The following is a 143,122-nucleotide window of genomic DNA, read 5'->3' on the forward strand; positions in this document are numbered from 1 at the left end:
GTTAATATGTTCTTGTTTATCCTTTCAGAACTCCATTTATTGGTGAGAATGGTGTCATATAAAACTTCTTATCTAGACTCAGGAGGCTGAGGCAGGAGAACTGCTTGAATCTGGGAGGCGGAGGCTGCAGCGAGCTGAGACCGCACCACTGCACTCCAGCCTGGGAGGCAGAGCGAGACTCCGTCTCAAAAAAAAAAAAAAGGAAAAAGAAAAAACTTCTTAGCCAGCCACAATGGCTCATGCTTGTAATCACAGCACTTCTGAAGGCCAAGGTGGGAAGAAGATCCCCCGAAGGCAGGAGTTTGAGACCAGCCTTGGCAACTCAGAGACCCGCCCCCCCATCTCTTATGTTTTTTCTTATGCTTTCTCTTGGACATTTCTTTATTATATTTCTTCCTCTTTTTACAAAACCATTGACTTATCTGTTTATCTGTCATGCCAAATTCAAATGAGAGTGATAAACTCTCTTGTATTGAGGGGCACCTGTTTAACTTCAACTTTGCCCAGAGAGTGTCCATGAGGGATTTGCTGACTAATCTTTTATTGGGATATTGTTTTTCATTTTCCCTTTCCCTTTTTTATTTTCCTGTTCATCTTCCAGCTCCTTTTCATTTTCCTCTTCTTTTTCTCCCTCTCTCTTTCTGCCTGCTTCTCCTCCTCCTTCTCTCCATTTCTGCTTTCCCTTTTGTTCATCTTCACTGTAATTTCCATTTGATTGTTCTGGATTTTGATCCCAAGGCATAGCTGGTTGTTTCTGTATAACAAGATCCCAACTCTTCAATTTTGTGAAGTTATCACCACCTTCCAGCCCTTGCTGATTTAGATCCATGATTGTTTTGCTTTGGGTCTTCTCTCTTAGAGGCTCTGTTTGATTTTTAGAAATAAAAAAATTCTCAGCCGAGCGCGGTGGCTCATGCCTGTAATCCCAGCACTTTGGGAGGCCGAGGCGGGCGGATCACGAGGTCAGGAGATCGAGACCATCCTGGCTAATACGGTGAAACCCTGTCTCTACTAAACATAGAAAAAATTAGCCGGGCGTGGTGGCGGGCGCCTATAGTCCCAGCTACTGGGGAGGCTGAGGCAGGAGAATGGCGTGAACCCAGGAGGCAGAGCTTGCAGTGAGCTGAGATTGCGCCACTGCACTCCAGCCTGGGCGACAGAGCAAGACTCCAAAAAGAAAAATTCTCAGCTCCAGATGATTTCACCTCATAAAAGTCACAATTGTAGGAACTGTACTGGCCAGTCTGAAAGGATCCAAGCTTCTGATTTTAATGAAAATATTTCCTGGCTGGGCTCAGTGGCTCATGCCTGTAATCCCAGCACTTGGGAAGCCCACGTGGGTGGATCATAAGGTCAGGAGTTTGAGACCAGCCTGGCCAATATGGTGAAACCCCATCTCTACTAAAAAATAAAAAATTAGCTAGATGTGGTGGCACGCGCCTATAGTCCCAGCTACTCGGGAGGCTGAGGCAGGAGAATGGCATGAACCAGGGAGGCGGAGGTTGCAGTGAGCTGAGATCTCACCACTGCACTCCAGCCTGGGCAACTGAGCGAGACTCCGTCTCAAGAAAAAGAAAAAAAAAATTTCAATGAGTTTGCTTCCACTAAAGCCAAGAAAGTAGAATTTAATAAATTCTAGTTTTGGTGTAAATAACATGTTTTAAACTTAATTGCTGTGAGTTATAATTTATCTATTTTTCGGCTGGGCGCGGTGGCTCACGCTTGTAATCCCAGCACTTTGGGAGGCCGAGGCGGGCGGATCACGAGGTCAGGAGATCAAGACCAAGGTGAAACCCCGTCTCTACTAAAAATACAAAAAATTAGCCGGGCATGGTGGCGGGCGCCTGTAGTCCCAGCTACTCAGGAGGCTGAGGCAGGAGAATGGCGTGAACCCGGGAGGCAGAGCTTGCAGTGAGCTGAGAACGTGCCACTGCACCCCAGCCTGGGCGACAGAGCGAGACTCCGTCTCAAAAAACAAACAAAACAAAACAAAACAAAAAAACAACCAAACAAACAAAAAATCATTCCTCTTGATAGCTGAATTTTTTGGTACCCCCTTAAATTTTGCACATGAAACAAGTGCCTCATTCACCCTACCCTATTCCCAGCCCTGCTCGAGGTCCTTAGGTGTAAGTAATCTATTTGATATGCCAGTGTTGTATAATACTTTTTTTAAAAAAGAGCTTCCTTTTGGCCAGAACTACCATCTTCCAGTAATTTGCCAAAATGATGACCACAAAGGGTAAGAGGCAAGGCACCTGATAGATGTTTTCCAGGCCTTTTAGAAAATGGCTGAGGTGGGAGGATCACTTGAGGTCAGGAGTTCGAGACCAGCCTGGCCAACATGGCAAAAACCCATCTCTACTAAAAATGCAAAAATTAGCTGGGCGTGGTGGCAGATGCGTGTAATCCAAACTACTCGGGAGGCTGAGGCAGGAGAATCACTTGAACCCAGGAGGTAGAGGTTGCAGTGAGCCAAGATCACGCCACTGCACTCCAGCCTGGGCAACAGAGCAAGACTCTGTCTCAAAAAAAAAGAAAACATGGAGTTGTTCCTTTGGCCACATACACACAAATCTATAAGAAAGGCGATATTATTAGCCGGGTGTGGTGGCGCGTGCCTGTAGTCCCAGCTACTCAGGAGGCTGAGGCAGGAGAATCACTTGAACCTGGGAGGTAGAAGTTGCAGTGAGCCGAGATCTCACCACTGCACTCCAGCCTGGGCAACAGAGCGAGACTCGGTCTCAAAAAAAAAAAAAAATATATATATATATATATATATTTCTTTTCTATATATAGAGAAAAATATATGTTCATTATGGACTATATATACTTCTATATACATTTTTATCTATATATTCTATATATAGATAAAAAATATATACATACACACACATATACAGACATCGAGGGAATGCGTACTATTCAAAAAGGAATGTCCCATAAGTGTTACCATGGCAAAACTGTAAGTGTCTACACTGTTAACCAGCATGCTGTTGGCATTGTAAACAAAGAAGCTAAGGGCAAGATTCTTGCCAAGAGAATTAATGTGCGGCTTGAGTACATTAAGCGCTCTAAGAGCCAAGTTAGCTTCCTGAAATGCATGGGGGAAAATGATCAGAAAAAGAAGGAAGCCAAAAAGAGAGGTACCTGGGTTCAATTCAAGTGCCAGGCTGCTCCACCCAGAGAAGCGTACTTTGTGAGAACCAATGGAAAGGAGTCTGGGCTGCTGGAACCTATCCCCTATGAGTTCAAGCATAATAGGTGCAAAAACATAAAAGACCTCTGGACTGTAAAAATGTTTCTCTTCATTAAGTAGAAGTGTGCTGTCCCCTCCCCCTAATAAAAATTAAAACAAATTTTAAAAGTGTCCTAATTCATTGTGTAATGTCTTTACTATTCAAATTTAATGTATTTCTTGCTGAAAGATGTGAGGTGGCTTATTGTGCAACAAATTACTCAATTGGCTAGAAACGGCCAGATATTATTTATGAAATATTTGTACTTGTTTGAAGATAGTCAGGCCTGGCATGGTGGCTCATGCCTGTAATCCCAGTTACTCGGGAGGCTGAGGCAGGGGAATCGCATGAACCCGGGAGACGGAGGCTGCAGTGAGCCGAGATCATGCCATTGCACTCCAGCCTGGGCAACAAGAGCAAAACTACGTCTCAAAAAAAAAAAAAAAGAAAAAAAGTCCATTTAAATCATCATGGAAGAAATAAAATAATTTACAAAAGTTAAAAAAAGGAAAAAGAATCTATTTGAGACTAGGGGATATCTGAAAGTACTGTAGTTGAAATATAAGTTTTTTATTCCTAAAAGTGGTTTCTATCACACCTCCCCACTTTTTAGTACAGAGTTTATAGTGCTGAAATGGAGAGAAATTTTGTTATTTCATTTTTTTAAATAATATGTATTTTTTTGAATAGGTAATTCATTCACGATTCAAAACTCAAAAGGCATAAAGAAAAGATACATGGCAAAAAGTCTCCCACCCCTACTCCCCAACCACCCAGTTCTTTTCCCCAGAGGCAATCAACATTAACAACATCCTTCAAGAGTTAATTAATGCTTATTCAAGCAAATATTCGTACATATATTTTAATCCCCTCCCCTTTTTACACAAATGGTAGTCTTTAATCTTGCTTTTTAAATTTAACAATATGTATTGGAGCTCATTCCATATCAGTTTATAAAGAAGTTTGTGATGGTTAATAATGAGTGTCAACCTGATTGGATTGAAGGATACAAAGTATTGAACCTGGGTGTGTCTGTGAGGGTGTTGCCAAAGCAGATTAACATTTGAGTCAGTGGGCTGCTATTCCTTGAAAATGGCAAGTGAGTCATGGCAGTAGTCGGGAAAAGTATATACTACATGGAAATGACTGCACTCCAGCCTTGGAAACAGGGCGAGATCTCATCTTTTTTTTTTTTTTTTTTTTAAAAAGGTATTGCAATGGGGAAAAATTGTTTTTTAAGAAAAGGACCATCGATTGTTTTCCATTATTCCATGTAAAGACTATTTTACATGGAGTTCATTGATTTGTTAACTTTAGAATTAAAATTCCTTATGGAGTTTATTGTAAATAAAGGGCAAGTTTTTGCTTGATTTCCTTCTGTTATCCCTAATGATCGTACATAGACTCACTTTCAGAGTGTGCTTGGTAAAACCTGGAAGCTTGAAGACGAGCCTTAGGCATCACTGGCAGTGCAGGTGGGTGACAACACGACAGTAGGAAGGCTTCCAGATACCAACCACCAGAGCAGCTTGGCTTTTCTGCTTTACATATCAGTCTTCTAAGTAAGATTTCATTTCATGAAAAGGGTCTGCTAATCCAATTCTTTTGTTTTACAACTGAGTTTTGAATTTTCTACCTTGAATATTTGAAATGAGGACTGTGTCATCAGTGCTAACAGTACCACCTGTCAAGGTTCTGAAAATGCATTTCTGAGATTGACAAAACAAACAAAAGCCCAAATTGTTGCCTTGGGGCTTACTAATCTCAGACAGGGGATTTGTTACACCTTTTCTTTTCCATTGTCTTTGTGCCCAGTAGTGTCAAAACACATAATTGGTGCTCAAGTTTACTGTATGAATCTGACAGACCTTTCTCATGACATATATTCGCTGAGCAAGCAATACTGTAAAGCAAAGACATTTAAGTTTGTGTGTACAAGTAATGAGAACACTTTAATACTAAATAGGGTAGGGCGCAGTGGCTCACGCCTGTAATCCCAGCACTTTGGAGGGCCGAGGCAGGTGGATCACGAGGTCAGGAGATCGAGATCAGGAGATCCTGGCCAACGTGGTGAAACCCCGTCTCTACTAAAAATACAAAAATTAGCTGGGTGTGGTGGTGTGTGCCTGTAATCCCAGCTACTCAGGAGGCTAAGGCAGAAGAATCGCTTGAACCCGGGAGGCAGAGATTGCAGTGAGCCGAGATTGTGCCACTGGCTTGGAGACAGAGCGAGACTCCGTCTCCAAAAAAAAAAAAACAAACTAAATAAGAAGCAATAATATAGTAATAAATAACATAATAAACATAATAATAAGGAAAAGACTAAAGAACCATTCCTATGACTTGAGGTTTTAAGAACAGATTTTCTTTTTATTTTTGAGGTAAGGTCTCATTGTCACCCAGGCTGGAGTGCAGTAACGTGATCGTGGGTCACTGCAGCCTCGACCTCCACAGGCTCAGGTGATCCTCTCACCTCAGCCTCCCATGTGTCTGGGACTACAGGTATGTGCCACCATGCCCAGCTAATTTTTGCATTTTTTGTAGAGATGGGGTCTTGGCATGTTGCCTAGACTGGTCTCAAGCAATCCTCCCACTTCAGCCTCCCAAAGTGCTGGGATTATAGATGTGAGCCTCTGTGCCTGGCCTCACATTAAATTTTGTAGGAAAAAAAAAGTCAACAGGGACATATAGTTACGAGGTATATGCATTTTAAAGTCTCTTTCCTGGATTTCAAAATGCCATTATTCTTACTACTACTGCTACTGTTACAACTTCTTCACCATGTGATGTTGCCCAAAGAGCAGCCAGACCCTCCTAAAATTAAGTTATATTACATCATTCATCTGTTAAAATCCCTCAAGTGGCTCCCCACCTTGCTTAGTAAAAGCCCAAAGTCCTTGCCATGGCCTACAAAGCCCCACATAATCAGTGCACACACACTCCTCACCCTGATCCATTGCATGTTTTTCTCCAGCCTTATTTCTTTGTTTTTTGTTGTTGAGATGGAGTCTCACTCTCTCACCCAGGCTGGAGCGGCTCACTGCAATCTCTGCCTCCTGGGTTCAAGCGGTTCTTCTGCTTCAGCTTCCCAAGTAGCTGGGATTACAGGCACCTGCCACTACGCCTGGCTAATTTTTGTATTTTTTGCAGAGACAGGGTTTCACCATGTTGGCCAGGCTGGTCGTGAACTCCTGACCTCAGGTGATCCAACCATCTCGGCCTCCCAAAGTGCTGGGATTACAGGCATGAGCCCACTGCACCTGGTCTCTCCAACCTTATTTCTTACCATTCTCTTTAACTCACTTTACTCCAGCTATAATGACCTCTTGACTGTTCTCCATGGCATCATGCATGCAGTTCCTACCTTGGGGCCTTTGGACTTACTGTTACTCCTGCCTGAAATGTTCTTCTCTCAGACACCCACAAGGTTTTGTGGGGGATTTTTGTTTGTTTGTTTTGAGACGGAGTCTTGCTCTGTCACCCAGGCTGGAGTGCAGTGGCGCAATCTCCGCTCACTGCAAGCTCCGCCTCCCGGTTTCATGCCATTCTCCTGCCTCAGCCTCCCAAGTGGCTGGGACTACAGGCGCCCGCCACCACGCCCAGCTAATTTTTTTTTTTTTGTATTCTTAGTAGAGACGGGGTTTCACCATGTTAGCCAGGATGGTCTCGATCTTCTGACCTCGTGATCTGCCTGCCTTGGCCTCCCAAAGTGCTGGGATTGCAAGCGTGAGCCACCTTGCCCGGCAACACCCACAAGGTTTGGTTGCTTAGTTCATCCAGATCTCTGTTGAAATGCCACCTCCCCAAGGAGGCCTTCTCAAACCATCTTATATAAAATAATCATACTCCATAAATATTCCCTAACACCCTTACTCTGCTGTTCCTCCATGGCACTTATTATATTGACATATTTATGTGTTTATTGTCTACCTCCCCTAACTAGACCACAAGCTCAAGGGCAGGGACTTTGTTTCTGTGCACTGCTGAAATCCTGTCACTAAAAACAATGGCACAGAGTATGAACTTAAATGTTTAACTGTTTTCATAATGATTTAAAAAAAATTCCAACTGGGTGCAGTGGCTCACACCTGTAATCCCAGACTTTGGGAGGCCAAGGGGGCAGATCATGAGGTCAGGAGTTTGAGACCAGCCTGACCAACATGGTGAAACCCCGTCTCTACTAAAAGTACAAAAATTAGTCAGGCATGGTGGCGTGCGCCTGTAATCCCAGCTACTCAGGAGGCTGAGGCAGGAGAATCACTTGAACCCGGGAGGTGGAGGTTGCAGTGAGCCGAGATCCCGCCACTGCACTCCAGCCTGGGCGACAGAGCAAGACTCCGTCTCAAAAAAAAAAAAAAAAAAAAAAAAGTCCTTGTAGCACCTTTATGGGGAAAATCTAAACAGGAACTTGAAGCTTTTAGAGATGTTCATTTCCCCAGATTTCATGGATTTGCACTAGAGGCTCCCAACAAGTAGGTCCATTTTAGGTCTATACTCCAGTCTACAAGGATTTGAAATAAGAGAATCCAGTCAATACAACCTCTACTGTACTCACGGACTTGACTGCCAGCACATAACCGCTTCCCTCCCCATCTCATCTCTCGGTTCTCTTTTCTCTCAAAAAGGTCAGGAACCCCTGGAATACTGTGCTGTACCTTACACAGAGCAGATACCCAGACTGACTGACTACATTTTAACCTTGGAATCAGCCCATGCTAAATCTCTCCGGGTTGCAGATAATAACTGCAATAGAATGCCTTCTCAATCACAGAGTTGAATCTTATATAGCTTTTATTTCACTGATCAAAAGAATGCAGTAAATGGAATCTACACTAATTAACATTAGGCATGCACCTCTATCTGAAACTGCTGTTAGCTTCTGATTGGCCTAAATCTTTATAACTTATTTAGGCACATCATTGAATTTTTTGTACCCTGATATACAGGGTAAGTTAATTTCTTCCTTGTGGCAGTCTAGTAATAAGAATTATGTTCACTGGCTAGATTCCTTTATAACTAAAGGCCTCTAGATTCTCAGGCTGCCTACCCTACCTTGAGACTATACTTAATACGGATATTTAAGCAAATCATCATATAGGAAAGGGAGATCATCAAGAAAACTGAAGTGTACGGTATAAACACTCTTACAGATATTTTTCTCCGGGATTGATAATCAAACACTAGATAAGGATACCAAATTATTCTTCCCCCACTTCTGCCCTTTCTGATAAACACAAGGATCTCCCCTGAAATCAGAAATGACTCCACACAAATGAGATTTTTACGTATGTGGTCCCACTATCAAAACTATAGGAAGCAGTTAATGGAGCTTTGAGAAAAGCATAGTCCCATGTACAGTAATATGCATCTAAATATAATTTTCCATTCACCTGTCAATTATTTTCACAAGATTAGCATTAAAAAATACAAGCAAACATATGACCCTTAAGCTTCACACACAAAAAATTGGTCTTTGTTCATTCTCAGATGACAGGATGTCCCAAGAGTAACAAAAGATGGGAGCCAATCCTCTCATAGCTGTTTCTTCAATCATCCCATCAACAGCTCTTCATTTCTTGAACTACCTTCCTTTTCCAAAGAGGTAATGCTGAGATCAGTCAGAAAGGCTTTCTGAGAAAACTGGCTTGGATTTCTGGGTCTGTTCCAGTCGATTCAAGATGAACTGGCTTGTATCAATGAAGCGCTCAACGCAGTTCACAAAACAGGCCTCAGCCCGACTGTCCAACTTTGGCCCAGGCTTGTCCATGCACTTCTCCTGCTCAGGACAAGATACAGAATCACAAAGGGAACTTGGAAAGAAAAAGACGGTTGGGGGCAGGGGTCCCTTTTTGTTGCTTAGAGAAAAAAAACTTTACTTAAAAATACTATCTGATATGTTAATGATAGTTCACATTTGGCAGCTGACCAAGTATATAGCAATGTTCTCTAGCCTTACATTAAATTCTTACAACAATCCTATGGAACAGATACTATTATAAATCCTCATATTACAAGGAGGAAAACTGTGGCACAGAGATACTTTGCCCAAAATCATAGGGCCAGAAAATGGCAGAGCTGGGATATTCCAGAGCAAGAAAATAGCAAAATACAAGTGAAGTAACCTTTCGATGAATTTGGTTGTAACTCCACAATGCTGTTTGCACTAAATGCCTTTAAGTTAACTACAGAATAAAAGGTTGAAAGGATAAATCATTACAGCAAGATACCCTAAAACCTACCACAGAAGAAAAAAAATATGACTTGAGATTCTATAACCTTGTCTACTTAAGCTAGAGATTCTTGAATCCTGTCATGATGAATGGAAAATTGAATGCATTTTCCTAAAGGGTTCATAGCTTACAGTTTTTTTTTTTTTTTTTTTTTTTTTGAGACAGAGTCTGGCTCTGTCACCCAGGCTGGAGTGCAGTGGCATGATCTCACTGTAACCTCCGCCAGGTTCAAGCCATTCTCGTGCCTCAGCTTCCTGAGTAGCTGAGATTACAGGCGGGTGCCACCCCGCCCAGCTAATTTTTTCTATTTTTAGTAGAGACAGGGCTTCGCCGTGTTGCCCAGACTGGTCTCGAACTCCTGACCTCAAGTGATCCACCCGCCTCCCAAAGTGCTGGGATTACAGGCATGAGCTACCGTGCCCGGCAGCTTACAGATTCTTGCAATAGTACTTAACCACACGCCCTCCTGGCCCCAAAGTAACGAATCACAGATATTTTTAAAAAAGAATCAAAGCACTCTGGTCCAAGGCAGACCAGAGTTAAGTAAGCATCTGGTAGGTGTTATAGTCCAGCAATACTGTAAGTTTATGGGAAAGGGCCTATGGAAACCAATGACTGTACATAGTTCAAGTTAAGTGGTTCAAAAATTTCGTTCATTATTCTCTGCCATGTACACAAGCCTCAGACCCTCTAATTCCAAGGAAAATTATCCTTGGCCTCTGAATTCTATGAATTGTGTACATTAAGGGAGATCTGTCCTTGGCAAGCAGAACACGTTGTTGTCAAGCTGCAAATGCCTTCCACCCTTTTGCCAAAGTCCCCTCACAGGGCAGGCTCAATTCCTCAACCTTCAGACCCGAAACGGCTTGGTATTACACAACAATCCAACAAGAAAACAAATAAGTATGTACGTTGGAAGAGATTACACCACTTTTATAGTTAGTGGGCTGGAGCCACTCATTTCTCAGCGGAGAGGGTTAGAACTGGGTAATGAAGGTAAATCCCGAGGAGTCCAGGAATAGCAGATTCACTGATTCACTGACTCTCTGGGACTCGGGCTGCCAAAAATAAAATCCCAGTACTGGGGGCTCCGATCAGTCTTGGTGACCAGCACTAGGCAGCTTCAACCTCGGGTGCCTGAAAGTGCTGGGTGTCCAGTGGCATAAGTCTTCTTTGATACCCAGTCCTCTGCACCAACAAAGCCGAGGTCCGGAATGACAGTCCCCAGAGAAGCGGAGTCACCCTTCTCCCATCCGGCTAGGCCACAGGAACCTGAGAAAATCAAGGGTTGCTGCCAGGTGCCCGCCCCCTCCCCGAATCCCCGACGTTGTCGCGAGTCCCGCGGTACAAGGACAGAGGGAAAGTAGGTACAGTGTTCAGGTCCCAGCCCCAGGCTCCTCACCCAACAAAGTTCAGTCATCTGGTGCACCAGCTGCTGGAAGCGCTGCTTTTGAGTCTCTACCTCGATGAAATGCTGCAACTGCGGGTCCACTGCACCCAAACCCGCCGCGGAGGAAGAGGAGGAGGAATCCATCCCAGGGCGACCACGCTTGCAGAGACGAACTCCGCACCGACCTTCACGTGTCTCCGGGACGGAACCGGAACCACAACTCACTGCCTCTGGGACCGCCCCCGTGAGTGCACTGCGTCGGCGCGAGGCAGGCCCCCAACTCCACCCCGCCGCCTCCCACGCTTTGGCGCCGGTGCTTAGTTCCCGGAGTCGGCGGGTCCCACTCCCTGGACCCCGCAATCCCGTAACCCTGCAACCCTGCGGTTGCGCCCAGCCTTGCGCCTTGAGATCGCAGGGCTTACAGCCCAGAGCCGAGGTGCCGTTGAGATGTTACTCCAAAAAGAAAAGAAAGGAGAAAAGGAAGTTACTTCAGACCACGTGATCCATTCCGTGCTGGCCCAACAGCTCCGCCCCTGTCCACTTCCAAATTGGCCCGCGTTTTCTGAGCTACCAGAGTTGTGCACTGGGTCGGTTAGCTGGCTGGGTCGGTTAGTTGGCTATCCTGGGCCCCTGGTTTTCGTTTTTTGATGGAGTTTTCCTCTCCCGACGTAGGGAAATGAGGCTATGGCAGTTTGTGCCCAACTTTCAGATTCATTCAAATAACATTGCATGGCTGCTGTGACAGGCACTGTTTTGGCTTAATGCATCTCTGATTCAGAGGCAGGAGTTAACAAGAGGGCTTAAACCCGGAGGATCCTGTCGAGTTCTCAGTGTAGGAATATGCCAAACTAATGCCACACAGCAGCTTTCTGGAATACTGAGATAGGGCGCTTCAGGGAGGCTGCATGATTAATACAGATACCAAAGACTTTCAAGCTTTCTGGTAATTTTATTTTATCAAAACACCCTCCCCTCCCATCTTTATGACACCATTTCGTTCTTGCCAAGTTCGGCCCACCCCCACACACACACCCCCAAGCTCTACCAAATGCCTACTCAAAGAGCTGTCGGACCCCTTTGTGCGGCTATTTACATCCTCCCTCCTAAAAAATGTTTTCATTGCAAATTCAGTCTGTCTTAATTCTCTCGGGAAATTTCAGGCACGATAATTTCTTGGCCTTTGCTCAGAAGCCACTATCCCAGGGAATCAAAGAAGAGGTGCATTCCCAGATGTAGAGAGGGACCTTTTTGTATTGAGTGGGAGCACAAAGGCTCCAGGGCTCGTAAGCTTGGGATTTCCTCTGAGAAAGTGAAATTGGGGCTTGTGGAGAAGAGAAGTAGAACCAAGAAGCTTATTGGCGAGCTCAGGATTCTTCATCCATGACATCTAGAATATTGCTTAGAAGAATTTTGAAAGTGGGACGCTCATCTGCTTTCTAAAACCAAAGAAAAAGTAAAGTGTTAGAGTGGCTAGAATCCAGAATTCAAGGGAAATGCAATGAGTAAGCAGCAAATGTTTATTAAATATATGCTCTATGCCCAGTAGCATGCCCTGTCGATTACAAAAGGAAAAAAAAAAAAAAGAAATAGCAGCTCTCCATAAAGTCTTTGTGCACTTTTCATCTTTAGTAACTCAGGTTATTAGTGTGATAAGAACAATTTGCCAATTAAACTGACAATCACACTGATCAAAATTGAGGGCAAGTTCATTATGTAACTGTACACAACACATTCTTATTTTGGATCCTCAAGTGAAAAATGGCTACCAAACAAGTTCAAGTGGTTGGCAGAACAGAAATCCCATGTGATAATTTTTAGTGATTAATATTTCAAAACCACAGGCTGCATCACTGAGCAGGGATTCTGAGTACCTGGGACCTTTTTTTTTTTTTACCACTGTCTGGTAACAAAAAGACTAAGGGTTTTTTTTTTTTTTTTTTTTTTTGAGACAGAGTCTCACCCTGTTGTCCAGGCTGGAGTGCAGTGGTGTGAGCTCAGCTCACTGCCACCTCCCAGGTTCAAGCGATTCTCCTGCCTCAGCCTCCCAGGTAGCTGGGATTACAGGTGCACGCCATCACGCCCAGCTAATTTTCGTATTTTTAGTAGAGACCGGGTTTCACCATGTTGGTCAGACTAGTCTTGAACTCCTGACCTCAGGTGATTCACCCGCCTCAGCCTCCCAAAGTGCTGGTATTACAGGCGTGAGCCACCGCGCCCGGCCTAAGACTAAGGTTCTTTTTGATGGCCATGGCCCATAAGCCCCCGAGGTATTTGGTATTTAGTGGTTCAGGGAACATTCATGCCAGAATGCTCTCAATCTGTCAGAACCAATGGTCATCAATTTCTTGATTCCTTGACTCAGTGATTCTTAAACTTAGCTGAGTATCAGAATTTCCTGGGAAGTTTAAAAAGAGATTTCTGGGTTCCACTTTAGGCATACCTAATCAGAATTTCTGGAGAAAAGACCCAGTAATCTGAATTTTTTTTTGTGTGTGTGTGACACAGTCTCGCTCTGTCACTCAGGCCAGAGTGCAGTGGCGGGATCTCGGCTGACTGCAACCTCCGCCTCCTGGGTTCAAGTGATTCTCCTGCCTCAGCCTCCTGAGTAGCTGGGATTACAGGCACACACCACCACACCTGGTTAATTTTTGTATTTTTAGTAGAGACAGGGTTTCACCATGCTGGCCAGAATGGTCTCGATCTCCTGACCTCGTCATCCGCTTGCCTTGGCCTCCCAAACTGCTGGGATTACAGGCATGAGCCACCATGCCCAGCCAGTAATCTGCATTTTTAAGAGCTCCTTAGGGTTTCTGATATGCATCCAATTTTGACCACTGCTTTAAACAGGCTGTGGATAAAGTACCTGTCTGAAATCATTTTTAATTAGCAGAGTAAGAAGGTCCTGGTTGGGAGGGAGCATAGCCAATCACCCTTAATCCTACATCACACAGAAGAAAGGAGTCCTTCCTTTCTGCACTTTCTCTGTGATCTGTCATTTGTTCAAGGGAAACGAGCCATGCTCGGATCCAGATACCCACTTTTCACCTCACCAAGAGGGCTCCAGATTCACATATGCACTTGTTGGACACTCTGAAAAGTTGAGCATTTATTTCCTACTAGAAATTTAGGTTGCCAAGGATCTACTGAAAAGTAGAGAAGGCATCTTGGGAAGAACTCAAGGTAAGAGGAGCAAAGCAGTTTAATAGTAATAGGACAGATTTCCTTATTTCCAAAATACCACACCTACCCACATACCCCACAATGCACCATATTAAAAAGCAAAACAAAACAAAGCAAACAAAAAAACCCACTACCTGTTTTAGTTCCCTTTCAAACAGGAGGGTTTTAAAAAAAATCTCATTTATCCGGGCGCCGTTGCTCATGCCTGTAATCCCAGCACTTTGGGAGACAGAGGCAGGCGGATCACGAGGTCAGGAAATCGAGACCATCCTGGCTAACACAGTGAAACCCCGTCTCTACTAAAAATACAAAAAATTAGCTGGGCGTGGTGGTGGACGCCTGTAGTCCCAGCTACTTGAGAGGCTGAGGCAGGAGAATGGTGTGAACCTGGGAGGCAGAGCTTGCAGTGAGCCGAGATCATGCCACTGCACTCCAGCCTGGGTGCCAGTGCAAGACTCGGTCTCAAAAAAAAAAAAAAAATCTCATTTAGGACCCCAGCCAGAAATGGTTGGCAGCTAATAAAGTAGAAGAAAGGGCCAATGACACACAAAGGAATGAACAAACTTTCATAACTTTTCTTTTGTAATGCCCATTGACTTGTCTGAGTGCCTCTGGCTGCCTGCTTATGTTAGATGACATGGCCCCACAACACCTCACTCCCTAAAGCTGAGTTGGCATTGGAGTGTACTAATGACACTCTAGTGTGAATTGGAGTGGGCCTGGGAAAGCCTCTGGCCATCAGATGATCAAGGTGCAGGCCAAGGTCAGAGAATGTGTGCAAGGCCTGGCATGGTGGTTCACGCCTCTAATCCCAGCACTTTGGGAGGCCGAGGTGGGCAGATCATTTGAGGCCAGGAGTTCGAGATCAGCCTGGTCAACATGGCGAAATGCCATCTCTACTAAAAATACAAAATTGGCCAGGCGCGGTGGCTCACGCCTGTAATCCCAGCACTTTGGGAGGCCGAGGTGGGTGGATCACCTGAGGTCAGGAGTTCAAGACCTGCCTGGCCAACATGGTGAAATGCTGTCTCTACTAAAAATGCAAAAATTAGCTGGGCACGGTGGCATGTGCCTGTAGTCCCAGCTACTCAGGAAGCTAAAGCAGGAGAATCACTTGAACCCAGGAGGCAGAGGTTGCAGTGAGCCAAAATCGCACCACTGCACTCCAGCCTGGGTGACAGAGCGAGACTGTGTCACCAAAAAAAAAAAAAAAAAAAAAAAAAAAAAAATTAGCTCGGTGTGGTGGTGCACGCCTGTAATCCCAGCTACTTGGCAGGCTGAGACATGAGAATCGCTTGAATCTGGGAGGTGAAGTTTGCAGTAAGCCGAGATCGCGCCACTGTACTCCAACCTGGGTGAAAGAGACCTTGTCTCAAATTAAAAAAAAAAAAAAAGGAAAAAAAGAGAATGTGTGCAGCTATCAGTCTGTGGCTGAATGGCCAGCTAAATGGGCAAGTAGATTCAAGGAAATAATTTAAGAGGTCATAATAAAGCACTTACCTCATGCCAACAACTGTACATGATGGTATATACCTTCTCTGAAGCCAGATGAGGCCTGTAGAGACGTAGGCCTTGGGCAATGTGTTCAGCAGTCTCACTGTTAGTAAATCTCTCATATGGCATCTTCCCCAGGGAGTAAATTTCCCACATCAAAACCCCTAGAAGATGAAAAAAATTATTAAATTGGTTTGCAGTGTTTTTGGATAGCAGGGGTCCTAGTCTTCCTAGATCAACCTCAAAGATTAGAATCAGTTGGTTCCCCGCTCTGTGCTTTTTACATTTTGCCCAAATTTCTGCTATAGTACTGACCACACTAGATGGAGATCAGGGTCGTACTAGACTATTAACTCCTCTAGAAGAGAGACAGCATCTTATTTGTCTTTGTAGTTATAGGGTCTGGCAGAGTGCCTGGTACATAATCAGTATTCAGAAGCTGTTGAAAACTGAATGAATTGTTTTCCTTAACATGGTTTAAGTTCTAAAAAGGCAGAGATCATGTCCAGTTTAGTTTTCATCCTCAGAAACCCCTGTGGTGGCTGACACACAGTAAGCACTCCCCAAGGATTGGATGAATGAAAGCAAGAACAATCTCTCTGTGGAGGTTGCAAAGTGTGAATTTTCCCATTGCATTTCTTATCCTTTGAGCTGTATAATCTGTGTAATCTTATCCACTTACCAAAAGCCCAAATGTCAGATTTGCTGCTGAACTTGCTATACATCAGGACTTCCGGTGGGGACCACCGGACTGGAAATTTGGAGCCTACTGAGCTTGTGTATTCATCATCCAAGACATACCTGCAAGGGATTCAGGACTTGTTGTCATTAGGATTTGGAGAGCTTGGAATTTGCTTACGTTTTCTTGGCACGGTCACAAGAGTGTCACAAACACACACAGCCTTCCTCAAAAGTCTCTCCTCCTCAACTAGTGTCTTCTACAAATGTTACTTTTAACGAATTTCCTGTTTTTGTATCTGATTGAGCTTTCCTGATTGGCAATATGGTTACAAGAAGGATGAAGTGAAATAAGATCTAGTAGGTACTCCCTTCCTCTTCTCTATCCACCTTTCCTTTCTCTGCTCTTCTCCTTCCCTTCCTTTTATCTGCAGTTGTCACTGGAAATTAGACTGATTAAGAAAGAAGGAGGAATGGAGTAAAGTCATCAGGATTAATAGATCAAGATAAGGTATTGGGGAAATAGATTGAAAAAAGAGGAGGTAGAGATAAAGGGAGAAAGGAAGGAAAGGGATATGACAATAAAACAAAAGGATGAAAGAGGTGGCTTAAATAACTCAGAGGAAGAAAAAGAATAGAAAGATCAGCAGAAAACACTAGAATGAGAAAAAAAAAGAAAAGGAGAGGATTAAAACTATAACACCTACCCACCTACCCATGTTTCATACTGTGCTATTTTTACTTCTGGAGGGAAAGATGAAAAAGGCACACTCACCTGGACAGGCCGAAATCAGATACTTTAACAACTCCTTGATCGTTTACCAAACAGTTTCGAGCTGCCTGTAGTGCAAACAGAGACCAGTGAGACTCCGTCCCCAGCACAGAGGTTAAAGGCACAAAGCTTCTGTTGACCAGTAGAATGAAGCCAGGGAAGCTTCATCTCCTTCGACTACAGACACCTTCCCACCTAACAGGAATCTGTTGATGCCACCAAGAAATCGTGATTCATTTCCACCACGTGGAAAGCAACCTACTGTGTAGTCCTAGGTAAAGCACTGAGGACATACAGAACGATTGCATTCTCATGGGCAATTCCACACCACCCCATTCCCTCACTGATATGCTGAAACAATTAAGGGAGAGGCTGGGTGCAGTGGCTCATGCCTGTAATCCTAACACTTTGGGAGGCCGAGGTGGGTGGATCACCTGAGGTCAGGAGTTCAAGACCAGTCTGGCCAACATGGCGATACCCCGTCTACTAAAAATACAAAAATTAGCTGAGCATGGTGGTGGGCGCCTGTGATCCTAGCTACTTGGGAGTCTGAGGCAAGAGAATTGCTTGAACCTGGGAGGCGGAGTTTGCAGTGAGCCGAGATGGTGCCATTGCACCCTAGCCTGGGCAACAGAGCGAGACTCCATCTCAAAACAAAACAAAACAAAACAAAACAGACAAAAAAACAAAGAAAGGAGAGTGAGAAGTAAGTTTGTTTTGCTTTCTGCTTTTCTGCCAGTGAGACTAGGACGATTTGAGCCTTGGCCTGACTGAGAGAAACAGGGGCGCAAACTCTGATTCTTACAGGGGCCAGGCAAGTTAAGTAAGAGTGAAGTGAAGTGGATGGAGATTGCAGGAAATGGAGAGTACATGCCTGGTCTAAAGGAAAGGAGGCGGTTCCTGAGAATGCGGACCTGGTATTTCCAGATGGTCTAGATTTTCAAGAGAAGCTGGAAATTCCAGGGTTTTTTTTTTTTAAGCGAAATGTTTCTTTTTAAGGGTTTGCTAATTATTATATAACATAAAAAAAAAAACACACATATGGGCCAAATGCATCCACAGGCCCCAGTATGTGACTCTGAAGGAACCAAATGATGACCCCATGCCAGGAGCAGTCCCATTGGGAAGCACAGTCCCTTCTGTTGCAAATCCAGAATGGCCACTGAAAGACCCCACCATTTTCTTGTGGGTGGTAGGGGGTTGGGAGCGAGTGACTGCTCTGATTCTCACCACGGCAGACTTCATGGAGCCGAGGCTGGAGATATTTGATGGGGTCAGCACTGGGGCAGAGGCACACCTAACTTATAGTATTTTCTAGATAAAATTGAAATGATGGCACCAGCAGCCCCCCTCAACCATGTATGATATATCTTCCACTGCTACTTCCACCCCATCAGCCCTTGGTCCTAGGCCAATCCTTCTAAGGTCCCACCAGGTCTCGGTGAAGGAACTGCTTTGATTCCAGGTATTCCATGGCTTCACAGACATCCTTGCACATCTCCAGCAGCTGCTGAGTCTGGAAGCGGTGGCGCATCTCCCTCAGGTAGTTCAGGAGGCAGCCATTGGCCATGTACTCAGTGATGATGAAGATAGGGCGCTGCTTGGTGCAGACGCCATACAACTGCACCAGCTTCTCATGGGAAAGATTCCTACAGGAAAGGCAAGGAACTAGTCTTCCCCTTTTGGCTCTGCATACTAGCAATAAAGGGGCTGGGGAGGAAGGGGTTGACCTGGGAGTAGAGCATCAGATAAGGGGTCACACCAGAAAGTTTATTTTCCTCTTTCCCACCCTAAATCTCAAAAGTGCTTAATATGTGGAAGTAAGCAGGGATCTGGAGCCCATAAATTGAAAAAGAAACGAGTCCAGGAATGAAAGAACGCTAAGGCTAAATTAGAATCTGTCTTTCTCTTGAAAGTTTAATTTTCTACATCTACCCCCAAATGCTACTGAGATGGTACACACCCATGATCACCACTATTCTCAACCAATATCTAAGGCACAGAAACTATTATCTTAGCAGTTAGGACTACCGCCAGTTAAAGGTAAACTTCAGTCCCTCGTCCCAAACCTCTCTTACTGTAAGTCATCTTTAAGCCTCAGTGGGTTGTTGTGTGAATTCCTAGACTCCAGCAAATAGATTGAGAATTGAGTTTGGGCTATAACTCACATCATGACTTTGGCTTCTTCAATGAATTCATCTTCAGACATGGAGCCTTCTTTGATCATCTTGATGGCCACGTCATACTGGCCTCTCCATTTCCCATACTTCACTACCCCAAATTGTCCAGTCCCCAGCTCCTTCAAGAAGGTCAGGTCCTTTGGATCAATTTCCCATGATCCTAACAACAAATTCTTGGTGTGATTCTTTGGGGTCATGAATGTATAATTCTTACAATAGATAAAAATCCCTACTGGGGTAGAAATAGGAAAACTAGTAAAAGGGAAATTTTTAGAAGTACTAATCTGTCTTTGCTTAAGTCAATCTCAGAAACAGGGGATTCACTGGTTAGAGGAATCTGGGAATTTTAGGTTCAAGGTGGCCATAAGGCAAGAAGATAGACTAAGCAACCTCCCCAAATCCCTTTATGATTATGTTAGTGATGGTAGTTAATGAACTCAGGGATAGTACTGAAAATTTTCCCACAATTAAAAATAAAAGACAAAAAGACCCAGGACAACGACAAAGCCCTTTATGAATCTGTGTTTTTGCAGTCCCAGTAGTAGCCACTAGAGGAAGAAAATCAGTGAATAACTTTTACTTGGATCTGTCTTGAGCGTCCTTGAGGCAGCTGCTGCAGAACAGTGTACCTCAAGGACACTCCCCAAGGCAAGGCCAGCAAAGGTAGTTTTTGCAACTGGCCAGTCCACCCTACCCCAGAGAAATAAGGAGTTACCATATCCTAGGCCTGCAGTGGAAGGTGCATTCTTGTTTTGTTGAGACACTGGATATTTGAGCCTGGATATGAGTCCTGAAACAGAGAGAGAGGTCATGCTGTTGGTGTGCTGTAGGAGGTGGGATGCCTCACATATCCTCACTTAAAGCCTCACACTTCCGGTGTGTATCTTTCTAGTACACTTTGAATCCCAGAAGACCTCCATGAACCCACATATTTCCAGAGGTTTCTCCTTTCACAAAATACTTTTCAGGGACAAAAAAGAGAAAATACTAATTGAAATACGCTGCCTAACTGAATATATTCCCACCTCCCAGCCCACGCTTAGCTCACATCCTACCTTCTTGATGAAGCTGTTCCCCCATATCCATGCCCTCACTAATCTCTCAGTTTTTAGAAATTTTACAGTGCTTAGAAACTTTCTTCTGATATTGTCTAACCTGTATGTTCTTTGAGGACAAGGACCTCGACTCAGAATGTTCCTGTGTTCTCCTCTAGAGCTGAGGAAATCGCTGAGTACACAGTAGGAACTCGATGAATACTTGCTGATGAATCAGTCACCAGCCTCTTTTGTGTCTTAACACTGAGCATCAATCACCAAATAAAGAGGCAGTCCCTGTTGGGTGTAGGTCTGCCTCTGACCACCTCTTTACCAGCTTCTAGCCAGTATCACAGGGATTTCCTTTCACAGCGAATTCACACTGTCCTGTGAGGTGGATTCTTCCTCTTATCACCTTGTCCTGCATTGCTTATCCTGGTGTCTGTGACTCCCTTCTCAGTTGCCCCGGCACTCACCTGCAGAGTTGTGCTGATGGTAGTTAATGAGCTCAGGGATGGTGCTGAAAAGGTGCTTCTCAGCCAGGTAATACTGGCTCTGAGGTGTGGAACACACAACATAATGACGTATCACCCCTTGAGGGTCCCTGAAGAAGTGGATGCTTAGTCAGTAACTTGGGCACAAAGGTCAACAGAACCCAGGAAGTGAAGTGAGATGAGTTTTGAGTTTCAGAGACAGAGGAAGTGGGACGGGCACACCATCAAGGAGCTATTAGGAGGGTACCCCTGTTCTTTATCCTCAGGGCCTTGGAATAGTAGTACTCACCCTGTGGATTTAGCAAACACAGACACTGTATATTTGCCAGCTTTGCTGGAGTCTCTGACAATGAAACCTCCTTCTTTCCCCTGAAACAACGAAAAAGAAGCTGTCTGTAGGAGGAAGTGGTGCTCACACCTGCATCCCACCTGCCCAAACTTGAGAGAGAAAATAGAACAACCCCTGATTTTACTGCCAAGTTCCACGCTTGAGCTACAGCCTCATTGCTTTTAATATTAAAAGGTGCAGGCCGGGCGTGGTGGCTCATGCCTGTAATCTCAGCACTTTGGGAGGCCGAGGTGGGCAGATCACCTGAGGTCAGGAGTTCGAGACCAGCCTGGCCAACATGGTGAAACCCCGTCTCTGCTAAAAATACAAAAATTAGTCGGGCGTGGTGGCATGTGCCTGTAATCCCAGCTACTTGGGAGGCTGAGGTAGGAGAATCGCTTGAACCCGGGAGGCGGAGGTTGCAGTGAGCCCAGATCATGCCACTGCACTCCAGCCTGGGTGACAGACCGAGAGTCCGTCTCAGAAAAACAAAAACAAAAAAAATGGTGTAATTGGGACCTCAGATGATGGCAGCTTTGACACTGCCTTGCCCAAAGGTGGGGTGCAGAACAGGCCCTCAGTTCAAGATCCTCACTTATGCAAGGAGAATGCTGTGTGCTAGTGGTTCCACACTTACCTCTTGCTTTAGCAGTTGCTCAGCCTGACTCCGAGTCATGTGTTTGGAATACCACCTGTGAAGGGAGAGTGCTGCTTGAGTGGCTCCTGGTCATAAGCAGATTGGAGGTTATAGCACCCTCCGGGGCTTGTTCATGTCGGTGATTCAGTCAACTCACTCAAACCCTATCTACTGAGCATCTGTCATGTGCATAGCACACTGTATCCCTTTCCCAAACCCAGGTTGGCATTGAAGATTCATGGAAATGGAGAGTAGCAGGCAAAGGCAGGCAGCAGGGAGTTGCAGGGAAGAGATCAGGGACTAGGGCACTTGAGAACAATCCACTTCCATGATTAGGGAGGAAAGGACAACAGTAGCAGTTTGACATTTTAATTCTTTCATCAGGTCGTCAACTCCTTTTTCTTTGAGTGTGATTCTTCTGGATTTGAGGGCATGGTGACCTCTCCAGCTCTCGTAAGTGGAGGGTGTTTGGGGGGTAAAGGTAAGACAGACACACTAATTTGAGGTGGTGGCATCATTTGATTCAGATGGCACTAATTTTAATATATATCTTGAAATAAAAAATACGTTGAAAGTATAAAAAAGTGTGTATATGTATATACACTTGTGTATGTATACATATGTATACATAATATACCTATATATACACCAGTGTATGTATACATATGTATACATATATACACTGGTGTGTGTTATATATATATACATATATATAAATATATATATGTGTATGTGTATATATATATATATATATATAGAGAGAGAGAGAGAGAGAGAGAGAATGAGAGTTCTTCCTGGAAGATTGTGGACTGACATAAACATACTTACTCATACATTTCTATGGAGTCTTCTGCTTCAGTGACATAGTTACTAGGGATGTAGCCTTCCTGCCTGTGAAGGAGACAATGTGGCAGTTCATCCAGCACCTCCCCATCCTCCAGGAGACAGATTCATATGCCCACATCCCTGAGCTCAGAACAAATTTCAAATGGAGGTATATGTATCATGCACTTCCCTCAAAGACAACCATGTCTCTGATGCATGGTTAGGCAGTGAGCCAGTGAGGTGCAGAGCTTCTGCACATGTCGCATTGGTTATATGTGCCCAACAATAGAGGCTCAGAGAGGTGGCAGAGGCAATGTATAGGGAGCTGCATGCTGGGAAGTACTTGGAGGATGAGCATGTTCAGTTTGGTGTGGGAAGAACAGTCTCTGATGAGGATGCTGATCAGGGGAATTATGCCGCAGCACTTTTCACGTGTAGGGAGTGGGCAGGCACCAGGCTCAGGAAGGGCTGGTGTGGACTCACCCATTTTTATCTCGTGCTCGCCACCATGGTAAGTTGCTTTCCTCCAAGATAAAATATTCATCACCCTTCCGCAGCTGTAGATCATTTGCATTCATTGGCATGTAATCATAAAGGGCCACAACCTTTTTCAGCTCACTTGTGGAGACTGGTGCTGCTGCTGGCTCAGGCGGTAGTGGCTTTTTCAAGATCTATGTAGTTAGGTGAAAAGGTAGGAGGGTTTGTCAAGATACCAAGCACTCTTCTCTTCTCTCCCAACTCCCTGGCTTACTCAAGACACCCAAATCAGGCGTAATAAAATATTACTCAGCAGTCATTCAACAACCATTTTTAAGCACCAGTGCAGGAGTTCTCAGCCTTGCATGCATATAAAGACCATCTATGGAGCTTTTAAATTCCAATGTACTTTGGGAGGCCAAGGCGGGCGGATCAGTTGAGGCCAGGAGTTCGAGACCAGCCTGGCCAACACGACGAAACCCTATCTCTACTAAAAATGCAAAAATTAGCTGGGCATGGTAGTGTGTGCGTATAGCCCCAGCTACTCAGGAGGCTGAGGCAGTAGAATCACTTGAACCCAGGAGGCGGAGGTTGCAGTGAGCCAAGACCATGCCACTGCACTCCAGCCTGGGTGACAGAGCGAGACTGTCTCAAAAAACAAACAAACAAACAAACAAACAAACAAAAAAACCAATTCCAATACCCAGTCGGTTTCCTCACAGACCAATTACATCAAAATCAAACTCTCAGGAATGTGACCCAAACATTACTATTTTTAAAGTTAACTAGACAAAAACAATTTATAGCTAAGATCAGGAAACCGGCTTGGCACTAAACTTGTACATGAATCTACTAAGTGGCTCAGAACCTTGGTTTCTTTCTTTGTAAAATGAATATAATAATACCTGCTCTACTTACTTACAATATGTGAGAAAGGGCTTTCTAGACCTCAAGAAGGAATCAAAAAAAAAAAACAAAAAACAACTTCTAAAATGTTGGTGATAGGTGGTGTTAGTGCTAAGTGTTGAGTATGTTGGTATTAAGCGTAAAATTCTTCTAACTATGTTTGAAAATACTTTCCAGCTGGGCACGGTGGGTCACACCTGTAATCCCAGCACTTTAGGAGGCCGAGGCGGGCGAATCACGAGGTCAGGAGTTCGAGACCAGCCTGACCAACATGGTGAAACCCCTGTCTCTACTAAAAATACAAAAATTAGCTGGGCGTGGTGGCACGTGCCTGTAATCCCAGCTACTCCAGAGGCTGAGACAGGAGAATCACTTGAACCTGGGAGGCAGAGGTTGCAGTGAGCTGAGATCATGCCATTACACTCGAGCCTGGGCGACAGAGCGAGACTCCGTGTCAAAAAAAACAAAAACAAAAACAAAACAAAACAAAACAACAACAACAAAAACTTTCCATTAAAAAAATCAGGCTTTGTTCTAAACAGGTGATTGGATTACATGGTTGCTGAGAGCCTTCTATCTTTCCATTGAGGAGGAAATCCTAATTAGAAGAACAAATCCCCCATCTTAGCAAGAATACCAATTAACACTGCCAAGTCCCAGGGTAATTCTAAGACTCTGGTGTGTTCTCAGGGTTTGACTATAAATTTCCATTTAAGCAGTGGCAGCACCCAGTTTCCCTGTATACCTGGTCCTCCTCAGGCGTTGGGGGAAGAGGCTTTTTTGTCTTCCGGTGAGAACTCCCAGGTTTTAAGCCTGCAAAACAAGAAGCCAGTGATGATATGGAATGCACTTTAGGAAAGGGCCCAAGGACAGGTTTGGTCAGGGACTTTGCCGTCCATATTGAGTGCCTTTAGGCAAGTTAGAAAAAGTAGCTAGGCATGCCGGGTCACATAGCTCGGAGAGCAGATTACCAGCTGGATTTCAGCCCCCATGTACCTCCTCCCTCTCCCAGGACCCTTTGTTTAGCACCCAAAATATACAACCTTATGCTATGTGCCTGGGCTTGACAGACCCTTGGGAGAGTGATGGAAACAGAGTCAAAGGAGGAAGAAATTATATCGATCAGATCGCTTACTTCCATTCCTGTTCTCCAAAATTTGGCAGCCCATAGCATTTTTGGCTGTCTGAGAGCAGCAGAGATACTGCCCATCGATCCAGAAGCAAGGGTGGTATTTCTGAACCAGATCACTGTTGTACCGGATTACTGTAGCAGGAAAGAAGAGAGAGATCACATCTGACATGGAGGAGAAGCCACCGTTTGCATGTTTTCCTCTTTGAGCTTAGTGGTGAACTTCAAACAACTGTCCCCTCCTTGGACACCCTGAAGGAGAGCAGATCACAGGACCAGTTGGCTCACATGACTGGCCTGCCTGACTGTGCCCTGGTCCCAGACAGTTCCTGTGCAGTTTTCTTTAGTGGTCTGTGATGAGGAGTATCTCCCAATCAACAAGATAAGACTATCTGATGGCTTGAGAGCCCAATAACAGAAATATGTTATCTATGTTCTCCCAGTAGCCATTACAATCTTCCTGTAAGGCAGGTGTTCATCGTGGTACTTGTTTCCCAGATAAGGGAAACAATGTGCCCAAGCCAATCTCCCCAGCTTTTAATACTGATTTCTCAGTTCCTTGAATGATCTTTTAGGGATAATCAGCCTTAGTGAGAACTTCTGCATGAGGCTTTCTGTATAGAATAGTCAACAGAGCTGATCTCAAGGGCAAATGAAGGTGACTTTGCCTCTAGAATCAACATGATTTGAATCTTCCTAGGGCCACTGAGGTAGACTGAGCTCATTGTCAGAGGTAACACAGCAGCTTCACTTCCCTCATGGAGTTGTGAGGCCCAAAAGATCTCTCAGAGTAAAAGTATTTTGCAAAGAATAGAGTGGATGCAGAGAGGAGGAATTAGTATTGGTGTTTATAATACTACGGCATGTCAAAAACCTTAACATGAAGTCAATTAGAAAAGTTGGCCAGACGCAGTGGCTCATGCCGGTAATCCCAGCACTTTGGGAGGCCGAGGCGTGTGGATCATGAGGTCAGGAGTTCAAGACCAGCCTGGCCAAGATGGTGAAACCCCGTCTCCATTAAAAGTACAAAAATTACAGCGCGCCTGTAATCCCAGCTACTCGGGAGGCTGAGGCAAGAGAATCGCTTGAACCTGGCGGGCGGAGGTTGCAGTGAGCCGAGATCACGCCACTGCACTCCAGCCTGGGTGACAGCGTGAGACTCTGTCTCAAGAAAAAAAAAAAAAAAAGTCATCCAGGGTTCATAGTGTCAGATAACTGAGAGAAGCAAAGACAATTGAAATAACTGACAGCAGCAAACACTGGAGCAAAGACCCAGGCTGGTCCAAGAACACGCACATTTGAGATCATACACATTTCATTATTTACGGCTAAGAAGAATCCCGCATAACATTATTATTATTATTATTATTATTATTATTGGAGATGGTGTCTTCCTGTGTTTCCCAGGCAGGCCTTGAATTCCTGGACTCAAGCAGTCCTCCTACCTCAGCTTCCCAAATACCTGGGACTACAAGCACTCACCACCAGGTCCAGTGGCTGGCATAACTTTTTTAAAAAAGACAAAAACAAAACAAAACCTTCCACTGTAGAAGACAACTAAAATTCAGCTGGGTGTGGTGGCTCACGCCTGTAATCCCAGCACTTTGGGAGGCAGAGGTGGGTGGATCACCTGAGGTCAGGAGTTCAAGACCAGCCTGACCAATATGATGAAACTCCGTCTCTACTAAAAATACAAAAATTAGCCGGGCATGGTGGCATGCACCTATAATCCCTACTATTCGGGAGGCTGAGACAGGAGAATCACTTGAACCCAGGAGCGGAGGTTGCAGTGAACCGGGATGGTGCCATTGTGCTCCAGCCTGGCCAACAGGAATGAAACTCCAACTCAAAAAAAAAAAAAAAAAAAAAAGAAAAGAAACAACTCAAATCCTTAAGGGCTTGCTAGTCACACTTCACTCAAGGCTTTGCGGGAAAGCCTAAAAGCTTCTAGTAGTTGGTGCATTTTGCAGGCAAATGAACAAAAGTCCTTTTTTTTAAAGAGCCATTTTGATGCTTTTCTCCACATAGATTTGAAAATTTCAAACCATTCTCCCATGCCCACCCTCACCCTGACTTTTTCAGCACTCCTCTTCACCAATGTACCAAGGACAGAATGGTGAGAGCTGTTCAGATAGAGTGCAGGTTATAAGGGACTGCATTGCATAGAGGGAATTTTTTTTTTTGAGACAGTGTCTCGCTCTGTTGCCCAGGCTAGAGTGCAGTGGTGCCATCTCGGCTCACTGTAACCTCCACCTCCTGAGTTCAAGCGATTCTTCTGCCTCAGCCTCCCGAGTAGCTGGGACTACAGGCACGCGCCACCAAGCCCGGCTAATTTTTGTGTTTTTAGCAGAGACGTGGTTTCACCATATTGGCCAGGCTGGTCTCGAACTCCTGACCTCGTGATTCACCCCCCCCCCCCACCCGCCCCTCAAAGTGTTGAGATTACAGGCGTGAGCCACCACGCCCGGCCCAAAAGGGAATTTTAAAACAATAATAAAGCCAACCCAAAGTCTTTCTGCCTTCTGTTATTACTAAGCACTGGTGGTTGTGAACAATGTCATTGATACTCCTCCCTGCCAGGATTGATTACTCCTACCACATTCACACTCTGGCGCCTCCCCCCATGCCACTCCCTGTCACCTAGGGATTTGAAGACCCTCAGGTTTGCCCTGTCTTCTGCAGGGCTGGGCACCAGTAGACATGCCAAAGGATACCTAATCAACAATTAGCCACTCTAATAAACCAAGCTTGCTAATATGATAATGAGGAGAAATAAGGCTTCTTGCCTTCTCCACCCCTAAGCACACTCATTAAGAAACCTCCCTACATTCTCAAATAATGTCTGTCTCTTAAGAGGTCCCTTGAAGATGACACCCCTTCTTTTGCTGGCTAATCCAAAGCTGGTATTTCCAGCTACTTAGGAGAGGTTTGCAAAAGCAGGGTGTCCAAGTGGGAGGGCTGGGGGAGACTGCTTGCTTCACCAATGCACATTCCCCTATTGGGAAGCACCAATGGTTAGTACACATTCTCCAAGCGCTTGATGGGCTGGTCTTTTCTATCCATATTTATGAGGTTAATGTCTAAAATTCTGTTTCAGGCATACATGAATCATTCCTTTCCATACTGTTTGTAGGAGATTTGTCAATGCCATTCTCTTATTCATTTTGGCGAGGTCAGGTCATTTGCCTACTTTTGAATTTGCGATTAGGATAGGTTCTGTTGAGCTTGACCAAACAAAGATTCAAGAATAAGTATAGGCAAATATTTGTGGTGCTGGAACATAGAAGGGCCCACTGCCATATTTAAGGAAATGGAAAGAGAGAGTCTGTGGCTAAGCCCTTAGGAATACAATCTTTGCATGGCAAGCACCACTGAGAAAATGTGGCAGCTGCATATGAGGTATCTGAGGCTGTGCTTTTAAAATTGAGGTACAGGCCTGGTGCAGTGGCTCACGCCTTGGGAGGCCGAGGTGGGCGGATCACTTGAGGTCAGGCATTTGAGACCAGCCTGGCTAACATGGTGAAATCCCGTCTCTACTAAAAATACAAAAATTAGCTGGGCGTGATGGTGAGTGCCTGTAATCCCAGCTACTCGGGAAGCTGAGGCGGGAGAATCGCTTGAACGCAGGAGGCGGAGTTTGCAGTGAGACGAGATTGTGCCACTGCACTCCAGCCTGCATGATAGAGCAAGACTCTCTGTCTCAAAATAAATAAAAATAAATAAATAAAATTGAGGTATAATTTACATATAATAAAGTGCACAGATCTAATGTGTAGAGCAAACCATATTTTTCCACACTCATTTAACCTCCTTGAGATCCAGCACCTCATGCCTCTTCAGTCAGTATCTCTGCAAAGGTAGCCAGTATTCTCATGAGGTCCCCTTTTCATGTCAATGATTTCTTATTGGTGCATTTTACCCAAGAGTAGGATAATAAAAACATAAAAACAAACAAGAAAAAACAAAAAGAGTGGAATAACATTATTATTTTGTGGCTCCTAGGGTAACTCACTATTGACATTGGCAGCACCTGGGACTGTCCTGGGATTGTTAGGACTTGCACCTAAATCTCCCAGCAATCATGGTATTTGTCAGAAGGTGCCTACTTTTTGGCTCCTGTTGTTAGCCCAGGACAGTTCAACAAGACTATACCCAGGTGGAACTACTGGGAAAAAAAATGCCTTTGGTGAAACATAAGGGAAGAGAAGGCAAAGATGTGCCTAGCCACACTCCTTGATCACACTGATGACCCAGCTGAAGTGATGGTGTTTCTGTTTATTTATTTTGGCTTTATTTTAGCCTGTTGTGAATTTACTTAGCTAATGAACTTTAAAAGCAGCACATAATCAAGATTGTAAGGTTAACATCTGAGTTAAGAAACCAAGCTCGGCTGGGCATAGTGGCTCACGCCTGTAATCCCAGCACACTGGGAGGCCGAGGCAGGTGGATCACCTGAGGTCAGGAGTTCAAGACCAGCCTGGCCAACATGATGAAACCCTGTCTCTACGAAAGATACAAAAATTAGCCGGGCATGATGGTGCATGCCTGTAGTCCCAGCTACTCGGGAGGCTGAGGGAGAAGAATCGCTTGAACCTAGGAAGCGGCGGTTGCAGTGAGCCAACACCACGTCACTCTCCAGCCTGGGCAACAGAGTGAGACTCCATCTCAAGAAAAAAAAAAGAAAAAAAAGAAAGCTCACAAGCTCACAAGCTGGATAGCCTTATCTTCGGTCATTACTCACCCTTGAATATAGTGGACATTCAATAAATATTTGTTGGGCCAGGCGTGGTGGCTCATGCTTTAATCTCAGCACTTTGGGAGGCAGAGGTGGGTGGATCACCTGAGGTCAGGAGTTTGAGACGAGCCTGGCCATCGTGGTGAAACCCTGTTTCTACTAAAATACAGAAATTAGCTGGGCATGGTGGCAGGCGCCTGTCATCCCAGCTACTCAGGAGGCTGAGGCGGGAGAATCGCTTGAACTTGGGAGGCGGAGGTTGCAGTGAGCCGAGATCGTGCCATTGCACTCCAGCCTGGGTGACAAGAGCGAAACTCCATCTCAAAATAAATAAATAAATAAATATTTGTTGGACTAAACTACGACTGGTTTTGAAATTAGTGTATGAAGTGTAAAGAAGTTACCAACTTGAGCATGCCAGTTTCTCCCTTATTTCTCCTTCAGCTAGTCTGCCTTGCATTCCCCCATTTCCAGACTAAAACCTAGCCATTTATCGATGTGGAGCCCAAGCTGGTGGTGGTTGTTTATTCCCACAGATAAATCAGTTAACGCAACTATTGATCCCTTTCTGTGTGCAAGGCGCTGTATGAGACATTGTGGAGAGAACTAAAGAAGTACAAGTATATATGTCCTGCAGAGCTCCTATCCCAGTCTCTGCAAATATTTCTGTGGCTGGAGATAGTATATTGGTTCAGGACATGGAGTCTGGAGCCTGAATTCAAAGCCTGACCCTGCCATTTACTAACTGAGGGCCTTTGGGCAAGTTACTTAACCTCTCTGTGCCTCAGCTTTCTTATCCGTAAAATGGGGATGAAAAGATAACTGCCTCATATGGTTAATACAAAGTTAATATATGTAAAGAACTTAAAGAAGAGCCTGTATCACAATAAGCAGTATTAAAGAGTTTGCTCATTTTGTAGCCCCAGGGTTAAAGCAGACCCCTTATCTTAAAATATGCCAAGAACTGAACTGTGTAATGCAGGATATCACCTATTTGTAATATTCAACATAGCTTTACTATAGAATATTTTGCAACCAACTACATGTGAAATTTCTGGACTTGGAAACCAAGCAGCGCAAAACTATGTAATGAGCTTGGGCTTTGGAGTCATACAGACACAGGGATGTGATAAGAATCCAGGCTCCACCACTCACTGTGTGCCCATGAGCAAGTTACATAACATCTTTGAGCTTCAGTTTCCTCATCTGTAAATAGGGGAATAATACATACTTCTTAAGGCTACTGCAAAGATCAAATAAGTAATACATTTGAAGCACTTGACACAGAGCCTGCTACATAGTAAGTGCTCATTAAGTGTTAGTTATCATTGTTGTTGTTTTTAGTCCAAGGTTGTTGTGAAAATTAAATGAGATATTATATACAAGGTATTTAGCTCAATGTCTGGCACATAGCAATAACTGAATAGATGATCCTTCATCTTCGTTCCTCCTGTTCCCTTTCAGTTTGAAAGACTTGGCTAATATAATTTTGACCAACCAAACTTGCATTCAAGGGAGTTTATAAGGCTGGTATAGCCAGCCAGTGAGTATCAGAATCTAAATGTTTATTAAGACAAAGGGCTGTCATGCAATAACCCAACCATACCATTATCAGTCTGCCATCCTTCCTGTTTCTCTAGGCAGCCTTTCCTGATGTCAACTCAACCAGTTAATCTCTCAGTCACTTGACATGTGGCTATATATACACGCAAATATGTGTGCATGCATCCTGTGCTGCAAGCATTTACAGTCAAGTTTATCTGAACACACTGTATGGTTGACGTGAAATGCTGAAACTGTTCAAGTTTAGGTCCTCACAAAGCAAGGAATATAAAATATTTCCTTGGGAAATATTTATCTACAACAAAGAGATGTACAGTGCTTTCGCATACAGTGATTTACAGTTTTCCATGTGTTTTTACATGTATTATTACTTCATTTGATCCTTACAACAACCCCAGAGGTAGGTGTGGCATGAATTACCATTATTCTCCTTTGAAAAGAAGAAACTGAGCATCAAAGAAGCTTGTTGGCCTTCTTGCCAGAAATCACCCAGTTTGTAAGTGGTAAAAGAGGGCTTGAAACCAGGTTCTCTGACTCTGACTTCAAGCACTCTAATACATCATCTATTTAATTTTTTGGAGCTAGGTATTTTATACTTAGGATTCTAAATATTGCATAACCATTGAATGCCACACCACCCTTGTATTCAGTGCTAAAAAGGGACTTTTTTTTAATAAATAGAGAAATGGAGATGACTAAAATTACAAAATTGCACTAGAGAGATAGTGATAGAACTGGGAAACTCTTAGTCTAATATTTTATCTTTTATTCATATGATAGAATACTAAGCTCAATTGTATTACTAATATTGGAACAAAATACAAACTTTCCTTTGTTTCTTTTTCTATTGTCTTTCTTTCCTCCCTCATCCCCTTCCTTCTTTCCTCCCTCATCCCCTTCCTTCTTTCCTCCCTCATCCCCTTCCTTCTTTCCTTGCTTCCTTCCTTCCCGTCTCCCTCCTCCCCTCCCTCTTTCTTTTCTCCCCTTCTATCCATTTTTTTTCTTCTTTTCTCTCTACATTTCTCCTTTCTCTTTCTTTCTCGTTTCTTTCTTCCTTCTTTCCTTTTCCTCCCATCTATCTCCTCTTCCTTCCTTTCCTTCTTCTTTTGGAAACATTTATTTTCCAAATAATTCTCACCATTTTTGAGCTGGTGAATCCACCGCTTCCTTAGTTCTTCAGTTGGGGAGAAGACGTAGAGAGGCCCTTCATCATATACAACCTGGGTCAATGAAAACACAGACTTCAGCAGTTAGGATTCAGAAAAAAGGAGAAAGACCTTGAAGGTACTAATCTTAGGGGACAATTTGTATATTTATTATAGAAAACAAAGAAAGGCAGAATCTTCAGTCAGCAGTGGTGTTCAGGTTATGTGAACTATCTGAAGGATTCCTGAACTCTTCATATCTAGGAATGTAGCATTTAAAAGCTCTTAGAATTTTTCATACTCTTAGGTCCTCCTGACTTGTGTTTCAATTCGTGCATAAACTTATGTTATAAGGTCTCCGTCTGCCCTTGCTGGAGATAACATTTTTGTTTATCCAACAAAGGGTATTTTATCTTATTATTAAATTCTGACTTTGTATAGAAGGGAATTGAAGTGATAATCTATATAAATTAAGTCTTGATTAGTACATAGGGGTTATTCACTTGGATAATATGGAGTAAAATTTTAATTCATGGCTAATTACCTCCACTTCCACTACCTAGTGGCCTCCCCTCACCAATATTAGTCAAAATAAATCAAATTTGGAACTACAAACCTACTTCAAATAGGGTAAGGTATATAATAAGCAATATCATCAAGTCAAATAGTATTTTTTAAACCATGTATAAGGCATCATGCTAGGTGTTACGAAGATGCATGAAATATATAAGATGTGGTTCCAACCCGCACAGAGTTTATAGACATCACATAATAAATTCTAAAGTCAAATATAAATTAATTTAAAATTATCTGCTGTTCAGCATCGTTCACTAGTGCAGCCAAACAATGTCATCTTGTTGAAAGGCATTGGTAGTAAAAACTGTGCCTGGAATACCCCTCTTTCAAAGGTTTTGTAGCTTTGATATAGTGAGGGACACGAACAAGATCCTTTTACATTTTTCTTTTTGCTTGTTAGTCTTGCTGTGCTCATAAATCCATGACAGAAAGCCCCCTCCCCTGAGACTTTCCACTTCCTTTTCTGGCTTTCACTGTTGCAGAGGCTGCTATATTCACGACATGTGGCCTACAGAGTTCTCAGGATGTAAGCAAGCCAAACTGAAGACCAAATTTGTAGTTCTTGCTCTCCTAAACAGATGCATATGTGGCACTTCAGCTCTTCTAGATTACAACAGAATTTAGGTGTATGCATAAGTCTAATAAGTCTCCCTCATACTGAACTTCCTAATACTACTCCCCTTTTCTATCTTTTCAACCCACATGACCACCATTAGACAGATAGCCAGAACCAGAAGGAAGTGAAATGCTCACTCAACAAGCAGAGCATCTTTCTCAATGCAGTTATCATAGACAAGACACACTATGATAGAATTGGTGCTGCTATGTATTCTTTTTGAGGTATAGAGACTAAAAGAAACTATATTAGATTAGGTAAATAGAAAAGCAAACATTCTTAGCCCATGGCAGTCTCATTTTTTGGTTCAGCACGCTTGTCCACCTCAACTTCTATTCACTGGGTCCTCCTAGCCTTCCCTCTGCCCTGCACCCCACCACCCCTTCTAATTGTGTTATAGGGGCCTTTCGAGACTTGGCGAGAGAAAATAACTCACCTGGAAGGGATAAGGGAACCTTTCAATGATTGAAATTTGCTCCATTTCACTGGACTCTTCACCTCTTCTCTGTAATGAAATAAGAAAAAATGGTAATTGGTTGATGCATTGCTCTTTTCTGAATTTCCTTAGGTACTAGAAGCCTTTTGCTATGGCTTCAGAAGTTTCTCCTGCACAGACAAGGCTGATTCTTAGTGATTACTTTCTATAGGCCAATAGGGACACATATCCAATAGGACCCAGCCCATACCCAGTCAAGAGAGACTCAAGTATTTGAAATCACTGGGAAAATGGAGGTTTCTAAAAAATTGTTGTTGGGACAAATATTTAACCACTAACGTTGTGGGGAGGAGAGGAGTTAGGTAGCTATGTTACACCATACACCAAAGAAAATTCCAGATGGATTCAACAGCTTAATATAAAAAATAAAACTATGAATGACTGCGAGTAAATATAAGTGATTATTTATATAATCCTGTGGGAGGCAAGCTTTTTCTAATACAGTGATAAAACTTACAACTATTAAGAAAAAGCTGAACTAATTTGATGACATAGGCTTTAAATCCCTATATGGCAAAAAGCATCATAAACAAAATGGAAAGATAAAGGATAAACTGAAAAACATTTTCAACATACTTTACAGTTAAAGGATAAATGTTCTTATATCAAGATCTCTTTAAAAATATTAGAAATGAGGTAAACATCTCAATGTAAAATATGGACCAAAAATTAATGGGCAATTCACAAATAAAATATAAATGAGCAGTAGACCAACTTTATGAGTAAAAGAAATTGCAAAATAAGTTAGCAATAAAATGCTATTTTTTTTTTTGAGATGGAGTCTTGCTCTGTCACCCAGCCTGGAGTGCAGTGGTGCAATCTCGGCTCACTGCAACCCCCACCTCCTGGGTTCAAGGGATTCTCTTGCCTCAGCCTCCCGAGTAGCTGGGATTGCAGGCTCGCACCACCATGCCCAGCTAATTTTTGTATTTTTAGTAGAGACAGGGTTTCACCATGCTGGTCAGGCTGGTCTCAAACTCTTGCTCATGATCCGCCTGCCTTGGCCTCCCAAAGTGCTGGGATTACAGGCGTGAGCCACCGCGCCCCACCTGAAATGCTATTTTTCTTGGCTGTCAAATTAACTAATATTTAAAATATCTAGTGTTGAGCTGGGCACAGTGGCTCACGCCTGTAATCCCAGCACTTTGGGAGGCCGAGGTGGGAGGATCACTTGAGGTCAGGAGTTCGAGATCAGCCTGACCAACCTGGTGAAATCCCATCTCTACTAAAAATACAAAAATTAGCCAGGTGTGGTGGTGGGCGCCTGTAGTCCCAGCTACTCAGGAGGCTGGGGCAGGAGAATCACTTGAACCAGAGGCGGAGGTTACAGTGAGTGGAGATTGCACCACTGCACTCCAGCCTGGGCAACACAGTGAGAATTCGTCTCAAGTAATAATAATAATAAAAATAACATAAAATATCTAGTGTTGGAAAAAATGTACAGAAACAGGCACTCTCATACATAGCTTGTAGGTGTGTATGAAATTCAATTCCACTTCTAGAAAATGAAATAAAAAGATAAAAATAACCAAAGTGCACAGATTTTCTTAAAGAGAAGAACAAAATTTTACTTCTAGGAAATTATCATAAGGAAAAGAATAAAAAAAGTACAGAAAGATGTATGCAAGATTGTTCCTCTCAACATGGTTTATACTATCAAGTACTTGTAGACAAACTGAATGTGTAATAATGGGAGATTAGTTAAACAAGTCACAATACATCCATAATAGGGAATACCATGCAGTTATTAAAATCCTGTTATTAAAGAATATCTATTGCCATGGGGAGATATTGTTACATTGAAAAAGTAGGTTACAAAGCCAGATGTGTACTATGAGTCTATGTTTTAAATATACAACATATATATAAGTGTATGTGTATGTGTTCTTAGTGAAGAAAAACATCTGTAAGTCTGTGTACACCAATATGTTAATAGTTGTTTTAACTGGATAACAGGATTATGACTCATTTTAATCTTTTTGTGTTTTTTATATATTCCAGAGTTTCTATAATAAATACGCAATTCTCTTGTGATCAAGAAAATACCGAAAATGGTCAGACACAGTGGGTGGCTCACACCTGTAATCTCCACACTTTGGGAGGCTGAGGCAGGCGGACCACTTGAGGCCAGGAGTTCGAGACCAGCCTGGCCAACATGGTGAAACCCCGTCTCTACTAAAAAAATACGAAAAATTAGCCAGGCATGGTGGTGCACACCTGTAATCCCAGCTACTTGGGAGGCTGAGGCATGAGAATTGCTTGAACCTGGGAGGTGAAGGTTGCACTGAGCCAGGATGGCACCAATGCACTCCAGCCTGGGCAACACAGTGAGATTCTGTCTAAAAAAAAGAAAAAAAAAGAAAAAAAGAAAATAATGAAATTGATATATATTTTTTAAAAGTGAACTCAGGAGATCGAGACCATCCTGGCTAACACAGTGAAACCCCGTCTCTACTAAAAATACAAAAAATTAGCCGGGCGAGGTGGCAGGCGCCTGTAGTCCCAGCTACTTGGGAGGCTGAGGCAGGAGAATGGCGTGAACCCGGGAGGCAGAGCTTGCAGTGAGCAGAGATCGCGCCACTGCACTCCAGCCTGGGCGACAGCGAGACTCTGCCTCAAAAAAAAAAAAAAAAAAAAAAAAAGTGAACTCAAAAGTCAGTAGGTTTTATGCCTCTCGCTCTGGAAAGTGAGAAGAGAATAAATAGTAAGGTAGTAAAGGATATCATGTGACTCAGAGCCCTAGGATTATGGCATTCAGACTTAAGCCTCTAAATCTGATCCTGAGGGAACTGAGGGAATAAAACCAATGATCTCTGACCAGTTTGAAAACTAGATACACGGCCGGGTGCGGTGGCTCACACTTGTAATCCCAGCACTTTGGGAGGCCGAGGCGGGCGGATCACGAGGTCAGGAGATCGAGACCACAGTGAAACCCTGTCTCTACCAAAAATACAAAAAATTAGCCGGGCGTGGTGGCGGGCGCCTGTAGTCCCAGCTACTCGGAGAGGCTGAGGCAGGAGAATGGCGTGAACCCGGGAGGCGGAGCTTGCAGTGAGCCGAGACTGCGCCAACGCACTCCAGCCTGGGCGGCAGAGCAAGACTCCGTCTCAAAAAAAAAAAAAAAAAAAAGAAAGAAAACTAGATATAGCATCATTTAAAAGTTTGTATTAACAAATTTTCCAGGTTTAGTGAGATGTTCTGAATATGAAAGAAAGAAGCTAAGATTCTTTATAACCAGTGAAGAATTTTTAAAGGAAACTTGACTGTGTTCCATGTTGCACAGCATCACCAGTCTATTTACAGAGAATTTAAATGTTGCAAATTTCTTCAAATCTGCTGTTCCCCATCTCAGACATTGGTCTCTTCTTACCGGAATCTGTCTTTCAGGAGGAGGATTTTTTTCAGGAACCACTGTTTCAACGCAAGTGATCTTCTCAACATCTATTGAACCCTTCTTACTGCCTCTTCTCTGAGAAATAGAATGAAGAAGAAAACGGAGAAAGATTAAGAGGGATTAAGCAACCAGATGATTAGATTTTGTTATCTAATCATTCAACGTAGTGAGGTAGCACCCACAGTCTACATCAGGACCTGTCATGTGGGGGAAGAAAAAAAATCCTTCCAGATCTATAAATCTATGACTACCAAATGGAGGGCAAATACCATGGAAGAGTGAATGACTGTATGTACCTTCCTCATAGGAAGTAAGGAAGCAATTTCCAACTCTTCGATTTCATTCTCAACAATCATTTAATGAGTGCTCATCAATTCCAAGATTCCATGGTAATATTTTCCTTGTGGCTTCTTAGGACCTTTGACTTTCCGGCTTTAGCTAGTTATAGGCTAGGAAATATTTAGCTGACTTTGAAGGGACTTAGGTCCATTCTGCTCCCCTCCTCCTACCAACGAAAATTTACCTTTTCCCCAAGAAAGATCTAAGGCCAGGTCCTTGACAGCTTGAAACTCAGGTTTCATAGTCGAGAAACTTACCCCACGTTCAAAGTCATACTCATAGTAGGAGAGTTTGTGCACGGTCAAGAGAAACAGGCGCTTCTTGAAGTTTAGAGGTGATGTTTTCTTTTTCTGTTGGGATCGCTTCAGAAAGATGCTCTCCAGAATCACTGCGGCCATAGTTTCTTCTTTCTGGAGTTCACCTGTGTGCTGTTGATAATGAAAGTTCCTGAGGACCCAGGACATTAATCCTCATCTCTCTTGGTTCCCCCTCAGCCTAGCTACCTAGTTTCAAATGGAACAAAAATGTGCACAGCTCACAAAATAATTTCTTCCTACCACCCTCCTCCCACAGCCCCCAGCACTGTCAGGTTTCAGGTATAATGGATGCACACTGAATTGGAGGGTATTGGTTCGATGCTGTGAGCTCATATAAACTGAGTTCTTGTATAAGGCAATGGAATGCTCTAGATGTTAAATGGCATGCACCTGTGTGCTTGGTAAGGCGTAGAGGTAGCTTTACACTATTCACCTTTATATGATATGTGTAGAATCTGTGAAAAGCAAAAGTATCTGTGCAGCTGTTGATCTTGATATACCCAGAAGGGATAATGCAGGTGCCAGAACTCCACTGAGGCAGATATTGGACTTTCAGTTCCCAATTTCCTAGATGGTGAATATAATTTTTCAAACATTGTCCCACTGGGGTCTGTAACCAAGGGAACTAATAAGGATATGGAGGCTGCACCTGCAGTTCTGGACACACACTAACTGCTGCCCAACTGATTTTGCCCACACCCACTGACCTAGCTACAAAGGATAGAAGCTTTGTTCTAAAGTTGAAAACATAATTTTTTTTGGTGGGTTTTGGTGGGGGGTAGTTGTTGTTTTCTGACCTTTTCCCCATTTAGCTTAAATTGGTTCTTTTAGACAGCATCATGCAAAAGTGATGCAACTGTCTTACTGATATGGATGCTACTTCTGTTCATTTATGAAACGCAACTTATTTAGCCTCCCCAAACCTACAATACTCCAGAAGGATTCAATTTAGGTAACTGAAACACAGAAAGATAAATAAAGTTCCCAAAGTCACGATTGGCATTTTTATTCACACCAAGCAACACTTCATATCAGTTATTCACTTACAGTTTATGCACAATGTAATATTATTACTAATTCCAAACTTTCATTGGAAAGATAAAGTGAAAACAAATGCTATCATAAAAATAGAACACTAGGCCAGCGTGGTGGCTCACATCTGTAATCCCAGCACTCTGGGAGGCCGAGGCTGGCGGATCACCTGAGGTCAGCAGTTCAAGACCAGCCTGGCCAACATGGCAAAACCCCGTCTCTACTAAAAATTCAAAAAATAGCCGGGCGTAGTGGCGGGTGCCTGTAATCTCAGCTACTCGGGAGGCTGAGGCAGGAGAATCGCTTGAACCCGGGAGGGGGAGGTTGCAGTGAGCCAAGATTGTGCCATTATACTCTAGTCTGGGCAACAAGAGTAAAACTCCGTCTCAAAAAACAAAACCAAAAACAACAACAAAAAAACACTAAGTAAGTAATGAAAAAATCACCAGCCCTCCACTCATTTTATTAGAGGTAGGGATTTTTCCTCTGGCGGGGGGGTGGGGGTGGGAATTTGTCTATTTTTTAAGTAAACTCCTTATTCTTATGGTGGCACCGTGGAAGCAGAATGAATAAAGTCAGCAGTTTTTTTCTACTTTTTAAGCAGATTATTGCTCACACTAGGAAAGCAAGGGAGTGAATTTTATCAAAGCCTGAGGGCTATCCACACTGTTATTTTGCTCTTTCCTGTGGTGTAGGAGGTTCTATTCTCATGCTGGGGAGATGAAAATAGGTCAAAGGAACACCAGGGGTGTTCTCGACGATCGCTTTGCCACTTATCTACCATGTGTATGCCACTATCTTCTGGAGGTGGATTAATTCAATGTTTTGTAAATTAGATTTTGAGAAAAATTGGGCAAGAGAGCAAACCTTTTCCTCCACCCTGCCACACACCCTGACTCCCTGGTTTAAATAGTCTCTCACTGGAGTGACAAATTGATGAGTTTACAATCAGCCCTTCCCAACACTCAGTTTTAGCTCTAAACTCAAAGAGGTTCATTTTAACATTACAATTATGCATTTACTCAGGAGTAGTGGTAACCAAATAATACTACTCTATTCTCAGGAACTACCAACTCATTGAGATCCCTGTAATCATACCACAATTGTTCTTGTGGCAAATTATAATTAAGTACCTCTTCACAATCAAAGACTCAAATTACAGGATAAAAAATAAAACCCTAAATAAATTGAGTACTGTGACCAGTAAATGGGGTCAGAAGCATCCCAACAAACAACGTCTGGTGTACTTCTCTTAGCTGAATAAATTGCAGGCAGCATTTTATCTTTAGTTTTGTTGCAGGCTTTTGGTGGATACATTCCCTGCTTAGACCCACCATCTGTTTCATTCTTGGCCCCTGCTCTTACTTCCTATAAGACAAGTCCTTCTGGAAGCTGCCTCTACTCTTTTTCTGTTTTAGAACAAATCCAGTTTGTACAAGAGGAAGTCTTCCTCTCAAGTATCTGTGTTTGGGCAGGGTTTAGTGCTGCTCTGACTATGAGGAAGTAAGCAAGTCTCTCACTAGCCATCGCCCCTCTGAGCAAAAGGTGAAATGGCCTCCACCTCTAGATCATTGAGCTAGAGGTCTACCAGAATTGCCATGATTTGGTATCACCTTCTTTGACTGCTTTTCTCCTATTTCTTGTGATCCAGTGCAGACTCACACATCCTGAAAATGTGGTAGCTCTTCCTTAGGCGCCACTGGTCCATCACTCAATAATGTGAAAGGAAAGGGATCCATCTTTGAGTCCTCCAGAAGGCTGGTGTGTAACACACAGCTCTGAGTTAAAAAGTAGTTAGAGGGTAAAACTTCTGTGGATACTTATTGTGAAAGGCCCCATTTTTTTTTTTTTTTTCAGACGGAATCTTGCTTTGTTGCCCAGGCTGGAGCACAGTGGCACAATCTTGGCTCACTGCAACCTCCATCTCCTGGGTTCAAGCAATTCTCCTGCCTCAGCCTCCCAAGTAGCTGGGATTACAGGCATGTGCCACCACACCTGGCTAATTTTTGTATTTTTAGTAGAGGTGGGGTTTCCCCATGTTGGCCAGGCTGGTCTTGAACTCCTGACCTCAGGTGACCTACCTACCTTGGCCTCTCAAAGTGCTGGAATTACAGGTATGAGCCACCGTGCCTGCCCAGTAAAGGCTCCAATTTTTTTTTAAACAATTTCGGTAGCCTACAGAGTCGGTTTGACCACAAAATATGCACAATGATGGCTGACCCTGAGCTCCACTCTGGGTGAAGGGTGGAAATGGAAATGACTTGAATGTCTCAGGCATACACAAACACACACACACACACACACACACACACACACACACACACCACTGTTGTTTATAGAAAGAAAGAAATGGGGGAGGAGAAATAATAGACACAGAGCTCTTCATTTAAAATATGGGGTTCCAGTGTTACAATGTTCTCTTTATTAAATTACAAATGCAAAGATTTTTACATGGCCACCTTTTGCAGCCTCCCAGCTCCCTATGGAGCAGCAGAATTCAGAAAGACAAAGCTTATTAACAAGAGTTCAGCCATCATACAAACTGCACTATGCCAAGGAATTAATAGAAATAGCACTTGCAGAATCAGTAAACTAAACCATCTTGGGCTCTTATCTTCGCTCATAAGATAAAATACTATTAAGAATAATAAGGCCAGGAGCGGTGGCTCACACCCGTAATTCCAGCACTTTGGGAGGCTGAGGCTGGTGGATCACTTGAGGTCAGGAGTTAGAGACCAGCCTGGCCAACGTGGTGAAATCTCATCTCTATTAAAGATACAAAAAATTAGCCGGGCGTGGTGACAGGCGCCTGTAGTCCCAGCAACTCAGGAGGCTGAGGCAGGAGAATCGCTTGAACCCAGGAGGTGGAGGCTGCAGTGAGCCAAGATCATGACACTGCACTCCAGCCTGGAGTCTCAAAAAAAAAAAAGAAGAAGAAGAATACCAGAGCAAAATTCAGAAAACTACACAGCCAGCCTATGATTGGGAAGAGTCTATGAGATATGACTTAAAATAACCAGTCAACTGTACTTCAAATGACTACTTAGCCAAAATATCCAAGAAGTAGTGTTTTCTCTTGATTTCTCCTTGAAAGTACTACTCAATTGGCTAGGAAGATTCTGGCCATTCCCTATCTTTCCCTAGGGGGATGGAATGGAACTTCTGTTCCTTTCAGTGACTTCTACCTGTCAGACATTTTACAGGCATTATTTCATTTATTCCTCACCACAAACAGATGAGGAAACTGACACTCATAGAGGTTATGTGACTTGTCCAGCCTCATCCATCTATAGCTCTTGGCATATCATCCATAGCCCTTGCTCTTTTTGTGGTGTTTCATTGCCACTGGAGGGATTTTTGTTTGTTTATTTGTTTTTTGGTCTTTGATGAGGTTGATGCCATCTGCCTTGGGGCCCCTGTCATTCTCCATGGCTATCATCAAAGAGCAGTTGTGACAAACTCCTCTCCGTTTTCTAGGAATGTTCAGCAAGAGAGGAAATGGTGGTAAATATAGGAGATAAGAGAGTATTCAAGATCCTAAGCTCTTTCCTCTGCAATATTCCTCCAGGCTGGTAAGGATGATCTGTCCCTGTTAACTGTCAACTATACTTTTTTGCACTTGAGGACTCTTCTTAGCCTTGCCAGTTTTTCTTACATTTTCCCTCTTTAAATCATTCCCAAGGAGAGTCTGTCTAACTAGTGAATTTCTAGAGTCACTTGTTGTTTCCTTTCCTGGATGTTTCATTGTTGATGGAATGAAAGCACAGTGTTTAGGTGGAACATCCACCCTTCTCTGTCCCTAGGGTTCTTATTGCTTACTGTGAATATAAAACTTTGATCAAATATACCTTCTATTTTTTTGAGACAGGGTCTCACTCTGTCACCCAGGATGGAGTGCAGTGGCATCCTCCACCTCCCGGGCTCAAGCGATCCTCCTGCCTCAGCCTCTCAAGTAGCTGGGACTACAGGTGTGCACTACCACACCCAGCTAATTTTTAATTTTTTTGTAGAGACACGGGTCTCACTTTGTTGCCTAGGCTAGTCTCAAACTCCTGGATGCAAGTGATCTTCTTGCCTCAGCCTTCCAAAGTGTGGAGATTACAGGCGTGAGCTGCCACACCTGGCCTCAAATATGCTTTGTTTTATATTATGAAATATTTCAAATAGAAAGTACAGAGACTATAACATTACAATCTTGGACTCACCGCTTAGCTCTACAAAATCCTAACATTGTGCCATATTGCCTCACGTGTTAAGAACTGAAATACTATCTATATAATCAAGACCCCTTTATGTACTCCAAAATCTTAGTCTTCTCCCTCCTTAGAGATTACCAATATCTTGAATTTGGTGTTTATCATTCCTAGGTATGTTTTCATATTATTATTACAGATGTAAGTATCTATAAAAGATATATAGTATTGGTTTACATGTTTAAAATTTACATATGGCCAGGTGCGGTAGCTCACGCCTGTAATCCCAGCATTTTGGGAGGCTGAGGTGGGTGGATGGCACGGTCAGGAGTTAGAGAGCAGCCAGCCTGACCAACATGGTGAAACCCTGTCTCCACTAAAAACACAAAAACTAGCTGGGCCAACGCTACTCTCCCAGCTACTCAGGAGGCTGAGGCGGGAGAATCCCTTGAACCCGGGAGGCAGAGTTTGCAGTGAGCCGAGATCTTGCCATTGCACTCCAGCCTGGGCAACAAGAGTGAAACTCCGTCAAAAAAAAAAAAAAATTATGTATATATATGGTACACATTCTTCAGCAACTTGCTTTTTTCTCCTCAATATAATATGTTAGGATTTATCTGGGTAGTTCTATTTCATATGTTTTAATTCATTTTTATATGCATAAAATATTCTATATGATGATACATTCCAATTTATGTATTCTTTCTCCTGTTGATGGACATTTAGGTTGTTTGTTTTCAATGATAATCAATGCTGCTGTGAACATTATTTTGATTTTTTGATCTCAGAATGAATTCTCAGTTACTTAGACAAAGTGGCAAACCCAGGTCCAGCTTATCTTTTGGACTATGCACTTTGCATCATTCCTTCTTGCCTTTTCAGTCCTGTCTTCCTGATGTTTCACTATGAAATGTGGTAGAATTATCAACTATCTCTAGTGGGAGGTTAAATTTGGCCTACAGAAAATCTCTTCCCAGTCCCAAGAAGCATCCTTCACGTTCTAACTGAGATTTCAATTGAGAATTCCTTGGCCTTGGGACCAGAAGAGAAGTCTTCTTTAAAATATCATAACCGGCTGGGCGCGGTGGGTCACACCTGTAATCCCAGCACTTTGGGAGGCTGAGGCAGGTGGATCACGAGGTCAGGAGTTCGAGGCCAGCCTGACCAACATGGTGAAACTCCGTCTCTACTAAAAATACAAAAATTAGCCGGGCGTGGTGGCGTGCGCCTGTAATCCCAGTTACTCAGGAGGCTGAGGCAGGAGAATCGCTTGAACCCAGGAGGCAGAGGTTGCAGTGAGCTGAGATTGTGCCACTGCACTTCAGCCAGGGTGACAGAGTGAGACTCCGTCTGAAAAAAAAAAAAAAACATGAAAAAAGAAAAAAAATATCATAACCACAGCAACAAAGCAAGCTTTAATCTGGTTAAATTCCCAAGATGGTTTTGTTCGGGCCCCAGTGAAACCTAATTATTTTATGATAAGCTTCATGGTTAAGGCTACAGGGGACCAAATTTGTGATGAAGGCATCAAGCCAAACTCAATTTTCTGGCTGCATGCTGACCAGGGAAACTCTCCTGCTGTAGTCATTTACAGGAGGCCTTAGGGCTCTCTGGTTCTTCCACAGCAGTTCATGTTTTATTTATTTATTTATTTGTTTTTGAGACAGAGTCTTGCTCTGTCATCCAGGCTTCAGTACAGTAGCGCAATTTTGGCTCACTGCAGTCTCTACCTCCCAGTTTCAAGCAATTCTCATGCCTCAGCCTCCTGAGTAGCTGGGACTACAGCCGCACACCATGACGCCTGCCTCGGCCTCCCAAAATGCTGGGATTACAGGCCTGAGCCACCGCGCCTGGCCTTATGTTTTTAGCATTTTACATTTTTCTTCTGTGGTTTTGGAAACTTCTAGGTCTCTGTGATTCATCGTCTCTTTTTGTCTTGCACTAGCGACAATATATTCTGGCCAACTGATGATGGAAGAAGAGCCAGAGAGCCAATCTGCAAGTTTATAGTCAGTGCCAGATCAGATCGGTGGTAATACTTTCAATATTCTCCCTCTGCTCTGAGGGTGACTGCTGGGGTGTCTGTCTTTCACTCTGGGCTTGTGTGCCCCTTTGGCCTTCTTTTTCAACCTAGTTTTTGTTTTCCTTGGCTTAAACATTTTATTTATTTTTTCCATCAATATCAAAATAACACATGCAGCTAGGTGCAGTGGTGTGCACCTGTAGTCCCAGCTACTCAGGAGGTGATATTGGAGGATTGCTTGAGCCCAAGAGTTCAAGGTCAGCCTGAGAAACATAGGGAGACCCCCATCTCAAAATAAAACAAAATATAGTAAAATAAAACATGCTTATTGTAGAAAATATGTCAAGTACAGGGATATAAAAAAGAAAAAATCATTCATAAACTCATCCAGAGGCATCAATATTTCAGCATATTCCTTTTTTTTTCTGTGCGTGTTTCTTATAATATTTGAGATCATATTGCACATTCAGTTAATTTACCTATTTTTCGTAACATCTATGTATGTATGTATGTATGTATGTATCCATCCATCCATGCATTCAAGGTACCTTTTTCCAAAAAAAGATCTAATGTTCTTATTTAACATAATTCCTAATTATTTTCCCATGTTATTAGGATCTCTATACAAGCATCATTTCCAAAGTCAAAAAAGTGTGTGCATTTTGCATTTGGATACATACTGCCAAAATAGTTTCCAGAAACATTGTCCCAATTTCAGCTCCAAATAGTTTTAGAGAGCCCCCTTTCTCATTATCCTTATCTGTTTTCTGGTCCATTTCGAATCATTTTTAAAACTCTGGTTTTACCACAGACAAATCTGTTTGTTTTTTTTTTTCATTGAGTCAATGATCTTAAACTCCAGTATATTCCAACCTCCAACTTGTCTAAAACTTAACTTCTCTTGACTCTAGAATTTCCTTCTTCTAGGGTGAGCTAACAGACTACAGTTTGTTTTATGTTCAGGGAGGTAGGGCAGTGAGATGAGCTTCTCCTTGAGATTCAAATAACCAATATAATCCTAAAGACATCTTGTGAGAACTTTCTAAGAGCGGAGAGAAGAGCCTGGTATTAAAGCTTCTGGGTTTCCAATGCTCTCAGATCGCCCTTAGCCACTGCACATGAATCTCCATAGAAACTGAAAGTCACACGTGGCCCAATTGTTTCAGGGTCCTCAGAGTTCTCCCTCCTCCTTCCCCTCCCCAGATGGCTTCATGCATAACCAAGTAGCTCTGGAGTCAAATATGTCAAGGCCTCTTTTCTAGCTTCTTGTTGAGCACTGTGTCACCGAAAATTCTAGTTCTTCCTTATTTTCAGTAGTTAGCAATCAGATCTCAGCAATCAGATCATTGCGGGGGTAGAAGGGGGTATCTGATAACTCTTTGGAGAACACCCAAACTTTGGTTTTCGAAAGCTGTATCTTCCTTTTATACCTAAGTCACTTCCTGATATGGGTCTAGTCCACCGAAAGGAAACTCTATAGGAAATTTGCTTGAATGGAAATAGCAAATCATAGTGATAATTTAAAATTGCACCAATCCCCCATAACTGGATGGAAAGTTACATTAGTTCACACCATAAGGAGTTTACAAAGAATTCCAGGCTGGGTGCGGTGGCTCACGCCTGTAATCCTAGCACTTTGGGAGGCCCAGGCAGGCAGATCACCTGAGGTTGGGAGTTCGAGACCAGCCTGACCAACATGGAGAAACCCCGTCTCTACTAGAAATACAAAATTAGCTGGGCGTGGTGGCGCATGCCTGTAATCCCAGCTACTTGGGAGGCTGAGGCAGGAGAATTGCTTGAACCCGGGAGGCGGAGGTTGCAGTGAGCTGAGATCCCGAGATCATGCCATTGCACTCCAGCCTGGGCAGCAAGAGTGAAATTCCGTGTCAAAAAAAAAAAAAAGAATTCCAAACAAAACATCAATAGCCATATGCAATGGAAATTTGGATTTCAACACAAGCAAGCAGTTTAAATAGTTTGAATATAAAAGGAGTCAGAATAGACAGGACAAGCCCTAAGGGACACTGTTTGGGTACAATGCTTTAGGTTGCCATGAGTATTTGCATTTTGTGGCTTATCTGGAAAGTGACATTGTTTTATCAAATAACTGAGGCTCCAGAGAGGCTATAGCACTCTTGCTTCTGGGGCTTGGCATGCAAAATGAGGGAAGGAACAGAGCTAATACACAACTAGCAGCAAAGATGACAGCCTCTGAGCTGTGTAGACCGCCCCCCACCCCCCAACAGCCGTTGGGCTTTGCTGCTGCCCTGCCTCTAGACATGCATGGCATGAGATAAAGACTTTCAGCTTTGAGAGCTAGGTGGCCAAGAAATTGGAATTTCATTTGGAGTCTGGGCAACTTATCCGAGGATGTCTTGATTGGGGTTACCAATCACTTTTATTCTAAATGTCATATCATTTGCTCTAGGTAGGCCCTCTGGGGGACATTGGCAGGTCTGAGGCAGAGTAAAAGCTATAGCAAATACTGAGATCCAGCACTTACTATTGCCAGGCCCTGTTTTAAAAGCTTTACATGTATTTGCACATTTACTGCTCACAACCACCTTATGGGGAAGGTACTAGGCAGGCAGGGAGGAAGAAAGGGAAAGGGAAAGGAAAAGGAAAAAGAGCGGGGGAAGAAAGGAGCAAGAAAAAGTCAATACAATTCGGCAATTATTTATTAAGTGCTAACTGTATGTCAGAGTCTGGTAATCAACAGAACAGAGGAGGGTATAATGAAGAGGGGATACAGGTAGAGAAAGGAGGATGAGTGGGAAGAGGAGGAGGTTGGAGAGGAGGAAAGGAAAGGAGAAATAATGAAGACAAGAGAAAAGTAAGCCATGCACATGGAGGGCAATGGTAAGAGGAGAAACCTTTGCCACAACCTCAGGGGTTGGCCGCACTGTCTGGGCTGAGGCAGAGGCTGCTTTCTCCTGGCCCAGTCTTTTACCCATTGTTACCACGAGGATGGCCCAGCTTCCACACAGTCCTTTAACAAGCCAGCTCTGACCCTGGCGACATTTGGCCTGGTGCAGCTCAAGGCAGGTAGCCTACACCCTGGCCTAGCCAGGCCTTTCCCTAGCTCACAAAGGTCAACTTCATAACGTGGAGCGTGAGCTTTTACCATGTTCTCAGAGAATCTGCCTCTTAGTATTTCTTTTTCTAAGGGCTTCATTGACCCATGTATCCCTATTGAGTCTTCAAGCACTATTTGACAAAAGGGCTTGTTTTTATCTGACTGTTCCCTGCAATATTACTTTTCCACTAAGTTTGCCAGAGGTACCCCTTTCTAACATTTGCTACCTGTTTGGATGGTCACCTCATGTCATATTTTTCTCTTCCTGTTCCCCCCACCCACAGCCCTTGTCGGAAAGGACCCTTACGACCTCTCTAATCACCAGAAGGGACTGCCAGGGTCTTGTGCTGATGACACTCCCACCCTCCGTCAGCCTCCTCCACTAGCTGATAAATGGCACCAGCCATGCTGTCTCTCTGGTTTTTAGGGGTCCCAAGAAAGGTACATTGCTGCTGCTGCCCAGCCCCTGCCATACCCCAGACCCACCTCAGTCCTGACTTAATGCAGGTAGCTTCCCAGATGCATTGAGATGCCAGGACTTGGAAGGTGGGACTCGATCGCAGCAGACACTGGCCCTGGAGACATATTCTTACAGTCCAGAGAGGAAGGACAGTCTGAGCAAACCCCACCCTTTCACAGCCACTCAGTTCCCTTTTTTTGTTTCCTGACCTAAACCAATGTCTTTTTTTCTTCTCAGCAGCATGCTATCTGGTTCCCTGCTGCCGTCCCTATTCCACCCCCTCAACTGTCCCCGCCCTTCATTTGCTTGGGACCTCTGACACTACTATCTTGAGTCTATCTCTGAAAGAACCTTTCTCAACATGACTGGGGCCACTGAGACTCTAGATGGGGCTGGCCTGAGCAGACAGGTCATCAAGCTATCCTCTCAGAGGTAAAGGGACAACATACCTAAAGTACTATGAAGACAGTCAGCACAGGGAGAGGGGCTTACAGGAAAGAGGAGAAATGCTGGGGGCTGGCAGGCACAGAGCAAAGAGACTGGCCAGGAAGAGCTTTTTTTGAGTCTCCTGTCCTCCGGGGCAGAGGAGTCTCAGGGACACACAATTGAACTTGATAGTGAAGGGACCCCAAAGGACAAAATCAGACAGAGGTAGAGACAAGACTTCCCCCTGCTGAGTCATTTTCTAAGAAAGCATTTTTCCCCTACAGATAAAAATGTCGGAATATAAGCCCACAGAAATACTTGTGCCCTTCCCCATTTTCTGTGGATGTTGATTTTCTCCATTTAAGATTTGACCTCAGGGATTAGCTCTCAATGTCCACTTTTCTCTTGAGTCGTGTAAACCGGTAAAGCAGACTAGGTATGTCACTTGAAGCCTGGAGGTTTTCTCAGGGGCCCCCTACATTATGCTCCAACTGCAATGTTCCCTCCAGGGATTCTCCTAGGAAATGCAGCCAGTATTGAATGCAGACCATGATGGTGGAGCCCCCCTGCTGACTGATCTGCCTGCCCACCTTGACACCTCGGGCACTGCCATATTTCCTTGCCCCAAGGCACTGTATCCTAATGTAGAAACAGATCACAGGTCCCACTACAATTTCATCCGAACTTTTAAATCAACAGGACCTTATTTTTTTCCTTTATTTTGTCTAAAAAACAAATGAGCAAACAAAAAAATGGGATATATGTGCAGAAGGTGCAAGGTTGTTACATATGTGTGCCATGGTGATTTGCTGCACCTATTTACCCATCCTCTAAGATCCCTCCCCTCACCCCCAAGCCCCAACAGGCCCTGGGACCTTTTTTTTTTCTTTTTTTTTTTTGAGACAGGGTCTTCCTCTGAAGCCCAGGCTGGAGTGCAGTGGGGCCTTTTTTTTTTCTTTTTTTTTTGAGACAGGGTCTTCCTCTGAAGCCCAGGCTGGAGTGCAGTGGCATGATCATGGCTCACTGCAGCCTCCACCTCCTGGGCTCAAGCGATCCTCTCACCTCAGTCTCCCTAGTACCTGGGACTATAGGCACACATCACTGTGCTGGGCTAATTTTTGTATTTTTTGTAGAGATGGGGTTTCACTATGTTGCCCAGGCTGGTCTCAAACTTCTGGGCTCAAGCAATCCTCCTGCCTTGGCCTCCCAAAATGCAGGGATTACAGGGGTGAGCCACCTCTCCCAGCCATCAACAGGACTTTAAATAAAAACATTTAAAGCATTTGTAGACTGATGATAGAGTGGTTGATACTCACATTTGCACAAGATAGATGGATAGCATGTGTTGTATGATTGCCTTACTTTATTGACAACTTCTATCCTTTTGCTAGTCACCCCCAATAGCTGTTCCACTCACCTGCCTGTGGGTTGGCCACAGGCATTCATCTTCCCTCCTCTTTTCTTCAGTTTTTTTTTTTTTTTTTTTTTTGAGACGGAGTCTCGCCCTGTGCAGTGGCATGATCTCGGCTCACTGCAACCCTCCACCTCCCGGGTTCACGCCATTATCCTGCCTCAGTCTCCTGAGTAGCTGGGACTACAGGCGCCTGCCACCATGCCCGGCTAATTTTTGTATTTTTAGTAGAGACGGGGTTTCACCATGTTAGCCAGGATGGTCTCGATCTCCTGACCTCGTGATCCACCCGCCTCGGCCTCCCAAAGTGCTGGGATTACAGGCGTGAGCCACCATGCCCAGCCTCTTTTCTTCAGTCTTATGCCACTTGTTGTCACATGCCCTGTCCTTTCTCAAGGTCCATCTTGGGGTGGGGACTGGGAGGTGATAGGCATCTAATGGGAGAGCTAAACAAGAGAAAGAGAGAGGAGCACAAGGGAAAAGAGCAAGTAGACGTAGGCTCTTCTTCACCCTCTGCCCACGACCACTCCCCTAGCACACTCATCCATACTGACAGAAAGACTGTACTCAGATAGTGCAAATGAACAGCTGAGTGTCACCTGAACAGATTCCCAATGCAACATAAGGTTCTATTCTTGGCGCTATCCTGTTCAGCATTTTTATTGATGATCTTTGAGGAAAATACAAAAAGTAGCCCGGTTAGTCTAGGAATGGTGCAAGGCTCTGTGTGCTAGACTGGATGATAGAAGAGGGCAATTAGTTCCCAAAAAGATCTTGATTACCTGGTGTGAGAAGCCAAATTCTACAAAGTGTATTTTACCGGGGCTAAAGGTGATGTCTCATAATTGGGCCCCAAATTTGAACTTCAAATGACTCCATGAGAAAGTGGAGTAGCAGTAGCATTTGTGAAAATGGTTCAGGGGTTTTTGCTGATAGTAATCAAAAGGCATGTCATCAGTTAACATGGCTTCCAGAAAAGCCAAGGTGACATTGAGGCTTCCTTACAGAAGTGAAATATCTAGACAGAGGAAGGTAACATGCCACTTACCCTGCAAAGCCAGACCATACCTAGAGTCCTGCATTCAGTTCTGAGTGCCTCGTCTTAGGGGAAATTAATGAGCAGGAGCATGTCCAAAACAGAGAACAGCTCAAGCGATCCTCCCACCTCAGTGTCAGCATTGGTGTACAAACTTTCACTTATAGGATGTATAAGCTCTGGGGATCTAATGTGCAATATAGTGACCATAGTTAATAATACTGTATTATTGAAATTTGATAAGAGAGCAGATTTTAAGTGTCCTCACCACCCCCATGGTAACTATGGATGGTGATGGATGATAGATGTGTTAATCAATTTGACTGTGGTAATCATTACACAGTGTATACACATATCAAATCATCATGTTGTACACCTTGAATATAATTAATTTTTGTCAATTAAATATTTTTAAGTAAACAAAAACAAGCAAAACCCCCACAAAGCCACGCAACACGAGGTATGATAGAAAGAATTAAGGTTGATTAAATGAAGAGGGGCCACGTTCACGGTCTTCCTATTTCCATGTTACTAACATAAACCCCTAAAGGCCAGTGAGATTGCTTAAGAGTCTGGAAAGAAAAAGAAAATGCTGGAAGTTTGGCAAAGAAATTTTCAGGAAATGTAGCAGGTAGTGGTAATATATTTATTACCAGAGACCACCCAACAAAAAAGGGGGTGATCAGAGTGTCAGCTCAGGTCCCACGCGTGTTCCTGGAGGGCTGTGCAAGCAAGATACCCCAGACTCTCATGGTTCTTCAGCCCCTATTCCACTGCCACCTCCTCCTGTGTCTCAGCCCAATTCTGTCTCCTCACCATCCTCTACACTGCAGATGCCCCTGCTTCCTTTGTATGATGTAGTGGTTAAGTGCAAGGCTATAGTGTTAGACTACCTAGGATCAAATTCCAGCTCCACAAAAAAATAACCTGTGTGACTTCAGGTAAGTAAACTTAACATCTCTTGTGCCTCAGTTTCCTCACCTGTTAAATACTAATACTGGTACATACCTCCTGGGGTTGCTGTCAGGATTAAAAGGGGTAGTATGTAAGGTGGTTAGGAGAATGCCTGGCATATAGTAAGTGCGCCATAATTTTTTTAGCTATTATAATTACCAGGCTACAACAGCAATATTTTATAATGTTAAAGGAACACAGGCTCTAGAGTCAGTCTACCTGGGTTTGTATCCTGGATTCACTAAATACCGTTGACATTGGGAAAATGGTTTAACATCCTACGGCCTCAATTTCTTAATCTGTAAAATGGGACTAATAGTACCACTTGTCTCCTAGAATTACTGTGAGAATTGTATGACACAATCTATTTAAAATGTTTAGCACCCTGAAGTCTTTCTATGCTGGACTGTCTTGAAACCTAGTATATGCCTTCTGCCAGGTTTGCAAGGAAGGGAAGAGCCGCTAGGTACTTTCTATTTCTAGGCTTGATGATTGCTATTACGGGAGCCGAACAATTTCATTGTCACTTTTCAGAACCCAGAGCAGCTGACTTACTCCCTCAGCAGAAGGGTGCTGCTTTAATGCCAATCATTGTTCCTTTTCTTCAAAGTACTTAGTTCATAATTGTACATTTATAAGCCTATTAGATTACTGTACCCCTCCTCCGGAACAGTGCCTGACACATAATGGGCATCCGATAACCATTTGTTGAATGGACTAACTGGCCATGTGATAGATGAACTGGAGCAATTGGCTCCCTCCAGGTCTTCATTGAATCAGCAGTCTGCTGCGAAAGGTGTTCCCAGTGACCTTGAGGTGGAACAGGAATGGAACGCGGAGGTGGAGGACCCCTTCATTCGACCCTAGTCCTGGCTTCCCTCGGGGACGGGGAGGCCAGAGGATCTGGGAAAAACACTGCTCCCTTCACTGAACGCCACTACATAGCAGCGTCCACCAAAAGAGATAAAGTGACGAAACGTTGCATAGCTGCGGGGCGAGAGGAAGTCGGAGTGAGTGGACCACCCTTTCGGCGGAGTCCTTCCGTAAGCTCCCGACCGCGGCTCCGAACTGAGTCCTCTCAGCCGCCCGAGGGCGCTGCGCTGAGCCTTACACTCTATGATTGCTCCTACCGACTCCCATGAGGAAGTGCGATCCGGAACCTCCTATATACTTCCGTTTGCGGCGCAGTTTCTTTCTTTCCGTGCCGATAACGCTCACGCAAGCATGGTAGGACTTGCTGGTGGGGGCCGAGTAACATCCAGCTTAATCTTTCCCTCCTTCGTCGCCCGTGCTGTGCCGGGATGGGTCCAGGCTCCTGTGTGGGCTCGATATACCAGAGCAACCCAATCTTGCCGGGATCAACCCTAAAGGGACCGGGCTACGGGGCCAGGAATTGAAGTGATGGGTTCAAAGAGGTAGAGTTAGCCGGGGGTAGAGTTAATAAGGTCTCTTCCCTCTTTGGGGCTCGACGGAGGGAGGAAGCTCTGCTTGAAGCACATGGGGCTGGCCCACCCTGTAGTCAGAGGTAGCATGTAATGAGGAGTCCTCGTGGAGTGCCTCAGCTTTAGATGGGTAAGGTAGGGCGTTGTGCCATTGTGGTCAAATAACATTGCAGGTTCTGAACTGTTTCTTTGCTAGGTTAACGTCCCTAAAACCCGCCGGACTTTCTGTAAGAAGTGTGGCAAGCACCAACCCCATAAAGTGACACAGTACAAGAAGGGCAAGGATTCTCTGTATGCCCAGGGTAAGATGGATTCCGCATAATTTGGTGTTAATGTGACATTTGTGTTGTACAGTAACGTACAAGTCCAGGTCTCTTTCCCTCCACACCTGGCTTGAGCGTTAATATTTCTGCTGCGAAATTAAGATAAAACCTGTAAGACTTAATTGCTGATCTTCAGTATTTTATAACAAATACCAATTCGTTTTCCCAGGAAAGCGGCGTTATGACAGGAAGCAGAGTGGCTATGGTGGGCAAACTAAGCCAATTTTCCGGAAAAAGGTGAGTGGTAATTACTATTTGACGTTTCCCACTTAATTGCGGTAAGGATGTGCACTTGTCTCTAGTCCACACACTTCATGATATAGGTATAGCGTTAGTTTAGCGAGGTTTTCACAGTTGACTGCACTGATACATCTAGTAGGTGATGGAGCTGGGAATGCAACTCAGGTCTGACTAGTTCATAATACCGCACTATTTCAGTGTTTACGATTTTTTATCCTTTCCCTTCTGAAGAGGCAAAAAATCCAGGAATGTGCCCTGCTTTCCTAAGAACTGAAGTGTGAGTACACTGGTAAATCCTTTCATTTGCCTTGTTCCTTATCTGTCATCATGTCTGAATCCTCGACTGTTGGTTGCACTGAGAATTGTTCTGTTGTTTCTCATCACAGAAACCTGCAGTCAGCTACCTGTTCTCGTGAAGTCGTAAAACTCTTACAGAATAGCCATTTAGGCCTGTCTGCTAGCCTCCTGAATTCTGTATTCTCAGGCTGAGCGAGTTTCTGTTTACTCTCAAACCTTAGGTGATTTGGCTAACTCTTAAAGTAATTAGCACGATGATTGGAACGGAGCATTCCCTCCAACACAGCATTTCTTTTGGCACTTTGCTTCTCGTGCAGTTTAGCTCCAGAACATATTAAGGAATGACTTTAGTGCTCATTTGGATGCAGTAAGTGGTTTGATCTCAGGGTGGTAAAAAGAATGCTTTTTTTGTACCTTTTCACATTCGGATAACTTGTTTAGAAGACAGAGGTTCTAACTAGGTTTTGGCCTATTAAGAACTGCAAACTAGCAGCAGCAGCAGAACTCTGGCTAAAGGGGCAAGCTTATTAAGAAATTGAGTATTTAAAAATTGAGCTACCATATGATCCAACAATCCCATTGCTGGGTATATACCCAGAAGAAAATCGGTGTATCAAAGAGGTATCTGCACTCCTATGTTTGTTGCAGCACTGTTTATAATAGCTAAGATTTAGAAGCAACCTTAGTGTCCATCAGGGGATGAATGGATAAAGAAAATCTACCTATACGCAGCCAGGCACGGTGGCTCGTGCCTAGCACTTTGGGAGGCCAAGGCAGGTGGATCACCTGAGGTCAGGAGTTCGAGACCAGCCTGGCCAAGATAGTGAAACCCCCGCCTCTAGTAAAAATACAAAGATTAGCCAGGCGTGTGGTGTGGGCCTGTAATCTCAGCTACCCGGGAGGCTGAGGCAGGAGAATCGCTGGAACCTGGGAGGCAGAGGCTGCAGTGAGCCGAGATCATGCCACTGCACTCCAGCCTGGGCGACAGAGCAAGACTCCGTCTCAAAAAAAAAAAAAAAAAAAGGAAAAAAGAAAATGCGCCTATACGCAATGGTGCTATTCAGCCATAAAAAGAATGATATCCAGTCATTTACAACATGGGTGGAACTGGAGATCATCATGTTAAGTGAAATAGGTACACAAAGACAAACATCACATGTTCTTGTTTGTGGGATCTAAAAATCAAAACAAGTGGACTTGTTATATAGAGAGTAGAAGGATGGTTACCAGAAGCTGAGAAGGGTAGTGGGGGGAGGTGGGGATGGTTAATGGGTACAAAAAAAAAAAGAATGAATTAGACCAACTATTTGATAGCATGACAGGGTGACTAGAGTCAATAACTTAGTTGCATATTTTAAAATAGAGTGTAATTGGATTGTTTGTACCTCAAAGAAAAAATGCAATAAAACTTTACAGTGGAGAAACCTAACAGGCACTACCTCAGCCAGGTAATCAAGGTTAACATCAACAGTCATGAGTCATGTTGATATATACCCTTGATAACGTGTGATGAAAATGACACTTAAACCTAAAAATCCATAACCCTATCTAATCATGAGAAAAATAACAAATCCCAAGAGAGGCATTTTACAAAATACTTGACCAGTAGTGCTGAAATTGTCAACGTCATTAAAAAAGTCTGAGAAATTGCCACAGCCAAAGGAGTCTAAAGACATGATGACTAAATGTTAGATGGTGTCCTGGGTGGGGTCCTAGAACAGAAAAAGGATATTAGGAAAACAAAGAAATAAAAAAGTATGGGCTTGAGTCAATAAGGCATCAGTGTTGGTTTGTTAATGAGTCATACTAATGTAAGATGAGAAACTGGTTGTAAGGTTTATGAGAACTCAGTAGCATGTTTGCAATTTTTTGGTAAATATGAAACTTGTAAACAATAGTTCCGTTTAGGTAAAAAGGAGCAATCAAAGCAGTGCGTGGTGGCTCGCGCCTGTAATCCCAGCACTTTGGGAGGCCAAGGTGGGTGTATCACCTGAGGTCAGGAGATCAAGACCAGCCTGTCCAATGTGATGAAACCCCCGTCTCTAGTAAAAATAAGAAAAAACTAGCTGGGCGTGGTGGTGGGCGCCTGTTATCCCAGCTACTCAGGAGGCTGAAGCAGGAGAATTGCTTGATTGCTTGAACCCAGGAGAAGGAGCTGAGATCACGTCATTGCACTATAGCCTGGGCAATAAGAGCAAAACTCCGTCTCAAAAAAAAAAAGAACAATCAAAAAAGTTGAGGATTAGTGGGGAGTGTAGTTTGAGTTAAGTAATTCAGTTGAATGCACATAAATTCTAGACATAATTGTAGGTAGTCTTAGAATTTATTGATCTTTTATAGAGATGGGGTTCTCACTATGTTGCCCAGGCTGATCTCAAACTCCTGGGCTCAAGTGATCCTGCCTCAGCCTCACAAACTGTTGGGATTAAAGAACTATGCAGAGCTGCTGAATGGCCACAAGTTCAGGGTGGCAAGACGAGTTGCCCATTTGATAGGAAGCTCTAGGATGTTTGATCTGAATGGGGTTTGGATTCAAACTTGATGACAACTGGATGACATGCCATCTTTGCTATTACATTTATATATACGTATATATAAATGTATTTTTTTTTTTTTTTTTTTTTTGAGATGGAGTCTCGCTCCGTCACCCCGGCTGGAGTGCAGTGGCGTGATCTCTGCTCACTGCAACCTCCGCCCACCTCCCGGGTTCAAGTGATTCTTCTGCCTCAGCCTCTTGAGTAGCTGGGATTATAGACAGGCGCCACCACACCTGGCTGATTTTTTTGTATTTTTAGTAGAGATGGGTCTCACCATGTTGGTCAGGCTGGTCTCGAACTCCTGACCTCATGATCTGCCTGCCTTGGCCTCCCAAAGTGCTGGGATTACAGGCATGAGCCACTGTGCCCAGCCTTCTCTTTATTTTTTTTAGTCCGCAAGTTCTACACATTTTCTCTTAAATTCACTGATTTTTAGATTATTTTCTCCCTATGGCTTAAGAGTATACTGAGTACTATTTAAAGCAAAGCATTGCAAATGAATAGTTGCCCCACTATTCATTTGCAATGCTTTGCTTTAAATAGTACTTAAAGTAGTCATTTTTGAAGAAAGTGATCTTCTGTAGTTATTTATTAAGGCTTTAATTTTTTTCAGGCTAAAACTACAAAGAAGATTGTCCTAAGGCTTGAGTGCGTTGAGCCCAACTGCAGATCTAAGAGAATGCTGGCTATTAAAAGATGCAAGCATTTTGAACTGGGAGGAGATAAGAAGAGAAAGGTATATAATTACGGGTGGAAGGTGCAATCTTTTTCATAGCTTTATTTGAAAAGGTGAACATTTATTCATTGTGGCATAGAGCTCAGGGGTAATCATCTAAAAATACTAGATCTATAGCTAAAGGTATGTGAAGTCTTGCTACAAGGAGGAAAGGAAGAATGAGGCAGCTTAACAGCATGGTGAGCATTTTAGGAACAGATAATGTTCTTAATGGGGCAGTAGTTCATGGCAAAATACAAAACAACTTTTTTCTGTTCTGTTACAGGGCCAAGTGATCCAGTTCTAAGTGTCATCTTTTATTATGAAGACAATAAAATCTTGAGTTTATGTTCACTTCATTTGTTTGCCGTTTATCTTTTGGGAGGGAATAAGCTAGAGCCATCAATACAATTCCACCTGTGGGGAAATTTATGCCTCTTACTGGTGCTACTTGTTTTGGATTGAAGCTGACTGGTTGAGTTCACATCATACGTTACAATTTTCTAATTTGGCACTTCAGTCACTAGGGGCCTTATGAGATGCAGTTTGCCGTTACGCAATGGTTATTGGTTATCATGTGAGTAGACACATTTCAGGCTAATAGGGAGAAGTCAGTAACACATTCATAGTGAATATGAGATGTTTTTGCTAAGAGTTAAGTGTCAGATCTTTGTTATAACAGTTAATTTAATAAAGAATTTTGGCATTGTTCTCCAGACACAGTACACTGTAACATATATAACATTGTCTATGGACTTGGTCTTACACTCTTAAAAACATTTTGACATGCCCCCTCACATTTTAAAGTAGATATATTTATCATACCAAAATAACTACAAAGAATAGGTTTTCTGGTGTATGAAACCCCCCAGTGGAGTTTTTTTTTTTTTTTTTTTTTTTTTTTGAGACAGGGTCTCCCTCTCGTAAGTGCCAGTGGTATGGATCATAGCTTGCTACAGCTTTGAGCTTGCAGGCTCAAGTGGTTCACCTGCCTCAGCCTCCTGAGTAGCTGGGACTATAGGTGCCTGTTAGCACACCTGGCTAATTTTAGTTTTTGTGTTGGGGGTTTCTCTTTGTTACTCAGCTGGTCTGGAACTCCTGGCCTTCAGTGAAACTCCCATCTCAGCATCCCAAGATGTTGAGATTACAGGTGTGAGCCACCAGGTCTGGCCAAACTCCCCGGTGGAAGAATCTTGAGACAAAATACCCATTCTTTAAAATGCCTCCTAATAGTTCCAAATTATACATTTTTTTTTTCTGTTTTTGAGATGGAGTGTTGCTCTTGTTACCTAGGCTGGAGTGCAATTGGTGCAACCTCAGCCTCCCAGGTTCAAGTGATTGTCCTGCCTCAGCCTCTGGAGTAGCTGGGGTTACAGGTGCCTGCCACCACGCCTGGCTAATTTTTGTATTTTTAGTAGGGGGTTTCACCATGTTGGCCAGGATGGTCTCGATCTCCTGACCTCGTGATCCGCCCGACTTGGCCTCCCAAAGTGTTGGGATTACAGGCGTGAGACACTGTGCCCGGCCTATACATCCTTCTTATTACGTTTCAGTCTTAATGATGTTTAGCTCTTGGTAGTTAAATATGCTACACATTTTGATAATTGGGAGAGAATCTCAACAAGGGGGGTGGGTATCTGGATGAGTAAATATGGGTTTAATAGTTTTATTCCTAAAGTTTAAACTTTGGAAAATTTTATTCAAGGAAATAGAACTTTTTTTTTTTTTTGAGATGGAGTCTTGCTCTGTTGCCCAGGCTGGAATGCAGTGGCGTGATCTTGGCTTACTGCACCCCCGCACTTCCCGGGTTCAAGTGATTCTCCTGCCTCAGCCTCCTGAGTAGCTGGGACTACAGAAGCTCACCACCATACCTGGCTAATTTTTGTATTTTTAGTAGAGATGGGGCTTCACTATGTTAGCCAGGCTGGTCTCGAAATCCTGACCTCAAGTGATCTGCCTGCCTCAGCTTCCGAAAGTGCTGGGATTCCAGGCATGAGCCACTGTGCCTGACTTTTTTTTTTTTGAGATGGAGTCTTGCTCTGTTGCTCAGGCTGGAGTGAGGTGGCATGATCTCGGCTCAATGCAACCTCCACTTCCTGGGTTCAAGTGATTCTCATGCCTCAGTCCCCCAGAGTAGCTGGGACCACAGGCGTGCGCAACCACACCTGGCTAATTTTTGTATTTTTATTAGAAATGGGGTTTCACCATGTTGTCCAGGCTGGTCTCAAAGTCCCGACCTCAGGTGATCTGCCCGCCTCAGCCTCCCAAAGTGCTGGGATTACAGGCATGAGCCACCGAGCCTTGAACTTTTAAAGTGAATGGAGAAAAAGGTGGACAGGAAGTAGTAGTTGGCAACAAAATAAACATTTTAAAGTAAGTCTTTTAATGACATCTGCATTGTATTTTCTAGCCGAAGCAAAACAGTGCCAGTGGGATTTATGTGACTTCTTAACCTTGAAGTCCATTCATAGAACCCTAGCTTCCTTTTCACAGGGAGGAGCTGTGTGATGAAGCAGGCAGGATTACAGGCCACTCCTTTACCCAGGGAAGCAACTGCGATGGTATAAGAGCGAGGTCCACCAATCTCCTGCCGGTTTATCATAGCTACGGCCCAGGCTAAGTCTGAGAGAGGTCGTTCCCACACTTCAAAGTTGTCTCCCTGAAAAACCAAGAAAGTGTGATTGCTTAGCAACTAGTGATAAGTGGCCCTGTTAGTTTGACATTCATTCTTAATGTCAGAACTATCAAGCACTTGTAGGAAAAATTAAAATGATCCTGTAGCATTATTTTGGAAATAAAGTAATGGTTCTAGCAAGAAGCTTTATTACTGATAGTAACATCAAGAGCAAGGGAAAAAAATAGATTTAGGCCCAAGACAAAGTTGGTATTGGGTATATAAAGCCATCTTAAAATATATACCCTTATTTACCTGTCTAAGCTGGTACCCCTGCTTGCCCAAGGGGTCCTGATTGATGGCAATTACATCCTTATCCTGAAGGAGAGCTTTGGCTTGAGGTCTGATGTGTCGGAGGTCATTAGACATGAATAAAGGAGCGGCCATGATAGCCCAGAGGGCCATCTGAGTTACTTGCTGATTCCAGCTGAGGCCAAAGTTGCCAATCACTAACTGAGACAAAGAATGAAATAATTCAAACAAGAGAGGAGGAAACATTCTTAAAGTTACCTAGATGACCCATATGGAGAAACCACTTTCCACAGCATCCTGCTCTAAGTACTCTCACATAAAGCCTCCTCCCAGGAACTTTACCTGTATTTACCTTGAATGTCAAAATAGGAAACAAGCCTACTGCAGGGTCTTGAACAAGGAGGGCTCAAGTTTTTACCATATCTGGGTCATTCCAACCCCCTGGTCCAGCAACATCAACAATTCTCTCCTGGTTAAAAGATGTCCAGTCCAAGATACTCTTTATACTTTTCCAGGAATCATCAATGTCAGCAAAATTTCGCCAGTGATTGCAGTACTGTCTGATTTCTGTATAATTGGGCTGTGAAAACAGATATGACTCTTCTGTTTACTTTCTACTAACATCCTTGTGAGATGAAAACAGTTAAGTTTAAAGGAGGCACTTGTAGCCTTCTCTTGAGTTTACAGATTGAAGGTCTCCATAAGGAGGTCTAAACCCTTATAATGAATTTTCACTGTAAGAAACTTAAATCCTAGGCATATAGTTTGTTAATGGAATAAAAAGTTTGTAGAGGCCGGGCGCGGTGGCTCATGCCTGTAATCCCAGCACTTTGGGAGGCCGAGGTAGGCGGATCATCTGAGGTCAGGAGTTCGAGACAAGCCTGGCCAACATGGTGAAACCCTGTCTCTACTAAAAATACAAAAATTAGCCAGATGCGGTAGTGCACGCCTATAATCCCAGCTACTGGGAGGCTGAGGCAGGAGAATCGCTTGAACCCGGGAGGCGGAGGTTGCAGTGAGCTGAGATGGCGCCACTGCACTCTAGCCTGGGTGACAGAGTGAGACTCTGTCACAAAAAAAAGTTTGTAGATAGGCAGGTGGGATATCAGGTTTAAGATGTTGAGAAAAAAGACTATTTTGTAGAGATAATGAGGGAATAATAGGGATTCATTCCATAAATAACTATTCAACACTTAACCATATGCTACGGATACAGTCAAAGTTAGACAAGGTCCCTGCCTCATGAAACTTACACTCTAGTGGGGAGACATGGTAACAAGTCAACAAATACTTCGAAATAGTGCGGAGCTCTGAGAAGGAAATTAAACAGGTTAATGTGATGAAGAATGAATGGACAGAGGGCTATTTTAAAGTAGTTAGAGAAGAACTGTCTGCATATGTGGCGTTTGGTCTGAGACTTCAATGTTAAGGAGCCCGGCCCTTTAAAAATCTTTGGGGAAGAACTGTTCCAGGCAGAAAAAAAGCAAGTGTAAATGCCCTGGGGCAGCAATAGGCTTGCAGTGTTAAGGGACAGAAAGAAAACCAGTGTAGCCAGGGAAAGAGCCATGACCCCTTGGACTTTGGGGAGGCAGGCAAGGGCTGGATCAGTGCAGTTTGGTTTCATTCCAAGTGCAATTGGAAGCAAGTTAAGGGTTTTAAGCAGAGAACTGATGATGCCATTTATATTTTTTATAACTCTGTTAAGTCTCGGGTTTTTTCTTTAAAAAAAAACCTGACATTTACATTTTAATAAGATATCTCTAGTGCTGCTTGGAAAATAGATGGCGGTTGAGACAGAGTGGAAGCAGAGAGATCAGGCGGTCACAGCAGTCTGGGTGAGAGCCAATAGTAGCTTGGAAGGCCAGGGTGCATGTAGTGAAGATGGAAGGAAGTGGGCTGATTCAGGAGATATTTTAGAGATACTGGTGGAAGGACTGTTGATAGACAGGACATGAATGGTGAAATAAAGGGGAAGACACACGGATGACTTTCCAGGTGATGATAGCTTAGACTATAATTACAGCAGTGGGGATGGTGAGAAGTGGTTGGAACCTGAGAGAGATGGTAGGATGATATTAAGTAATGTTGGACTTTGAAGGAGACCTTGGTTTCCTTTGTTGTCAAGTTCTATCTATCAGTATGGTTCTATTGGATTCTGGGCTCGCTATCTCACCTTTTGAAAGGGCCACATATAAAGAGGCCACTCACAGGAGTACACAATGCTTCTGCCAGTCCTATTCAGGGCCAAGGACATGTGCTTATAACCTGTATGAGAAAACAATGGGTAAAATAAGGGAAAGAAATGAATTTCCAGCTGGGGCTATATATATAGTTATTTTATTTTATTTTAATTTTTTGAGACGGAGTTCACTCTGTCATCTAGGCTGGAGTACAGTGGTGTGATCTTGGCTCACTGCAACCTCCGTTTCCCAGGTTCAAGTGACTCTTCTGTCTCAGCTTCCCAAGTAGCTGGGATTACAGGTATGTGCCACCAAACTCGGCTAATTTTTGTATTTTTAGTAGAGATGGGGTTTCACCATGTTGGCCAGGGTGGTCTCGAACTCCTGACCTCAAGTGATCCACCCGCCTCAGCCTCCCAAAGTGCTAGGATTACAGGCATGAGCCATCACGCCCAGCTGGGGCTGTATATTTTAAGAAGAGGCTACCTGGAAGGTTCATGTTTAAACTAGCAGCAGGGACAGGCAGTTGCTCTGTGCTTAAATTGTGTAAAGTACCTCCCAGACTGCTGGGATTGTTCTGAGGAAGTAGTGCAGAGATGGTGTGTATATTGAGGAAAGGCAGGAATGAAGATGCTTCTCTCTCTGTGACCGACTGACAACCTGGACTCTCCTAAATGATGTTATAGAGAGTTACAATTACTAATTAAATCTTAGAGCCCCCTTGAATTATAAGTGCACAATATTAGCTATGGTTAGGTATGCATGGATTTTACATGAATTATTTAATTAATGAACTGAAAGAGAAGAGATGGGAGCTCTGGCACATGGAGAATAATTATTTTCAGTATTGTGACAGGGTATTTAAAATTCTGAAGATTGGTTCTTTGTCTCAGCTACCATGGCCTCAAAGTCCTTTCCTTTGTGGCTAAATCTCTGGAATGAAACATACCATCTGCCAAATTTTCCAAACTGTCACAGTAACAACCATCAAATTTTAGCAGATCTACTCCCCAGTCAGCAAAGGTCTGGGCATCAATGTCATAGTATCCAAAACTCCCGGGGAAGCCTGCGCAGGTTTTATTTCCAACATCTGCATAAATCCCTAGCTTCAGTCCTTTGCTGTGAACCTGAAATGAGAGGGAGGAAAAGAGTCACCATCGTAGATGCACAATCGTGAGGTAGCAGAAAGAGAGAACCATTCCAGGCTGGGGGAAGAGACAAGGTTACTTCACCGGGTATTGGGGGCTTTTTCCCACAAACCCCCAAAATCATCCAGATGAGTCTGTTGGCAGACAAAGAATAAATCCCCCAGTTCTGCTGAGCTAGTTCAAACTAGGCATGTGAGCTATAGCCCAGAACTGAGGAGAAAGCTAGCAGCCATGCAAATCTTCCTGATGGGATCCTGAAAATTACCTTTTGAGGGAAATGATAGATTTACCTTGACAAAGACTCTCCTTGACCAAACTTTAGTTAGACTTCTCTGATGAGCCTTCTTTTCGACTAGACCTCCACCTTGGCTTCCTATGTCTGTCCTAGCAAGACCTCTTAGCAAGAATCCTGCTAAGTCAATACTGCCACCATTGATATCTGATCAATTTCCCTCATTCCCCCATCCTTCTTGTTTAAGTTCATGGTCTGCCTTTAGCAAGAAGTTCCCTACCCTTGATGTCTTCTTAAATATTCCATCCACTGGCCCCCTCAATCTGCTCATTGGCTATAAATCTCCACCTGTCTTTGTTGTATTTGGAATTGAACTTGACTCTTTCCTCTACTGTGGTAGTACTGAATAAAATCTGTCTTCATTGGCCGGGTGTGGTGGCTCATGCCTGTAATCCCAGCACTTTGGTAGGCCAAGGTGGGCAGATCACAAGGTCAGGAGTTCAAACCAGCCTGGCCAACATGGTGAAACCTTGTCTCTATTAAAAATACAAAAATTAGCCGGGCTTGGTGGCACGCGCCTGTAGTCCCAGCTACTTGGGAGGCTGAGGCAGGAGAATCGCTTGAACCCAAGAGGTGGAGGGTTGCAGTGAGCTGAGATTGTGCCATTGCACTCCAGCCTGGGTGACAGAGCGAGACTCCATCAAAAAAAAAAAAAATCTGTCTTCATCATCTTTAACTGGTGTTGGACTCCATTTCTCTTCAATGATCTCCAGAATATTTTCCTTCTATCTTCGAAAATTCTAGTTTATAGTACCATTGCAATAGCTTCCCAAAGGTTATATGGAAATACATGCACACATATGTCAAGAACCAAGTTCCTTTTTCCTCCTAGAGAGTTCAGTGGTTTTAGCAAAAGGAGAACTCCAAGATGGGCCTCAAGAGCTATTACAAAACACTTGTAGGCCTGGCGTGGTGGCTCATGCCTGTAATCCCAGCACTTTGGGAGGCCGAGGCGGGTGGATCACGAGGTCAGGAGATCAAGACCATCTTGGCTAACACGGTGAAACCCTGTCTTTACTAAAAATACAAAAAATTAGCTGGGCGTGGTGGTGGGTGCCTGTGGTCCCAGGTACTCGGGAGGCTGAGGCAGGAGAATGGCGTGAACCCGGGAGGCGGAGCTTGCAGTGAGCCGAGATAGCGCCACTGCACTCCAGCCTGGGAGACAGAACGAGACTCTGTCTCAAAAAAAAAAAAAAAAAAAAAAAAAACTGTAGGCCGGGCGCAGTGGCTCACACTTGTAATCCCAGCACTTTGGGAGGCCGAGGCAGGTGGATCACGAGGTCAGGAGATTGAGACCACAGTGAAACCCCGTCTCTACTAAAAATACAAAAAAATTAGCCGGGCGTGGTGGCGGGCGCCTGTAGTCCTAGCTACTCGGAGAGGCTGAGGCAGGAGAATGGCGTGAACCCGGGAGGCGGAGCTTGCAGTGAGCCGAGATTGCGCCACTGCACTCCAGCCTGGGCGACAGAGCGAGACTCCATCTCAAAAAAAAAAAAATTGTCTGCTGATGGAATGCAAAGTCCACCTGATAAGCCTTACAATTCAACGTTCAGATAACAGCCAGCTATTCTACTTTCTAAGTGTCATGAGGGCTGTTTCTTTCTTTTCTTCTTTTTTTTTTTTTTTTTGAGATGGAGTTTCGCTTTTGTTGCCCAGGCTAGAGTGCAATGGCACGATCTCAGCTCACTGAAACTTCCACCTCCTGGGTTCAAGCGATTCTCCTGCCTCAGCCTCCCAAGTTGCTGGGGTTACAGGTGTCCACCACCATGCCCAGCTAATTTTTTGTATTTTTAATAGAGTCGGGGTTTCACCATGTTGGCCAGGCTGGTCTCGAACTCTTGACCTCAGGTGATCCACCCGCCTCGGCCTCCCAAAGTGTTGGGATTACAGGCGTGAACCACCACGCCCGGCCATGAGGGCTGTTTCTAAACAAGCTTCTGTACAGAAGTGCTTACAGTCCTCTGAATGAACAAGAACATTATCTATAAACTCACATAATTAGCTAGCTGGCGAATCCCATGAGGAAAGCGCTGAGGGTCTGCCTTAAGTCTGCCTTCTGAATCTCTTTGGGGAGCCATCCAACAGTCATCAATGCAGAGGTACTCATAACCTGCATCCTTCCAGCCATCTGAGACCATGAGCTCTGCCATCTCCATGAAGAGCTTCTCACTGAAAGAGAAATTCCAACAATCATTACAATTCATTAAGTGAACACTTAGGTACCTCCTATTTATTAGGCACCTTGGGATTTCACAATTTTTTCCAACCCAGTAATAGTGTGGTAGTAATCACAAGCAATGTAAGGTAAAATGAATTGTTTTTCCAGATTTTCTTTTGTCTCTCTTATCCCCTTAATATTCCCGCCCTAAAAACCCCAAACAAAATAGGAATGAGAAATATATGATGAAATCGAAAAGATTATTAGATCTAAGAAGACAATTCAGTAAATTAAGAAACTACAAAGTTAACATAATCAACAGATATCAACAATAATCCTATTTGGAGAAAAAGATCCCATTCACAAGAACAATTGAACAACCTAAAATGCCTAGGGATAAATTTAAGATATGTATAAGGCCCATATGTTAAAACTATGATGCAACTAAATGATTTGAATAAATGGAGAAATATTATTTTGCTCTTGGATAAGCATACTCAATATTAAAAATAAGTTAATTTTCCCTGCAATCCTTTGTATGTTTAACAAAATCCTTAACAAAGCCCAAAAGTACTTAGGTTTCCTTTTTATCTTTTTTTTTTTTTTTTGAGAGGGAGTCTCCCTCTGTCGCCCAGGCTGGAGTGCAGTGGCGCCATCTTGGCTCACTCCAATCTCAGCCTCCCCGGTTCAAGCGATTCTTCTGCCTCAGCCTCCCGAGTAGCTGAGATTACAGGCATGTGCCATCGCACCCAGCTAATTTTTGTATTTTTAGTAGACAGAGTTTTGCATTTTGGCTAGGCTAGTCTTGAACTCCTGGCCTCAAGTGATCCACCTGCCTCAGACTCCCAAAATGCTGGGATTACAGGCGTGGGCCACCTGCCCAGCTTCCAAAAGGGCTTTTTAAGGAACTTGGCACAACATTACAAGAAGTTCACCTAAAAGATTACATACATGTACATTCATTAAAAGATAAAGGAAGGCTGGGCACGGTGGCTCACGCCTGTAATAACAGCATTTTGGGAGGCCGAGGCAGGCAGATCACCTGGGGCTGGGAGTTCGAGACCAGCCTGACCAACATGGAGAAACCTCATCTCTACTAAAAATACAAAATAGCTGGGCGCGGTGGCGCATGCCTGTAATTCCAGCTACTTGCAAGGATGAGGCAGGAGAATTGCTTGAACCCGGGAGGCGGAGGTTGCGGTGAACCGAGATCATGACATTGCACTCCAGCCTGGGCAGCAAGAGCGAAACTCCAGCTCAAAAAAAAAAAAAAAAAAAAGATAAAGGAAGGTAGTGTGGAACTATTAGCATTAGAATAAGAATACACAGATTAACGGAATTAAAGTTTAGAAAGAGGTCCTTCCAGCCATCTGATACCATGGGACTTATTATTTATTAAATGTGGCATTTCTTATAGAAGAACAAAGTTCAGATGGACTAAAGATTTAAATATTTTAAAAATCCACAAAAATACTAGTAAGAAATGCATATACTGTATTATCTTCAGGTAGGAAAGGACTTTCTCAGCATGACCCCAAAGTCATAAATCAGAAAGGAAAAATCGATGTGTTTGATTACATAAACATCAAAACCAACACACAGGATGAACCACCGTATTTGCAGACTAAAAATTCAAAAAAAAGACTATGATAGACTAAAAAAGAAAAAAGAGGCCGGGCGTGGTGGCTCACACCTGTAATCCCAGCACTCTGGGAGGCCAAGGCGGGCACATCACTTGAGGCCAGGAATTCGAGACCAGCTTGGGCAACATGGTGAAACCCCGTCTCTACTAAAAATACAAAAATTAGCTGGGCGTGGTGGTGCGCCTGTAATCCCAGCTACTCGGGAGACTAAGACAGGAGAATTGCTTAAACCCGGGAGGTGGAGTTTGCACTGAGCAGAGATCGTGCCACTGCACTCCAACCTGGGTGACAGAGTGAGACACCCTCTCAAAAAAAAAAAGTTAAGGCTGGGCGTGGTGGCTCACACCAGCACTTTGGAAGGCTGAGGCAGGCGGATCACAAGGTCAGGAGATTGAGACCATCCTGGCTAACATGGTGAAACCCCGTCTGTACTAAAAAATACAAAAAAAAAAAAAAAAAAAAAAAAAGAGCCAGGCGTGGTGGCAGGCGCCTGTAGTCCCAGCTACTCGGGAGGCTGAGGCAGGAGAATGGTGTGAACCCAGGAGGCAGAGCTTGCAGTGAGCCGAGATCGTGCCACTGCACTCCAGCCTGGGCGACAGAGCGAGACCCTGTCTCAAAAAAAAAAAAAAAAAAAAAAAGTGTAATTTACCCAATGTCACAGGGCTAAGTAACAATGAGGCAGAATTTGAGCCCAGGCTGGGTGCCAGGGTCTTGCCATTAGCCAAACATGACATACACATGATCCATTTTTTATGGAAAATAATGAAATAAAGAAATCTATGTTTTCATTTATATAGAAAACAATTGTAAGGTTGTATATTAACATTTTAACCATTATTATTTCTGGGTGGTGGAACGGTGGGGGGAAATCTTTATTTTCATTTTGCTCTTCTTTATCTGCATTTTTTGCAATGATGATGCATTAGTTTTATCATCAGATGCAAATACCACTAAAAAAAAAATCCGTGATGGGCAAAATTGCCACACATACTGTACCACAGGGTCACATGAAACTTAGAAGGCCAATTTCTTCTGTGATGTCTGACCAACATCCTGACTTTATCTGTAAAGATATTCACAGGAATAACTTATGGACACAGAAATGTACTGTGACTGCCACCTTTTACCAACATCTATCAGTTATTCCTAACCTTTTTTAAATCACAGAGCCCTTTGAGAATCTGAAGAAAGGTAAATATCCTCTCTCCAGAAAAATACACATATTCATTCAGATTTGTAGATTTACATTCATTTTCCCATTGATTCCAGGTTAGGGAACATTTGCTCTGTAAGCGCAATTGAATGGTCAAGCGCTGTGCTATGTACTTTAAATAGGTTATCTCCTTGAAAGCTCACCTGTGTGAGATAAGAACTATTTTTCAGATTTTTTTTGTCAGCTCCCTGAAATTAAAAGGTTGTAATCCTAATTTACAGATAAGGATTGTGAGGGTCAGATATGTTCAATACCTATCTAATCCAGCCTCAACCCTCACCAAAGGTGTAAATGTATAAAGTTCCTCCATGTCAACCTTCCAGCCTGATGCCACGCTCATGGGCGAGGTGGGAGAGATCTCAGCGACCTTATGGTCTCTCTAACTCCCTCGAGATACTGCCGAGAAATCCACGACCCCAAAAAGAGAAAAAATGGCATGAATCTTAGTTCCCCATCCCTCCTACCCACCCTAGATGTTCTCACGGTTGGCACCTGGCAGAGGAAGAGCAGAAGTTCACAAGAAGGGTCTGAATAGAACCGGGCAGGGCTACTTTGGGCACACTGCCTATGGGGTGGCCCTGCTCTGCAAGGGGCAGTGAAAAAAGAGAACCGGGTAGGGAGAGAGAGAAAGAGAGAGAAGAGAAGAGAAAGAGAAGGAGAGCGAGAGAGAGAGAGAAAGAAACAGGGGCCGCTGGCCGGACTCCCATCCCAGGAAAGGTCACACAGAGAAAGTTTAGGGCTAGTTCTCATTCGGGACAGTTTGCTGGGGATAAAAAAGCAGCAGCAGAGTCGGGTTGGGGGAGCTCTCCCTCGGGCTCAACTGTTCCCGTTGAGACTCTCCAGTTCCCCAAACACACCCAAACCCATGGAAAAGCAAAGGGAAGGGAGTACCCAATATCTGATACCTGATGCAGGAATCTGGCTCTTCTTGGCAGTCAAGGTTGCACATGAAGCGCTCCCAGTGCAGCCAGCCCATGGTAGGCGTCCTTGCCAATCCATTGTCCAGTGCTCTAGCCCCAGGGATGTCCCAGGAAACGAGGGCCAGGAAGCGAAGCGCAAGCGCGCAGCCCAGATATAGTTCTGGGTTGCTCAGCTGCATTGTCACGGTGATCGGACAGCGTAGATTTCCGCGGGTAACCTGGGCTTTTAAGATTAACCTCAGGGGCGGACCAATCACCGATGACTTATTAAATAATGACGTTATTGTTTCTCTGGCAACTGGGACGGTTATGCCCAGAGGTAGACCAATAATCAGTCACGTAAGACGTTCCACTAACCAATCACCCTCTTCCTTTCTTGATATTGACCCGCCCTATTTCCATACCAGAAGGAAGTGCGGCACCTTAGTGATCCCGAGTTTAAGCCGAGAGTTGCTCACGTGACCGAGATCTCACATGACGTAGGCGCTCACGTGATTACTCGCTTACGTGAGCAGAAGTAGTTCTGGTCGTCGTCTACCGTCTCGCTATAGCCGTTTGAGGGAAGAAGGAGGAAAATTACCCGGGATCGTTAGAGGTTGGTGTGTGGGTGGGAACTGGGGACCCAGGGGTGGTGATGATGAAGACCAAAGCGGGGTTCGGGGGCCGCCTCCGCCTCTTTCGTTCTCTGCTTTCCCCTCCCCCCTCGCGCTCTCTCCTTCCTCCCCCCCCATCTCAGTGCCGGGAAGCCGCCTGTGCTGCGCCTGGTGGGGAAATGGTGGACGCTCATGACTGTGTATGTGTTTTTGTATATCTGTCTGTCTGGGCCGGTCTCGGGGGACCCCTAAGGGTGACCGTAAGGCGAAAAACGTTTGAAAACCACGGCCCTGAGTTAAGAAAAACAGATACTGAAAATAGTGGTCTGAGTGCTGGTCTATCCATTCAGGCACTCAGTCTCCACTGCCTGATTGTCTGTAGGGGGAGGCCCCAAGTGAATTTTATCTGTAGAGTCACATCTAGGCAAATGCGTGCTTGACAAAGGCGCCCAATAAATTACTTTACTGAATTGAGTATTTGAATAATGTTTATTTTTCTGCTGATAACAACAATCTACATACTCAATTTCGAACATTTGAAAAATAACAATATAGTATAAAATTTAAAAATACACGTAATTCACCACCCGGAGACGACTACTCAACCTCATGTCGTTACAGTTTTTTTAAAAATGTGTATAACACGCATATAAATACACAAATTCTTAACTCACAAAGAGTCCTGGTTCCCACTTTAGCCAACAGTCCTGATGGCCTTCCCAGGAGACGCAGTAATGAAGTAGAACCTCTCTGCCCCTACAGAAGGGCTCTTAAGGAATAGAGTGGTGCAGGGAATTAAATGGGACGGGTTATCCCAGGGATAAGGCAAGCAAAAAAAAAAAAAAAAATCTTACAAAATGAAATAAAAAAACAGCCTGTAAATCTGTCACTGAGACCTTAGGATGGTTAATAGGAAAACTGTTATCACTGCAGATGCAGTGTGCTAGGCACATAATAGGCAATCAGTAAATGTTTGTTAAATCGTTTCCTCAGTGTAGTTTTATGGCTGTTACTACACTTTGTACTTTGTTTCCAAGAGGCCCAGTGCTCCCAGACCATTTCAGATAAACCATCCACATACAAAATTAGAAAATTTTATACAATCTCCTATACCAAATCCCAGAAATGCAAACATTTTAATTTGTTTTATGTTACTTTTTTGCTGAAATAAAAGTAATTATTTCTGTAGAAATTTAAGGCTGCATAAAAAAATTGGAAAAATAACATGGAAAATCCATAAACTTACCACTCAGAGTAACCACTAATATGTTCTTTCTAACTTAAAAAAAAATCCCAGTACAGCAAATTTAAAGAATTAAAACTGTATAGAAGTATATAGGGTAAAAAGCGAAAAGCCCACTTCACCCCCACTACCCTTCAGTTCTCTCAAATACAAGTTTGCTTCCAGATCTTCTTTTATTTATTTACATACGTATATACATGCATGCCAATCTTTTACTGTAAGTAGGCTCATACCATGTATATTCTTTCATTTAATGTATTTTGGAGATCTTTCTGGGTCAAGGCAGATTTTTTTTAAATGGCTGCACTGCATTCCATTTTAAGGATAAAGTGTAATTCATTCAGCCATTCCTCTAATGATGGCTGTTTAGGTTTCCAGTTTTCTGCCATTACTAACAGTGCTGCGAGGAACATTTTGTAAGTATTTCTGTTGACTAGATTCCTGGAAGGATTCTAGCAGTGTCAAAGGGTATGGAAACATGTATTTTGTACATAGTTGATATTGTAAAGCAGTTGTGCTCTTGGGTCACTTGCAATTATAGCATAAGTAATTTCTCATGTTATTATTTTTGTAACTTTTAAAATTAAATGCATAATATTCCAGTTTTCTTAATAAAGTACTTTTCAAAGAATATATAGCTCCATAAATCTTTGTCTGAATTTCAGATCATCTCCTTAGGGCACATAACTGAAATGTATTTGCTGTCAAAAGGCGTGATACATATTATCAAATTGCTTTCAGGATATAGTGGGGTTTATCAAAAAGGAAATAGTTTATATCAATTATTACTCCTCTAGTAGTGTATTAGTTTGTGAACTGCATAGCACTGATTTACTGTTGCTGTTTAATTTCCATTATCTTGATGGGTGAAAAATAATGATTAGTTCTGATTTTAACTTGCTGGAAGATTGATTAAATTTGAACATTTCCCACATTCCTCTCCTGTATCCTCCTATACCTGTATTCTCTCATACTTAATCTGTTATCAAGTCCCGCAGATTCCACTTTTTTTGGTATGTGTAGATACATCTTTTCTCCATTTTACTCCTGTTGCCTTAGGCGATTCCTTTAACATATATTTAAGAGACAAGTTCTAACTAATCTCCCTAGTTCCACCTCGACCCCCTTCTGTTTGAGTGCCACGCTGTTGCCAGGGTGATCTGTCTGAAAGAGTTTTGGTGAAGTCACCCTACATACTCCCCGGTTTAAAAGTCTTAAAAGGCGCTTAGTGTTTGTATATCAAAGTCTTTGGGATCTGATCTATGCCTTGCCAGTCTTTTCTCTTGCTTTTCCCTCTCCTATTTGTGCTTCATCATAATTAAAAAAAAAATGTTTATGGCTCCCTGGGCAGATTAGTCTGTTTCATTTAACCATTTGGCCTCCAACCAATAGAACTGATCAGCTAGTCCTTCTTTGATACTATGCTTACGCCCCACTCAGAGGGTCATGGCAAGTATAATGTATATTTGCATTTACATCTTTAATAATGACATTCGGTGCTCCTGTAGGACCATAAGCCCCTTCTGGGCTTATTGATTCTTGTATGCCAGAGCCGAGTATTGGACATGGCAACTAAAAAATGTTTCTAAAATGAATGTGTGAATTCCCAATAATGTCTTTTTTTCATTTATCTCTGGAGCCCAAATATTTCCCTGATTTTATTGATTTGCATACATTTTTATATAATGAGGATATTATATAAAGAACTTACATAACCTGTGTTTTGTTTTTTAATTGTTTAATCTTTTGATCTAGTGAAGTTTTTTATGTTTATATATATAGCCGTCTTTTATTTGTTGACATCTCCCAATGATTTGTTGCTGTTAATTTTTTTTTTTTTTTTTTTTTTTTTTTTGAGACGGAGTTTCGCTCTGGTTGCCCAGGCTGGAGTGCAGTGGCGTGATCTCGGCTCACCTCCGCCTCCTGGGTACATAAAAGCGATTTTCCTGCCTCAGCCTCCCGAGTAGCTGGGATTACACGCACCTGCCACCACGCCTAGCCAATTTTTTGTATTTTTAGTAGAGATGGGGTTTCACCATGTTGACCAGGCTGGTCTCGAACTACTGACCTCAGGTGATACACCCACCTCAGCTTCCCAAAGTGCTGGGATTACAGGCGTGAGCCACCACACCCGGCCGATTGCTGTTAATTTTTAATGGTATCTAACACATAATAGGCATTGAATAAATAACTGCTAAAAAATGAATGAGTTAAAAATTTGGTGAACTCTTTTTGTTTATACAGATGTCTTACAGAAAAGCTGGCAGCATAATTGAATTTTCTATTAATAGTTTGCTTTTTTCTCGTACTATATCACGAGCATTTTTCCATGACAGTAGTCTTCTAATTTTTTTTTTTTTCAGCTACATCAAAATTGCATTGAGCCAAACTTGCCACCAAGAGCCCAACAGTCACCATGATGCTGAGCACGGAAGGCAGGGAGGGGTTCGTGGTGAAGGTCAGGGGCCTACCCTGGTCCTGCTCAGCCGATGAAGTGATGCGCTTCTTCTCTGATTGCAAGATCCAAAATGGCACATCAGGTATTCGTTTCATCTACACCAGAGAAGGCAGACCAAGTGGTGAAGCATTTGTTGAACTTGAATCTGAAGAGGAAGTGAAATTGGCTTTGAAGAAGGACAGAGAAACCATGGGACACAGATACGTTGAAGTATTCAAGTCTAACAGTGTTGAAATGGATTGGGTGTTGAAGCATACAGGTCCGAATAGCCCTGATACTGCCAACGATGGCTTCGTCCGGCTTAGAGGACTCCCATTTGGCTGTAGCAAGGAAGAGATTGTTCAGTTCTTTTCAGGGTTGGAAATTGTGCCAAATGGGATGACACTGCCAGTGGACTTTCAGGGGCGAAGCACAGGGGAAGCCTTTGTGCAGTTTGCTTCACAGGAGATAGCTGAGAAGGCCTTAAAGAAACACAAGGAAAGAATAGGGCACAGGTACATTGAGATCTTCAAGAGTAGCCGAGCTGAAGTTCGAACCCACTATGATCCCCCTCGAAAGCTCATGGCTATGCAGCGGCCAGGTCCCTATGATAGGCCAGGGGCTGGCAGAGGGTATAATAGCATTGGCAGAGGAGCTGGGTTTGAAAGGATGAGGCGTGGTGCCTATGGTGGAGGGTATGGAGGCTATGATGACTATGGTGGCTACAATGATGGATATGGCTTTGGGTCTGATAGATTTGGAAGAGACCTCAATTACTGTTTTTCAGGAATGTCTGATCATAGATATGGAGATGGTGGGTCCAGTTTCCAGAGCACCACAGGGCACTGTGTACACATGAGGGGGTTACCTTACAGAGCCACTGAGAATGATATTTATAATTTCTTCTCACCTCTTAATCCCATGAGAGTACATATTGAAATTGGACCCGATGGCAGAGTTACCGGTGAGGCAGATGTTGAATTTGCTACTCATGAAGATGCTGTGGCAGCTATGGCAAAAGACAAAGCTAATATGCAACACAGATATGTGGAGCTCTTCTTAAATTCTACTGCAGGAACAAGTGGGGGTGCTTACGATCACAGCTATGTAGAACTTTTTTTGAATTCTACAGCAGGGGCAAGTGGTGGCGCTTATGGTAGCCAAATGATGGGAGGGATGGGCTTATCCAACCAGTCTAGTTATGGAGGTCCTGCTAGCCAGCAGCTGAGTGGTGGTTATGGAGGTGGTTATGGTGGTCAGAGCAGTATGAGTGGATATGACCAAGTTCTGCAGGAAAACTCCAGTGACTATCAGTCAAACCTTGCTTAGGTAGAGAAGGAGCATTAAACAGCTACTCCAGATATAAAAGCTGTACATTTGTGGGAGTTGAATAGAATGGGAGGGATGTCTAGTATATCCAGTATGATTGGTAAATGGGAAATATAATTGATTCTGATCACTCTTGGTCAGCTTCTCTTTATCTTTCTTTCTTTCTCCTTTTTTAAGAAAACGAGTTAAGTTTAACAGTTTTGCATTACAGGCTTGTGATTCATGCTTACTGTAAAGTGGAAGTTGAGATTATTTTAAAACTTCAAGCTCAGTAATTTTGAACACTGAAACATTCATCTAGGACATAATAACAAAGTTCAGTATTGACCATAACTGTTAAAACAATTTTTAGCTTTCCTCAAGTTAGTTATGTTGTAGGAGTGTACCTAAGCAGTAAGCGTATTTAGGTTAATGCAGTTTCACTTATGTTAAATGTTGCTCTTATACAACAAATACATTGAAAACTTCGGATGCATGTTGAGAAACATGCTTTTCTGTAAAACTCAAATATAGGAGCTGTGTCTACGATTCAAAGTGAAAACATTTGGCATGTTTGTTAATTCTAGATTTTTGGTTTAATATCCTGTAAGGCACGTGAGTGTACACTTTTTTTTTTTTAAGGATACGGGACAATTTTAAGATGTAATACCAATACTTTAGAAGTTTGGTCGTGTCGTTTGTATGAAAATCTGAGGCTTTGGTTTAAATCTTTCCTTGTATTGTGATTTCCATTTAGATGTATTGTACTAAGTGAAACTTGTTAAATAAATCTTCCTTTTAAAAACTGGAAAAAAACCTTGTACTGATTGATTTTTATTATGTTCTGTCATATGGGCACACTGACTTTATAATTCCCTAAAAATTGAAATTTTTAATTTTAAAATTATAAACGATATTTAGCATCTTTATATGTTCATTGTGGCATATATCATTAATTATTTCTAAGATATATCCCTAGAAATGGGATTGCTGAGTCAAAGATATACTCATTTTTAAGGCTTCTGATTTGTGTTACCAGAAAGATTCTGGTACTTTATCTTTCTACCTGGAGTGAGTGTTTTATTTTCCCCCTTATACCCTCCTTATTGATGCACATTATTCTTTTTGATCTTTGCCAGTTTGTTAGTTGAGAAATGATATCTCATTGCTATTTTAATTTGTATTTTTTTGATTAATATTAAAGTTGAACTTTCCTTTTTTAAAAAAACTTACCATGTCTACAGGATTATTGAGCTACTTTTGGAGACTGTACTTACCAAGATAGTATTCTCTAAAATCCAAAGAAGTGAAAGCAAATAAATAATCCTTTTTATTTCACCACAAACTAGAGGGCACGTTTGTATGTTAAAAAAGAAGTAGGCTTACAATTATTATGCATTAAAAACAACATAAAAAAGAAGCAGGTTTATGTTATGGAAATAAATTGTCTCCTCCATGAATTCATTAGTAGATTCTCTAAACACTCTCAGGTGTATTTTAGGGCATCTAAAGCTTATCTTAAACCAATGGTTCTCGAACTTTTCATGTGCATCAGAATCATCTGCAGGGGTTGTTTAAACATTCATTTCTAGGCCCCATCCCTAGAGTTTCCAATTCAGTAGTTTTGGGATGTTGCTTGAGAATGTGCTGATACTGCTGGTCTCACCACGTTTTGAGACCCGTCACAGTTCCCCAAACAGCAACTTTAAGGAGCAGCTTCCTTTATGATCCCTGATTGCCTCCCCTTTGTTCCCATAACAAGTAGTTTAAATTTTCTATTAAAGTCCAAACCATGTATTTACAATACCTCGCACCTCTCATGAGGATTTTGAGCTCCTGTGGCATTGTGTGCTGATATCTTAGATTTCTGTCTGGATCACAGTGGTTATTAACAATTCCAACCTTCAATGACTTTAAGGCCCTGATGTCCCTCTAATCAGTACCAACTGTACCGTGAACTACATATCTCTTTGTAGTTTCACTGACCCCTCGGTAACTTGGTTGCTATACTTGGGCTGTTCAGGGCTTGGGGCCCAGAGAAATGAGATGGGAGGCAAATACCAAGTTGGTATTACCTGACTCCCTTTCATTCAGGAAATGAAAATCAATTCTAGAAAATCATTCAAGCTGAAGATGCAGTGAGACGTGATTGAGATTCTTTGATGACTTCTAATTTTTATCACAGCTTTCAGGAGAGCAAGAAATCCATTTTGACTCCTATCATGTTGAGCCAGTCCTTGCCCTTAAGGAAGCCTTTCTCAGAGGGTAAACAAGTAGGTGTTTTTGCCTTCCCAGGCTACTTAATTTTCCAGAAGTTTCTCTAAGTCTGAGCAAAGATTCTCAAGTTAGCCACTAGATGGCACCAAATCCCAGGAGACAATAGAGGGTTCCTTGTGATCTTAGATGTTCACTTAACTTTTCTTCGCTGAATAAGAAAACTCAGAGGGGCTTTGGGGAGCAAAGGAGAGAGAACCTGGAGAAGGTCAGCGGTCAGCACTAGAGGTGTGCAAAGGGACAGCAGTACAGCTGGTGTGCACACGCGTGCACACACACCACCACTCGTGCTCCAACACTCTACTACCCAGGAAAGTGATGAGAGGTCGAGTGGGCAGCCCACCCACAACACCCCCCAAACACTGAGTCAGAGGATTTATTTTCAACTGCGTGTGTGAGCTATTTGGCAGGATCAGGCAGAAAATTTGCAGCCACAATTGCCATGGTCTAAGTATCTGATGGCTTGTGCCAGTGGTTCTCTGGGTGTGGTGCCTGATCGGTAACAGCATGAACCTCCACCTTGTGAGATATGCAGATTCTTTTTGCCCCCCCGCCTCGTCCCCTTTCCCCCAACGACTGAATCAGAAACGGGGTGGAGCCCAACAAGTTGTGTTTTGTTTTTTGTGTTTTTCTGAGACAGGGTCTTGCTCTGTTGCCCAGGCTGGAGTGCGGTGGAGCGATCTCAGCTCACTGCAGCCTTGAATTCCAGGCTCAAGTGATACTCCCACCTCAGCCTCTCGAGTAGCTGGGAATACAGGCGAGTGCCACCAAGCCCAGTTATTTTTTAAAATGATTTTTATAGAGACGGGATCTCACTATGTTGCCTAGGCTGGTCTCAAACTCCTAGGCTCAAGAGATCCTCCTGCCTCGGCCTCTCAAAGTGCTGAGATTACAGGTGTGAACCTCTGTCCAGCCAATAAGCTGTGTTTTAACAAGTGCTCAGGGTGGTTCTGCTGCAGGAAACTACTGGCTGATGGATACATGGATTCCTTTATCCACCCATTCATTGATTCCTGCATTCACTCATCCAACCCTAAAGGAGGTAACCAAAACAGAGACAATCCCATGTGTAAGCATGACATATCTTCTCTGCCTTCTCTACCCAGCAAAGTGATATGAAAATGCATTGCGAATATGTTTATAAATCAAACTCCTTTTCCATCAGGTAGAATTCCTAGCGCTGTCAGCTAAAATGAAGATTTCTCCAAGATGGGCCTCGAGGGCTATTGCAAAACAGCTGCTGATGGAAGGAAATTCCACTTGCTGTGCCTTATACCAGGCTGGGAGTGTCACAAGAGCCCTTTACAAGCTGCTCCCACACTGACCAAAACTGTCTTCTCATGAGTGCAAAGCAGGCATGTCCAAGGGGCCCAGGTTAGCATGGTGCAGGACTCCGCTAGGAAGGTGAGGGGTTATCGTCGCGGGGGAGTGTCGACTAACTGGGCTGGTGGTGCAGGGGTAAAATAATTTACCAAGACAGTTGTAGGTAAAGAAAGGCAGATTTATTAGAGAAAGTAGGAAAATACATTTCGAGAAGGCAACGGGCAGCCTGCAAGAGAGGAGCCGACTGCAAAGAAACAAAGGCTTGCTGGAGATTTTATAGGATGGTTTTTGGGCTGATTGAGAAAACCAAGGCAGTAGGGAGCTAACTTGCATTCTTCTGTCAGCTGGGGTGTTTGATAGATTGAGGCGTTTGATAGTGAGCAGGAAGTTTGTGAGTTATGTATGTTATCTGCGCAGGAAGCCACATGTCCTGGGCCATAAAGAAAAGCAGACCTGTAGCTTATCTGCTTCCTCTTTTTGTTTATATGTTCTGGACCATGAAGAAAGACAAACTTACAGCTTATTTGCTTTCTCTCTTTGCCTTCCCCTGCTCCAGCCAGCCTAACTCCTTTTTTCTAATTAGGATTCCACAGTTATGTTGTCCCTGTGCCTGCAGCCTGTGAATGGATGCCTCACCCCCTCCGTCACAGCAGTGGTCAGCACAGATAAATGCACAGAACACACATCGATCTGGCCCTCTGAGAAGAGAATGTTAGGCTTCTGAAAGAAGAGACAAGTACTGAGAGATAACATCTAAGAATCAAAATAATATATTCAGTAATTATTTTCTGAACCACTGACCTATCCTAATGCTCTGACCGATACATTCTTTAGAACATCTACCCGTACATTCCAAGGACGCTTTTTCCAGGGTCCCTTTTCTCCCTCTATCTCTCTTCCTGCTCCCCCTCTTTTGCACAGGGCATGTTTCACATATACAAGATGTCTTTACGTGTCATCCCACTTTAGAGATGAGGAAATTGAGTCTCAGGGAAGGCAAACATCAACTTTGTCTTGGGGAAAGGGCAGGAAGCTGGAGGGGAGGAGGAAATGAGCTCTGGCGAAGGAAAGAGGACATGGCTGGGATCCTTAAGGGGTGGTGTACGAGTACCCGTGCCCCAGGATCTGTGGGGTGAGGGTGGCGGTGACTAGCGCTGGGACCAGCTCCTCCTCTCTCGCTCCCAAGCCCACAAGAATTCGGGGAGAAAGGGTGAGGTAGGGGGCTTCGGGAGAGCGGAGAGAGTTTGGAAAGAATCCATCCCTCCTTCTCCCTGGCGGCTTTCTCGAGACCCTCACACAGCGCTCCGCCCCGCCCCAGTACATTTCCTTTCAGGGAAAGGGACAGGGAAGAGGCTGCCGGGAAATGGCGGCCGCGGCCGGGCTGGGGCTTCAGCGGGAGGCAGCAGAGGGGAAGTGGCCAGCGTGGCGAATGACGGAAGGTGGCGAGGGAGAGGAAGAGGGGTCGGGTGTCCGCGGAGCTCCAAGAGGGAAGACAATCGCTTTGCCAAACACGGCAGGGCATCTGGAAAGGCCTGGGAACCTCACCCGCCCTCCCAGGCCCTTCGGGCTCTTTTCGGTCCCACTGGGAGGAGCGGGAGGGCGGCAGGTGGGACCGGGTACAGGCCTAGGCGTGCAGGAGAAGGGAAGGAAGGGCCGGCCCCAGCTGGGTCCTCCTTGCGTCTGGCCTGTGCTGGGCGCCCCGGCTCCGAGTGATCTCGGGCTGGTCCCCGGGGGAGTCCAGCTTCTCGCGCCAGGGGCGTTCTCAGCCCCAGGGCAGTCCAGGGAGTAGGCGGAAGGGGGCACGCAGCCACCTGGCCGGGGCAAGGGGAGCTGCGAGGAGCCATTTTTTTTTTTCCTACGCAGACCCCCTTACTTGACACACAGTAGGCGCTCAATACATGTTTATTTTCAGTTGAGTGTTGCTTCAACTTTTATGGCTTGTGATAAATCCTTATCCTTCTGTTCTAGAAACTCGCATTGCCTACTGGATCAAGGACAGACAGCTCACCAACCATGACAGCACCATACTGGAACTTCAAAAAGTTCTGAAAACATGTTGGTTCGTTTGTTGGAGTATTTTTCAACTTAAATTCCTTTTCCTTTTTTTTTTTTTTTTTGCTCGCTTTTTCCTCTGCAGAAAAACCTTAAAATGTTCTACCTTTTCCTTGAAACCTCCTCCCACTCCTTAGTTCACATTGATTTGTCTTTAAATGTTTTTGAGCAAATAATCAGAAATGCACAATTAGTGCTTGGTGGTTCTCAAATTATTTCACGCGTGGTAGTTTTGATTTTTGCTTTTCCAGTGAGGCTGTACCTTTCATCCTTAGGCAAATATGATGGCTTTCAAAAGCAGCTATGGGGTGGGAATTGGGAGTGGCTGCAGATGGGCATGGAGCATCTTTTAGAGATAACGAAAATGTCCCAACTTAGATTGTGGTGATAGTTCGCACAACTCTATAAATTACTAAAAACTATTGAATTTTCACTTGAAAAGGGGGAGAACTTTATGAAATATAAATTATAACTCAAAGAAGCTCTTAAAATGCTTATGGAATAATAAGTAAAGAGTAGTGGGAATATGATCTATTTTGTGGGGAGACTAGCAGCAAAGTAAGACATAAAGATAAAGAAACATACACTGGCCTGAGGAAGTAACAAAGACTCTCTCTTTGAGCAAACTTTGGACAGGCTCCTCTGAGCCTTCTTTTCAACTACACCTTGTCCTTGGGCCCTGTCCTCGGCCTGCCTAGCCCAGTTTTAGCAAGAGTCCTGCTAAGTAATTCCCCCACCCTTGATACCTGATCACCTTGTCCTGCCTTAAGCAAGAATCCCCCTACCCTTGATGTCTCTCTCCCCTTAGGGATTTTCTTTCTACTGGCTCCCTCACTCTGCCGCCTGACTGTGAATCCACACTTGTCCTACTTGTCTTTGGATTGAGCTTAGTTCTATACTAGAGTCTCTTTTCCCCTATTATAACAGTACTCAAAATATGTCTTTACTGCTTTTGACTAGTGTCTGGCTCTGTTTCCCATTGGCAGAAGGCACTCTCAGACAGTGCTTCTAGTAGTATATATTAGCCTGACCTGCCAGCGTACAATTCTTTTTAAAAAGACCACCAATTGGCTGGATGCAGTGGCTCACGCCTGTAATCCCAGCACTCTGGGAGGCCGAGGTGGGTGGATCAGGTCAGGAGTTCAAGACCAGCCTGGCCAACATGGTGAAACCCCCGTCTCTACTAAAAATACAAAAATTAGCTGGGCATGGTGGTGTGCGCCTGTAATCCCAGCTACTTGGGAGGCTGAGGCAGGAGAATCACTTGAATACAGGAGGCGGAGGTTGCAATGAGCCAAGATTGTGCCACTGCACTCCTTGAGTGACAGAGTGGGCCTCCATCTCAAAAAAAAAAAAAAAGACCACCAATTTATTGCCAGGCATTGTACTGGGTGCTGAGGAAATTTGAGGAAAAACACCTATTAAGTTCCTGTCCTCAAGGAGCTCATAGTACAGTGGGGAGCCAAGTAGCAAGCAAATAGCCATACAAGTGTGTAATTGCAATGAGGACAAGTATCATGAAAAAGAGGGTACATGGTGCAATGAGAGCCTATAAAATTCGACTAGTCAAGGTGGTCAGGAATTGCTTCAAAGAAGCAATTATTGAGCTGAGAGTTAAAGGAAGAATAGTGGCTAATTAGATTGGAGGTGAGAGTTGGAGGAGCTGGTTTGAGGCTATGTGTTCAGAGATGGCATGGTGAGTAAAAGAGACTGAATGAAAGTGGCTGGAGTTCAGCAGGCAGTTGGGACAGCAGTGTGGTGGGTCAGGGCATGCAGGGCGTTACAAGCCATCTTAAGCCATTCAGTCTATATCCTAAGAGCCATTGGAAGCCCTGTGGGATGGGGAGAACGAATCAGATTTGTCTTTGAAAATATTGCCCTGGGGGCTGGGCACAGTGGCTCACGCCTGTAATCCCAGCACTTTGGGAGGCTGAGGTGGGTGGATCACCTGAGGTTGGGCGTTCGAGACCAGCCTGGCCAACATGGTGAAACCCCGTCTCTACTAAAAATACAAAAAGTTAGCCGGGCCTGGTGGCACATGCCTGTAATCCCAGCTACTCGGGAGGGTGAGGCAGGAGAATCGCTTGAACCAGGGAGGCGGAGGTTGTGGTGAGCCGAGATCATGCCATTGCACACCAGCCTGGGCAACAAGAGCAAAACTCTGTCTCAAAAAAAAAAAAAAAGAAAAGAAAAAGAAAATATTGCCCTGGCTACAGTGTGGATAAAGGATTGGGAAGGAGTCAGAATGTATGGAGAGTTTCATTAGGAGCCATTTCAACAATCTAGAGTAGAGGTAATAGTAGCTTGCACTACAGTAGCCATGGTTTACATGGAGGGGATTGGTATATTTTAGGGTTTCTTAGGAGGTAAAATCTGAAGGACTTGGCAATGGATTGGAATTGGGAGGAAGGGAGTGTGATATTGTGAAGTACACATTTAGTCTTTATTTTAGTTTGTTTTGTGCTGCTGTAACAATACCCGAGAGTGGGTAATTTATAAACAGAAATTTATTGCCTTACAGTTCTGGAAGCTAGGAAGTCTAAGGTTAAGGTGTGGGCAGGTTTGGTGTCTGGTGAGGCCATTCTCTTTTTCCAAGATGGTCCTTGCACACACTGTGTCCTCCAGAGGGGAGGAAGGCTAGATCCTGACATGGCAGAAGACAGAAAGAAGGGCCAAGAGATAGAGCAAGAGGAGACTGATCTTGCCCTTTTATAATGGCATTAATCCCACCTGTGAGGGTAGAGCCCTCATGGCTTAATCAACTCTTAAAAGTCTCACCTCTTAATACTGTTACTGTAACCGCCCAATGGGTTCACCTTGCCTGCTGCCTAGACAGAGCCGATTTATCAAGACAGGAGAGTTGCGATGAAGAAAGAGTAATTCACACACAGCCAGCTGTGCGGGAGACCAGAGTTTTGTTATTAAATCAGTCTCCCAGAGCATTTGGGGGATCAGTTATTATTATTATTATTTGAGACAGAGTCTTGCTCTGTTGCCCAGGCTGGAGTGTAATGATGTGATTTTGGCTCACTGCAACCTCTGCCTCCCAGGTTCAAGCGATTCTCCTGCCTCAGCCTCCCAAGTAGCTGGGATTACAGGTGCCCGCCACTATGCCAGGCTAATTTTTATATGTTTTAGTAGAGATGGGGTTTCACCATGTTGGCCAGGCTGGTCTCGAACTCCTGACCTCAGGTGATCCACCCGCCTCAGCCTCCCAAAGTGCTGGGATTACAGGCGTGAGCCACCATGCCTGGCTGGGATCAGAGTTTTTAAAGATAACTTGGCGGGTAGGGGCTTGGGAAGTACAGAGTGCTGATCAGTCAGGTTGGAGATGGAATCATAGGGGGTCGAAGTGACTCTTTCTTGCAGTTTTGCGTTCTGGGTGAGATGGCAGAACTGGTTGAGCCAGATTACAGGTCTGGGTGGTGTCAGCTGCTCCATCAAGTGCAGGGTCCAAAAAGTATCTCAGGCTGTGATCTTAGGTTTCACAATAATGATGTTATCCCCAGGAGCAATTTGGGGGAGGTTCAGACTCTTGGAGCCACAGGCTGCGTGACCCCTAAACTGTAATTTCTAATCTTGTAGGTAATTTGTTAGTCCTGCACAGGCAGACTAGTACCCAGGAAAGAAGGGGGTCTTTTCTTGGGGAAAGGCCTATGATCAATTTTGTTTCAGAATCAAACCACAAACTGAATTCCGTCCCAAAGTTAGTTTGACCTATGCCCAGGAATGAACAAGGACAGCTTAAAGGTTAGAAGCAAGGTGGAGTCGGTTAGGTCTGATTTCTTTCACTGTCATTATTTCCTCAGTTATAATTTTGCAAAGGTGGTTTCATTACAATGGCAATTAAATTTTTCATTTTTATTTTATTTATATATGTTTTTTTGAGACGGAGTCTCACTGTGTTGCCCAGACTGGAGTGCAGTGGCACAATCTCGGCTCACTGCAACCTCCACCTCCTGGGCTCAAGCGATTCTCCTGCCTCAGCCTCCTGAGTAGCTGGGATTACAGGTGCCCATCATCATGCCCAGCTAATTTTTGTATTTTTACTAGAGACAATGTTTCACCATGTTGGCCAGGCTGGTCTTGAACTCCTGACCTCAGGCGATCCACCTGCCTCGGCCCCCCAAAGTGCTGGGATTACAGGCGTGAGTCACCATGCCCATAGGGCAATTAAATTTTAACATGAGTTTTGGAAGAAGACAGACATTCAAACCATGGTAGTCTTCATCTTCATTTTCGCGAATTACAGCTTTTAAAACCCTTAGAATCTCTGAGGTGATGAGAGTATCTTTTGCCCTGGGTTTGGTGGCTCACGCTTGTAATCCCATGTGTCTTTATAGCAGCATGATTTATAGAGACACATGGGATTACAGTCTTGAGCTACTGCACCCAGCCGAGGACTTTTTTTAATGGAGAAATTTTGTGGATGTGTAAAGTTTACAATTAAGGGTCTGTAGGGAGTGAGTGATTACAAATACAGCAGAGAGATGGGATAAATCATAATGTACATTTGCTAAGAAAGAGGAGCATCTGGAATCGAAAGCATAGGTGGAGGAATTAGTGTTCACTAGAAGGCAAGAGCATCTCTGTCTTAATTGAGGAACTAACTGCTGGTAGGAAGTGTGCAGGTATAGTTGGTTTATGTTTGGTGTTAGGAAGATGAGAGACAACTTCCTTCTGAAGGCTCCCCCAACCCCATTATTTTTTCTATAAATGAGGGTGTGGTCATCTGCATGTAGAGATAATAAGGAGGAGGAGTTGGAAGGCTGAAGAGAATGGAGAAGGTTCAATGAGTTGTAAGGGTGAGAGCATGTTGTAGGTTGACCAGAGAAAAATAGAAGGACTGCTGAGAAATGTTGATGGCTCACTTCTGGTTGTTGATGGTAAATTTACTATGAGCCAAGCTTCATTTTTTTCTAAGTGCTTCTCTAAGTGTTCTAGTGTTTTATTTAATCCCCAAAGCAGCTCTATGAGGTAGGTATTATTATTATCACCCCCTTGTCACAGATGGTAAAATGGAGGTACAGCGAAGTTGTGTCATTTGTTTAAGGACAAAGAGCTAGGTTTGGAGCCAGGTAGTCTGACTCCAAAGCCCATGATCTTAACCATCACTCTAAAATATATCCTAAAAATAGGTCCTGATCATACTTTTTCATTGATAAACATAGATCTGTGTAATCACATTTAAGGACTACATTGTATTCCATTGTATGGGTGTAGTACATGTTAAAATGTGATCTAAGCATTTTTTTTTCTTCAGTAGGCACAAGCTCAGTTGCCAGAATAGGAATAAACTGTGTTTTGTGTTTCTTTGCCCACTGGGCTATGTAGTAAGAATGTTTAGGAAGGCTGGCAGTGAACATGGAGTTGTTTGCCTTTCTGGGCCTGAGTAGAGGCTCTGTTCAAACCAAGCCTTTCAGTATATTAGACTCTGACTCTTTCACAGAGATCATCTCCGTGGATTTGTAAGTTGGTTTTATGCTTGACGGTCCGTCCAGTGACTTTTCCAGAAACTCTCTAGCTGCATTCTTGAGTCAATGCCAAATCTCAGAAAGGAGAGCGCTTATTTGAACCCTATGTTACAAGAGTTTTGATTTCCTTTCCTTCTAGTTTGTTGTATTTTCCAATTTTCTATAGAGAGTACATATAATTTTCATTTTGTGGGGAAAAATAAAGTTAACATCTCTAAAATAAAAAAGCCAGGCTAGGAAGGGAATAGAGGTCTAAGACTCAGTGTTTTTAAAATCTACTATAGCTAAACATGTTTACTTTGTGTCTTAGTTTATTTTGTGTTACTATAACAGAATATCTGAGACTGTGTAATTTATAAAGAAAAGAGGTTTATTTAGAGGTTTATTTAGTTTTGCAGGCTGGGAAGTTCAAGGGCATGGCCTCAGCTTCTGGTGAGAGCTTTCTCTCTCTCTCTCTTTTTTTTTTTTTCAAGACAGAGTCTTGCTCTGTCGCCCAGGCTGGAATGCAATGGTGCAATCTTGGCTCACTGCAACCTCCACCTCCCAGGTTCAAGCAATTGTCCTGCCTCAGCCTCCCAAGTAGCTGGGACTACAGGTGCACGCCACCGTGTCTGGCTAATTTTTTTTGTCGTTTTAGTAGAGATGGGGTTACACCATGTTGGCCAGGCTGGTCTTGAACTCCTGACCACAGGTGATCTGCCTGCCTTGGCCTCCTAAAGTGCTGGGATTACAGGCATGAACCACTGTTCCTGGCTGAGAGCTTTCTTGACATATCATAACATGGCAGAGAAGGTCAAAGGGGAAGTGAACACATGTGAAGAGGCAAAACCCAACGGGCATCCTGGCTTTATAAAATCCTAGTCTTGTGGGAACTAATTTATTCCTAAGGGAATGAATCCAGTTTTGAAAGAGGGAGATCTCACTCACTACCGTGAGAATGGCACCAAGCCAATCATGAGGTGTCTGCTCCCATGACCCAAACACCTTCCATTAGGCCCCACCTCCCAACATGCCACATTAGGGATCAAATTTCAACATGAGTTTTGGTGAGGACAAACTATATCCAAAGTATAGCATTCTATAATTCAACAACTCCATTCCTAGGAATTTCATTTCAAGAGAAATTAAAGCTTATGTGTATATGAAGACGTGTACACTAGTGTTCTTACCAATTTTATTTATAATTGCCCCAAACTGGAAACAGACAAATGTGCATAAACAAGTGAGTAGATAAACTTTGGTATATCCATACAAGGGAATACTACTTAGCAATAAAAAGGAATAAACCCTTCATATATGCACCAACATGGACAAATCTCAAAATAATTATGCTGGGTGAAAGATGTCATTAAAAAAGACAGTATATACTGTATTATTACATTTATATAGTATAGGAAATGCAAATTAATATACATTTTCAGTACTCAGATCAGTGGTTACCTCAGGAGGTGAGGATTAACTAGGAAGGGGCATGAAGGAATCTTATGAGGTGATGGGGATGTTTTATATCTTGGTCTAGTTACACCAGTATATACATATATCAATTTCATTAAGCTGTGTATTTGAGATTTATGCATGTTACTCTGTGAATGTTGTATCTCAATAAAAAGGTTAAGACAAAGTTTAGCTCCTTTTGTCAGTCTCCTTTCCCTTTCCTTTGACCCTTTCCTATATTTCTTTTTCTCTCCATCTCTCTCTGTTCTCTACTTTTTGTATCCATTTGAGAGAGAGTTGATGCCACATCAGGCACTCATGCTGACTCTACACTTAACCCTGCCAATTATATGTTCACATCCCTTCAAATGTACAGTTTATTCAGGAAAGTAGGATCGAAGAAGTCTGTGGTTAAAGAATAGCTCTTAGGAGTAAACATTTCTTCCTTTTCCCTTGTACTTGAATTAGATACGTATCTTTGGGCCTTCACTTCTGTTTTGGTATTTCTTTTCCTTTTTTTTTTTTGAGACAGAGCCTTTGTCAACCAGGCTGGAGTGCAGTGGTGTGATCACAGCTCACTGCAGCCTCAACCTTTCGGGCTCAGGCAATCCTCCTGTCTCAGCCTCCCAAGTGGCATGTGCCACCATGCCTGGCTAATTTTTTAAGTTATTTGTAGAGATGGGGGTCTCCCTATGTTGCCCAGACTGGTCTCGAACTCCTGGGCTCAAGGAATCCTCCTGCCTCAGCCTCCCAAATTGCTGGGATTACAGGCATGAGCCACTGTGCCCAGCTCTGTTGTGGTATTTCTTTAACAGCTGGCGTCATAGGAGTCAGACAGACTTGCTTTTGAATCCCTGCTGCACCACTTGTTAGCTATTTGATCCTGATACAATGACTTATCTTCTATGATACTCAGTTTTCTCATCCAGAGCATGGGTATAATAATGCCTCCCTCCTAGATTATCTTTTTTTTTTTTTTTGAGATGGAGTTTCACTCTTGTTGTCCAGGCTGGAGTGCAATGACGTGATCTTGGCTCACTGCAACCTCAGTCTCCCGGGTTCAAGTGATTCTCCAACCTCAGCCTCCCGAGTAGCTGGGACTACAGGCATGCGCCACCATGCCTGGCTAATTTTTGTATTTTTAGTAGAGAAGGGGGTTCACCAGGCTGGGCGCGGTGGCTCACGCCTGTAATCCCAGCACTTTGGGAGGCCAAGGCGGGTGGATCACGAGGTCAGGAGATTGAGACCTTTGTGGCTAACACAGTGAAACCCCGTCTCTACTAAAAATACAAAAATTAGCCAGGCATGGTGGCGGGCGCCTGTAGTCCCAGCTACTCGGGAGGCTGAGGCAGGAGAATGGTGTGAACCCGGGAGGCGGAGCTTGCAGCGAGCCGAGATTGCGCCATTGTACTCCAGTCTGGGCGACAACAGCGAAACTCCATCTGAAAAAAAAAAAAAAAAAAGAGAAGGGAGTTCACCCTGTTGGCCAGGTTGGTCTCAAACTCCTGACCTCAGGTGATCTGCCCACCTCGGCCTCCCAAAGTATTGGGATTACAGGCGTAAGCCACCGTGCCCAGCCAATTGTCTTAAGAATTAAATGAGATAATATTGGTAAAGCACTTTGCCTGCCACCGAGAGGCCACTTAATTTCGGATGGCTTTCTTATTTCCCAAGATTGTGAACTTGTGACTTTTGACTCTTGGATGACATCTAGCCCTGCTCCATTAGACATTAAATAACTCTTTTTATTGTTACTAGTATAACAACTAGGGGGAGGACTTATACTTGCAATATGACTTTTAAATCTGTCCTTGGGCTCACATAACATGTTTCTTACCATATAAGAATGGAGAAGGCTTTTTTATTGGCTTCTACAACATTCCTGGATGGTTGCTTTGAGACAGCTAGTTGTTGCTATCCTGTTATAGAGGTGAAGGCAGGAGAGGCATCTTGACTTCACCAAGATCTTATATCTTGTATGGTGATAGGTCTGGCACTGACAAATGTTCTATATCTTTCCTTGAGCAGACGTAATAAGACATTACAGACATCTGAGTAAATAAAAATAGGGCTACGGTTTTTCTTCCTACCCCAGACTCTACCAGATGACTCATTCCTACTACATAGAAATAACAGTGAATGTCAAGCATAACACAGATGCCTGTTTATTTCTCTCCTTACTGACTCATTTTTGAGAGCTTTTTAGCTAGCTGTGCTATTTAGTTGATATCAAAGTTATCTTCTGTAGGGAAGTTTCGGTGGAAAGAACACTGATATTTGTTGAATGATTGCTCTGTGTCAAACATAGGGCTAGTTGTTTTTAAGGAGGTCTAATCAACTCTGAGGTAATAAACACTATTGGATTTTGGAGAATGAGAAAACTTGATTTTGGAAAAGAGAACCAGTTTCTAGACCACCACTCAGCTAATATGTGACAGGAGCAATATCCCTTATCCCCATCCATTGATTTTATTTCTTTTTGCTTCAGATTTAAAGCATGTGACAAATAATCTAGCCTTTCTCTGTCTTAGCCCCATTGCAGTCACTGTTAATCAACTATCTTCTTGAAACAAAAATAACTCGGCTTAACCACAGAAGCAAATCAAACACTGATGGCCCATAATCTCCGGATAAGGCTTTAACCAAACCTCTGTCTATCCATCTATCCATTTGTTCATTCATTCAACAGATATTTGTTGAGCATTGACTCTTTGCTAGACATTGTGTGAGGGGTTGTTGTTGATGCTAGAGTAGAACTATTTATCTTCCACAAATGAGGCATGGCCCTGCTAGGGACCTGTGTTACTAGCAAGCAGCTTTGAGGTCAGGGTAGGAAGTGAGGATAGAGGCTCAGAAGGAAGAAAATAAATATTTACAGAATATGGATTGTATCCAATTCATGGGATCCTGGGAAGTTCATTAACTGCCAGGAGGATTCCTAGTTCTCAGCTCTAGGCAGCAGCATCTTGGAAGGCTTCTCTGAAGGTGGACTCCGAAGGGTCTAAGGCTCAGATGTTCCCCTTTCAGCTTCTGCCCTCCATTCCCTGCACTCCTGGGTCTTAGATGGTCATGCTTGTCTCTGTATACAAAACCTACTTTTGGCACATGTTTATTTCTTCCCAAGCTGTAAGAACAGCTTGTTCACTTGGGAAGGTCAGACTTCAAACTGGAACTCTTTGCCATTTCAGAGGGGCTGTGAAGATACATAGTATACCTGGGGGAGTGAAAGAGTTGGGTCTCACTCCCCAGGATAAGGCAAACAAAAACAAGAACAGACACATATCACTATGACTTAGGTGTGGATTAAAGATTAACTGCGCCTTGCACAGAGGTGGCTCTCAATACATGTTTTCTGCATTCCATCTTGAGCATCATTTTTTGGCTCTATTGTATGCTACACTTCCTTCCTAGAAGTTCACAGAGTTTCCTAATTCACTGATAAGCAGTTAAAAAATTGCCCCACATTTGGTATTACAAAAGTTTATGCACCACGTTTCTTTTTTTTTTGAGACAGAGTCTCACTCTGTCACCCAGGCTGGAGTGCAGTGGCACAATCTCGGCTCCCTGCAAGCTCCACCTCCTGGGTTCACACCATTCTTCTGCCTCAGCCTCCGAGTAGCTGGGACTACAGGCACCCACCACCACGCCTAGCTGATTTTTTGTATTTTTAGTAGGGACGGGGTTTCGTTGTGTTAGCCAGGATGGTCTTGATCTCCTGACCTCGTGATCCGCCCGCGTCAGCCTCCCAAAGTGCTGGGATTACAGGCGTGAGCCACCACGCCCAGCCTGCACCATGTTTCTTAAAGGCATATATAGTGATTGTTTTCTTTTCTAGTTTTGCTAATAGTGTATGTTTTGCTGATTATGTAGTAACAATGTTTTCTTTAGAAATTTATGGAAGTACAAAAAGATATATACGAAAACAAATGAGCCAGAGGAAATTACTGTTGACATTCTGGCATATTTTCCTCCAGTTTTTCAACAAATCTTGAATATATAATCTTGAATTACTCTTTTAAAAATTGACATTATAACATATGCATTTTCCTGTTTTCATTTAAAAATTCCCATAAACATCTGTTTCAATGTTTGCATATTCTCCCTCTTATGACTGTAGGCACGTTCACTGAATGACACCTTAGCCTTGAAGCCCTCTATGACCACTCTTGACCCTATATGTCCTGCCTCTGGAATGGACTGAAGCGAAGATGAGTCCCGTGTTCTCTAACACTTAATAGTGGTTTCATGTGAGGGAGTTCTGCTTTGCTGGATAGGGTGAATCACATCCTCCGAGACACCAGCCTTCTAAAACATTTACCATATAGGGCTGGGTGCAGTGGCTCATGCCTGTAATCCCAGCACTTTGGGAGGCTGAGGCAGGCGGATCACGAGGTCAGGAGTTCAAGTCTAGCCTGACCAATATGGTGAAACCCCGTCTCTACTTGAAATACAGAAATTAGCCAGGTGTGGTGGCGCTCGCCTGTAGTCCCAGCTACTCGGGAGGCTGAGGCAGGAGAATCGCTTGAACCTGGGAGGCAGAGCTTGCAGTGAGCCGAGATCCTGCCCCTGCACTCCAGCCTGGCAACAGAGCGAGACTCTGTCTCAAAAAAAAAAAAAAAAACAAAACCAAAAAACCATACACACACACACACACACACACACACACACACACGTACTTAGGACAGTATTGTGCAATAGGAAGGTCTTCATAAAAACATTTTTGGGAAAAGTACTTAATTTCTCTGAGTCTGAGTTTCCTCATCTGTCACATCTGTTTCCTCATCTGATCCATGTGGATCAGAGGTATACCAAGTCATTGGGTTGTTGTGGTGATTAAATGAGAAAATGTCTATAAATGAATCCCAGTGCTTGGCACGTAGAATGTGCTCCATAAATGTCAGTCATTATTACTATTCCCTGATAAATGACATAGTGTGGAGAAGTATCAATTGAGTACAGAAAACAGGACAGGGCTTAGAAGTGGTGATTAATCATGATGCAAAAAAAATTATTCTCCTGCAAAACCCGCTTGCTTTATGCACATCTGGACTATTGGGGCAGAGACCACGGTGGGCCTATGGGCTTTGAAACCACCTCAGAAAACATTTTGCCTTAGAGCATTCTTTTTTATTTTTATTTTTAAAAAGAAGATATCTTGGGTGGTTATCCACTTTTTTTTTTTTTTCTGAGATGGGGTCTGGCTCTGTCGCCCAGGCTGGAGTGCAGTGGCTTGATCTTGGCTCACTGCAACCTCTGTCCCCTGGGCTCAAGCAATCCTCCCACCTCAGCCTCCCAAGTAGCTGGGACCACAGGCACGTGCCACCATGCCTGGCTGTTTTTTGTATTTTTAGTAGAGACGTGGTTCTCACTATGTTGCCAACGCTGATCTTGAACTGCTGAGCTCAAGCGATCTGCCCACCTTGGCCTCTCAAATTGTTGGGATTACAGGTGTGAGCCACTGTGCCTGGTTAAAGTATTCTTTTTTTTTTTTTTGATATGGAGTCTCATACTGTCGTCCAGGCTGGAGTACAGTGGCATGATCTCTGCTTATTGCAACCTCCGCCTCACAAGCGATTCTCCTGCCTCAGCCTCTCGAGTAGCTGGGATTAGGGGCATGCACCATCATGCCTGGCTAATTTTTTGTAGTTTTAGTAGAGACAGGGTTTCCCAATGTTGGCCAGGCTGGTCTTGAACTCCTGACCTCGTGATCCGCCTGCCTCAGCCTCCCAAAGTGCTAGAATTATAGGCATGAGCCACCGTGCCCGGCCATGGTCAGAGTATTCTTAAAAAACATCAAAATGAGTGTAGGGTGGGAAGGGACTAATATTTTTTTTTATTCTATTCAATTTATTTATTTATTTTTTATTATACTTTAAGTTTTAGGGTACATGTGCACAACGTGCAGGTTAGTTACATATGTATACATGTGCCATGTTGGTGGGCTGCACCCATTAACTCGTCATTTAACCTTAGGTATATCTCCTAATGCTATCCCTCCCCCCTCCCCCAACCCCACAGCAGGCCCGGGTGTGTGATGTTCCCCTTCCTGTGTCCATGTGTACTCATTGTTCAATTCCCACCTATGAGTGAGAACATGCGGTGTTTGTTTTTTTGACTTGTGATAGTTTGCTGAGAATGATGGTTTCCAGCTTCATCCACGTCCCTACAAAGGACATGAACTCATCATTTTTTATGGCTGCATAGTATTCCATGGTATATATGTGCTACATTTTCTTAATCCGGTCTATCATTGTTGGACATTTGGGTTGGATCCAAGTCTTTGCTATTGTGAATAGTGCCGCAATAAACATACATGTGCATGTGTCTTTATAGCAGCATGATTTATAATCCTTTGGGTATATACCCAGTAATGGGATTGCTGGGTCAAATGGTATTTCTACTTCTAGATCCTTGAGGAATCGCCACACCAATTTCCACAATGGTTGAACTAGTTTACAGTCCCACCAACAGTGTAAAAGTGTTCCTATTTCTCCACATTCTCTCTAGCACTTGTTGTTTCCTGATTTTTTAATGATGGCCATTCTAACTGGTGTGAGATGGTATCTCATTGTGGTTTTGATTTGCATTTCTCTGATGGCCAGTGATGATGAGCATTTTTTCATGTGTTTTTTGGCTGCATAAATGTCTTCTTTTGAGAAGTGTCCGTTTATATCCTTTGCCCACTTTTTGATGGGGTTGTTTGATTTTTTCTTGTAAATTTGTTTGAGTTCATTGTAGATTCTGGATATTAGCCCTTTGTCAGGTGAGTAGATTGCAAAAATTTTCTCCCATTCTGTAGGTTCCTATTCACTCTGATGGTAGTTTCTTTTGCTGTGCAGAAGCTCTTTAGTTTAATTAGATCCCATTTGTCAATTTTGGCTTTTGTTGTCATTGCTTTTGGTGTTTTAGACATGAACTCCTTGCCCATGCCTATGTCCTGAATGGTATTGCCTAGGATTTCTTCTAGGGTTTTTATGGTTTTAGGTCTAACATATAAGTCTTTAATCCTTCTTGAATTAATTTTTGTATAAGGTGTAAGGAAGGGATCCAGTTTCAGCTTTCTACATATGGCTAGCCAGTTTTCCCAGCACCATTTATTAAATAGGGAATCCTTTCCCCATTTCTTGTTTTTGTCAGGTTTGTCAAAGATCAGATGGTTGTAGATATGCAGCATTATTTCTGAGGGCTCTGTTCTGTTCCATTGGTCTATATCTCTGTTTTGGTACCAGTACCATGCTGTTTTGGTTACTGTAGCCTTGTAGTATAGTTTGAAGTCAGGTATCGTGATGTCTCCAGCTTTGTTCTTTTGGCTTGGGATTGACTTGGCAATGCGGGCTCCTTTTTGGTTCCATATGAACTTTAAAGTAGTTTTTTCCAATTCTGTGAAGAAAGTCATTGGTAGCTTGATGGGAATGGCACTGAATCTATAAATTACCTTGGGTAGTGTAGCCATTTTCACGATATTGATTGTTCCTACCCATAAGCATGGAATGTTCTTCCATTTGTTTGTATCCTCTTTTTTTTTTTTTTTTTTTTTTTTTTTTACTAGTATACTTTAGGTTTTAGGGTACATGTGCACAATGTGCAGGTTTGTTACATATGTATCCATGTGCCATATTGATTTCCTGCACCCATTAACTCGTCATTTAGCATTAGGTATATCTCCTAATGCTGTCCCACCCCCCTCCCTCAACCCCACAACAGTCCCCAGAGTGTGATGTTCCCCTTACTGTGTCCATGAGTTCCCATTGTTCAATTCCCACCTATGAGTGAGAACATGCGGTGTTTGGTTTTTTGTCCTTGCGATAGTTTACTGAGAATGATGTTTTCCAGTTTCATCCATGTCCCTACAAAGGACATGAACTCATCATTTTTTATGGCTGCATAGTATTCCATGGTGTATATGTGCCACATTTTCTTAATCCAGTCTATCGTTGTTGGACATTTGGGTTGGTTCCAACTCTTTGCTATTGTGAATAGTGCCGCAATAAACATACGTGTGCATGTGTCTTTATAGCAGCATGATTTATAGTCCTTTGGGTATATACCCAGTAATGGGATGGCTGGGTCAAATGGTATTTCTAGTTCTAGATCCCTGAGGAATCACCACGCTGACTTCCACAATGGTGGAACTAGTTTACAGTCCCACCAACAGTGTAAAAGTGTTCCTATTTCTCCACATCCTCTCCAGCACCTGTTGTTTCCTGATTTTGTAATGATGGCCATTCTAACTGGTGTGAGATGGTATCTCACTGTGGTTTTGATTTGCATTTCTCTGATGGCCAGTGATGATGAGCATTTCTTCATGTGTTTTTTGGCTGCATAAATGTCTTCTTTTGAGAAGTGTCTATTCATGTCCTTTGCCCACTTTTTGATGGGGTTGTTTGTTTTTTTCTTGTAAATTTGTTTGAGTTCATTGTAGATTCTGGATATTAGCCCTTTGTCAGATGAGTAGGTTGCAAAAATTTTCTCCCATTCTGTAGGTTGCCTGTTCACTCTGATGGTAGTTTCTTTTGCTGTGCAGAAGCTCTTTAGTTTAATTAGATCCCATTTGTCAATTTTGGCTTTTGTTGCCATTGCTTTTGGTGTTTTAGACATGAAGTCCTTGCCCATGCCTATGTCCTGAATGGTATTGCGTAGGTTTTCTTGTAGGATTTTAATGGTTTTAGGTCTAACATGTAAGTCTTTAATCCTTCTTGAATTAATTTTTGTATAAGGTGTAAGGAAGGGATCCAGTTTCAGCTTTCTACATATGGCTAGCCAGTTTTCCCAGCACCATTTATTAAATAGGGAATCCTTTCCCCATTTCTTGTTTTTGTCAGGTTTGTCAAAGATCAGATAGTTGTAGATATGCGGCATCATTTCTGAGGGCTCTGTTCTGTTCCATTGATCTATGTCTCTGTTGTGGTACCAGTACCATGCTGTTTTGGTTACTGTAGCCTTGTAGTATAGTTTGAAGTCAGGTAGCATGATGCCTCCAGCTTTGTTCTTTTGGCTTAGGATTGACTTGGTGATGCGGGCTCTTTTTTGGTTCCATATGAACTTTAAAGTAGTTTTTTCCAATTCTGTGAAGAAAGTCATTGGTAGCTTGATGGGGATGGCATTGAATCTATAAATTACCTTGGGCAGTATGGCCATTTTCACGATATTGATTCTTCCAACCCATGAGCATTGAATGTTCTTCCATTTGTTTGTATCCTCTTTTATTTCATTGAGCAGTGGTTTGTAGTTCTCCTTGAAGAGGTCCTTCACATCCCTTGTAAGTTGGATTCCTAGGTATTTTATTCTCTTTGAAGCAGTTGTGAATGGGAGTTCACTCATGATTTGGCTCTCTGTTTGTCTGTTATTGGTGTATAAGAATGCTTGTGATTTTTGCACATTGATTTTGTATCCTGAGACTTTGCTGCAGTTGCCTATCAGCTTAAGGAGATTTTGGGCTGAGACAATGGGGTTTTCTAGATATACAATCATGTCGTCTGCAAACAGGGACAATTTGACTTCCTCTTTTCCTAATTGAATACCCTTTATTTCCTTCTCCTGCCTGATTGCTCTGGCCAGAACTTCCAACACTATGTTGAATAAGAGTGGTGAGAGAGGGCATCCCTGTCTTGTGCCAGTTTTCAAAGGGAATGCTTCCAGTTTTTGCCCATTCAGTATGATATTGGCTGTGGGTTTGTCATAGATAGCTCTTATTATTTTGAGATACATCCCATCAATACCTAATTTATTGAGAGTTTTTAGCATGAAGCATTGTTGAATTTTGTCAAAGGCCTTTTCTGCATCTATTGAGATAATCATGTGGTTTTTGTCGTTGGTTCTGTTTATATGCTGGATTACGTTTATTGATTTGCGTATGTTTAACCAGCCTTGCATCCCAGGGATGAAGCCCACTTGATCATGGTGGATAAGCTTTTTGATGTGCTGCTGGGTTCGGTTTGCCAGTATTTTATTGAGGATTTTTGCATCAATGTTCATCAGGGATATTGGTCTGAAATTCTCTTTTTTTGTTGTGTCTCTGCCAGGCTCTGGTATCAGGATGATGCTGGCCTCATAAAATGAGTTAGGGAGGATTTCCTCTTTTTCTACTGATTGGAATAGTTTCAGAAGGAATGGTACCAGCTCCTCCTTGTACCTCTGGTAGAATTCGGCTGTGAATCGATCTGGTCCTGGACCTTTTTTGGTTGGTAAGGTATTAATTATTGCCTCAATTTCAGAGCCTGTTATTGGTCTATTCAGAGATTCAACTTCTTCCTAGTTTAGTCTTGGGAGGGTGTATGTGTCGAGGAATTTATCCATTTCTTCTAGATTTTCCAGTTTATTTGCATAGAGGTGTTTATAGTATTCTCTGATGGTAGTTTGTATTTCTGTAGGATCAGTGGTGATATCCCCTTTATCATTTTTTATTGCATCTATTTGATTCTTCTCTCTTTTCTTCTTTATTAGTCTTGCTAGTGGTCTATCAATTTTGTTGATCTTTTCAAAAAACCAGCTCCTGGATTCATTGATTTTTTGAAGGGTTTTTTATGTCTCTATTTCCTTCAGTTCTGCTCTGATCTTAGTTATTTCTTGCCTTCTGCTAGCTTTTGAATGTGTTTGCTCTTGCTTTTCTAGTTCTTTTAATTGTGATGTTAGGGTGTCAATTTTGGATCTTTCCTGCTTTCTCTTGTGGGCATTTAGTGCTATAAATTTCCCTCTACATACTGCTTTAAATGTGTCCCAGAGATTCTGGTATGTTGTATCTTTGTTCTCGTTGGTTTCAAAGAACATCTTTATTTCTGCCTTCATTTCATTATGTACCCAGTAGTCATTCAGGAGCAGGTTGTTCGGTTTCCATGTAGTTGAGCGGTTTTGAGTGAGTTTCTTAATCCTGAGTTCTAGTTTGATTGCACTGTGGTCTGAGAGACAGTTTATTATAATTTCTGTTCTTTTACATTTGCTGAGGAGAGCTTTACTTCCAACTATGTGGTCAATTTTGGAATAGGTGTGGTGTGGTGCTGAAAAGAATGTATATTCTGTTGATTTGGGGTGGAGAGTTCTGTAGATGTCTATTAGGTCCGCTTGGTGCAGAGCTGAGTTCAATTCCTGGATATCCTTGTTAACTTTCTGTCTCATTGATCTGTCTAATGTTGACAGTGGGGTGTTAAAGTCTCCCATTGTTATTGTGTGGGAGTCTAAGTCTCTTTGTAGGTCTCTAAGGACTTGCTTTATGAATCCGGGTGCTCCTGTATTGGGTGCATATGTATTTAGGATAGTTAGTTCTTTTTGTTGAATTGATCCCTTTACCATTATGCAGTGGCCTTCTTTGTCTCTTTTGATCTTTGATGGTTTAAAGTCTGTTTTATCAGAGACTAGGATTGCAACCCCTGCTTTTTTTGTTTTCCATTTGCTCGGTAGATCTTCCTCCATCCCTTTATTTTGAGTCTATGTGTGTCTCTGCATGTGAGGTGGGTTTCCTGAATACAGCACACTGATGGGTGTTCACTCTTTATCCAATTTGCCAGTCTGTGTCTTTTAATTGGAGCATTTAGCCCATTTACATTTAAGGTTAATATTGTTATGTGTGAATTTGATCCTGTCATTATGATGTTAGTTGGTTATTTTGCTCGTTAGTTGATGCAGTTTCTTCCTAGCCTCGATCGTCTTTACAATTTGGCATGTTTTTGCAGTGGCTGGTACCAGTTGTTCCTTTCCATGTTTAGTGCTTCCTTCAGGAGCTCTTTTAGGGCAGGCCTGGTGGTGACAAAATCTCTCAGCATTTGCTTGTCTGTAAAGTATTTTATTTCTCCTTCACTTATGAAGCTTAATTTGGCTTGATATGAAATTCTGGGTTGAAGATTCTTTTCTTTAAGAATGTTGAATATTGGCCCCCACTGTCTTCTGGCTTGTAGAGTTTCTGCCAAGAGATCCACTGTTAATATAATGGGCTTCCCTTTGTGGGTAACCCGACCTTTCTCTCTGGCTGCCCTTAACATTTTTTCCTTCATTTCAACTTTGGTGAATCTGACAATTATGTGTCTTGGAGTTGCTCTTCTTGAGGAGAATCTTTGTGGCATTCTCTGTATTTCCTGAATTTGAATGTTGGCCTGCCTTGCTAGATTGGGGAAGTTCTCCTGGATGATATCCTGCAGAGTGTTTTCCAACTTGGTTCCATTCTCCCTGTCACTTTCAGGTACACCAATCAGACGTAGATTTGGTCTTTTCACATAGTCCCATATTTCTTGGAGGCTTTGTTCGTTTCTTTGTATTCTTTTTTTTCTAAACTTCTTTTCTCACTTCATTTCATTCATTTGATCTTCCATCACTGATACCCTTTCTTCCAGTTGATTGAATCGGCTACTGAGGCTTGTTCATTTGTCACGTAGTTCTCGTGCCATGGTTTTCAGCTCCCTCAGGTCCTTTAAAGACTTCTCTGCATCGGTTATTCTAGTTAGCCATTTGTCTACTTTTTCTCAAGGTTTTTAACTTCTTTGCCATGGGTTTGATCTTGCTCCTTTAGCTCGGAGAAGTTTGATCGTCTGAAGCCTTCTTCTCTCAACTCGTCAAAGTCATTCTCCATCCAGCTTTGTTCCGTTGCTGGTGAGGAGATGTATTCCTTTGGAGGAGGAGAGGCGCTCTGATTTTTAGAGTTTCCAGTTTTTCTGTTTTGTTTTTTCCCCATATTTGTGGTTTTATCTACCTTTGGTCTTTGATGATGGTGACGTACAGATGGGGTTTTGGTGTGGGTGTCCTTTCTGTTTGTTAGTTTTCCTTCTAACAGTCAGGACCCTCAGCTGCAGGTCTGTTGGAGTTTGCTGGAGGTCCACTCCAGACCCTATTTGCCTGGATATCAGCAGCAGAGGCTGCAGAACAGTGGATATTGGTGAACAGCAAATGCTGCTGCCTGATCATTCCTCTGGAAGTTTTGTCTCAGAGGAGTACCCGGCCATGTGAGGTGTCAGTCTGCCCCTACTGGGGGGTGCCTCCCAGTTAGGCTACTTGGGGGTCAGGGACCCACTTGAGGAGGCAGTCTGTCAGTTCTTAGATCTCCAGCTGTGTGGTGGGAGAACCACTACTCTCTTCAAAGCTGTCAGACAGGGACATTTAAGTCTGCAGAGGTTTTGGCTGCCTTTTGTTTGGCTATGTCCTGCCCCCAGAGGTGGAGTCTACAGAGGCAGGCAGGCCTCCTTGAGCTGCTGTGGGCTCCACCTAGTTCAAGCTTCCTGGCCACTTTGTTTACCTACTCAAGCCTCGGCAATGGTGGATGCCCCTCCCCCAGCATTGTTGCCACCTTGCAGTTTGATCTCACTGCTGTGCTAGCAATGAGCGAGGCTCCATGGGCGTAGGACCCTCCGAGCCAGGCACGGGTTATAATCTCCTGGTGTGCCATTTGTTAAGACCATTGGAAAAGCACAGTATTAGGGTGGTAGTGACCTGATTTTCCAGGTGCCATCTCTCACCCCTTTCTTTGACTAGAAAAGGGTATTCCCTGACCCCTTGTGCTTCCTGGGTGAGGCGATGCCTTGCCCTGCTTTGGCTCACACTCGGTGTGCTGCACCCACTGTCCTGCACCCACTTTCTGACACTCCTCAGTGAGATGAACCCGGCACCTCAGTTGGAAATGCAGAAATCACCTGTCTTCTGCGTCACTCACGCTGGGAGCTGTAGACTGGAGCTGTTCCTATTCGGCCATCTTGGCTCCACCCCTGGGACTAACATTTTTTGAATGCCTGCTATGTGCCTGACACTGTAAAGTGCTTCCTCCACAGTTTCTAATTTAATGCTCTCAACAATATTGTGAGGTAGAGACATAATCCCAGCTTTACTGATAATGATGATGAGCCTCAGACAGGCCCTGAAAGTCTTAGAAGTTCATATAACTGCTAAGAGGCAGAATTTCCATGCAAATCCCAGGAGTACCTGGCTCCAAACCCACGATCCTCTTACTTCACCATGATGGTCTGCTTGTTGAATGGCTCAGCAAAGCAGCCAACCTACCATCTCCTTCACCTTGAAAAAGCCCTGATTCCATGAAAGGCAAAGAGGAGAGAGCCTGGAGAAGGTCAGTGGTCAGCACTAGAGGTGTGCCTAAGGACAGCAGTACCTGTCAGTAGAGCAGCACAGATGTGTGCATGCGTGTACACACACATGCACACACATGTTAATATACACACACACACACACGCACACACACACACACCACCAGTGGTCTAACTCTCAAATCTAACACTACTATCCAGGAGAGTTTGCTGGGATGTGGAGTAGGCAGGCCACCCACAACCCCCCAAACATTGAGTCATTTTCAATTATGAGCGTGAACTAGTTGGCAAGATCAGTCAGAAAGTCTGCAGCCACAATAATCGTGGCCTAAGAGGGTCTTTACTGATGGCTTGTACTAGTGGTTCTCAGCATATTGTTCCTGGACCAGGAACATCAGCAGTACTTGGACCTTGTTAGAGATGCAAATTCTTTGCTCTTCTCCCAACTCCCTGCATCCCAGACTAAATCAGAAACTCTAGGGGTAAAGCCCAATAAGTTGTGTTTTAACAAGTACTCAGGGTGGTTCTGCTGTAGGGAATTACTGACTGATGGATACATGGATTCCGTTATCCACCCATTCATTTATTCCTGCATTTTTTCATCCAACCCTAAAAGAGGTAACCAAAACAGAAACAATCCTATGTGTAAGCATGGTATATCTTCTCTGCTTCACCCAGCAAAGTGATATGAAAATGCATTGCAAATGTGTTTATCAATAAAGCTCTTTTCCCATCAGGGAGGATTCCTAGCATTGTCAGCAGAAAAATGAAGAATTCTGCAAGATAGGCTTCGAGAGCTATTGTGAAACAGCTGCTAATGGAATAAAATCTGCTTGCTGTGCCTGATACCAGGCTGGGAGTGTTATAAGATCCTTTTCACAACTTGCTCCCACACTCAGTCTTGTCAGTGCAAAGCAGGCATGTCCAAGGGGTCACCAGATTAATACAGCACAAGACTCCACTGGGAAAGACCTTGGTGGATTCAGCAAATGAATGACTCCCTGGGAGTCAGACTCTCAGCCATACCCAAGACATGTCCTCCTCTTTTTTTATACACCTTCTTTATCCATGAGCACACCCAAACCCAACATCCTTGGTCCTGACCATGGGGGACTTTAGCTGCTGTGTAAAGCTCCTGAAACTCAAGGATAGAAGAGATATGTTTTAAGAATACGCAGGGTTTGCCTCAACCTTGACCAAAAGGCAGGTCTACCTGTTGGGAGGGTCCATCAGAGACAGCAACCCATACTTGCCCCCAGTTTTCCACCCCTGTAAAGGCTTCCCAGACCTCTCTCCACCTCTATCATCCTGTCTCCAGGCCACTATCCCCTGGCAAAGACACTGTTATGGTTTGGATGGCGGTGACCCCTCCAAAATTTGTTTTGAAATATAATCCCCAATTGGCCGGGTGCGGTGGCTCATGCCTGTAATCCCAGCACTTTGGGAGGCTGAGGCGGGCGGATCACGAGGTCAGGAGATCGAGACCATCCTGGCTAACATGGTGAAACCTCGTCTCTATTAAAATACAAAAAATTAGAAGAGCGTGGTGGCAGGCACCTGTAGTCCTAGCTACTTGGGAGGCTGAGGCAGGAGAATGGCATGTACCTGGGAGGTGGAGCTTGCAGTGAGCCGAGATCATGCCTCTGCACTTCAGCCTGGGCGACAGAGTGAGACTCAGTCTCAAAAAAAAAAAAAGAAATATAATCCCCAATTAAACAGTATTAAAAGGCGCAGCCTTTGGGAGGCCACTTCTTTAAGTCATGAGGGCTCTGCCCTCATAAATGGAATTAGCACCCTTATAACAAGGCTCAAGGTTGAAGGGAGCACTTCCCTTCTGTTCCTTCCATCATGTGAAGACACAGTGCTCCTCCTCTCTGGATGATGCAGCAACAAGGTGCCATCTTGGAAGCAGAGGGCGGCCCTCATCAGACACCAATCCTACCAGCACCATGATTTCGGACTTCACAGCCTCCAGAACTATGAGAAATAAGTTTTTATTCTTTATAAATTATGCAGTCTAAGTATTTTTGTTATTTAGTTTTTATTTCATAATCATAAACTTAACTGCAATACAGCTAGACATGGAAGGAATAAGGAAAATATGGAATCCAAAAAACTGCAGTGGGAGTACCAAGATTATAGGATACTGTGAGCAAATGAGGTGGAGTGCTCTCCCGAGCTACAGAAGGAATGATCTGGTGGTTAAAACACAAGTCACATTTATTAGAGTTATCTACAGTCAGCAATAGTTCTTGTCAGTCTTGCCATTCCTGCTCCCAAAGTGCTCCATGGCTTCCACGATATTCATGTCTTCTTTCCCCTTGCCAAAGATCACATGGTTGCCATCCAACCACTCAATCTTGGCAGCGCAGATGAAAAACTAGGAACCATTTGCGTTGGGTCCAGCATTTTCCATAAACAAGATGCCAGGACCTGTATGCTTCAGGATGAAGTTCTTATCATCAAATTTCTCCCCATAGATGGACTTGCCATCAGCTACTGTGGCATGTGAAGTCACCACCCGGACACATAAACTCTGGGATAATTCTGTGAAAGCAGGAACCCTTATAACCAAATTATTTCTCTCCAGTGCTCAGAGCATGAAAATTTTCTACTGTCTTTGGAACTTTGTCTACAAACAGAAGAAGATGCAGCCCAAGGGCTCACCATGGGTGGCGATGTTGAAGAACATGGTGAGTTTGACTGTGACTGGTGGCAGAGGTCTCTGTGTGTCAGCGGCATCTGCAAAGCAGCCCAATCTAAGTATTTTGTTATAACGGAAGATACAGACTAAGACAACTTCCTTGACCAAATTTTAATTGGGCTCATCTGAGCATTCTGCTTAACCAGGGCATGACCTTGGTCTGCCACTAGGCAAGAATCCTGCTAAGTTATTTTAGGGAGAATCTCCCCACCTTTTATATCTAATCACCTTTGATATCCGATCAAGTTTCTTATTCCCCACCCTTGATGTCTAAGTCCTTGGCTTCCCTTTACCAAGAATCCTATTAGACAATTTTAGCAAGAATCCCCCTACCCTTGATATCTCCTTTTGTTAATTCTCTATCCACTGACCTTTTCATTCTTCTCATTGGCAATACATCTATAGCTATCTTTGCTGAATTTGGAGTAAGTGCAATCTCTCTCCCCTCTTGTAATAGTCTTGAATAAAGTCTTCCTTACCATTTCAATAAGTGCCAGAATAATTTCTCTGTTATCTGCAGCTTTATTAAGGTATAAGTGACAAATAAATATTATGTATATTCAAGGTATACACTGTGATGATTTGATATATGTATACAGTGTGAAATATTTACCAGAATCAAGTTAATTACAACCTCATCACCTCACGTAGTTGCCATTTTGTGTGTGTATGTGTGGTAAAGGCACTTAAGATCTACTCTCTTAGCAAATTTCAAATATACAATAATTATTATTGACTATAATCACTATGACTACCAACAGAAGGACATACTGCTTGCCCTGGCTGTCTCCTTCCCCATCCTCCAAGCTCTTGGAATAACATTGCTGTCAAAAAGTTGTGGGTAAAATGCAGATGTTTATATGTACACAGCTTTATTTGAGATTAAATTTAGGAGTTAAAATTTTAGAAAGTAAGACATGATGTATTTTAACCATAATAAGTAAGGTCTTGAAATAAGAGGAAGGACACAAAAGATAACATTTCTACATCATTATTATTTGAAATATTACTATTCTTGGCATTCTCATGCCAAAGTATCTCCAACCCCAGCCAATGGTATATTTGCTATCCTGGATTTTCTGACATTATTTGTAGAGTACTGGGCTGGCAGTCAAAGCTCCCCCCACTATGGATCAAGACCACATTTTCAGTCCTGTTTTCCAAGAACTCTGTGCTCTTGACAAATGGCACAATTTTCTGCTCCCTCAAAAGACTCCTTCATTTTTCCACAATCCTTTAGCATGCTAGGGTTGAATTTTCACAGGGCTTGGCCTTGGCACACACATGATGTCACTACATCCTCAGATCAAACCCATGAAAGAGCATTGGTACCCACTTTTAGAGGAGAAGAAGACAAGTCTTGAGGAGGGTGTCTTGCCAGCCTGTCTTTGTTAAAGAAACAGATTGCTGGAGATTAGAGAAGGGTGGAGGAATAAAGTTGTTTTGGTATTAAATGACAAAATGAATATAAATCTTGAATACATATTCAAGTTACCTAAATGGTGTTTATTATTATGAAGTCTCGTTAGCAGCATTGGCATAAATTTGCCCCTCCAGCTCTATTTCCAGATTCCTTTCCCCTACCCCTATCTATTTTGTGGAGGGAGGATGTGAGGAGGGAAGAGAGGAGAGGGTGGGTATGTGGTGCCTACCCTGGGGAGGAGAGTTCTGTACTTGGGTTGTAGCTACAAAGTTGGATGTAGTTAAAGTGAGCCACCTTTCCCCATGCAGAGTCCCTTGCTTGGCACGTAGTAGGCACACAACACATGTTTATTTCCAATTGACAGTTATCTTTATTGATTGTGATTATATTTTTTCCTTCTGTTGCAGAAGACCTTACCGCTGATAGCACCATCTTCAAATTTATGGAAGCTTATGTGAGTTGGATAGGAAAATTTCCTACATATAATGTTGGCTCTTCCATTTGTTTCCAATTTAGTATTTCTCAATTGATATTAGTTTTTTTTTTGTTGATTAGAAAAACAGTTTTACTCCCTGCAGAATATACTGAAAATGTTTTTACTTCCTCTTTGAAACCACTTTTTATTTCTTCAGCCACCCTGATTTCTTGTCTCTTGGTTCTTTTTGAGCATATTTTTAGTCCCTTTTTGATGGTCTCATATAGCAAGTGTGTTCATTTTGCTCATTCAATTTTACCTGTAAACTATGCTAGGGCCTTCACAAAAGCTGACTGAGTAATACGTGAAGAAACATAGACATGTGGTATGTACTGTGGGCAGAATAAAACAAGGGGGCATAGAATGACAACTTCCTACATTGTTTCCACTAGTATCTGTAGTGATATATATCTGCCCTTTGAAGGGAGCAATTTGTTTGAAAGTCCCTTATGAGTTATCTGCTGTTGCATAACAACTTACCCCCAAACTTAGCTGCTTAAAATAATAATTTTTTATTACCTCACATATTTCTGAGTGTCAGGAATCTAGGAGTGGTTAAGTTGGGTGTTTTGGGCTTCAGGTCTCTCATGAGGTTGCAATTAAGAGGTCGGCTGAGGCCAGTCGTGGTGGCTCACACCTGTAATCCCAGCACTTTGGGAGGCTGAGGCGGGTGGATCATGAGGTCAGGAGTTCAAGACCAGCCTGGCCAAGATGGTGAAACCCCATCTCTACTAAAACTACAAAAATTAGCCGGGCGTAATGGCAGGCGCCTATAATCCCAGCTACTCGGGAGGCTGAGGGGGAAGAATTGCTTGAACCCCGGGTGGCAGAGGTTGCAGTGAGCCAAGATCGCGCCACTGCACTCCAGCTTAGGTGACAGAGTGAGACTCCGTCTAAAAAAAAAAAAGAGGTCGGCTGAAACTGAAGTCATTTCAAGGTTTGGGGTTAAAGGATCCACTTCCAAGACAGCTCACAGAGCTGCTTCAGTTCCTCACCATGTCGTCTCTTTACAGGGCTGCTTGAGTGTACTCATGATATGGCTGCTGGCTTCCTCCAGAGGGAATGATCTGAAAGAGAGAGAGATAAAGGAGAAAGCTGTGATGTCTTTTATGATCTAATCACACACTGTTGTTTTTGCCAAATTCTATTAGTTGGAAGCATGTCACTAAGTCCAACCCACACTTAAGGGGAAGGAAATTAGTGTACACTTTTACAGGGAATAATATCAAATAATTTTGGACATCTTTTTAAATCACCACAGTCCCCTTAATTTTATCTACCTATTACCTATTCATTCAACAAATATTTTCTAAACATGCCTACTTAGTGCTTAGGCCTATGCTAAATCCAAAGGATCCAGTGGTGAGGAAATAACAGTAAGAACATCGACTAAACCCTGACAAGGTTTCTCTTGATGTCTACAGAGCAGAGTGGGAGGTGAAGAGGTGGTCAGACAACAATCTGATAATGAAACAAACAAATGTGAAGAGAAGACGCTTAGATGACGGTGGCCCTGAATTGGAAAAGGCTGTCTGGGAGCTCGGCTGCCCACCTAGCATTCAGTGTCTGCTACCTCCTGTCTGTTATGCTTGTGTCTGGTTTTTTCAAGTTTTTTTAATTCTTAGTTTTTGTGGATACATAGTAGGTGTATATATTTATGGGTTACATGAGATGTTTTGATACAGGCATGCAATAGGTAATAATCACATCATGGAGAATGGGGTACCCATCACATCAAGCATTTATCCTTTGTGTTACAAACGGTCCAGTTAGACTCTTTTAGTTATTATTAAAATGTACAATTAAATTATTTTTGACTATAGTCACCCTGTTGTGCTAGCAAATACTAGGTCTTATTCGTTCTTTTGAACTATTTTATTGTACCTCTTAACCATTCCCGCTTCCTCCCCACCACACACTATCCTTCCCAGGGTCTGGTAACCATCCTTCTACTCTATCTCCATGAGCTTAATTGTTTTAATTTTTAGCTCCCACAAATAAGTGAGAACATGCAATATTTGTTTTTCTGTGCCTGGCTTATTTCATTTAACATAATCACCTCCAGGTCCATCCATGTCATTGCAAAAGACAGGATCTCATTCTTTTTTATGGCTGAACAGTACTCCATTGTGTATAAGTACCACATTTTCTTTATCCACTCATCTGTTGATGGACACTTAGGTTGCTTCCAAATCTTAGCTATTGTAAATAGTACTGCAATAAACATGGGAGTACAGAAATATGTTCAATATACTGATTTTCTTTCTTTTGATTATGTGCCCAGAAGTGAGATTGCTAGATCGCATAGTAGCTCTATTTTTACTTTTGTGAGGGAATCTCCAAACTATTCACCACAGTGGTTGTACTAATTTACATTCCCACCAACAGTGTACAAGGGTTCCCTTTTCTCCACATCCTTGCTAGCATTTGTTATTGCCTGTCTTTTGGTTAAAAGCCAGTTTAACTGGGGTATAACTGGGTAAGATGGTATCTCATTGCAGGTTTTTTTGTTTGTTTGTTTTGTTTTGTTTTGTTTTTGAGATGAAGCCCCACTCTGTTGCTCAAGCTAGAGTGCAGTGGAGTGATCTTGGCTCGCTGCAACCTCCACCTCCCCGGTTCAAGCGATTCTCCTGCCTCAGCCTCTCAAGTAGCTGGGACTACAGGCACATGCCACCATGCCCGGCTAATTTTGTATTTTTAGGAGAGAAGGGGTTTCACTATGTTGGCCAGGTTTTTTCTTTTCTTTTCTTTCCTTTTTTTTTTTTACAGAGTCTTGCTCTGTCACCCAGGCTGGAGTGCAGTGGTGTGATCTTGGCTCACTGCAACCTCCGCCTCCCAGGTTCAAGCAATTCTTGTGCCTCACCCCAGCTGCTTGAACCTGGGAGGCGGAGGTTGCAGTGAGCCAAGATCACACCACTGCACTCCAGCCTGGGTGACAGAGCAAGACTCTGTAAAAAAAAAAAAAGAAAAAACGGCCAGGCACGGTGGCTCTCGCCTGTAATCCCAGCACTTTGGTGGGAGGCCAAGGCGGGCGGATCACGAGGTCAGGAGTTCAAGACCAACCTGGAGCTGGGGGTTAAGTGAGAAAAGTACACCTGTGGCCAGCACCACTGATAATTTTCTGGGTCAGACCTGAAGCCAGCACAGCACTGGGTCTTGCCCAAGGCCCTCTGTAACCACTACCTGGCTACCACCTATGTTTGCTCAAAGCCCTAGGGCTCTACAATCAATAGGTGGCAAAGCCAGTTAGGCTTGTGTCTTTCTTCCCTCCCCTTCCCACAGGCAGATAAGCCTCACTGCATGGTCACTGCCACCACAGGCTCATGGGGAAGTACTTCCAGATTACCATCAATGTTCACTTAAGGCCCAAGGGCTGTTCAGTCAGCTTATAGTGAGTGCTTCCATGCCTGAGACTCATCCTTCAGGGCAGTGAACTTCCCTCTGGCCCAGGGCAGGTCTAGAAATGCTGTCCATGAGGCAAGGCCTGGAATCAGGGGCCCCAAGAACCCACTTTGTGCTCTACTTCCAAGGACCAAGCTCATACCTAAGGTGCAAAAGAAAGTTCTCTTTACTTTTCCCTCTGCTTTTCTCAAACAGAAGCAGTTTTTCACCATAGCCACCACAGCTGGGAATGTGCTGGGTCTCTCCTGAAACCAGCACATCTCAGAACCCAAGGCCCATAGTGTACTTTCTGGATATTGCTGCTGGTTATTCGGGGATCCAGGGCTCTTCAGTCAGCAGATGATGGGTCCTGCCAGGACAGAGTCTTTCCTCTTAAGGGAGTGGGGTCCCTTCTGGCCCACTGTGTGTATAGAAATGTCATTTGGGAGCTAAGGCCTGGAACAGGGGCCTCACAACTCTGCCCAGCGCCCTATCCTACTGTGTCTGAGCTGGTATCCAAGATGCAAGACAGTTTTCTTCACTCTTCCCTCTCCTCTACAGAAACGGAAGGAAGAGTCTCCTTTAAAGCTGTGAGCTGCCTGCCTGGGGTTGGAGGTGGGGTGGCATAAGCATTCACTTAGCCTCCCTGGCTTGTGTCTCAATAGGTCATGTGACCCTCAGTCTTCTGGCTCTGGGCCCAGTTCAGCACTAGGACATGCCTAGGAATTGCAGTCCTTTTGGCCTAGACTGTCTTTCAAGTTTATTTAGAGACCCAGAACACTTTAGCCTGTGGTAACAAGGCTTGTCAGAACTCAAGTTCTGACCACTGGGATGGGTAATTTCCCTCTGGCTAGGGATGGTCTAAATGCTCCCTCTGTGGGCAGGCATAAACTGAGTTCAGCCTGGTTTTGCTTTCTGCTATAACAGGGCATCACTGAGTTCAATGCCAAGTCTCATGATCACTGCATTCTCCTTCTCCAAAGCGCATGAATTTTTTCTCCATGTCATATGGCTGCTGCCAGGGGATAGGGGAAAGGTGCCATCAGTACTTCATGATGGTCTTTCCTACCCTCTTCAGTGCCTCTTTCAGGGATATGAAGTTAAAACCAGGTACTGTGAGTACTCACCTGATTTTTAGTTCTTTTGAAGGTGCTTTTTTGTGTAGATAGTTGATAAATTTGGTGTTCCTGTTGGGGAGATGATCAGTGGAGCCTTCTATTCAGCCATCTTGCCCTGTCCTTCTCCATGTATGTATTTTGACAGGGGAAGACACAAGACCAAAATGTGCTTCCCGGAGAGCATGAATGAATACAATATTTACTCTGGACACTGATCTAGAAAGTCCAAAGAATGAAAGGAAATCCTACCAATTCATTTAAAAAGAATGTAATGTTTTTTCTCTCAACTCTATGTAAACCTAAAATAACCAAAAAGATCACAATCTAGTTTGGGAGTTTATTCAAGTGAAAAGGTTGAGGACAGCCTGCCCAGTAAGCACAGATTTCAAAGAATGCAAGTCAGTGTTCCAAAGAGTAGAAGTTCAAGATCGTTTATATAGATAAGGTTCAGGGAAGTTTAACAGAATTTCAGTGTCTTTCTATGGAAGCCTTAATGTATAATTACAATGATTCAGGAAAGGTATATTTAACATTCCACACCGAATATATAACTGTCATGAGGTACCTATTTGGGGGTGTTATCCGATCTGAGTTAGACGCAGGACAATAAAGGAGGCAGTTGGTCTATAACAAAGATCAGTGATTGGAAGGGGGAAGTCTAGTCTCTGATCTTTCCTAGTTATTTACAGAACAAGAACAATGAGGAAGAGAGTTAATCTGTAATCTAAGAAGCAGAAGTTATAAATACGTGCTACATGACTCAGATCACAGTTACATCTCTCTCAAGTCTTTAAATGTCTTGAGGCTTCCAACTGCTTTTATATTTTATTTTCACACCTAGTCCCATCAGAACAACTCATTATATCATGCAGAAATAGTATTCAGTTATCACATAATGTACAAAATACTATTTATTTTCCTTTTTGCTGTTAAATTTCCAGAGGTTCTCCATGACATGGTTGGGCTGGTTTTTTTGTTTGTTTGTTTGTTTTGAGACAGGGTTTCACTCTGTTGCCTAGGCTGGAGTGCAGTGATGCAGTCTCAGCTCACCGCAGTCTCTGTCTCCTGAGTTCAAGTGATTCTCCTCCCTCAGCCTCTCGAGTAGCTGGGATTACAGGTGCACACCACCACACCCAGCTAATTTTTGTATTTTTAGTAGAGATGGGGTTTTGCTATGTTGGCCAGGCTGGTCTCGAACTCCTGACCTTAAGGGATCTACCCACCTCGGCTTCCCAAAGTGCTGGGATTATAGGGATGAGCCACCACGCCCAGCTGGGCTGTTTGTTTTTTTATTATTATTATTATTTTTTCAGAAAGGAGGTAGTAGGGAGGGAGAGAACTTATATTGAATGAGTAATTACAACACACCGATTACTTTATATAGGTTTTCTTATTTAATTCTCATTACCACCCTGAAAATAAAGTACTATTATCACCATTTTACAGATGAGGAGATGAACAGTTAGAAAGCTTAGTTTTTTTTAGGATCACTCAACTAGTGAGTGGAACAGGAAGGACTCAAATCCAGGCTTTGTTTAACTGTGGTGTTTATTATGGTGCTTCATTTTGAGATGGTGCACTTTCAAGATTCAGGGTTACATTGATTTGAGCTTGCTAAGTCATAGAGTTCTTTTTTGATTCAATGACAAAATGAATATAAATCTTTACCATATTCTCATGACACAAAAATAGTATTTGTTATTATGAAGGGCCACTAACATTAATACTCTGAACTCCATGGCTCTAAGCCCCTAATTGCTCAGTTTCAGTAAATTTGATGTTCTATAGACCCATGCTTCTCAAACTGAAATGTGTAAACATATCACCTGGGGTATGTGGTTAAAATGCAGGCTCTTATCCAATAGGTCCTGGGTGGGGCCTAAGCTGCATGTCTAACAGGCTTTCACGTGGTGCTGATACTGCTTGTCTTCATATCATAGTTTGAGTAGCAAGACTGTGGAATAGCAAGACTCAAATACTCTTGAAATTCCCGGGGTGCTTCCAGCAGTCTAAGAATTTGTAGTCATGGACAAGGATGGCTAGCTGTGCTAGAACTCTGAGGCTTCTGGTCACAGCTGTTTTACAGGGGTTCTCCTCTACACCAGAACTCTGCTTGTGGTACCACTTCTATCTCCTGTATATGAGTGGATTTGGAAATCTGCTATGCCAGGTATTACTGGATCTGCATGCTATTGCAGTTCCTTGATGTTAATTATAAGAGGATGATGAGCAATGGCAGCCTAGAAGAGGGTGAATCAGAGAGGCAAGTACAATAGGCATCCGCTGCTTGATAGGGAGGAGAGAGAGGGAGCCTGGACCATGAAGAGTTTTAGAAAGTTTAAACTTCCGTATATACCTCTGTAAGCCAGATGTTGAATAAGATTTTAGAGATATAGCGTCATTACCCTCAAGAAAATTTCAGCCTGGAGGGGAAGACTGACAAGTAACCTACAGAACATAGTGATGGGTGTAAGTTTAGGGCATTATCAGAGCCTAGAGCAGAGCCATTTAACTCACACTTGGGATGGGGTGGGGAAGGAGCAGGGCAGTGGTGTGTTGGAAAATGTTTAACAATCAGTTCTCTGAAAAAAATAAAAGCTCTGATCTGTAGTGTTTGTTGACTTCCATGGTGTAAATACTTCCATCATGGCCAATTTCTTTTTATTTTTTATTTTTTTTTGAAATGGAGTCTCGCTCTGTCGCCCAGGCTGGAGTGCAGTGGTGTGATCTTGGCTCACTGCAAGCTCCACCTCCTGGGTTCACACCATTCTCCTGCCTCAGCCTCCCGAGTAGCTGGGACTACAGGTGCCCACCATCACGCCTGGCTATTTTTTTTTTGTATTTTTTTTTTTTAGTAGAGACGGGGTTTCACCATGTTAGCCAGGATGGTCTCGATCTCCTGACCTCGTGATCCGCCCACCTCGGCCTCCCAAAGTGCTGGGATTACAGGCATGAGCCACTGTGCCCGGCTCATCATGGCCAATTTCAAGGTACTATCTTGATGTCACTGAACAAAGAATTGGGAAGAGATGTTCATAATTGGCTCTTGTAAGTCAGGCCAAGCTGACTCTAAGCACACCACTGAGGTAGCGAATCCTTCCCAAAGTAAATGTCTTTGTCAATTCGGGCTGTCATAACAAAGTACTATAGACTGGATGGCTGGTAAACAACAAGAGTTTATTCCTCACCTTTCTGGAGTCTAAGATCAGGGTGCCAGCATGGTTGGGCTCTGGTGAGGGCCCTCTTCCCAGGGTTGCAGACTGCTAACTTTTCACTGTACTCTCACATGGTAGAAAGAGGGCAAACTAGCTTTCTGGCCTCTTTTTATAAGGACATTAATTCCATTCATGAGGGCTCCATGCTTATTACCTAATTACCTCTCAAAGTCCCCACCTCCTAATATTATCACACAGGGCATTGGGATTTCAACATATGGATTTTTTGAGGGAAGGAGGGACCCATTTAGTCCATTGCAATGGGAAAGAAGAGATTTGAAGAATAAGCAGAAGTTAGCCCATCAAATGTAGAGGACAAATGAGAGGATTCCAGGTAGAAGGATGGCAGGTACAAATGACCCAAGGTAATAGGAAACATGGTGCTTTGGCAGTAAGTTATGAATTAGAGTGGAAGTGCACAGTCCTAAGTCTCCAAGTAGGCACACATTTAATTACAGAACACATTTAATTATACTCTCTTTTCTGATCCCATTATTGCTTTTGCCAAATCATTTCCATCAAACTAGACCAATGCTGCATTTATGTCTGTGATGAGCTTAAATCTTAGTAAGGACATTAATTGAATCTATTTGTATTTTTTTTCAAGTTATTAAGCAAAGCATGTTATTAGATACTCCACAAAGAGCATATTTGTAGTAAGTAATGACACAATTTTAGATTATTACCACTAAACTCTTTTAAAGATAATTTATAATCTACTTAAGAATTACACAACCATCACAATGTGCATGTTAACAAAAGCACAAAACGATAATGCTCCTCCATGGTTTATTATGATTTTGTGTATAAAAAGAAGATATATGAATATAAATGCTTTTTTCTCAACTTTTATTTTAGGTTCAGGGGGTACATGTGCAGATTTGTCACATGAGTAATTGTATGTTGCTGAGGTTTGGTGTATAAATCATCTCACCACCCAGATTGTGAGCATAGTACTTGATAGGTAGTTTTTCAACCCTCGCCCCCCTCCAGCCTCCCGTCTAGTAGTCCCCAGTGTCTATTGTTTTCATCTTTATGTCCATGTGCACCCAATGTTTAGCTCCCACTTATAAGTCAAAATACGAGACATATGGTTTCTGTTTCTGCATTAGTTTGCTTAGGATTATGGCCTCCAGCTGCATTGGTGTTGCTGCAAAGAACATGATCTCATTCTTTTTTAATGGCTGTGTAGCATTCCGTTGTGAATATGTACCACATTTTCTTTATCCAATCCACCGTTGGTGGGTGGGTACCTGGGTTGATTCCATGTCTGCTATTGTGAGTAGTGCTGCAATGAACACATGGGTGTGTGTGTCTTTTTGGTAGAACAATTTATTTTCCTTTGGATATATACTCAGTAATGGGGTGCTGAGTTAAATGGTCATTCAACTCTAGTTCTTTGAGAAATCTTTAAAGTATTCTCCATAGTGGCTGAACTAATTTACATTCCCACCAACAGTATATAAGTGTTCCCTTTTCTCTGCAGCCTCATCAACACCTGTTTTTCTTTTTTTTGCTTTTTAACAAAAGCCATTTTGACTGGTATGAGATGGTATTTTATTGTGGTTTTCATTTGCATTTCTCTGATGATTAGTGATGATGAGCACTTTTTCATCTATTTGCTGGCCTCATAGGCGTCTTCTTTTGAGAAGTATTGTTCATGTCCTTTGCCCATTTTTAATGGTGTTGTTTTTTGATTGTTGAATTTTAAAGTACTATAGATATGTACTTCTTTTTATTGTGGGCTTTTTCAAACATACATAAAAATAGAATGGTAATGAATTGCCATATTCTCACCAACCAACTTCAACAATTATAAACTCATAACTAATCTCATTTAATCCTTCTAAAGAGTTTGGACTTAAACATCCATAACTTCAGTATTATTATTATTCATCAAACAATTAACAATATTCCTTAAAAGTATTAAATCTTCATTTAGTGTTCTAATTTTTTTAATTGTCTAATTTTTCCTTTATAATTTGTTTAAAACAGGATTCAAAGTCCATATATTGTATTTTATTGGCTTTTTAAAAGTTTCTCTTAATTTGTTGATTCTCTGTGTATTTTTATTTTAAAATTATTTTATTTTACTTTGAGGTGGGGATCTGCTATGTTGTCCAGGCTGGTCTTGAACTTCTGGGCTCAAGTGATCCTTCTGCCTCAGCCTCCCAAGTAGCTGGGATTACAGGCATACGCTACTACACCCAGCTTTATTTTAAAATTATTTCAACTTCTTTGTTGAAGAAAACAGGTTATTTAGCCTGTAAAATTTTCCACATTCTGGGATTTACTGACTGCATCCCTGTGGTATTGATTAACATATTATTTTGTTTCCTATTTTTCTGTAAACTGGGAGATCTAGAGGCTTGTTCTGATTCAGGGTTGATTTTATGGAAGGAATATTTCATAAGTGTTGTTTGTATTTCTTTCAAGAGGTACGTACTATCTGACTGAAGCTCTTTTTTTTTTTTTTGTGATGTTAGTGGCCATCAATGGTCATAGCCTAGATTCATTATTTCCTTAGGGATTTGTAAGATGGTGATATTCAATTTCTGTAATTCCTTCTTCATTTATTAGTTAAAAAAAATGGCCTTGGTGCAGTGGCTCATACCTGTATCCCCAACACTTTTGGAGGCAGAGGTGGGCAGATCACCTGAGGCCAGGAGTTTGAGACCAGCCTGGCCAACATGGCGAAACCCCATCTCTACTAAAAATACAAAGTTAGCTGGGTGTGGTGGTGCATGCCTGTAATCCCAGCTACTCGGGAGGCCGAGGCAGAGAATCACTTGAACCTGGGAGGTGGAGGCTGCAGTGAGTCGAGATCGCACCATTGCACTCCAGCCTGGGCGACCAAGCGAGACTGCGTCTCAAAAACAAACAAAATCCCCCAAAACCCCCTTTTTTTAGACGGAGTCTCACTCTGTTGCCCAGGCTGAAGTGCAGTGGCGCCATCTTGGCTCACTGAAACCTCTGCCTTCTGGGTTCAAGTGATTCTCCTGCCTCAGCCTCCTGAGTAGCTGGGACTACAGGTGTGCACCACCATGCCCGGCTATTTTTTGTATTTTAGTAGAGACAGGGTTTCACCACGTTGGCCAGGCTGGTATCGAACTCCTGACCTCAGGTGATCCACCAGCCTCGGCCTCCCAAAGTGTTGGGATTACAGGCATGAGCCACTGTGCCTGGCCTAAAAAACCTTCTGTAAATGGAAAATTTCTCTCAATAACTGGTCACTGTGAGGGGCATCATCCTTCAAAGGTGGCCAATAAAGATTTTTTTCGGTATTATTATGAATTCTTAGAGTTTTAACATATTTGATGTGTTTTGACTCATCAGTTCATTGCAGTTGTTATTTTTAATGATGCTCAAATTTGCTGGTGCAATCATTTTCAAGTTGGCTCCTGAATGCTTTTGACACAACCCCACTAGCCTTTGATAGCTTTCTTGCTTGGTAACTAGTAAAATATCATAAATAAGTAATTTGAAATATTTATGACATGTTAACTGCAAAATTGTGATTCTAAATTACCATTTCGTTATGCTTCATATAAAAGGAAATAAAAACTACCCTTGCATCCAACCTATGGAATGTTAAGTTGACACGTAAGACAGTCAAAGCTTCCTTTAATTCAATATCCCCCTCCCCCTACCTTTTTTGTTTTGAGATGGAGTGCAATGGCGTGATCTTGACTCACTGCAACCTCTGCCTCCCGGGTTCAAGCAATTCTTGTGTCTCAGCCTCCCGAGTAGCTGTGATTACAGGTGCCCGCCCCCACTCTCGGCTAATTTTTGTGTTTTTAGTAGAGACGGGATTTTATCATGTTGGCCAGGCTGGTCTCGAACTCCTGACCTCAGGTGATCTGCCCGCCTTGGCCTCCCAAAGTGCTGGGATTACAGGCGTAAGCCACCATGCCCGGCTCACTATCCTACTAATTTCTAGCTTTACAGAAAAATAGGCAGCTAGTGCATGATTTCCTCTTCTAAATAAAGCATTGATACTTATCTAAATAAAATAAAATAAAATAAAATAAAATAAAATTAAAATTAAAGTGGAATGGGGTAGAATCTCTTCCTTTTTAAAAATGTGTTCCTGGAGCTACTAAAAAACTGGATTTTCAAAGTCCTTGATAAAAACCATTCCCCCATATTGTAGAAGAAGGGAAGTATTGGGACCCCTGATAATACTGGGTATAAGTATGCTATTCAGACTTGGCTTGTTTCCATCCTGCTGCATCAGAGGCTGGATTCACCTTTTATGTTTTCCCTTTCTTGCCGTCTTTAGTGTCTTGTTTAGCCACTCCAGTGAGTTTCCCTTTTGCCCTTCCTTTCCCTTATATTTGTACTTTTTACTGAAGGTTTATCCTTTTACTTTGCCATTTGTTTATGATTTAATTTTAACTTCTGCAGGAGTGGGTTTGAACTACTACCTTCAGATCTTCTCTTGGGCTCTTTATTTAGCACCTCTTTAGCTGAATTGACTTTCTTCTTATAAATCTTGGCAATGGCTGCAGTGGGGAGGGCAGGTGCCTAGGTGCCTGGGTGCCTGTGGGCCTTCACAAAGCTGGCCTACCTGTATATTTCATTTCTTGCTTACATTTCCAGATGCTATCTATAATAGCTATGTAGCTATAATAGCTATAATAGCTCTATGCAGTTTATATCAAAGTCTTCTCTTTATGTGAGAAAGAAAGCAGGGTAGGCCAGGACTAACATTTGGTGAAGTCCTTTTATGTGCCAGACATTCTTTGTTGATTTTCTCCTTATGTTCTCTCTTAAGAGTCAAGTAAAAGGTAAAATAAGGAGGACAAGAAAACACAATTTTCTTAAAAAGAAATGGCATAGGGATTTTCTATTTTTTTCTCAGCCCCAGAAGGTAATTACTCTTACGATGCAGAAGTATCACCAGATACTATCTGCACAGGTTTTCCCATTTTTTGCTCACACCACTGTGGTAAAGCAGGGGGATCTGTCACCTCCACTGAGGAGACTGAGGCTCACAAGAGGTGATAACATATAAAACTCTATCAGTCATTTATGGAGTGGAGCAGAGGCTCTCAAAGTTCAGCATGCATCATCTGTAGGTGTATAAACACTAATTGCTGGGCCCTGCCCCTAGAGTTTCTGATTCAGACCATCTGGGTGAGACCCAAAGATACGCATTTCTAAGAAGTTCCCAGGTAATGCTGATGCTACTGCTCTAGGGACCACAGTCTGAGAACTACTGGTCTGGCTAATAGACAAACAAATAAACAAAACAGCATTTATTCTTTACAAGGTACATAGAGAATTGCATTGAGCTGAGCGGATTGGTGGAAGTACATGACCTGGAGTCAAAGCAAAGGGGTCAGAGTTTGCAGTGTACCTAGGCCCATGACCTGGGCCATTCACTCAGGCAGGGGGTGACACTATATCATTCTCCTAAAATGTAAGGAAACCAGTCACTTGTCCTTAGAACAGCTCATGTGGGCATTGGTGATTTCATCACATCTCTTATCCTGGGGAGCCTGGTGGGTGAGGGATTAAGCTCCAGGCTCCTGGGATCTCCCTTGATCTTAGCTATTCAAGTTACTTATTATTAAATCCGTAATTCAGATCAGGGTATAGGAAGTTAGGAGATGTTAAGTAAATCAGGGAAACTGTCTTATAAATGCTTGCTTAGTAGTGAAACCTGGAATTACTCTAAAGCTTTCCCCATGGTGTCTGGAATCCACCAGGGTTCTAAGTACTCCAATCTGTCTGGGTAACTGATGCTGGGCGGGGTATGGCTTAATTTTTTAAAATAGTGAACTGTATTACTTTTAAATTATATTATTACTGAAAAATTTAAAATACAGTATATGGCAAAAAAATCAGTAAAGCTTGTCTAAAATGATGACAGCAAATATTTGCAAACTATTAATATATGTGGCTAATTCTTATGATATAGGAAGCCTTCCCAGTAGCCAACATAAAGAGATGGACAAATGAAGTAAGCAGCCTCTAAGATGGTGATCTCAATGAGCCATGCCTCCTAGTGTTCATGCACTTGCATAATCCCTATCCTTGAGTGTGGGCTGGTAGTTAGGAGAGGCTTAAATAGTGAAAACTGAAATTACTCTAAAGCTTTTCTGTTTGAAGCCTCCAGGGTTCTGAATGCTCTGATTTCCCTGGGTGCTGGCACTTGATGCTCTCCAGGGTATTGCTCAATTTCTGTTATAATAAACTGTTTTATTTATTTATTTGTACTGTATAACAATATTTACCATTTTAATCATTATATATATATATATATATATATTTTTTTTTTTTTTTGTATTTTTAGTAGAGACGGGGTTTCACTGTGTTAGCCAGGATGGTCTCGATCTCCTGACCTCGTGATCCACCCGCCTCGGCCTCCCAAAGTGCTGGGATTACAGGCGTGAGCCACCGCGCCCGGCCGTTTTAATCATTTTAAAGTGTACAGCTCAGTGGCATTAAGTACTCTCACATTGTTGTGCAACCATCACCACTGTCCATCTCCAGAACTCTTCATTTTGAAGAAAACTCTATACCCATTAAATGATAACTTCCTATTCTCTGTTTCCTCAGACTCTGGCAACCACCATCCTTTTCTCTGTCTGTATAAATTTGACTACTCTGGGTAGCTCATATAAGTGGAATCATACAGCTTTTGCCCTTTTGTGTCTGGCTTCTTTCACTTAGCATAATGTTTTCAAAGTCAGCATGTAACAGACTTTCCTTCCTTTTTAAGGCTGAATAATATTCCATTGTATGGATATACTATCTTTTGTTTATCCATTCATCCATTCATGGACATTTGGTGGTTTCTACCTTTTGGCTATTGTGAGTAATGCTGCTGTCAGCATGGGTGTGCAAATATATGTTCAAATCTCTGTTTCATTTCTTTTGGCTATATACCCAGAAGTGGAATTTCTGGATCATATGGTAATTCTATGCCTAATATTTTGAGGAACTGCCATACTATTTTCCACAGTGGCCGCACCATTTTATATTCCTACAAGCAATACACAAGAGTTCCAATTTCTCCACATCCTCACCAACACTTACTATTTTCTCTCTCTCTTTTTTTTTTTTAAATATTAGCCATCCTAATGGGTGTGATTTATTATTTATTTTTAAAACTAAACTTTATTTTGTAATAATTTTAAATTTATAAAGCTGTATAATTTTAATTAACATTATTGAAAAATTTAAAACTGTGTATTGCAGAAAAAGGTAAAAGTTATGTGAAAAGTAGAGAGAATATTTGCAAACTAATGGGGCTTATATTTGTGATATGTTAGGCAGACTTACTGACCAACAGTGGGTCAATGATGTCAAAAAAAAATTAACTGAAAGAGCAATATTTATGTCAGTAAACATTGCTAATGAAATGTCAGTTAAAATCAGAGATATCATATTAAGTGAAATAGGAAAATTGCAGAAGCATATGTATGACTACAGTTTTGAAGAATATGTGTATTTTATATATTTTATGTAAATATTTTTCTTTATATGTAGCTATACAGTAGTAAATTACATGTACATAAACATCTGGAGAACATGCACCTATTTTCAGTGAAAATCTTTGGGTCAGGGAGTGAGAGTCAGGCAGATGAAATAGACAGGATAAATTTAATTTATACATACACCTTTTAGACTTGTTTGAAATTTTGTAATCGGGAACATTTATTAAGATAAAAATTTGTAGGCCGGCGCAGTGGCTCACGCCTATAATTCCAGTACTTTGGGAGGCTGAAGCGGGCAGATCACAAGGTCAGGAGATCGAGACCATCCTGGCCAACATGGTGAAACTCTGTTTCAACTAAAAATACAAAAATTAGCTGGGCGTGGTGATGCGTGCCTGTAATCCCAGCTACTCCGGAGGCTGAAGCAGGAGAATCGTTTGAACCAGGGAGTTCGAGGTTGCAGTGAGCCGAGATTGCACCACTGCACTCCAGCCTGACGACAGAGTGAGACTCTGTCTCAAAAAAAAAAAAAGATAAAAATTTGTAAAGAGCAAAAATATATAACCCCAATTGAAAAAAATTAGATACGCATATATTATGTTTTGGAAATATGTGTACAATATACTGGTTTCTTGGGAAAAGAGCAGATTAAAGCAACTGATTTGGTGATGTATCTACTTATGTGTGTATTGCTATGTCTCAAACTTCTTCACTCCAAATAATCACACACTCACACATGCAGCTTTCCCTTCAGCTCAGGCTAGAAGTGGATGTCTAGTTTTAGGGCTTAGAGACTACAGAAAGTCCTATATTCAGAGGGTTGCTGCCAGTGGGTGGTCATTCCAGAAAGATCTGGCTGGTGCCAATAAGTCCAAGCCTCTCCCTCCTTCCCTTCTTCTCTTGCAAAGCCCTCTGTCCTGACTTTCATAATTGCAACTCTGATTCTAATCACCAGGTGGCATCTGTCTCCATTCTGTCTCTCTCCATCAAGGTTGCCTGTGTCCACACTGTAGAGCACTCCCTGGAGAGAGGAGGTGGTTCAAGTCCTCAAACACCATACGCCTATAATGACTTCCCGAATCAGGCCACTTTACATACAGCTGCTCAGAATGGTTTCCCTGAAGTTAGCTCTAATACTGTCACACAAACACCCTCAGAGGCAATCCACTACCCACCCAAGAGAACTATGCACTCTTTCCCAGCTGGCATGCAAGGCTCCTCATCCCATGGGTCCAGACTACATTTCCAGCACTCTCTTGCAAGTGCTCTTGGCAAACTGTACCACGGCTGCTCTTTCAAGGGACTCTTGTATTTTTTGTGTGCCTCTCCATTAGGTTAGGGGTCAATTTGCATAGACTTTGGTCCCTGCCCACACATGATAACGTTAAATATTTAGATCAATCCTTTGAGGAGGGATTGTTATCCTCATTTTAAAGAAGTGGACACTGAACCTCAGGGAAAGTGGGAACCAGTCTTGTCTTCGGGAAAGACACTGGGGTTATAGAAGTAAGAGACCCAGTGGTAGCTTGGTAGTGATAACGAACAGTATTATTTTGCTCTATAACAAAGAGGAATGGATAAAGTGCTCGCTACAATTAAGTGCCTACTATGTGTAGTATTAATTTTATTATTTTATTTATTTATTTATTTATTGAGAGGAGGTCTCACTCTGTCACCTAGGCTGAAGTGCAGTGGTGTGATCTTGCTTCACTGCAACCTCCGCCTCCCAGGCTCAAGTGATGGATCCTCCCACCTCAGCCTCCCAAGTAGCTGGGACCACAGGTGTGCACCACCATGACCGGCTAATTTTTTTTGGTATTTTTGGTAGAGATAAGGTTTCGCCATGTTGCCCTGGCTGGTCTCCAACTCCTGAGCTCGAGCGATCCACCTGCCTCGGCCTTCCAAAGTGCTGGGATTATAGGCGTGAGCCACCGCACCCAGCCTATTTTTTCTGAGATTTAAATAATATGTGTTCAGGCTGGGTGCGGTGGCTCACGCCTGTAATCCCAGCAGTTTGGGAGGCAGAGGCGGGTGGATCACCTGAGGTCAGGAGTTCGAGACCAGCTTTGCCAACATGGTGAAGCCCCGTCTCGATGAAAAACACAGAAAAAATTAGCCAGGCGTGGTGGCGGGTACCTGTAATACCAGCTACTTGGGAGCCTCGGGCAGGAGAATCACTTGAACCTGGGAGGTGGAAGTTGCAGCGAGCCGAGATAGCGCCATTGCATTCTAGCTTGGGCAAAAAGAGCAAAACTCCATCTCAAATAAGTAAATAAATAAATAAAATGTGTTCATTGTAGAACATTTAGAAAATATATTAAAACAGAGAGAATGGGAATGAACACCCACAATACCACAACTAGAACAGCCCATCCCTTTCTAGGATTTGCTAACATCAAGTGGTAGGTTCAAGAATGTCAAGTTATACCTACAAAATAAATGAAGATAAGTCAAGAGAGGGTGAAAACGTTTCCAGGTTCCATCTTACTCCGACTCCAATACGCACAACTCCAATTTTACATCATCTACTCCTTTTAGATGATGGATTTCTAGATTTCTAGAGCTCAGGATATGGCTGTGTTACATTTGTTTGGAATGGTACACATATATTATGAAATGATGCATACATATGGGTACCAGTTTATGTATCTCTCTTGATGGAGATAAAATCCCTTTCTTTGTGCTAAAGGGCCAAGTTGTATGACCAACATCACTTGGTCTCCAAGGCAGTAATATATATAGAAAATCTCACAGGCTTTGGAATCACAGATGGAGTGCAGAATGCAGGCAAAGGATCTAATACTTATTTAGGAGTGTGCTATAGTCAGACAATGTGGTAAAATTTATACTAGGCTTGAGTAATGTCTAGGATGTATTTTTTATTCTAATGTAACCACTACATGAATAGTAATAGAATCTATAATTAACAAGATAATGGGGAAAATGGAATTATAAAAAACCATTATGCATTTCAAAAGAGGGCAAGAGAAAAGAGAAAAAGCAATGTAAAACAGAAAGAACAAATACAAAGCAAATAGTAAGATGGTAGATTTAAGCCCCAATATACCAAATATACCATCTATAAATATATATTATAGGTAAGCAGCCTAAACATTCCAGTTAAGACACAAAACTTGTCAGAATGTATTAAAAAATAACTATATGTTGCCTATAAAAGATCCATTTTTAATATGAAGCCACAGAAGGCTAAAAGTAAAAAGATGGAAAAAGATATGCCATGCAAATATTAACAAAAAAGCTGATGTAGTTGTATTAATATCAGATAAAGTAGACTTTAAAGCAAGAAGTGGTAATAAAGACAAAAAGGGACATTTCATAATGATAAAAGAGTCAATTCAGCAGGAAGATCAAATAATTCTAAATTTGCATGCATCTAATAATACAGCTTTTAATAATATAACTCAACATTATGTTTGTGAGATTCATCCATTTGGTTACATGCGGCAGTAGTTTCTTCATTATTATTGCCACATGGTGTTTCATTGTATAAACTTTTCTCAGTATTGGTAAAATAAGACAAATAAGTAAGAATATCAAATATTTGAATTGCACAAGTATTCTTAACATAACTGACAAATGTAGAACCCTGGACTCTAAAACTGCAGAATATAGTTTATTTTTAGGTACAAGGAACATCTACAAAATTTCACTACATGAAAGGCATAAAGTAAGTCTCAACAAACAGCAAAGGTTGAAATAACACAGCGTATATCCTTTAGCTATTGCAAAATTAAGCTACAACTTTAAAATTATTAACAATTATTAAAATATTAAAATTATAAAATGTCTAGAAGAAAATATAATAGAAAATATTTGTGATCTTGTGTTTGGCAAACATTTTTTTGGTAGGACACAAATAGGACAAACCATAAATGGCGAATAAATAAACTGGATGTACCCAAATAAAGACTACTGCCCTTTCTAAGATGCTGTTAAGAAAATGAAAAGCTGAACTATAGACAGGGATGAAATATTTGTAACTTAACAAAGCTAATAAAGGACTTTATCCAGAATATATAAGGAACTCTCACAATTCAATATTAAGAAAACAACAACTGAATTTAAAAAATACAGGTAAAAGATTAGAATATCTACATCTGTTAGAGTGGCTTTAAAAATGACAAAACCAAGTGCATGTCAGAATTGGAGCAACTGGAACTCTCATATGATTCTAGTGGGAATGTAAAATGGTATAGCCATTTTGGAAAAGAGTTTTGTATAGAGTTATACATACACTTCCCATGTGACTCAACAATCCCACTCCTCAGTATTTACCCAATAGAAATAAAAACATAGGTCCACACAAAGACTTGCATGCAAATATTTATAGCAGCTTTCTTGGTAATTGGCCTAACCTAGAAACAACCCAAGTGTCCATCACCTGGTGAGTGAATAAATAAATTGTACTATACAATGGCATACTACTTAGCAATAAGAAGGACCAAGCAATTAATACAAGCAACAACATGAATGAAGCTCGAAAGCACTATGTTAAATGAATCTCAGACATAAAAAGTCTTGTTTCATTTATATGACATTCTGAGAAAAGCAAAAATTATAGGACAGAAATCAGATCAGTGGTTTTTTAGGGGTGCTGAGGCTGAAGAGAGAGGGTTGACTATATGGTACAAGGGCACTTGGTGGGGTGATGAAAATATTCTGTATCTTGATCATGGTGGTAGTTACATGACTACATACACTTGCCAGAACTCATAGAACTTTATACCCTAGAAGAGCAAACTTTACTATGTGTAAATTATACACCAGTAAACCTGATTAATGTGATCCCTTTTGCTAATTTGTAATTAATCTCTTTTGCTAATTTGCACAAAGCCATGTGCCAACTGGGTGGCATCTTCCTAGAAGAATCTCTTTTGTCTCATTTATGCAAAGGCAACAAATGAGATAGTAGTGGCCTTGTCTTATTCCATGTTGAATCCTTTTTATTTTTGTCTTTTTAAAAATTTAGGTAAAATTATATATAGAGAAATACACGAATATTAAGAATATAGTTAAAAAATACACTTGATTTTTAAAAGCCTATGATTTTTCTTTTGAGACAGGGTCTCGCTCTGTTGTCCAGACTGGAGTGCTATGGTGTGATCTCGGCTCACTGCAACCTTCACCTCTCGGGTTCACGTGATTCTTGTGCCTCAGCCACCTGAGTAGCTGGGATTACAGGCGTGCGCCACCATGCCTGGCTAATTTTTTGTATTTTAAGTAGAGATGGGGTTTCACCATGTTGGCCAGGATGGTCTCAAACTCCTGGCTTCAAGTGATCTGCCCACCTTGGCCTCCCAAAATGCTGGGATTACAGGCATGAGCCATCACACCCAGCCAAAACCTATGAATTTTAAAAAGGCTGGAAAGAAACCATCAAAGCATCTATCTCAAGCTAGAAAAAAAATCCCAACCAAACAAATCAAACTGGGTTAAGCTGGTGATGATGATATAATTCCTCTTTTGTAAAGTTATGTTTTTCCCTCATGGCTATAGCACCTGATGATACAAGCATCCATCCATGCATGATCCTTTTCTGAATCAATTATTTCATGGTGGTGGGGGACGGTGTCATAAAATGATAATTTTTGAATTCTATCATTTTTCTATGTGTATTAGTTAACATTCTCCTAATCTAGAAGGATGCACTTTCCCTCATTAACTGGGCTTTTTGGTTAAAACCAAACGTGGTTTCTGCTGGAAAGGCAGGTAACTGCCTAATTCTTCTCCTCTAATGAAACCGTTGCTCCACTTAGTCATTGTTTTGTTGAGTCCAACAGATTTAGAAAATACAAGAAATTATGTTCCAGTTCAAACTGTTGCTTTGGGTGTTAGTTAAGATGAATTGGTTTGATTGGATAGTGCTAAATTTATAATTAATTTGAGGAAGAACATAATACGGAATAGTATGTACAATATGATCCTTGTGTTTAACCTATATATTCTCATACAGGCATATATGGGTAAAGTATATGGCATTTAGTTAAATATATGGTAAAGGTTGCATTTTAAGTTCTAATAGGGGAAAGGATCTCTTCAACAGATGCTCCTGGGAATCTGGGTATCCATATGAAAAAAAAATCAGAGTCCTATCTTATGCCACTTATTAAGTTCCAAATAGATTTTTAGAACTTAGAACAGTACTACAGCAGTATAGGGGAGTATTTTTCTTTTCTTTTCTTTTCTTCCTTTTTTTTTTGAGACAGGGTATCATTCTGTCGCCCAGGCTGGAGTGCAGTGGTGTGATCATGGCTCACTGTAGCCTTGGCCTTCCTGGGTCCAAGTGATCCTCCAGCCTCAGCCTCTCAAGTAGCTGGGACTATAGGCATGCACCACCATGCCTGGCTAATTTTTGTATTTTTTTGTGGAGACGAGGTTTCACCATGTTGCCCAGGCTAGTCTCGAACTAGTCCCAAACGACCCACCCGCCTTGGCCTCCCAAAGTGCTGGGATTACAGGTGTGAGGCACCATGCCTGTCCTTAGGAGAGTATTTTCCTTTTCTTTTTTTTTTTTTTTTTGAGACAGAGTCTCGCTCTGTCGCCCAGGCTGGAGTGCAGTGGTGCGATCTCAGCTCACTGCAAGCTCCGCCTCCGGGGTTCACGCCATTCTCCTGCCTCAGCCTCTCGAGTAGCTGGGACTACAGGTGTCCGCCACCACACCTGGCTAATTTTTTGTATTTTTAGTGGAGACAGGGTTTCACCGTGTTAGCCAAGATGTTCTCGATCTAGGAGAGTATTTTTCATAGGCTTCAGTTGGGGAAGAAAAAAGCCATAAATAAAAAGACTGATGCATTTAACTACATAAAAATGGAAAAACTTCAGTATGTAGAAAGACAACGTAAACAAGATTAAAATAAGCTACAGACTAGGAGGAAATATTTGCAACATATAAAACAGAGAAACAAGTACTATCTATACTAAATACAGCCCTTCTGCAAAATCAGTAAGATAAAGATAATATCTTTTGTGCCAGGAAAACAGGCAAAGCATGTGAACAGGCAATTTACAGAGCTACAAGTAACCAATAAACACGTGAACAGAGGCACAACCTCACTACTTAACAGAAATGTAATCTGCAACATTGTTATACCACTTATCAGTTATCCAATTGTCAAAATTTGCAAAGATAATTTTTGCAGTTTTTTATTGCTTAAAATGAAAGAAAACCTAAATGTCCATCAGTAGAGGAATGGCTAAATAAACCATACTATAGCCACACTATGGAATACAATACAGCAGTTAAAAGGATCAACATTTATTGACAAGAAAAGAGCCCCAAGATATATTGTAGAATGAAATATCAAGTTGTGAAACATATGTACCATTTGATACCCTCTAACAATATTTCTATAGGTACATATATATGCATGAAACTCATAGAAAAAGGTCTGGTATGATACACACCAAACTAATAAAGTGGCTTTCTCTGGAGAGGGAATTAAGGTATATTGAAGTATGATTTGTATACAATATATCACACACATCTTAAATGTTCAATTTGAAGAATTCTAACAATTGTATAATCCCATGTTACCACCACACAAAACAAGATGTAGAATGTTTTCATCATCCCGAAAGGTCCTTTGTGCCTGTTTCTAGTCAATTTGAGGTAGGAGGTGGGACTCTACTCCAGGGGTGGAGCTCAGACACCAGACCAAATTGAGGACAAGCTAAAATAGGGACTAGGCTGAAGCAGCTTTCCATAAGACATGCCCACCAGTGCACCATGTCAATTTACCATGGCCATGGCAACACCTGGAAGTTACCACCCCTTTTCTAGAAATTTCTGAATAACCTGTCCCTTAATTTGCATATAATTAAAAGTGGGTATAGGTATGGCTGCAGAACTGCCCCAGAGCTGCTACTCTGGGCACACTGCCTATGGGTTAGCCCTGTTCCGCAAGGAGCAGTACCTCTGCTGCTGCTGTACACTGCCGCATCAATAAAAGTTGCTGTCTAATGTCACCTGCTGGCCCTTGAATTCTTTTCTGGGAGAAGCCAAGAACCCTCCTGGGCTAAGCCTCAATGTTGGGGCTTGCCTGCCCAGTGTCAGATTCCCGTCTATTTCCCTGAACACCACTTTCTGATTTTTATCACCACGGATTAGTTTCATTTGTTTTTACGTTTCACGTAATGGAATCCTGCAATACTCTTTTGTGTCTGGCTCTGTTCACTCAGCATACTGGCTTTTTTTTTTAACTTCTCCTTTTTGAGACAGAGTCTCACCCTGTCACCCAGGCTGGAGTGCAGTGGCACAATCTGGGCTCACTGCAACCTTCACCCCCTGGGTTCAAGTGATTCTTATGCCTCAGCGTCCCAATTAGCTGGGATTATAGGTGTGCGCCACCACACCCGGCTAATTTTTGTAATTTTATTAATAGTAGAGACGGGATATCGCCATGTTGGCCAGGCTGGTCTCAAACTCCTGAGCTCAAGCAATCTACCTGCCTCAGCCTCCCAAAGTGCTGGGATTATAGGTGTGAGCCACCGTGCTGGGCCAGCATACTGTTTTTGAGATTTATTCATGTTGTTGCATATATCAGTACTTTAATACTTTTTATTGCTGAATAGTATTCTACTGTATATAGGTACAACAATTTATCCATTGTCTTACTGTTTTCTGAGTTTTAGCTATTATGAATAAAGCTGATATAAACATTCATGTACAAGTCTTTGTGTAGGCGTGTTTTCATTTTTCTTGGCTAAATAATACTCAGAAGTGAACTTGTTGGGTTGTATGGTAAGCGAATGTTAAACTTTATAAGAACCTGAGAAAGATTTCTCCAAAGTGGCTGTACCATTTTACACCCCTGATGATAATGTATTAGTATTCTGGTTTCTCCATGTTCTCACCAACATTTGGTGCCATTAGTCTTTTGATTTCAGCCATTCTAGTAGAAGTGTGGTGGAATGTCATTGTGTTTTCTATTTGCATTTCTCTGATTACTGAAGATGTTGAGGACTAGATATCTACCATTGTGAAGTGTCCATTCAAGTTTGTGCCCCCCTTTACAATGGATTTTTCTTTTTATTGTTGATTTGTAGGAGTTCTTTATATATTCTGGATGTAAGTCCTTTGTCAGCTACATGTACTATATGTGTATTTTTCCAAGCCTGTACATTACCTATACATTTTGTTAATAATGTCTATGGATGAACAAAACATATAAATTTTGATAAAGCCCAATTTATCAATTTTCTCTTTTATTATTAATGCTTTTTATGCTCTAAGGCATCTTTGCCTTCCCCAAGGTCATGAAGCTATTCCCCCATTTTTTATGCTAGAAACCTTATGGCTTTGGCTTCTACTTCTAGTATGCTAGGAACATGGAAGAGGCATTTGTCCCTCTGAAACAGGTTTTATGGAACAGGCTATCAGATTTAGAGAGAATGGAGAATAGAAATTAGGACTGCTTGGTAGGGCCAGGCACAGTGGCTCATGCCTGTAATCCGAGAACTTTGGGTGGCCCAGGCAGGAGGATATCTTGAGCTCAGGAGTTCAAGACCAGCCCGTGCAGCATAGTGAAACCTCATCTCTACGAAAAATAATAATAAAAAAATTAGCTGTCTGTGGTGGCTCATGCCTGTAGTCCCAGCTACTCAGGAGGCTGAGGTGGGAGGATCCTTGAGCCTTGGGAGGTGGAGGCTGCAGTGAACTGTGATTGCACCATTGCACTCCAGCCTAGGCAACAAGCAAGATCCTGTCTAAATAAATAAATAAAAGGACTTCTTTTTAGGTATCTGCAAAAGAAAAAAGCTATCAGAGCTGACAAAAGTTGTGGGGAGTGTAATAAATATAGAATGCATAACTTCCAAACCACTATAGGTAAAATAAATTGACTAACACAAAGCCGGCGGTGGGCGGGGGGGAGGGGGGTGCGGGGAAGGAACAAAAAAGCATAGTAAACAGAAAATGCAAAAACAAATGGCATAAATAAATCCAAATATATTGTAATAACAATGTGAATTGGTTGCATTCACTTAAAAAGAGACAGTGACTCTCAGATTGTGTTAAAAATAAAAATATACCTCTATACTGTATTAAATAAGAAGATGGAAAAAGATAAACCAGGCAAAAACTAATAAAAAGAAAGCAGAAGCTGCATTATCAATATAAGACAGAGTAGAATTTCAGACTGAAAGGACTAAAGGACACAGAAGGATGCTTATTATTAAGTATGGTTCTATTACCTAGAAAATATAACACAATCTTTTATGTAGTTAACTATAGCTTCAAAATATGCAATGCAAAATATGATATATATATATATATGGAAACATTGTTACATCTACAATCATAGTTGGGAGGCTTAGCACACCTTTTTCAATAATCCATAGATTAGCAAAAAGATAGAGGATTTAAATTTCACAATCGATGAGCTTTAACTAATCTCTCTAATATAAACAACTTTCTACACAACAGAAAATAACATTCTTTTCAAATGCACTTGGTTTTAAAAAGTGCCCAGGTATTAGAACATGCTTATTCAACAGTTAAATCCCACCAATTTCTTTTTTAAAAAAGTAGAAAGAGTACTCATAGGGGTCATATTTATTATTCATAATTTATTTATTTAGCAAATATTTATTGAGTGCTTACTATGTTCCAGGCCCTGTTTCAGGTACTGGAAATGTGGTAGCAAATAAGAAGCAATGTTTCAGTTCCCAAGGAGCTTACATCCTAGATAGAGGAATCAAATAATACATAAGTAAATGAATAAGTGATAAGTCCTATAATGATTTCACATTGCATACCTGTATCAAAACATTTCATGTACCCCATAAATATATACATCTACTATGTACCCACAAAATTAAAAATAAAAAAAATTTAAAAAAGGAAAGAAAGTCAAACTCAATGATGCCATAGAAGCTGCAGGGATATTTTTAATTGTACAATTAAGAAATACCTTGAAGAGAAGGTGACACAATGTAATGAAATAAAATTAGGCATTAATGCAGTCCCCACACTGAATCCAAAATTTAAGAAAAAACAAAAAGACTCTTCTAAATGACTCTTGGGTTAAAGAGGAAATAAAAATCATGACTTCAAATTATGTAGATGAGAATGGAAATAAACCCACCAGATGTGAAACCTGGGATGAAGTTAGAGTCATTAAAGAGGGTCATTTATACACTCACATACATATTTGAAAATAAGGAAGATTTAAGATAAATGAACTAGACATTTAGCTCAAGAATATAGAAAAAGAACAGTAAATTGAATCTTAAGGAAGTAGAAGGAAAAATAAAGATAAGAAAAAAAGAAAGAAAAGACAAGAAGAAAAAAATCACAATACAAAATCACAATACAATTGACTGATGCAAACTGAAGTTATTTGAGAAAATTTTTTTGGCAATTCTGATCAAAGGAAAAAGAGACAATAAACAACATTGGGAATTATAATTATGGATATAAAAGGCAATAGGAAAAATATAAGAAAATACGTCAGAATTTTATAACACTCAAATTGAAATTTCAGACAAAATGGATCGTATATTAAGAAAATACAACTAATCAAAACTGGCTCAAGAAGTAGAAAACTTGAATAGAACAACAAAGAGATAAAAATTTTACTTCAGGCCGGGCATGGTGGCTCACGCCTGTAATCCCAGCACTTTGGGAGGCCGAGGAGGGTGGATCACTTGAGGTCAAGAGTTTGAGGCCAACCTGGCCAACATGGTGAAACCTCGTCTCTACTAAAAATACAAAAATTAGCCCGACATGGTGGCACGCACCTGTAGTCCCAGCTACTCGGGCAGCCGAGGCATGAAAATCACTTGAACGGAGGTTGCAGTGAGCCAAAATCATGCCACTGTACTCCAGCCTGGGTGACAGGGCGAGACTCCGTCTCAAAAAAAAAAAAAAAAAAAAATCTTACTGCTTAAAAACAAACGACAAAAGGAAAGAAAGACAATTACCGTGCTCAGACTATTATTTTTAGAAAAGTTCTTCCCCAAGCCTTTAAGGAATGGAAAAATTCTCTTGTTATATAAACTAATTCCAGAACACAGAAAACCTCCTAACGCATTTCATAAGGCTAGTATAATTATATTATAATACCAAAAACTGAAAAAGGGTGGTACACAGAAAAAGAAAACTATAAATTGATCTCATCTACAAAAATGTAAAACCAGATATTAGCAAATTGAAATCCAGCAGTTTATTAAAAAAATTGTCACTACTGTGTGAGGTTTATTGCAAGAATTCAAAGGTGGTCCAATATTTAAACATTTTTATTGTAATCTACTATATTAAAATCATTAAAATATGATTATCTCAATAGGAACCATAAAATTTTTTGTTGAAATTAAACATCCATTCCTGATAACAACTCCTGGCATTCTAGGAATAGAAGTTTCCTTAACTTGGCAAAGGATTTGTGTAGGAGATGCATAGAAATATTGTACTTAATGATGAAACATTAAAAGCATTCCTGTTATATTCAGGAGCTAGACTCTGACTATAAGGATGTCTGTTATCACCTTTACTATTCAACATTACTCTGGACTTCTTGTTACGTATAATAAGATGAAAAGATAACAAGAATAGTATAAAATATCAGAAAGGAAAAATATTAAACTGTCATTTACAGACAATATAAATGTCTTTTGAGAAAATCAGAGAAAATCAACTGACAAACTTTTATAACTAATAATACAAATTAATTAGGGTGGCCTGATACAAGGTCAACATTCAGAAATTGTAGCTTTGCTTTGCACCAGCAATACACAAATGGAAAATGGATAAGAAGCTTCTATGTTAGAATAGAGGGAAGATACCATTTCACCGGATCTCTCCTAATATTTAACAAAATGCAGAAAAAACAAAACAGCAGAAGAGTGGAGATGATCATCAGCAACCAAAGTAAGGGGCACATTCCAATGACATAAACTTCAAAATATCTCAGCCGAGTAAAGAAACAGGAGATTCCAGAACTGGGCATTGTGGTGCAGTGTAACCAGGCTCTTCCATTCCTCAGAAGCCATATAAGATACAGCAAGCACAAGACAAAGAATCTAAACAAGAAAAAAGCATACCACAAAGAACAGAAGGAAATTTCCAAGTACTTTAAGCTATAGAACAACTTAATAAGAATATGAACTTAATAAAACAAGAATACAAAGATGAGATGTGAAAACAGCAGAATTAGGTAAAAAGGAAGATTGCAAACTAAAGAACCCATTAGGACAAAACAACATTATAGAATAAATTATAAATAGAGTGAAATAGAAACATGTGGCTAAAAGTTGAATTATGGACAGAGGAAGGGCTTCAGATAATTACATTGACGGGAAATGAAAAAGAAGAAATTAAAGGAAATAACTATATGTACTATATATGTATATACACACATATATATATATATATATTCTTAAGAAAGAATAAAATGTTTAGATCTAAAGAGCATAACATGTCCTGGGAAGTTTGATTGTCATTTGAAAGTTTGTTATTTCACAGTGCTAGAATCTGAGATGATATTTTATCTTATTCTGTGTACTTTATTGCATTGCATTGCTTCTTTATAATGAGCATGCATCATTTTTATAAAAATAGTGAAATCATTTTTCTAAAAAATGTAGAGAGAATATATTGTACAAAAAGCCACATTCACAATATTAACAAAAACTATGAAATATTGGGGAATACAGCTAATAAGAAATGTATAAAATCTATAAAGAAAACCACACACACACACACACACACACACGAAAAATGACAATTTTCCTGAAGAGCACAAAAGAGGATGTGAATAAATTTTAAAAATACTACATTACCCTGGGTGAAAATAGTTTATTACTAAGATTTTAATTATTCCTTAAGTTGATCTATAAATTCTTTTTTTTTTTTTTGAGATGGAGTCTTAGTCTGTTGCCCAGGCTGGAGTGCAGTGGCACAGTCTGGGCTAACTGCAACCTCCACCTCCAGGGTTCAAGTGATTTTCATGCCTCAGCCTCCCGAGTAGCTTGGACTACAGGTGTGCGCCACCACTCCTGGCTAATTTTTGTATTTTTAGTAAAGACGAGGTTTCACCATGTTGGCCAGGCTGGTCTTGAACTCCTGACCTCAAGTGATCCACCTGCCATGACCTCCTAAAGTGCTGGGATTACAGGCATGACCCACCACACCCAGCTTAATCTATAAATTGGATGCAATCCTAATGAAAAGTCCAACAAGATTTTTTTAAAATGAAACTTGGAACTTCACTTGAAATGCCCAAGGATATCCAAAAATAGTTGGAAAAAGCAGGGCAATGAAGGATTTGTCTTCCCCGACACCAAAACTTGCTACAAAACGACACCATGTAAAAGTGTGATATTGAGGCAGTTTATAACTATATATCTATATATTATCGGTGAAACAGAAAAGTCAATCGGTGAAACAGAAAAGTCAATCGATGAAACAGATCTGAGTATAAATGAGAATTTAACATATGGTTAAGTTAGCTCTTTAAATTTATTGGGGAATAATGGACTATTATATGAATGGTGCTAGGATTTGGACACACACACACACACACACACACACACACATATGTGCAATGACCCAGAAGCCATACAAGAAAAAGTTAATGTTTTGACCACATCATAATGTAAAAATTCTGGAGTTAGGTGCCATGGCTCCAGAATCCAAAGTGCTCATGCCTGTAATCCCAGCACTTTGGGAGGTCTGGGTGGGAGGATCTTTTGAGACCAGGAGTTTGAGACCAGCCTGGGGAATATAGTGAGACCCTGTCTCTACAAAAAATAAAAATTAGCTGGGCGTAGTGCCACGCATTTGTAGTCCTAGCTACTCAGGAGACTGAGGCAGGAAGATCGCTTAAGCCCAGGGGTTCAAGGCTGCAGTGAGCTATGATCACGCCACTGCAGTCCAGCCTGGGCGACACAGTGAAACCCTGTCTAAAAAAGTAAAAATTCTGAATATCAAAAATACCATAAAATTAAGATGTTAGAGATAGATTGAGAAAATATATGTACAACCTATGTAATAGAAAAATAACTAATATACAGAAATGTGTAAAGAACTACAAACCAGTGAAAAAAATACAGCTGAAGAGGAAAATACTCAAAGGATCTTAACTAATACTCAGAGAAGAAATGCAAATGGATATTAAGCATGTGAAATTATGCTCAAGATAATAAATAGTTAGGAAAATGTGAATTAAAAGGACAATCTTGGCCAGGTGCAGTAGCTCACACCTGTGTGATCCCAGCATTTTGGGAGGCCAAGGCGGGTGGATTGCTTGAGCTCAGGAGTTTGAAAACAACCTGGGCAACATGGCAAAAATCCGCCTATACCAAAAGTACAAAAATTAGCTGGGCGTGGTGGCACGCGCCTGTAGTCCCAGCTACTGGGGAAGCTGAGGTGGGAGGATCACCTGAGCTCAGGAAGGTCGAGGCTGCAGTGAGCTGTGATTACATCACTGCACTCCAGCCTGGGCAACAGAGTGAGAACCTATCTCAAAACAAAACGAAAAAAGGACAATCTTTTGTTGACTCTTATATTGGCAATAATTACTAATACAGACGGTCCCCAATTTATGACAATTCAACCTATGATTTTTTTACTTTAATTGATGGTGCAAAAGCAATACACATTCAGTGAAATCTGTACTTCAAGTACTCATACAACCACCCTGCTTTTCTTTCAATATAGTATTCAATAAATTATGTGAGATATTCAACACTTTATTATAAAATAGGCTTTGCATTAGATGATTTTGCCGAACTATCAGCTAGTGTGAGTGTTCCGAGAATTTTTAAGGTAGGCTAGGCTATGATGTTTGGTAGGTTGGATGTATTAAATGCATTTTAGATTTATGGTACTTTCAACCTATGAGTTTATTTGGACATGACCCCATTATAAGTTGAGAAACATTTGTACACAGTGTGCATGAGGGTGTGGGGAAATAGATCCTGTCTTATGTTTGATGGGGGTATAGATTGGGCAAGCCTTTTTGGAGGACAGTTTGGTGGTATATCCATTAACTATATAAAATCCCACATCCTTCTTTTGGCAATATCAAATGTATAAAATCTCATACATTTAAGCAAATAATTATATTTATAGTAGAATATCCTAAAGAAATTCTTCTACCTGCTGGCAAAGCTGTATGTGCCACATTGTTCATTGTAACCTTGCTTTATTAGGTCCAGATCCAGAACTCATAATATGCAGCAGTTAAAAAGAATGAAGCAGCTTTAAATGTACTGGTATGTAGAGCTCTTTGAGACATAATTTTAAATGAGAAAAAAGCAAGTTGCAAAACAGTATGTTAATTATGATCCTGGCCAGGCGTGGTGGCTCACACCTGTAATCCCAGCACTTTGAGAGGCCCAGGTGGTTGGATCACTTGAGGCCAGGAGTTCGAGACCAGCCTGGCCAACATGGTGAAACCCAGTCTCTACTAAAAATACAAACATCAGCTGGGCATGGTGGTGCGCACCTGTAATCCCAGCTACTAGGGAGGCGGAGGCATGAGAATCGCTTGAACCTGAGAGGTGGAGGTTGCAGTGAGCCAAGATCGCACCACTGCACTCCAGCCTGAGTAAAAGAGCAAGACTCCATATATAAAAAGATCTCATTTATATATTTTAATAAGACATGTATGTGTATATCATGTATACAAAAGGTTAACACACCAAACTTAAAATGGAGAGGTAACTGTGGTTTGGGTGAGGACAGGGGAGTTAAAGTGGTACTAGTGCTTTTTCTGGGTTTGAATTTTCTTTTCTTTTCTTTTCAGAGACAGGGTTTCATGCCATTGCCGGTCTGGAGAGCAGCGGTGCAATCATAGTTCACTGTAACCTTGAATTCCTGAGCTCAAACAATCCTCTTGCCAAGTAGCCTCCCAAGTAGCTAGGACCACAGGCATGCACCACCAAGCCCAGCTATTTTTTTTTTTTAATAGACAGGGTTTCCCTATGTTGGGAAACCTATGTAGGGTGGTCTCAAACTCTTGGCCTCAAGTAATGCTCTTGCCTCAGACTCCCAAAGTATTGGGATTATAGGCGTAAGCCATCACACTTGGCCTTGGGTTTGAATTTTATACTAGAATTGTACTCTTGTGGAATTTGTATGTAAAATAAACAGCAAATAATAAAACACCCCAATTATCTTTCCACTGGGATACACAGACCTAACTCCATCAGCCACATTGTGTAAATATAACATGAGTTATTTAATCTGTCCCCTATCAATAGCCATTTTATGTTGCGTCAGGTTTATTTATTTATTTATTTATTTATTTATTTATTTATTTATTTTTTGACAGAGTCTCACTCTGTCACCCAGGCTGGAGTGCAGTGGCGTGACCTCGGCTCACTGCAACCTCCATCCCCTGGATTCAAGCGATTCTCCTGACTCAGCCTTCCGAGTAGCTGGGGTTATAAGCACCCGCCACCGTGCCTGGCTAATTTTTGTATTTTTAGTAGAGATGGGGTTTCACCATTTTGGCCAGGCTGGTCTTGAACTCCTGACCTCGTGATCCACCTGCTTTGGCCTCCCAAAGTGCTGGGATTACAGGTGTGAGCCACTGCACCTGGCTGCGTCAGTTTTTTAAAACCTTACAAGCACTGCAAAAAAAAAAAAAAATTCTAGTATATATATCTTTGTGAAACTGTGTAGGTATATAGGTTGGCTAAATTCCAAAGAATAGAATTATTGGGTCAAAGAATTTGTGAAATATTATAGTTATCATTTAATAGAGTTTGCCAAATTGCCCTATATAAAAAGGTTGCATCAATATCTGCCTCCAACAGAGTGGAGGAGTGTCCATTTCCTGACAAACCAGTCAACAATGTTATCAAGTTTCTAAACTTTGAGAAAATCATGCTTGAAACATGGTAAGGCATAGTTGCTTTGATTTGCATTTCTTTGAGCATCTTTTCATATGTTTATTAGTAATCTGTATTTCTTTTCTGTGAACAAATATGTTCATGTCTTTTGGCATATTTTCTATTGGGTTGTTTATCATTTTACTAATGATCTGTAAGAGCTTTTAGATTATTACAAGTCAGCCTTTTGACAGTCAATGTTTATGGTTTTTTTTCTTACTTTACCAAAGTTTAAAAATTTTTATGCAATTAATTTATCAATATTTTCCTTTGGTGGAGAAAGTAAGTTTGTCACTGGCAATTGAGTTCTGAAAAGCCATTAGTAAGATTGTAAGACACTAGGACTTCCTTTCTTGGCTCCTGAAAGGGCCTCCTCCACACAGGGGCCCCTCACAGTGGAGCCCCTCCCTCTGGGGTGTCATATTTCAATGTTCTAAGAAAGAGGCTGCCTGGAGGGTCTATATTTGGAGTATGACTCCTCAGTGGGGACAGGTGGATGCATGGGGACTAACTTCTGCATATTTGGTCCCTGAGTTTTGGGATTATTCTGAGAGGCTTGTATGGGAGGTGCAGTGAAGTTGTAACACAAGGCAGGACATGAAAAAACTTCTTTTTCTTGGCCATTGCTTGGGATCCTGTACATTGCCCTTCCACTTGTGAGGGAAAAAAAATGGCACGGACATCAGGTGTGTTGCAGTGATTCACAGTCATCCACAGACCCTCACCACCATCTCCACTGGAAAACATTGAACACTCGCTACTGCTAGGGTAATGTGTAGTACATGAATGGCAGACACTGGCGAGATCTCAAGTGTTATGATGGATGAAAATTCCACCTGTTAAGCCTCCTTTCCATCCAAGCTCTAGCAGTTGGTCATTCCATGGGTGTGGTGAGGCTGATCTGATTACACACTTATGTAAAATCCAAATAAAGCCCCTTGAATGGAAAACAGGTTAATTTGGGAAGTCACTAGTAAAGCAGGTTAATTTGGTAAGTCACTAGTAAAGCACTAGGCTCATCAGGAGTTGGATCTTAAATATATCCTCTAGGAGTCTTCTCTGAAGAAGGTCTTAGACACCTGAAAAAAGACGCTGAGTTCAGCCAAAACCTCAAAAGTTACAAATCCCCTGTGTAAAATTGTCAAGATTAGAAAACGAAAGGTTTTTCCAAAGATTAACTTATAGATCATATTGAAAACGTGCTGGTTTTGTTTAGGACAATTTTGTATTTAAAATGTCAAGAATTACTAGTCAGTTTTGAAAACTGTAAAATAGTTTACAGTAACTAGAAGACATTTTAAATTGTGGCACAAAATAATGTAAACCAAAGAATGAGTCTTTTGTTATTTTTACACCCTGAATATTTTTTGTGTCAAATGAAAATGGCTATACTGTATTTTCTGATTACAAAATTAGAAAAGAATGTCATATTAAAAGAAAAATAAAGGAACACAAAAAAGAAAATTAAAGCTCTACTTGCACCTTCTGCTTTCCTTCCTGATACCCCCTTCCACAGCCCATTTGGTGCAAGCATTGTACTTAGAGAGGGCAGGTCGTGTAGGGGGCGGGTGGGGAGTGCTGGTCTTATAGCCTAAGAGAGAAAGAAATGATTACTCAAAGAAGAAAGATAAAAGGCCACAGCCAAGGGCCGGGAGTGGGTAGGGGGATGCAGACCCTCCCCTGTAACTGAAGATGGGTAAACTCCAACCACAAGGCGATGATGCCACTTGCGGGCCCTCAGATTGGAGAGGACGGAGATGAGTGACAACGGCGTGCGCACTGGGGCACCGAGCACAGACCAGAGAAGGGGGATGTCTGTGCGTGCGGAGTGGAGGAGGGGGGAGTTCCTGGTGACTGGCCGCCGGCCCTTGGTGGGTGGTAGGGGGTGGTGGGGAGGAGGGCGAGCTCGGCGGTGACGCGCGGTCCTCACGTGACCCGGAGCTGCAGAGCTACGCAGCCTTCGGTGCAGTCGTCACTCGCATCTGGCTACCAGCTCCCCGCTGCCCTGCGCTCGGCGGGCTGGCATCGGGCCCGGGGAAAGCGGAGCAGGTAAGGGCCCCGGGGCCCGCGCGCCCTGGCCAGGCCGGCAGAAGCTCACTGACCCCGGCAGCGGTTACGGGGCTTGAGGGGGCGGTGGTCTATGCTGCCTCAAGTACGAGGAGCCGTTGCCTCTGATTCTCTCTAGCCCCCTTGCCCCCGCCTACATCTGTGTAGGCGAACCGTGGGCTTTGATTTGTGGGGAGATTGTCTCCGCCAGAGGGAAATACAGAGATTGAGATGCCCATCGCACTAATCACTGGCCACACATGCCCGCTCGCTTCGTGCTCAATTTAGTGGAAGGGATGCGCCACGGTGGCGTTTGCAGAGAAAATGGTGGGCCTTAGAGACTGGACGGTGGGGTTGGTAAGGGTGGTGTCTCAGACTGTGGGGAGGGACGTTTGATAACCAGGTTCCTGAACCCGGAAAGGCGAGTATTGGGATCTATGTCCTGGGCTCTAGACCAACACTAAGTGGTTTTACTCTCTCC

At 42.4% G+C, this 143,122-nt stretch overlaps 6 protein-coding genes and 1 pseudogene across 8 annotated transcripts in view; 3 read left to right on the plus strand and 4 right to left on the minus strand.

Moving 5' to 3' along the window:
• Positions 1 to 299: 299 nt before the first annotated feature.
• Positions 300 to 6,976, minus strand: LOC100583334 (annotated as a pseudogene).
• A 1,031-nt stretch (positions 6,977 to 8,007) lies between these two features.
• Positions 8,008 to 11,325, minus strand: TIMM8A (translocase of inner mitochondrial membrane 8A). Its single transcript, XM_003276465.2, has 2 exons — positions 10,872 to 11,325; positions 8,008 to 9,015 (listed from the first exon to the last, which is right to left on the minus strand). Exons 1-2 carry the CDS (start codon positions 11,001 to 11,003, stop codon positions 8,854 to 8,856), a joined length of 294 nt encoding a protein of 97 aa, XP_003276513.1. The 5' UTR covers positions 11,004 to 11,325; the 3' UTR covers positions 8,008 to 8,853.
• Positions 11,326 to 11,788: 463 nt separating this feature from the next.
• BTK (Bruton tyrosine kinase) lies at positions 11,789 to 49,147 on the minus strand. 2 transcript variants are annotated; one of them, XM_030807523.1, is made up of 18 exons: positions 38,115 to 38,279; positions 37,495 to 37,593; positions 34,065 to 34,133; positions 32,430 to 32,511; positions 25,000 to 25,128; positions 24,610 to 24,677; positions 22,965 to 23,152; positions 22,485 to 22,547; positions 21,657 to 21,711; positions 20,981 to 21,060; positions 20,674 to 20,801; positions 19,879 to 19,953; positions 19,152 to 19,323; positions 18,416 to 18,632; positions 16,987 to 17,051; positions 16,216 to 16,334; positions 15,540 to 15,697; positions 11,789 to 12,295 (listed from the first exon to the last, which is right to left on the minus strand). In XM_030807523.1, the coding sequence occupies exons 1-18, from the start codon at positions 38,253 to 38,255 to the stop codon at positions 12,224 to 12,226; spliced, it is 1,980 nt and encodes a 659-aa protein (XP_030663383.1). In that variant the 5' UTR covers positions 38,256 to 38,279; the 3' UTR covers positions 11,789 to 12,223. The 2 variants fall into 2 exon arrangements, with proteins under 2 accessions (XP_030663383.1, XP_012354392.1); XM_012498938.2 differs by lacking the exons at positions 18,416 to 18,632; positions 19,152 to 19,323; positions 19,879 to 19,953 and adding exons at positions 40,820 to 40,984; positions 48,985 to 49,147 and having other exon boundaries at positions 20,738 to 20,801; positions 38,115 to 38,285.
• Positions 49,148 to 53,855: 4,708 nt separating this feature from the next.
• Positions 53,856 to 58,697, plus strand: LOC100595785 (60S ribosomal protein L36a). Its single transcript, XM_003276459.3, has 5 exons — positions 53,856 to 54,012; positions 54,424 to 54,529; positions 54,720 to 54,787; positions 58,238 to 58,360; positions 58,626 to 58,697. The coding sequence occupies exons 1-5, from the start codon at positions 53,902 to 53,904 to the stop codon at positions 58,644 to 58,646; spliced, it is 429 nt and encodes a 142-aa protein (XP_003276507.1). The 5' UTR covers positions 53,856 to 53,901; the 3' UTR covers positions 58,647 to 58,697.
• A 2,004-nt stretch (positions 58,698 to 60,701) lies between these two features.
• Positions 60,702 to 71,109, minus strand: GLA (galactosidase alpha). The gene is made up of 7 exons (XM_003276457.3): positions 70,805 to 71,109; positions 66,880 to 67,054; positions 64,395 to 64,572; positions 63,439 to 63,530; positions 61,684 to 61,845; positions 61,269 to 61,466; positions 60,702 to 60,998 (listed from the first exon to the last, which is right to left on the minus strand). The coding sequence occupies exons 1-7, from the start codon at positions 70,996 to 70,998 to the stop codon at positions 60,708 to 60,710; spliced, it is 1,290 nt and encodes a 429-aa protein (XP_003276505.1). The 5' UTR covers positions 70,999 to 71,109; the 3' UTR covers positions 60,702 to 60,707.
• A 118-nt stretch (positions 71,110 to 71,227) lies between these two features.
• On the plus strand, positions 71,228 to 77,216 carry HNRNPH2 (heterogeneous nuclear ribonucleoprotein H2). 2 transcript variants are annotated; one of them, XM_003276458.3, is made up of 2 exons: positions 71,228 to 71,414; positions 75,019 to 77,216. In XM_003276458.3, exon 2 carries the CDS (start codon positions 75,072 to 75,074, stop codon positions 76,419 to 76,421), a length of 1,350 nt encoding a protein of 449 aa, XP_003276506.1. In that variant the 5' UTR covers positions 71,228 to 71,414; positions 75,019 to 75,071; the 3' UTR covers positions 76,422 to 77,216. The 2 variants fall into 2 exon arrangements, with proteins under 2 accessions (XP_003276506.1, XP_030663384.1); XM_030807524.1 differs by having other exon boundaries at positions 71,320 to 71,402.
• A 65,279-nt stretch (positions 77,217 to 142,495) lies between these two features.
• ARMCX4 (armadillo repeat containing X-linked 4) overlaps positions 142,496 to 143,122 on the plus strand; it is a 10,837-nt gene continuing 10,210 nt past the window's right edge. Inside the window, exon 1 of the mRNA XM_030806983.1 lies at positions 142,496 to 142,644. The gene's annotated coding sequence lies outside the window, so the exon portion shown is untranslated. The remainder of the gene's footprint in view (positions 142,645 to 143,122) is intronic.

Source organism: Nomascus leucogenys, chromosome X, assembly GCF_006542625.1.
Source record: "Nomascus leucogenys isolate Asia chromosome X, Asia_NLE_v1, whole genome shotgun sequence".
NCBI classification, from domain to species: Eukaryota; Metazoa; Chordata; class Mammalia; order Primates; family Hylobatidae; genus Nomascus; species Nomascus leucogenys.

Excerpts from the sequence above, each read along its gene's own strand:
- BTK (XM_030807523.1), bottom strand. The coding sequence starts at position 38,255 with ATGGCCGCAGTGATTCTGGAGAGCATCTTTCTGAAGCGATCCCAACAG. Across the intron at positions 34,134-37,494 it reads CTCCTGAAAGACAGATTCCG|AGAAGAGGTGAAGAGTCCAG; the intron begins GTAAGAAGAGAC and ends ATTTCATTACAG. Across the intron at positions 22,548-22,964 it reads CGAGCACGAGATAAAAATGG|GCAGGAAGGCTACATCCCTA; the intron begins GTGAGTCCACAC and ends TCTCCTTCACAG.
- HNRNPH2 (XM_003276458.3), top strand. The coding sequence starts at position 75,072 with ATGATGCTGAGCACGGAAGGCAGGGAGGGGTTCGTGGTGAAGGTCAGG.
- LOC100595785 (XM_003276459.3), top strand. The coding sequence starts at position 53,902 with ATGATTGCTCCTACCGACTCCCATGAGGAAGTGCGATCCGGAACCTCC. Across the intron at positions 54,530-54,719 it reads GGATTCTCTGTATGCCCAGG|GAAAGCGGCGTTATGACAGG; the intron begins GTAAGATGGATT and ends TCGTTTTCCCAG. Across the intron at positions 58,361-58,625 it reads GAGGAGATAAGAAGAGAAAG|GGCCAAGTGATCCAGTTCTA; the intron begins GTATATAATTAC and ends GTTCTGTTACAG.
- TIMM8A (XM_003276465.2), bottom strand. The coding sequence starts at position 11,003 with ATGGATTCCTCCTCCTCTTCCTCCGCGGCGGGTTTGGGTGCAGTGGAC. Across the intron at positions 9,016-10,871 it reads AGATGACTGAACTTTGTTGG|GAGAAGTGCATGGACAAGCC; the intron begins GTGAGGAGCCTG and ends TGTCCTGAGCAG.
- GLA (XM_003276457.3), bottom strand. The coding sequence starts at position 70,998 with ATGCAGCTGAGCAACCCAGAACTATATCTGGGCTGCGCGCTTGCGCTT. Across the intron at positions 63,531-64,394 it reads TTTGGAAAATTTGGCAGATG|GTTATAAGCACATGTCCTTG; the intron begins GTATGTTTCATT and ends TTTCTCATACAG. Across the intron at positions 61,846-63,438 it reads ATATGTGGCCCTTTCAAAAG|CCCAATTATACAGAAATCAG; the intron begins GTGAGATAGCGA and ends CTGTTTTCACAG.